The sequence below is a fragment of the Protomyctophum bolini genome, assembly GCF_963924005.1.
Source record: "Protomyctophum bolini genome assembly, chromosome: 15".
Lineage (NCBI taxonomy): Eukaryota > Metazoa > Chordata > Actinopteri > Myctophiformes > Myctophidae > Protomyctophum > Protomyctophum bolini.
In genome coordinates this window covers 17,240,660-17,384,838 of record NC_137876.1, presented here as the reverse complement: position 1 = coordinate 17,384,838, position 144,179 = coordinate 17,240,660, and the positions used below count along the sequence as shown (strand labels likewise).

The window sequence follows — 144,179 nt, the reverse complement described above, 5'->3', positions numbered from 1 at the left end:
TGCATGGTGCGCATATCTGGGGAGCTGCGCTGTGTTCATGTCAACACCACCACCAAAAAGAAAAAAGTCGTGTCATCGTCGTTGTGTGTGTGCGTGTGTGTGTGTGTGTGTGTGTGTGTGTGTGTGTGTGTGGATTCTTCTGATATAGCTGTCCGTTAGCGCTTTCCAATACGCGTATGTGTTTTATCAACATGTTGCAGGCGTACTGTGTGTGATACCTCAAATGTAAACACTGTGTATATTCACTGGGGGCCCTCGGTTTCGTCCCCGGCTCGTCCAGGCCCTTCTGGTCAAAGTGTCCAACTGTCCATGCATGGACATGACACTTGACCCCTATAAACGGCTACAGTGTTCTTCTCGCCCAAAATGAACTTTGACAAAATGACATCAGTATACGGGAAACGTTTATACAATCGCTCCGCTGTGCCGGGGTTCCCTTCGACAGTTCTCGCACCTCTGATATGTTCTAACTATAGCATGACACAGCAATGTGAACGTTGTTTGTGATATATAGGTCAGGAAATCGAGGCGCTTGTGATTTATACTGTTTTAGTTACCCGGTATACGCAATCTGCAATCGACAGAAACATACCATGGATGGACAGATCGACTGTCTGTCACACTTTGATTCCTTTCACCGGAAAATCTCAGAGACACACATTATGTCAAAGCACTCGACGGAGGGTCGGTGAAATCAAACGGCGGAGAGATATAGGAGTTTAACATTCAGCACTATCATTGAAGCAGAGCCGCATCAATTCCACAGAGAACGTATACGTCGGTGTCAGAACGCCAAAAATGAATGTGACTTCTTTTGAAGTATATATGCTGCCGGCCTAACTGCTCCCCCGTGCGCTCACCTGAGCAGCACACTCAGTCAATATAAAATAATAACTTGTAGAGGAACCTCTACAAATACTCTTCTTTTATCTGAAGGGCCAAATTGAGTACTGTTGAGACTGTTGCCTCTCGCGATTTTCAAATGCTTCCATCATACAGTCTGGAGCAACGGAAGCTCTATCAGTAAAATATAAAGCGGAAGTGGAGCCTCCTCCCCACTTTAATTATTTCTTTAAATATATTTCCGTGTATGGAAATGCCAGCTTTATCCTTATTCGGATTTCAGGAGGTGTTCCATGACTCTCTATAGCATTCGGGCATTGTGGAATAGTGTTCTGGCTATGTGAATGAATGAATGAACGAACGAATGAATGAATGAATGAATGAATGAATGAATGAATGAATGAATGAATGAATGAATGAATGAATGAATGAATGAATGAACGAATGAATGAATGAACGAACGAATGAGGGCAGCCGTGGTGGTATAACCGCGGTAGGCCCGGTCTGCACATATTCAGGGCTGTGTGCCTGCCTGTGGTCTGAGTCTGCATGTGGGTCATCCTATCCGTATACAGCAGAACGGGAGATATTTTGGGACGCATGCAGGCTGAGTGGAGTCCAGGCCCACACAGAAACGCTGACAGACACGCAGCTCTAGGCCCGGGAGAGGAGGAGGAGGAGAGAGATGTTTTCCTATGGGAGGAAACCAGGCCTGATGATGAGAGAGAGAGAGAGAGAGAGAGAGAGAGAGAGTGTTAAAGAGAATGACCCTGTTTCACTTCCAAGGTGTCGTTTTCAGTTTGAAAGGTTGTCGGGTGAAAGTCATATAGAAGATGATTGAGGTTTTTTGATACAGACTGAATCTGATCTAAAAACCGGATTGACAACTTGTCTCGCCACCAAGGTCACAATATCACGTCAACGTTAATGAATCTCTTCGCTATATGCTTATTTGCGTTCTTTTATTTTCTTTCCTTTTCTTTTCTTTTTGGATCGCTCGGCGGTTCACGCATGGGTCTTCGCCGTTATTAATGACATTAAAAACGAACACGGTCTTATTTATACAGCGCCCGCTGATGCTATTTCAGTTGGCTCGCTGATTGGGGGGGGGGGGGGGGGGGGGGGGGATTTGCATGTTCCATGTAATGTGGATACAGCTATTCCCCCCCATATTAATATTTAATTGCCATCAAAGTGTGTTTTCAAAGTATAGGGTGACGCTCTGGCCTCCCGGCCCACCAGGCACGACAGAGCTGATTCCAGAGAGAGAGAGAGAGAGAGAGAGAGAGAGAGAGAGAGAGAGCAGCACGCTGTGGTGGTTCCAGCGAGCCGCGTTTTCTTTCTTTTTCGGTCATCTTATACTCCCCCCCCCCCCCTCGCTCCCTGGCACCTGTAGCATCTCTCCAGCAACAGTAAATCACGTGACCATTTCCTCGCGAGGAAATCCTAATCCCTGGGCCACACAGATCCGCCCCGGCCGGTCGGTGGTGGTGCCCCTGCCTCGGCGAAAAGCAAGACATATCGAAACCCGAGGCGGCGGCATTAAGAATTAAAAACGCTGGAAAGTGGTCCCCGCGCGCGCCTTGTTTTGTCATCAGTGTTCCATTAGTGTCACTTTATTCCGCTCCTACCCCTCCTTCTCCCCCGCCGTGCGTTTGAGTCAATATCGGGAAAGCCTGCCCCGTTTCTGCCCAAATGGTTACAATACACCTTCTTCACGCCTAAAGAGCTGACAAAGGCTGTTAGGCTGACCTGGAGCACGGGGCCGGAGAGACAAATCAGAGCCGCTAACAGATATCTTATATCTCAGGCCTTGGGAATTCGCTCGTCTCTCTATGTAAAGAGGGGGGGGGGGGGGGGTAGTATGAGGGGTCAAGCCTATTCATTACTATCACACTTTGAACCAGATATACGAACCTGGAAGAATGAACAAAATGCGACGAGAGCAGAATAATGCGCACGTTCACGATCCTTGTCCTTGAGTTACGTCACGAGTTGACTCGCTTTTTTGCGAGGCGGGCGCAAACGGGGAGCGATAAAACGCGCCTATAGTTCATTTTCAATGAGACCTTGCGATTTTGCGGTGCGACAACGCAAGCGCATTTTTACGTGAGCGACGTCCCGTGAATTTGTGCTCGTTACGTGCACGCGTACGCCCGTGACTCACCAGACCTGGATTCTGTTTAGCTATTTTTAAGTGGTGCAACCACTTCTACATCCAGCTTTGTCCGTGTACCTGTGTACCTGTGTCTATGAGCACGAGTATGTTACTCATTCATTTTTCCCATAAACGTTTATATTTCCAAATTGTTGTCATTAGCCAAAAATAGCAGATAAGCTCAAAACGCATCACACGGAAGAGGCTTCATTCATACTATGTTATGCATAGGTACTGTCACTCAGCGGCTGTTCCCAAAGCGGTTCTGACTTTTTCAATCTACGCCAAAGCAGATCTACAAGCTCACACCGTGTCACATTGCGACGCATTGTGAGCTTGTATATATCTACTGTTTTTTTGGTGAATGTTCCCCCCGGAATAGGGATGCTGGGGTTCAAGTACATGGAAACGGATATTGTCTCAAGGTTTCCTCAGTCCTGACATGACATGCTCTTAAAGACATACCGAACATATACTGTAATATGACAGATACGGTGCTTATAATTCAGGGGTACGTGCTGTGGATTAAAAAAACACAAAACACAAACGGTTTGAGAAGCACTGATTTAGACGTCCCCACATACGACCGGTATACATATACGGTTGCAGGCAGAGATCTCTCCCATATTGTCTGGCAACCAACCAACGCGAGACAATGGGGATTGACTTCCTCCTGGCTGCGGTGTGTGTTGGACGCATGCAGGAGGAAGTCCAGGGAGATAATCCCTATACGTGTGGCGGCTCCGGCGGCCATGATGCAGTGTGGTGGTGTCCATCCATCCAGAGGCCAGTATGTGGTGGTGTCGATACAGAGCACCAGCTGTTGTTTACGATGTGGCTAGCCCAGGTGGTGTAGCCCACAGGCCACCACAGGCCAACCAAGCCAAGCTCCCTCCCTCCCTCCCTCCCTCCCCATCCACAGATCTATAGACTCGCCGCAGCGCACAGAGTGACACACGCTGTGCAAGATGCAATGCACATGTTGTCGATGTCAATGCACGTGTATAGCCTACATACATAACACATCTTACATTTGGTTTATTAACCCATTCTGACCTGAGATCAGATTCTAAAAATGTCTATTACATCCTGACAGTTTCATTATTAACCCATTCTGACCTGAGATCAGATTCTAAAAGTGTCTTCGATTTTTCAAAAATAGCAGACCTACAAGCTATGAGCTTGTAGATCTGCTATTTTTCAACAGCTAAAGCATGACATGATGCTAACACCAAAATGGGTTCCCTCCCAAAATGGGTTAAAATATATTATATTATATTATAATACGTTACACACAAGAAATAACATGTTATACTCTACAGCAATAAAATAAATACCATTGGCACAAAAATAAGTGTGGATGCTTTTTCTTTTTGCAAATTGAACAGATCTCAGGTCAGACACAAACTGGAGTTGATTTGATTTAACCTTTTTTTTCCATCAGAGACCCCATGTTGCAATGTCCAAACACTCACCATTGCATGTATAGTATACCGTACGTGCACATGCGCGCACACACACACACACACACAAACACACACGCAGTAACACACACACACACGCGCAGTAACAGAACACTCGTGCGCCCCGGCCTTCGAGTCGTCTCAGTACATCAATAAATACAGCACAATAGCATTAGCAATAACTTGAACTATATGACCGGCCTCTAATATGATGGAATTAGTATCAGTGTTTTAAGCTTTGGCCATTTAGATGAAATCCAAATCCAGACAGGGAGTAATTTGGACACGGGGGAAAATTGATTTTGAGCATCAGCACTTTCTCCCTTTCAAACAGTGGCCAGTGGCTAAACGGCTTTAAACGGGTTAGGGAGCTAAATGCATTACACAGGTAGCCTCTCCTTTCCTCCCCAATGATTATGTGTCTGCCTTGAGCAATTGACATTTCTTGCAAATAAGAAAATTATCATATTCTATGACTGGAAGAAGAAATTAAGGCTCGCCATTAGCAGAGCAGAGGCTCACAGCAGAGAGAGAGAGACTGAGCTAGATGTCTTTTTATTAATACTTAAACCCTATACTTGCCCCCCCCCCCCCCACACACACACACATACACACACACACACACAGAGGCATGACTATATTAGGACCCCCCCTTGTTTGAGCTTGTTGTTTGAGCTTGTATATACATCGGCTATTTTTCACCCTTGAAGCTGGGGACGCTAGGTTTCAAGTATTTTTCAAAAAAGGGTGGGGTTTGGATATCGAATGTCTCGAGCTAGTATTGGAATCGGAGCTCAATGACAATCCTGTGATAGACTCTCCATATTATAGTCTAAAACGGGGGACGGGACATGGAGTGATGGAGGGGTGTGAACGCTGTTTGTTCCTTCTTGCAACGGACAAAGGCCCCGCACACGTCACGACTGGGTGTGTCAGGAGGAAGCTATCACATTTTTTATAAACTATATGCGTTGGTCTTAAGAACGACAATGGGGATAATTATCCCGACGATTTGTCGCCACTCTGAGTGAAAGTATATAGCTCTCCGTGTGAATCCTCGGTAGCCTTTTGTGTTGCCGTTTCATAACTTGGCGCAGCCATATGATAAGAGGATTATTATTATTATTCATCTATAGCCCTATAGGCAGAGGTCTGCAGCCTCATGTAACAGTCTCTACTTTTGTTTTCTCCACGTTCCTGCAGGCAGGTGTTCGTCATCAGTGTGAGATTATAGCTATAGGTGTTTGTAAGCTGAAGCCAGCTGTGGACGTGCCTTGATTGCTGCACGTGCGGGTGTGTTCAGCGATATTCCACCGATAATGTGCCAGCTTGATTAGTGACGACAGCCCCATATATAACCTTTATAAAATAATACTCCTCTTCCTTCTACCCCTGTACTTGGAAAGCCCCACATAGTCCTCTTCCTCCTTCCCCTTTACTTGAAAGCTGGAGGGGCCTGCCCCACAACTGTACTCTGAGCAGAAATAAAGGTCACGACGATGATGATGATGATGATGAAAAAAGCCACAAGTATTCCTCTTCCTTCTTGTCCCTTTATTTGGAAAGCACGTAGACTGGATAGGGCGCATGCCACCGAGTTACGCATCGACTGGATACGGCGCATGCCAGGGATTTCAACTGGAATGACATGCCACGAAGGCCATGTCTGTTCTCCTTTGTCCTTTTCATTAGCACCACCTCTACACGTAATGTATGTCATCCTTCCGCGTCGCGCAGTGGCGTCGGGTGCCCGAAATAGCCGATCTATACACGCTCACAACGCACCGCGGGTCTGATGTGATGAAGTATTAGATCAAGCCTGTAAGCATCAGCTGCACTGCACCGGTACCACTGCACTGCACTAGACTATGGGGAGCATTCCTTTTTATGGTTCCGGTCGGGAGCCGGATGGTCATTTAAATCATGTCGTAGAGGTGGGACAAAGTCCCTATGTTGCAAGTCCAAGTCGAGTCTCAAGTCTTTGCTCTCAAGTCAAGTCAAGTCTCAAGTCTTTGGCATTCAAGTCCCAAGCAAGTCCAAGTCCTGAACTTTTTGTTTCGAGTCCCAACCAAGTCCTAAGCATTTTGTTTCAAGTCCCAACCAAGTCCTTACCTTTTGTTTCGAGTCCCAACCAAGTCCTTACCTTTTGTTTCGAGTCCCAAACAAGTCCCACCAAGACATAATACTAATTAATGATATGTAAAGATTTACATAAATCATGAGCATTTTCCACAATTCCACAACGATACTGTACTTTTCAATTTCCTCCGTGAGGACAGGGTTTAAAGCACCACTCTGTACAATGGGGTGGTTGTAGTTTGTCTCTCTGCTCTTCTATTGAGCCATTTAGATCATGTCAAAGGTCATGTCTCACCGAGACACAGGATCTGACACAAATTCAATGTTTACCCTGAGCAAGCATGCAGGCTATTATTATTACAATGATAAAATGTAATTACTTGAACTGAAACCGTGTTCAAATACAGGGTAGAAGAGGAATGTTACATAATGCCTCGATCCACTTTTTCCACTCCCGATACCGATCTAAAATCATCAAAACCGATCCGATTACCGATACCGATCCGATACCGATCCTCCGATATCGATCCAGCACATATTAAGTCGCTCTATGCTTTCCCAAATCTGTCAGATAGCACACTTTTTTTTATCTCAGAATAATAGTCAACAAACAATAATAGTCAACAAACAAGTTCCACATGAGTAGGTTGAGAATAACTGACCCATTTATTTTTACCAACTTGAGCCTATACTTCAAAAGTGTTCTAGTGACAAATTTATTTTATTGTATTTTATGCCTTTTTTTATCCATACGATTTATTATTATTATGCACATTGATCAGGTTTTTGTGTTAATACATTTATCAATAGCATAGGTAGGCTATACACATTAATTCTGAATATAGGTTTTGAAACTCATTTGCCCCAATACAGCAGCTGTGTTTTTTATGGATCTATCAATGATCATCATTTAAATTTTAAGGACCCAGCAATTTGTATCCCTGGGACCCCAAATTATTATTTTTTATTTGTTTATATTGTAAAATCAATGTCAATTTAGAGTGTACAAATGGAACCTATCATTTGGCTGGGAGTGGGGACCCCTGATCCCCAAACCGTGCACTGTCCTACAGCTACACAGCACACTGTCTGTCCGTGACAATGTAACTAGTGACGCCCGTTTATTTAAGCATTGGTTAGCACTTAAGCAGTTATTAGCATCATAGCATGGTCTGTCACATAAGTATTGACAAACAGCGGTCATATTTGTCAAGCAAAACTGTTGGGGACTGTGGGGAGATATCATTTTAAGAACATGAGCATGTCGTCATGCTCAGCTCAGCTGTCAGCATGTTGCGCTGTTCCGTCTCTCTCGTCTAAGATGTTGACGCTAATCAATGCTAAAGATTAGCTTGCATGGAGCTAAGGCTGAAACTTTGCTGCTGTAGTTGCCACGGTGGCGAATCCATTTTTGCACTCGGCTGTTGGGTCTTTTTTGTTTTATAATATATAATACTCCCATAAGGGAGCGGCAGTGCTGCTTTCTCTACACTGAGTAGCAGCGCGCAGTAATGGCTAGTGGCTAGCCTAGCAGCCTGCACTGTGCAGCATTGCCACTGTGAAGTGTGACTGTCTGGCTGTCTGCGGCTGCCAATGCCTCTGTAGCGCAACACTGCTGGAGGAATAATGTCCTGGAGTGGAGTGCTGGAATGGACTGGAGTGGAGTGCTTGCAGTGCTTTTCGCTGTAGTCCGATTCGATCCAGATCACGTTTTTTGGCTGATATCGACCAGATATCCGATCCGGCATCACTTTATAACAAACCATTTTACATGTCATACAAAAGATAATCAGATGCTGTAAGGTATTAAGTGACTTGAAAATGTTCAAGTCAAGAGGGCTCAAGTCAAGTCAAGTCTCAAGTCCTTGGCGTTCAAGTCAAGTCAAGTCTCAAGTCTTTGGCATTCAAGTCCCAAGCAAGTCCAAGTCTATTTTTGATTTGATCAAGCAAGTCTAAAGTCATCAAAATCGGGACTCGAGTCCAAGTCGAGTCTCGAGTCTCGAGTCCAAGTCCCCAATTAGTCACTGATTTGTATAGTCATCAGGCTGGAAAACACGAACCGGAATCAGAACAAGTACCCCAAATTCCCCGTGATCAAGTGCATCGTCATTTTATGGCCTGGTTTTTAAGCCCTGCCACGGCGTATATGAATCCGACATGTTTCTGCAATTTCGTCTTGGAATAATTCGTTTTGGTATATATATATCCATATTTTATTCCAACTCGTATAAGCAGCGCCGGGAAAGCCCCGAAACCACAAATGGGAAAAAGAGTTTTTTTTTTTTCTTCTTGTTTTTTTTTTTGAGTGGTGCAACCACTCCAAGGAACAGCAAATGTCCTGTTGGTTCACCTATGTGTTGGTTAATGAGCACCAGTATGAGTACCAGTAGTGCCGGTTCTAGGCCTTTTGAGGCCCCAGGCAACATATTTTTCTGAGGCCCCCCCCTCCTGCTTTGCCACGCCGGGTCCAGAAAAATGTGTAAATTTGCCATAAAAATGCTTCAATCTGGTGCACTTTGAGATCAAAATTAAGAAGCTAGGTGGGGGCCAGTAGCCCATGTAAGGGATAGGGGATACATGAACAAAAAAAAAAAATCTTCTCCCTGTGACGAGGCCCCCTCAGTGGTTGAGGCCCTAGGTGACCGCCTATAGTTCGCCTATGTCTAGAACCGGCCCTGCCAGGGGCGCTGTTGTGCCATGCAGAAACAGAGAGAGAGAGAGAGAGAGAGAGAGAGAGACAGTGCTGCACTGTTGCCTGCTAATGAGAGAGAGAGAGAGAGGAGGGGGGGGGGGGGGAGAGAGTGGGGAGTTGCACCACTCGGTTCACACAGGTGTGATTTTTTGAGTGGTGCAACCACTCCAAGGAACAGCAATGTCCGTGTTCACCTATATGCACCTATGTGTTGTTCACCCACCTATGTGACGTTATTGAGCACCATGCAGTATATGACTATCAGTATACCAGTAGGGGCGCTGTTGTGCCAGAAACAGAGAGAGGGATAGTGCTGCACTGTTGCCTGCTAATGAGAGAGAGAGAGAGATGTGGGGGGGAGGGGGGTGAAACACACCCTGCACGTCACAGACGGCGGGGGCTTCAACGAGGCACCGAGGTATTATACAGCCAGCGGTCGCTTCACGGCGATGAGGTGTGTGCTGTTATGTGTGGGACGTTGAGCCCGCTGATCCTGCAGTCAATGGCTCTCTCTCTCTCTCTCTCTCTCTCCTCTCGCTCCGGGCCCGGCCCGGCCCGGCCCAGCCCTGTGGCCTGTCTGAAGGAGGCCGCCAGCCCAGAGACGGATCGTAGCCGCGGAGCCCCTCATGGCGGTCTGAGTGGAACCACATGGGGGGAACCCGATAGCGGCTCTGGTCCGGAGAAGGAGTTAACCCATTCTGACCTGAGATCAGATTCTAAAAAAAAACGTCTTCCACATCCTGACAGTTTTCCATTCTGACCTGAGATCAGATTTTTTTTTTTAATCTTCTACGTCACTTGCTCTTCGATTTTTCAAAAATAGCAGACCTACAAGCTCGTAGCGCGCCACTCGGTGGCGCGCTATGAGCTTGTAGATCTGCTATTTTTCAATAGCTAACTAGCTAATAGCTAACACCAAAAGGGGCTCCCGCCCAGAAGGAGTTAACCTGAGCAGGCAGCTCAAGGCCTCCGAGATGGATGGCGGTCAGTGCTGCGACTGAGGCTGACCTTTTTCCACACAAACACACACACAACACAGACACACACGCACGCACGCACGCACACACACACACACACACACACTAACCCATATACAGGAACACGACGTCGCCAAACACGGGGCACACGTGCAAACGCCATCATCATTATCATCATCATCATCATCATACATGTATTGTACAGGATATCTACACTTGCAGATACACTCGGAAAAACCGCACACTCTTCTCTGATGCACGCCGGCGTACACACACACAGGCACACACACACACACAGTCACACACACACACACACACACACACACACACCTCATCCATCCAACACCGTCTCGAGGGTTTTTCTGCGGCCGCGGTACCCTCAAGGAGTGGCCGACCAATAAGGAGCGTTTACCGTAAGGAGCCAATCGCCTTGCGAACAACAGCAAGCAAACACACTAATGGGGAGGTATGACGAACAAGCCACAGGCCACAAGCATCCAGTAAACGGCAGACCACAGTCCACTAGACGTGCGCTTTGTGCTCGTCGTGTGCATGTGTGGCCACATGCATGCACGGCCACACAGGTATACACCACCACCGACGCACTCACAACAACACAGCCCAACGCTGTTGGGACTTATTCTTCCTCATGGTCTTTGTGTGGTGCTGCTTGCTATACTGAGTGTAACTGTCTATAGCTGGTGGGTATTATACTGGACTGGAGTATAACTGTCTGTATAGCTGGTGGGTATTATACTGGACTGGAGTATAACTGTCTGTATAGCTGGTGGTGGGTAGAACTGGACTGGAGTATAACTGTCTATATAGCTGGTGGTGGGTAGAACTGGACTGGAGTATAACTGTCTATATAGCTGGTGGTGGGTATAGAACTGGACTGGTCGACTGGAGTATAACTGTCTGTATAGTTGGTGGTGGGTAGAACTGGACTGGAGTATAACTGTCTGTATAGCTGGTGGTGGGTATAGAACTGGACTGGAGTATAACTGTCTGTATAGTTGGTGGTGGGTAGAACTGGACTGGAGTATAACTGTCTATATAGCTGGTGGTGGGTATAACTGGACTGGAGTATAACTGTCTGTATAGCTGGTGGTGGGTATAGAACTGGACTGGAGTATAACTGTCTGTATAGCTGGCGGTGGGTATAGAACTGGACTGGAGTATAACTGTCTATAAGCTGGTGGTGGGTATAGAACTGGACTGGAGTATAACTGTCTGTATAGTTGGTGGTGGGTATAGAACTGGACTGGAGTATAACTGTCTGTATAGTTCGTGGTGGGTATAGAACTGGACTGAGTATAACTGTCTGTATAGCTGGCGGTGGGTATAGAACTGGACTGGAGTATAACTGTCTGTATAGCTGGCAGTGGCTCCCAAAGTCTTCAGGTTCGAGACCCAAAAGAGAGATTATAGTCGTTGCTTCGTGCCACGCCGTGACACATGCAGCTAATTAAGGACCTGTAAAGTCCTTAGCAGGGAGAGAGACAACGGACACTGTGTCGTCCTTATTGTCGTTCGCTCTGTCACATCTCACTATACCCATGGTGCACTGGGGTCTCTTGTCACATCTCACTATACCCATGGTGCATGCACTGGGGTCTCTTGTCACACCTCACTATACCCATGATGCACTGGGGTCTTTTCCTGGTCTCTCAGCGAATAACCTTGATCAGTCTCTCTCTCTCCCCTCCCTCCCTCCTCCCTCCCTCCCTGCCTCTTCCCCCCCTCCCTCCCTCCCTCCCTCTCTCTCTCCTCCCTCTCTCTCCCTCCCTCCCTCCCTCCCTCCCTCTCTCTCTCCTCCCTCCCTCTCTCTCTCCTCCCTCTCTCTCTCTCCCCGGCCCGTAATGTCCTCCTCAGCCATGTGCTTCCAGTTAAGGCGTCCGGGAGGGGGGGGGGGGGATTGGGGGGCAGAGGTTAAGTGAAACTACCTGCTCTGCTGTGTGCGGCGATTATTTGCTTTGTTCACGGGCGGTGCCAGATCATAAAACACTTTGTGTCCACTTTTCTCCCTCTCCGCCCGCATAGTCCCCAAGGGTCATTATTGTTACGCCTGGACGTGTGGCTGCGCCCCAGAGGACCCTGCTTTTTTTTTTCTCTCTCCATGGCGGCTACACACACACACACACACACACACACACACACACACACGCCTCATGAAGGTTCCATTCTTCTCCGTCACCGCCACCACCTGCGACAGCGACGGCGCGTGCTGCTGCTGCTGCGGGCCATGTTTCAGGCAGCAAACGATTATACACCGTTCAAAAAGCCTTTTTTTTCCTCCACTTCTCCCCCTATATAGGTTTGCACAGTATCGACGATCATTATCAGGCCGTGACCCCCCCCCCCCCCCCCCCCCCCAAAAAAAGAGAATCATTTGAACTGCATGGGAGTGGGGACCCCCAGTCCAACCCTGAACTGACATGGAGACCCCCAGTCCCAACCCTGAACTGACATGGAGACCCCCAGTCCCAACCCTGAACTGGAGACCCCCAGTCCAACCCTGAACTGACATGGAGACCCCCAGTCCCAACCCTGAACTGACATGGAGACCCCCAGTCCAACCCTGAACTGACATGGAGACCCCCAGTCCCAACCCTGAACTGACATGAGGACCCCCAGTCCCAACCCTGAACTGACATGGAGACCCCCAGTCCAACCCTGAACTACATGGAGACCCCCAGCCCGACCCTTATACAGGCCTTTGGAATTGAGGCTTTTAGTTTGACTCGGCTGGTTCCACACAGCAAAGTATTTAGGTGTTTTTGTGAGCTTGTAGATCGGCTATTTTCACATTGTTGGCCAATTTGGCCAACCAATGTCTGACCAGTTTTTGTAGTAGTTTGTTGATTACTTTTGATGCGGTAGCCTAATGATCTTTTTGTTTTGGTACCGAGAGCCAGTGTAGAACAGTACTAAATAGTCACATGAACCTCACCTTGCACTTAAACTGGTTTCTGCAATGTTGCACATTTCATTTATATGGTCTGTTGTTTACCATGCAGTCCTTGAAGAAACCCCAGGCTTTGGACTTCATATCACTCCACCACACACACACACGCGCGCACACACTCACGCACGCACGCACGCACAGGCAAGCCCAGAGACGCACACGCCGCCTGCAAGCCTCACACAGATCTAGCAAAGATCAAGCCGTTTTCACCCCCTATCAGTTTTGAAAGCCCGGTCTGCTCCGAATGATTCCCGAAAACCACAAGTGATTCCTCTCTGTCTGTCTGTCTGTCTCTCTCTCTCTCTGTCTCTCTCTCTCTCCCTCGTTTCGTTCTTGCAAAGGGCCCAAAGATCAAAAAGTTCATGCGGCTCCGCTCAGATGAGCTCTAATCACATGAGCCCCGGTGCCGTCATTAAATACAGTAGTATGGATGTCTCCTCTGCGTCAGGCCCCCGTGCACGCCAGCAAAAAAAAAAAAAACTCTCTCGCTCACTCTCTCTCTCTCTCTCTCTCTCTCTCCAAAGGGCTTTTGCTCGCTTTTGCAGACGCCACTCATGGGGAAAACGCTGGCGCCTCCCATAGACCGTGATTAAAGTAAATGAATGAAATAAGATACAAGGAAATTGAAATGATTAGTTTTTATAGTAACCGCGATGACTGGCAGCAAGTCCCCGTCGCTTCGGAGCAGGAAGGCCGAGCCAATAAAGCAATTGCATTCAACTGTAAACGGGGTTGGGGGGGGGGGGTAAAGAAGGCATATAAGAGCAACATAGCAGAGTAAGACAAAAATTGCATTGATTATGCATCCCGATCCGTGGAATATGAAATATGGCCGGCTTTCAAACACGGCTGAATTTCAGGAGGTAAAGTCAGAAAATCCCCCAAAACAATGTCTGGTTTCGATCACCGACAGGACACTGACATTGCTGCCATTCAAGAATGCAATGCCCTGCGAACCACTGCTTCTTCAGAACGGCTCCCGTTTCACTCCCGAGCACGTCGGAACTTTGGACGTTAGATTAAGGAAAATATTTTGATTAAGACTGCGTCACCATTTTTTTATTTTTTTTTGTTGCTCTGTGTGATCATGAATAATAAATATGAAATTCTCTGGAGACGTTAAGTTGAATAGAATCTATGTTTTCTTAGTGGTACATACATCACATGGGAGGCGGGATTGACTTTTTCTCCCCTAGCTCTGCAAATGAACATAGTTTCATTCCATTTTGTGGAAATTGATTAAATGTATATTTGCTCTGGGTTTTCTTAATAGAATACTGGCCTCAGCTCTGAGCTCTGTTCTCTTTCTTTAAGTCTGATTGATTGATTTATTGATTGATTGATTGATTGCAGGGCCAAATTAGCCATTGGGCCAGTGTGACCCAGGGGCCCTTGGCTCTCAGGGGAATGGGGACCTTCATTGGCCATTGATTTTGTGAAATTTAGGTAAAACAGATGATAAAAACATGAATTGACTGATTGAAATATTTATTAACAGTTTGCAGAATTACAGTACACTTCCAGCACAGACTCAATACAAAGACTGTTAACTGTGAGTGGACGACCCAATTAAGCATTACACTTGTTTACAAGAGGGGTCCACCTTGTTCAATTCATCAAAACATTTAGAGATGTACAAATAGACATTTCTCAAAGAACAGAACATAGGAATTCATCATAGAACACGGAAGTTTCACAATTAGCGACCCATGCAGGGGCCCTCGGGGGGTTAATCCGTTCCTGATTAATTGATTGATTGATGATTTATATTGATTGATTGATTGATTGATTGAATGAATGAATGCTTTATTAGACAGAAATATAGAGTGGAAGAAGAAACAATGGGGTATAGTACGGGGGGCGGGGGGAGATCACCTGTCTAAGGGGTTAGGGATAATTATCATTTCCTTATTGGCCTGCTGAAAGATGGATTTACAGGTCTGTTGGGTTGGGTTACTTGGGTACAGGTCTGATGGATTTACAGGTCTGTTGGGTTGGGTACAGGTCTGATGGATTTACAGGTCTGATGGGTTAACATGTCTGATGGGTTAACAGGTCTGATGGGTTAACAGGTCTGATGGATTTACAGGTCTGATGGGTTTACAGGTCTGATGGGTTAACAAACAGGTCTGATGGATTTACAGGTCTGATGGAGATCCCATCTCTCTCTCCATCCCTCCATCATTCACTATCTCCCTCCTCCCATCTCTCTCTCTCTCTCTCTCTTTCTCTCTCTCTCTCCATCCCTCCAGGCGTGGGCGTCGAGCACAGAGAAGACCACATTCCAGGCGGGAACAGTCAGCGCATCATCATCATCACCATCACCATCATCATCATCTCGAGAGGAAGCGATCAGACCCCAAAACCTCCAAATGATCAGTGTTGTCTTCCTCGTCCCTCGCCATCCGGCGCGGCGGTTGGGCTGCTTTTGTCCCATCCTCGCCACCACTTCTGGGCTGTGGGGTTCTCCCCACCAGAGAACCCACATGGCCCTGGCTGGCTGGGAGGGCCTGGGATAATGAGACACTATACAGGCAACAACAAAGCCCTCCCTGCATGCATGCAAGTTGCAGTGCCTTCACTCTCAGACCCGTCGCAGGCGCTAGCTAGCTACAGTACGTGCCATCGTGAATTTACCCCCCCGACCTCAAAATGTACAGAACCGGAGCTTGAATGGTCGCACTGTTGACTGGCAAATTACAGACGCTATGTACGCAAACATGGTAGGTATATTCTATATAGCGCCACACTGTTCCAATGAGCATGCATGAGCACAGATTGAACAGCACATCTTAAACATGACTGAGACTCTATAAATGGACCATGTGAAAACCCCTTTCTTTTCCTTTTTATTTATATCTTTCAGTGATGGGAATATTATAGTATAGGTCCAGAATAAGCTTTGCTTATTGCATAAGATGAACACACTGGTATAGGAAAAGCCAAACAAGTTAAAGTATGCACACGCAGCACAGCATCATATTTATCTCAGTTGTGACATTTGGTTCCGGCTGGAACCAAATGTTAATCTTTCAGTTTAACATTATTTTACAGTACCTACTGTGTGTATACGCCATGTGTTTTGATGCAGTGAAATGTTCTGGTGTATATGCCAGGCTATCAGGCAAGGAAATGAAACATCCTAAAAACGTGCGGCGGGACACCAAATGACATTAATATTTCCGAAGCCAGAAAACTAACGGACTATATACTGTAGAGTGGCCAAGGAAGAAAAAGCGAGGGCTGGAAAGCCCCGTAAAACGCTAACAGAGTGGAATAAAAAGAGGTAGAGAGACAGTCTAAAGTAATGGAGCGTTTGTTTTGTGCGATGATTAATCATACGTTGAATTAAAACTGTCCAGCCTAGCGGCCCCGGCCCCCGCACTCATGACACTGCCATCGGCACCGCCACCCCTCATTGCCTCCGCTCTGTTTGATCCCGGGCCTGTGTCCACCAGCCCCTCCTCTCACTTGCCCCCCCCCCCCCCCCCCCCCCCCGCCTCCACTTGCCCCCCCCCACCCCTGGCACCAGAAGAAAGGCTGTGTCTTAACGCAGCCCAGAGTAGTGGGGGCCGGGGTCAGGCGGGCACCGTGCCATGCGTACATTTCCCCACATCCTCTCATCGCCAACGCTCTGTTTCCTCTGCAGAAGCCATACTGTACATCAGCTGCCACAGAAGCTGCCAGCCAGCCTGCCTGCCTGCCTGCCTGCCTGCCTGCCAGCCAGCCAGCCAGCCAGCCAGCCAGCCTGCCAGCCAGCCAGCCACCCAGCCAGCCAGCCAGCCAGCCACCCAGCCAGCCAGCCTGCCTGCCAGCCAGCCAGCCTGCCTGCCTGCCTGCCAGCCAGCCAGCCTGCCAGCCAGCCACCCAGCCACCCAGCCAGCCAGCCAGCCAGCCAGCCAGCCAGCCAGCCAGCCTGCCAGCCAGCCAGCCTGGCAGCCTGCCTGCCTGCCAGCCAGCCAGACAGAAATCGGACATTCTGCATAATGAGTATACTTTGTACTTTTGGTATACTTGCTGCATATGTTGATACCAATACTTTTGTACTTTTACTCAAGTCAATTTTGAATTCCGGACGTTCACTTAATATAATGAATAACAGAATATTCAATATATTCTATATTGCAGTATTGATACTTTTACTTAACCCATTCTGGTGTTGGCATCATGTCAAGAGAGGTGAGTGAACATGAGGCTGACGTTTTATTAAACCACTCAAGCCTGAATGTTCAAAAAAGAACTTAATCTAGCATTTTAGATTTAGGTTTTTGTCAAAAATGTTTGGGGGGGGGGGGTAAAGACCCAATATAGTGAGGTCAGGGTGGTTATTGTGGAGGCCAGTAAAAAGCTGAGCCTTCGCATGGATTAAACCAAAGACACACTTTTGGCTAGGGACAATTTTGTCACATTAAGATGAGCTGGGTGGTGGGACAGCGTCCCCCGTCCCCCCCTGCCCCACACCCCCCCTTCCACCCCCTCCCTGTTCGGGGGCCTTATAGATGTGATGGCCCGTGGCCAACATGGCAACTCCAAAAAGCTTCCTGGTGGGGCACACAAATTGTCACATGCGCCAGTGGCCAAAAACCTAAAACCACCGTGACCATTTGAGTGGAAGTGACATCATTCATGCACCACGGCTATGGAGGCTTTGGCAGGCCGCGCCGATGGCATTATAATAGCGATGGCGTCGCGCGGCAGTTGTTGGAGGAGAGATCCAAAGAATCGGCCTAACCGCCGGGAGGGGAAAAGACACGGGGGTTTTCACCCACACGGACAAGAAAGGGAAAGGGAGGGATTTGCCTCTGGATTTGTTTCTCATCATAGGTGATGATGGCGTATACTGTATATACGCTGATCTCATTTTCGTTGCCTTATACTCCATAACTCCAACATCTGCATCTGAACAGCTCTATTCCATTCCGTTATATATCTAAGGCCCAAACCGCAACAAATGTTTCGCCATGAAACTACTCATGCAACCAAACAGTTGTGAGTTACATGTAGTTGCATGAAACCATTATCCCCAATGGCAGTTGCAAGGAGTTGCATTGGTGAGTGTGACCTTCACCTTAATATATGATATATCTTTAAAACTGTTTTGTTGCAAGGAGTTGCATTGGTGCGGTTTGGGCCTAAAATAAAGACGATCCAGTCTGTTTCAGTTATACAATTTCACAGTTTTGTCAGGGCCCGGGCCGTGGCTCAGCGGTCCAGGCACCTTGGCTGGTATAAGCCAGCTTTGACACAGGTTCGAGTCCCGATCCCGATGACCTTTGCTGTGTGTCCTCCCCCCATCTCTCTCTCTCTCTCTCCCCCTTTCCTGTCTATCTACCTACTGTAATCTGTCAAATAAAGGCAAAAAAGTATAAGAAAAAAATAGATATATATATTTTTTTAAGTCTATCGAGTGTCCTAGACATGGACCCTCGCTGTCAAAATAGGGATGTGCTGCATGTGCACGTTGGCGCGGTTCAAATAAACCAACAGGGCTCCTGAAAGAATAATCACTTAATCTATCCAGAGGGGGAAATGCAAGAGGAATAATGCATATCCTGTTTCGTCCTCTTTTTCCAGGCCTATATATAAGATGCACTGCAGCCCTTCTCAAATGGCGACTGCTGTTTCAACGGCTTGTTTTAAATCAAGGCCCTGCAGTGTATATGTATATATATATATATATATATATATATATATAATACTGTATATGCTCTGCAGCGCTGGCCGGTGCATCGCTGCCTGCCAGGGGCTGGCAGGCGGGGGGGGTCGGCCGGGGGCTTTCAAAACGGATGATACTCCCGAAGCATCCTGAATGTGTGTTTATAAACAAGGCTCAATATTATTGTGATGTCTGAGCTGAATTCGATAGATTTCTCCTCTGTCAGCCGCGCTTCCGTTGCAACGTGATCCGGAATTACATTCAACAGCAATAGGAGACGAGGCGCATCTCTCTCTCTCTCTCTCTCTGCCTCTGCCTCTCGCTCTCTAACTTCATCATAGCGCTGTCCTGACAGGGCTCATAAGGGGAAGCAGACTGAGAAGAACAACCTGGCCCATTACATGTGTAGGAGGAGGAGGAGGAGGAGGAGGAGGCTGTAAGGTGGAATGAATATTAGGACAACCTCCATCAGAGCCTCATCATGGCTGGCTGGAGGCCCTCTCCCTCGGTGGCTTTTGGCTTTAATGGACTCTGCTAAACGCATTCTGTGCCTGTATCCTCCAAGACATGGCCCCTATCTGGTTTCTATATGGCCTGTTTACACAAGTATATATATATATATATATATATATATATACACACGGCGGCCTGTTCTGCCTCATTCCCTCGCGTTCCTCCTCCTTCCGCATTTGTATTATTCTATTGTTATTACTATACTACTCTTTCGTTTTCTCACAGTTTAATTATTTAATTCCTTTACTGTATATTTACGTTTTTTTTTTCTTCTTTTCTTCCAGATGTATAGACGCTTGCTTGTCATTTTTTTTACCCATGGATCAGAGGCGTGAATTAACCTGAAGCCTCTGACTGACTGACGGACTGACTGACTGACGGACTGACTGACTGACTGACTGACTGACTGACGGACTGACGGACTGACTGACGGACTGACTCACTGACTGACTGACGGACTGACTGACGGACTGACTGACTGACGGACTGACGGACGGACTGACGGACGGACTGACGGACTGAGTGCTGAACATTTTCCACGCTGCGCTCTTCGCCTGTTCTCCCCAGAGGGGTCCGATTATGGCCCACTTTAGAACGAAACACCTCATTCATTCACGCACAGAAGAACCCCCCCCCCCCCTCTCCCTCCCAGACGCACATCGTCTGGCCCAGACAGTTCATTGACTCTGGAATATTCCGTCATTTTTTTCCCCGGGTGCATGCATGTGTTCGGGGCTCTCCCACCCACGCGCACGTCCGTCCGTCCGTCCGTCCGGCTCTCACGTGCACGTTGGGCGCAAACGACCGCACAGGTCACACACAGAGCTGTTAACTCGTCAGTGCAGGGTTACGCCGTTGGGGAAATATTAAACATAATATAAGTGCACTGTTTTTCCTCACGAGCTATATACTCTTATTACACATCATTATTGTTAATAATTGGACTTGGATCGCTGGCATATAAGAGAACGCAATGATGAATGTAATGCAATTTGAAATGTTAAATATTTCTCGAATATTGGACATCATATATTGGTATAATTACTCCTCGACTGGTCGTCTCTAAACTGTCTGGCAGAAGCCTCTTATCTCAATTTTTTTGTGGGATGTTTTTTGTTTTGTTTGTAAATTAACATCCCTATACGTGATCTGATGATAAACAGCGACACACAAAAGTATCAACAGTAGCAGATCTACGAGCTGAAAACGTGGCACGAAGCTTAACCCATTCTGTACGGTGTTTCTTAGCATTATGTTATATACTTTAGCTATTTCAAAATAGCAGATCTACAAGCTCATAGCACGGCGATACGAGCTTGTAGGTCTGCTATTTTTTTTTTTTATCGTGAGAATGTGGTGCAAATCTTTGAGGGGGTGGCGGGGTCCCTGGAACAACATATTTTGAGATGGGGGGCCGGAGGCCAATTAACATCTAATTCTAGGGGTTCCTTGACGTGAAATAGTTTGAGAACCGCTGGGTTTTCAGAAAACTGTCAAGATTTAGAAGACATTTTTGTAGAATCGAGCTCAGGTCTAAATGGGTTAATTGTTCATCTGCTTCTTCTGGAATTTCAATCAAAATTCTATCAAATTCAATCAAATTTCAAATGAAATCCTTTCTAGGTTAACTCCCTTCCTTCAGAGTGTACAGCAGTGTTGATTTTGACAGCACATTTAGATTGTAGTTTTAGTCACGCAAGGGGCTCTATTTTCGTCCATGCCTAAACCCCTTATCCCTAAACTATACTTTGCCATTTTTTTGCTATTTTGAAAAGCATTTTTGAATATAGTTAAAATAGCCCATCTACTATATAGATAGTAGATCTGCTATTCTCAACATGCAGCGTAGAGAGTGTAAAATGACTTAAGCTGGATCTCTTGTCCACTAATAGTCCCTTCCTAACATTTTAGTCAATATACTTACTCTCGTAGTTTTGGTCATCATAGCTTAGTTTTCATTTCGTTTCCATTCAGCTTTCGTCCGTGGAAAAAGGTAGTCGACGAACATTTTTCGTCGTTGTTTTATAGTCGACGACATCAACACTGGTGTACAGTATATACGTTTGCACTTCTTTGATCCCACACAGATCTGACCGTGTAGTCTCAGATCACAAGATGTGCTCTTGTTGTCTGTTCCAGGAGCTTACACATGCACTGACTCGGGGAAACAGATCTTTATTTGCTCTGCTCCGCTCCGCTCCGCTCACGTGGAATATATAGCCTTCAGAAATACTTTAGAAACTGGGAATATCTGGGAATTGGGTCTAGATCTCTGCCTGATTTCAACCACACATGAACCCTGTCACCCCCTATTCTACCCCCTATTCTACGGTATAGGGCTTTTAGCAACTCGTCGACTATTCAACTTAGTCGACTAGTTTACCTCGTTGGTATACTATAGTTGACTAGTTGATATAAGAAGAAAAACAATCTTTTTTTATTTATTTTTTTTTCCTTTCTCCCGTTTGTGTATAGGCCTCAAGATCAGCTACCGGTAGATTATATAGTTATAGTCACTAAAATAGTTTTTAAATGTACAAATATTATTTAAAAAAATAATGTCGATGAGATGAGATACAACAATAGGAAGTCGGTTGGTTCCCATTGAAATATATGATATAGATATGCATTGGACTCGCCGTCGGACAAAATATTATAGTCCACGATCAAAACAAAAACAACTTTACAGGCTCTGAATAATTCCAATAATTCAAGTTTTATGACCGCGAAGAAAGATTCCTTTCATCAATTAAAGTTCATGACATTTGGCGTCGTATATTTGGCTCTGGCTTTACACATCATCTGATGTAGACTTAGATGATTGAACTGTGTGTGTGTTTGTGCGTGTGTGTGCGTGCGTGCGTGTGTGCGTGTGTGGCTCTGGGTTCACCCATCATCTGACGTGGACTTATAGATGATTGAACTCGCGAGATAAATGCAGCCATGCTGCCATTATACAGTATATGCACAAAGTGTTCCTCCTAAAGGCATGAGACTGGATGGGAAATGGAAGAGTTTTGTGTTGTGCGTGCGTGCGTGCGTGCGTGCGTGCGTGCGTGCGTGCGTGCGTGCGTGCACGCGTGTGTGTGTGTGTGTGTGGTAAACCAAGAACCTAAACAGTAGGCCTACAATACCCCCCCCCAAACAAAATCAATAATCTGTACATTGAAACTACAGTATACACACCATAGGATGCCAGGTCAACCATGACCTGGCATGTCATGACATGCTACTTGCACACACATATCACATGTACAGTATATGCGCGTTTGTCTGTCTGTGCATCTGTGCGTGAATGTCACTTTGCCATCTGTGTGTGTGTGTGTGTGTGTGTGTACCTACATGCGCGCATGCAGGCAGGTATAGGTATAGGTAGGTGTGGGCGTATTTGCGCGGAATTTGAGTGAACTCATTTGACCTTTGACCCGACCTAGTGCGCTGACCCCAGGGACAGATGACGAGGTCAGCTCCACACACACACACACACACACACACACACACACACAGTCACACACACACACACACACACACACACACACACACGCACACACACACACACACACACAGCTGCATGTCCACAGGCTGTTGTTGGCCGGTCACCTCTGGACTTAAAGTCCTACCACAACAAAGGACTGTTTGGCCAAGTGAGAATGTTCGACTCTCTCATTATAAAGGCCGAGGGGATGGGAAGCGAGGAGCGGAAACCCATGACACTTTCTGGCCCTTTACTTTGCTCTAGGCCAGGGACACACTCGCGTTGAACTGGTGGGTGCGCGCGCATGTGTGTGTGTGTGTGTGTGTGTGTGTGTGTGTGTGTGTGTGTGTGTGTGTGTGTGTGTGTGTGTGTGTGTGCGTGCGTGTGTGTGTGTGTGTGTGTGTGTGTGTGTGTGTGTGAGAGTGAATGCTGAACACAAGTTATACAAAGGCTGCCCTAGGGTATAGGTATACCCTCACAAAAAACATGCAGTAATACTGGTCTCTAAACTGCCTCCCCCTGGCCAGCCGGGGCGCCTGATGGAGGGGAAAGGAACTGGTTGGAATAACGTGTTCCTTGGCTTCCACGCGTTAACGTCCAACCGGGGAAACTCCCCCCCTGTCAGGTGAAAAGAAGCGGCTTGGATGCTCATGCATTGAAGGAAGCATCGAGTCAGTCCGTTGCTCTCCCCAGGTTGGCGTGTAGGGAGTGTATAGTGCCCAGGGTTATATTGACACATGGGTGAAAAAATGGGTGAAAAGATTGTGATTATGAATTATGATAAAAGATTAAACAAGGCAAATTGTGTCGAGGTTGTAATGTGGGGAAGAGAGAGAGAGAGAGAGAGAGGGAGAGATAGAGAGAGAGAAAGGCTAACGGAAATGAGAGCTTTCATTTCACATTGAAGTGTTATTATTGGTGTTGTGTGTGTGTGTGTGTGTGTGTGTGTGTGTGTGTGTGTGTGTGTGTGTGTGTGTGTGTGTGTGTGTGTGTGTGTGTGTGTGTGTGTGTGTGTGTGTGTGTGTGTGTGTGTGTGTGGTACTGGGGGCTCGGTGCTGGCAGATATCAGGGGAAATGCCGCCCTCTTGTGGTGGTGGTGCTGCGTGCCGCGTCTCCGTGCATGTGGAACACAGGAAGGAGGTTGATTTATGGAGGCCGCTTTTCTCCACTTCCCCAACTGGCCTGCTGAATGTCGTCTTGCTTTTCACAGAGAATACCTCACATGCACTTATCACTCTGATAGTCTCCACTTACTGGAAACACTCAAAACTTTTTTTTTATTTTTTTATTGCCGTCTTCAGAGTTTGGACTGCTGCTCCACTTTAATTTTGATCAGTAATTATGATCATAAAGTTCTGCGGATCCGTCTGAGTTCCTCTGGATGACAGCACAGGAGACATCTGTGTAGCCCACAATGTAGTGGCCGCGGATGGAGCTGTGCCTCTGCCTTGTGGTCGCTGCTAGTGGAAAACCCATAATGGCTCTTAATTGGGACTTTAATTGTGTGTGGTGCAGCGAGAGCATTGACTACAAAACCGGTGGTATTTGAGTGCATACATTTGTCTTTTTGTGTAAGTATATGTGTTGTTGCTCACCAAAAAAAAAATCCTCTTCCTCTCTTGGACTCGGACGCCATGAAGGGAAGCGCCTCAGCGGGAAACCGGAAACACATTATAGCCTCGCGCCGCCGCGTTGTCAAAACTCTTATCCGTTAAGACCGGGGAAAGCTATATGTCACTTTAGATTTTAACCACTTTAACCGTTACTTTAACTGGCTATATTCAAAAAGAGCAGATCTACAAGCTCACGGATCTGCGCTTTATTCATTTTTAGTACATCTGCAAGCTCACAGCGTGGCACAAAGAGACGCGCTATGCTCTTGTAGATCTGCTATTTTTGAAAAATCTTGAAAATATGTGCAAATCTTGGAATATTTTTTACTCAATTCTGTGCTTCTGGGGGGGGGGGGGGGGGGGGGGGTCCCTGGAACATATTTTGTGATGGGTGTCCACAGCCAAATACATATCATTTTGGGGGTCCTTGACATGAAAACAATTTGGGGACCACTGTAATAGCAACATATACATTGTTTTCATAAAACTCTTTGTAGAATCGGCCTGCGGATCTTAATGCGTTATAAGCTCCGGTCTCTCTGTGCATAATGAAGGCATTTCTTTTGCCAAAGGGGATGACGTTAATTGGGGGGGGGGGGGGTCGTCCAGTTCAATGAGGACGTACAGACATCCGCATGTTCAGTGACACAATTGGGGCCCTTTTTTTTTTTTTTTACGAGGAGGACCCCCCCCCCCCCCCCAGTCCTGCGCTGGCTGCTGGCTCTCGCTCGCTCGGACGTTCGTCCCGTCCCCTTTGGACATGCTTAATGGCAGCGGGAGCCATGATGAAATTAAGGGGATATAGAGCTTTCCAACTGCCAAGAAAAAGTTGATAATGACATCCTGTTAAGCCCTGGTTTCTGTTGGAAATGTACTTGGTGACATATAACAGTGTGAGGGGATCATGATTCCCCCCCCCCCCCCCCCCCCCCCCCCTCCCCCCCAAGCCCCAGCAGCAGCACGCCACATGTAATGATATGAGGCGATTACTTTATACCAATGGCTCTCCTCGACGGAGCCTTATCGTCACCACCCCAGGATCTGGTGTTAACAAACAGGGGACAGGGAGAAGGGGGGGGGGGGGGAGCGAGAGAGAGAGTGAGAGAGAGAGAGAGAGAGAGAAGATAGATGAAAAAGGGAGAGCACCTTAAACGGGGTGGTGAAAAAGATGGCCTGCAGGGCATGTGTTGAACACACTGAGAATTAAGTAACGAAAATAACAAGCGAGAACAAGAGATGGAACAGGGCAGAGAGAGAGAGAGAGAGAGAGAGAGAGAGAGAGAGAGAGAGGGGAGGGGGGTGGGGGTGGAGTGAGGGAATGAGAGATGAAACAAGATTGATTTTGCATGTCACGATTTTACTAGCACCATGAGGGAGGATTTGGATGAAACGGAAAGCAGGACGCCATGTTGTGTTATATGAAAGTGTGCTTGTGCATGTACTACACACACACACACACACACACACACACCGTGGGGGTGGTGGGTTTCCAGTCCAGTGACAGCAGCAGCAGCAGTGGCGGCGGTGGCGGCGGTGGTGGTGGTGTGGCTTCAGGAGTATGGCTCCCCGTATTGGAGAAGCATGTTTGTGTTGGCGCCGAATTAATAACGTTTTCATTTAGTGCGGAAATGACAGGAATAGTAATTAAGGAAACGGAATGATTTTATTGGCCATGATGTTTGCATTACGCTCCAGATGTGAAGCAGCTGCATGCGCGCTCTCTCTCTCTCGCGGCGTCCGCAGCCGCTATAGGCTCTGCCCCCGGAGCGCTATCTAGACCGGAGGAGCTCTTATTAAGCCATTCAAACCGGCGAAGCACCCGTGTCATGGAGAACAGTCATTTTGACTCTCAAAGGTTTATGTTACACGTTGGCTATTCAGAAATAGGCAGATCTACACAAGCTTATAGCAGGACACTTCGTGACCTTTCATGTATAGAACTGCTGTTTTTTAAAACATCTTGAAAATGTGTGCAAATCTTTGAATATACTTATTTTTAAAGCGAGCATTTTTTGCTGAGAATCCCTGGAACAAAATATTTTGAGATGGGGGGGGGGGGGGGGGGGGGGGGGAGGGGTCCACGACAAATACATATAATGTTGGGGGTCGTTGACATCACAAGGTTTGAGCAACATAGGTTTTTCGGAAAACTTTTAGGATTTAGCAGACATGTCGTATAGAATCAGTCTTACGGTATACGTTTTAACGGCGGGCGAGCATCGGCCGACACATCGCCCAATCGCCCCGTTATCGCCCGAATAAGATGAATCATTTGTATCTTTTCGGGCGGCGTTGCTCCGCCCACTTTTCGACCTTCGCCTGTTCGCCTGCTATCGCCGGTATAGTCGCTGCATGGGGGTCCCATAGACAAATGATGCACTTCAGGAAAAATTCGTCTGGCTGTCGCCCCGCTGTTTGAAACATATATACTGTTAGGTCTTAATGGGTTAAAAACAAGATAACAGTGACAGCCAAATGTAGTTCCGCGCGTACGAAAAAACAAACTAAAGCGCAGCATCTCGTCACGGCGGGTGGAAAAGTGAACCATGCAGAATCATGTCCCAAAATGATTAATGAGGGACCATGAGGCACCATAAGAGCCCGAGCAGTATTTATAAATGCACCCCTATAGTATAATTTATTTGCAGATATAATGTTACCCCACATTTCAGGGCCTAGATCTGCTTGACTGGAAAAGTTAATATTGAGGTAGATCAGCATTTTTGGGTGGGCCCCTGCACCAACCCCATGGTGCAGTTGCACGTCTTTCTTGGAGAGCTCAACATCCCGTAACTGCCAGTGACAGGATTGCTGAGTCTCTCATATTGAGAACTATATGTGTGGGCAGGAGAAAATTAAGATTTCAAATTTATGTCGAAACTGTCTTGAAAATGTATTCATGCGCCTGACTGTCTGTGGGGTAACAGAGAGGACAAGCACAGGTAATGAACAGAACATGGAAAAACAGAGTCCACACATATACTCCTGTAGTATAGATCTAATAATAAATTACCACCAAGCTGGGGGACATTTCGAGCGTCTTTGCTCTTCCTCTTCCGCAGACTATAGGACTAGGAAGAGAGACTCTCTCTCTCTCTCTCTTTTATTGTAGTATAGCCTATGTGACCGGGCATTTTCTGTCGTAGCCCCCAAATTGTGGAATGTGCTGCCCCTCCCATGTCAAACTGGCCCCCTCCATCGAGACTTTTAAATCTCGCCTCAAGACCCATGACCTTTACACCTTGGCTTTTAATTCCGTTTGGAAGTTTCTGTGTTTTTCGTTTGGCTTTGTTGTTATGTGTATTTATTTACAGTGCGATTTTGCTGGTATTTCTATGTTTTATATAGCTTTTAACTTTCTGTACAGCCCTTTGTAAACCCTGAGTTGTGAAATGTGTTATATAAATAACGTGGATTGGATTGCGGTATGTTCTTCTGTCCAGCACCTGCAGGGCCTTTATCTGGTCGCATATGCACAATTTGTATAGCGCACTTCCGGTGTGCTGCTCAGCGGCTGCACTGCGACCCAGCGTGCCTTGTATGCCTTCATGTTTAATGTCAGTCGTTGTGTATACTGTGTAAGGATGTGTAAGATAAGGGCCTTATAGAAATCGCTCTGCTGATTCTGTGGATTATACACTCGTATAGACTGCTATAACCTCCTGCAGAGCCGCAGGGTTATGCATGATATAATATCCCAAACTGTTAATAGATAATAACATGCATTGTGCACACATATTTGCTGAACCGAAGCGCCTGCAAGATTGTCTTCAGTGTAAAATGTCTTTTGTTTTATGTCTACATAATTCCGGAATGATTTTTATCTCCCTCTCGTCAAACCAGAGTTGCTCTCCAGCCTGCTCTCATTCGATACAAAAGATAAGCTATGGATCACAGGTTTTCAAAGTGAAGGCTGCCAGTGGGGTGTTGCCCGGGAGGGCCAATATCGGAAAGGATAAGGAAAGGTTGCGACAATAATTTCGAACGGTTTCTTCAAAAATAGCCGGCCTGCAGGCTTGCACAGCCATTCACAACTGGGGCTGCAGCCGGAGGCTCTGCATGGCTGTGGGGATCCTTTGACGTTTGGAAACGCATGCATGGTCTGCTAGATCATTTAGCCGTCCCATCCTGAGGCAACTGGCACGCTCACCTCACAAGCCATCAGTGCACGATGGGTGCACGCTGGGTGCGCCAACCCAATATAGACACAAAGACAAATGAAGTTGTCAGCACTCACAAACATATAAGCACACATACTGTAACACTTTTAATATGGCACAGCAGAAAAGGAAAGGAAACAGCCTTAGACCTTCCTCAGAGTTTCCGAGACACATGTGGATGTGTGTGAAGTCTGGTTTTAGGACATGGCTATCACGTCTATCTCATATACACATCACGCCCTAAACGTGTGACCTTGCTATAGGTCCCATTGAAGATAGGGCCTATCTAACTAATATATATAAAAACCACACCCGTGTGAACTGAGCAACTCCCCCCCCCCCCCCCCCCCCCCCTCTCTCTCTCTCTCTCTCTCTCTCTCTCATTAGCAGGCAACAGTGCAGCACTGTCTCTCTCTCTCTGTTTCTGGCACAACAGCGCCCCTACTGGTACTCATAGTCATACTGGTGCTCATTAACGTCACATATAGTCACATAGGTGAACACGGGACATTGCTGTTCCTTGGAGTGGTTGCACCACTCAAAACTAAGTAAGTATGTATACTTAAGTGTATGTACACTTAAGTATGTACACTTTGGCTTGACTATAGGTCTTGGTTATGGTTGTTATAGCCTCCCCTATGATTTCTAAATGTGATACTGTGTAATAAATTGTTTTCTTCTTCTAAATTCAAAATGTATTCCGTTTTTTTTTCTCCTTCTCCAGTATTTAGTATTCAGCAGCCAAAGGCTATGGATGCATGTTAGTGTTTGTTTAGATATGAGCGTATAAATCGTTTGACAGTCAGCCACGTCTACGGATTTAATGTTTGCTTATAGGGCACTTACTGTATATGACATACAGTAAATCGTTTGCGGGGGGACGTGCGACACTGTGGAGTGGGGCTACATTAGGGGCCAAAAGGTCCCAGAGGTCTACATGTGCACGGCCCTGGATATAATAACATGTATTGAGGAGGGCGGTTTGTTCCTTTAATTGGCTCCGCGGGAGACGTTATTCTTCATTCAAGAGGGGCCAAAAAAAAAAGACCCAAATGATAGAGCGAGGATTAAGCGAGCTCTGTTATCCACACGCAGTATCTTCCTCCTGCCACCAGTGATTCATAAAGGAAGGACCCCCCCCCAGGAGGCGTTTTGATTCACATATGAGAATACTCCAGAAGAACCTTGAAAGACGTGCAGATGACACTTGGAGGGAGATTAATCGCGTTTGGATCGTATAGCAACAAAGGATCCCCAGCAGCACACAGACCACATATTCTCACGTAGTTACGTTAACTGCATGGTGCCTTCGGCAGCCCCCTCTATAAACGCCCTCCGTCATCGCTGCTTTTTGATATAGCTGTCACACGGTAATTTCTGTTTTTGTGGCCCCTCCCGTGTGCACTAGCTTTGTGTGTTTCGTAGCACGGAATGCGATGATTTGATTGGCTGAGCACGGGGAATGTGACTTTTGATGTATGATGATGATAAGAGAGCGCCCCTCACTTCACACGAGTGTGATTTTTATAGAACCACACCACTGATTTTCAACCTTTTTCATGTTAGGGAAAATAGGCACATCATTTCTGAACAGATTAACATATAACAATGCTTAGAAAAAAAAGGTTCAGCGTCATGAAAATGTGCTCTGAGCACAAGTTATTATCCTATATCTTCAATTTGGCAAAAGGACCGGCCGTAACGCAGCCACAACATTCTGACTCAGAAATTAACCAACCAACCATATGGCATATGTGCATATGTGACCGACTGACTTCGAACTCGGCTCGCACATCGGCAAGGACTCGAGGGAGTGCGGTGCCTGTCGCTGCAGTTGTTCGGATATGCAGTTGTCCAGAACCGTCGATCTAACCAATATGCTCATATATGGGCATGCCAATGGGTATATGGGCATTATGCATCAGCAGGGGTCTCCATATATGGGCACAAAAGGGACGCAGACATGGATGTGTACTCTGAGTATACACAGTGTAAATATAGCTGATCGGTGACAAGGGTTTCACACGTCTCCTAGACCAGGGGTTTCCAAACCATTCCCTGCCGCCATGAAAGACCCCCCAAGCCAGCCACTGGCGGTGGGTATAGTAATGCAAAAAAGAAGAAGCTATTTCACTATTGTGAAATAGCTTCTTCTTTTTTTTAAGAAAAGAAAATAGCTAAAAAATAAACAAGGTCACACAACACGTCTGGTTGTAGATCCGCTATAATTTATTCTTTATTTTGTATTGTTTGGAAATATTGGAACATTTTTGACATGCCCCAAAAAGATTTTTTGGGGCATTTTCCCCATCCCCCCCCCCCCCCCCCCCCCCCCCCACACACACACACACACTTGTGAAAACCACATGTGTCCTATATAGCCAAAATAAAATAATTTTTTGAACTGTCTATGCAACTGATTTTCCAATTTTCCACACCTCTGCTCCGCTCATGTTGTTTTTGTCACTTTGCGTTTCCCTGTTTCTCTGTAGCAGACTTTTAGTGAGAAGTTGTTTTCCTTCGATATTTCCTCCAGAGCATGGCAATAGCAAGCCAGTGCCCAGCCCATTACTGGAGCCAGTTTTGTTTTGTTCGGCTGCGACGTGCTCCCATCTGGTTTCCAGTGAAAATGCATCACTCCATTAACATTGCCTGTGATCTAGAGGATGCTTTAATCTAAGACTATAAACTCCACTTAATTACATCCTCCAAAAGACCTCTATTAGTATAACGCAATCAAACAGGGAGCAGCACATCCATTTTGGCACGTCAAACACGCCAAAGTGGCTCTCTTGGAAATGTTTTGCTTTCGTCTCACAATCAAATCTGAGAATCATATTCCGTGAGGATCCTCGGATGGGTTTGGATTCGGCGCTTGTGTGTTTTTGTGGGAGAGGGAAGAGAGAAAAAAAGATGCGCTGCTAATGGGGAAGGGATGCACTTTCTGAGCGGCATAGAAAGACCATAAGGACTGGAGTGAGTGGAGGGAACTCTAAACAGACTCTCTCTCTGTGGCACGCTGATGATGGCATTATGCTTGACCTTTCATGCTCTTCACTCTTATTACCTCCAGTCAAATCCATGCGCATGCAACGCCCGTGTGGACGGTGCCACTTTAACTTGCTCTAGATGTATTTCTTCTTCTTCTTTTTAATGATTAAAACCTTCAACAGCGAGCAAAGACGGTCTGGTTTAAATCTCTCTATACAAAGAGGTTATTTATTTACGAAACACAATGCCAGGCGAGCGGAGCTTTTGTCATGGTGTCATGATAAAAAAGATCATCATGGAAAACGACTGACGTAACGTTGCAGCACATTTTGTCTGTTCACACAACTGAACCGTTTCTTCTTTCTTTTTTTTTAGGCCTAGAATTTGTAAACTTGAATGACACTCAACTCTTTGTGGCTGCATAGAGCTACCAAAGGAGGTACCAAGAACATCAAAGATCCTAGTCCCCATTACAGTCTGTCTCCTTCCTGTCAAAGTGTGCTGACATTTGGGTGACACATCTGGGTGGCCCATGCAGCACACATAATACCCTCTATAAAAATCCATTAAAACCGGAACTCTTAGGATTTAGAACACTACTTCTTCTGAAAATATCTATCTCCCCCCCCCCTTTCCTGTCTGACTACTGTTCCCTATCAATAAAGGCATGAAAAGCCCTCCCAAAAAGAATCTAACGATGACATAGATGCCTCATTGGCTGCTGTACTTCCGGTGTTCATTGGAGTGACTTCCGGTGACTCCAATGAACACCGGAAGTACGGCAGGCACACTGCCACTGGCCATATAGTGGCCAATCACAGCGCGTTTTCCCGGGACTTATCAATTCGATTAAAAGGATCTTTATTGGCATAAGAAAACAAACATTTACATTGCCTCCGGGTTTCTGAATGGCGGTGTTTCGGAATGGGGGTCTGTTCCCCCTCCGATTGGCCTATACCGAATGTCCCCTTATGTGACGCACATGGAAAAAAAACACTATTATGTAGGAAAATAGTGATATGGTCGGATGAGTCTAATTCCTTCACCATTGTTTCAGATCACTATTAGCAGCTAGCTCCCCACACATTATTATATTACATGAATCTCATTATTTATGGGGCGAGTGCATGCATGACATGGACAGAGATAACTATACAGGCCCGAATGCTTTACCTGTTTGGGTCCACTTGTCCCCTTACAGAGGGCAGGGCCGCTGCAAATCGATACAAAGTTATTTGAGTGCTAACTTTCATCCAAAAGCCCAAACCACACCAATATGATTTGACATGCAACTCCTTGCAACATGCAACTACTTAGTTGCAACAATTTGCAACCATTATCCCCAATGGCAGTTGCAAGGCGTTGCATTGGTGCGGTTTACCTTCAAACTGTTTTGTTGCAAGAATTGCTTTGCATTAGTTACTTACTTTATTCGTTTATTTGGTCGGGACAGTGTATATTGATGAACATCACATAAAAAATGCAGTGTAACTATACCAGATTTAGCTAAACTTGCTAATTTCCATCTGCAGTCCGACATCAAACAATACAAACAGGATTGACATACAGGACATAGCATACAAATACCTAGTACATTTCAAACATAATAAGACTAGTAAAAATAAGAAATAAGAAAAGATTAAACTATTAGATAAAACTATTATTAGTGCGGTTTGGGCTTTAACAGGAATCCTTTCTATCATGAGGAGATCTCTTCCAGGATCCAGGACAGTACAGGGCACGAGGTCACTGAATGGTTGAATTATAAAGATCACACCAATGTGATCCGAACATTCGGATCGTGACGAATCATGACAATGAACACAATATTTTGGGACGATCAAATCATTAGAAAGAAGAAAAGAAAGTCAGGAGACAACACTATTTGTTTTGTTTTTCGTCTTATAAATTATTTGATCGTCCCAAAATATTGTGTTCATTGTCATGATTCGTCACGATCCGAATTGGCTTTGTCTGCGGCGTAACCGTCTTTAAATAAATTATATTAAAAGTGCCGATGGGAGAATGCATGGGGCTTCCACTTCCTGGGCCACTCGCTTTTCTGAAAGGGGGCGGGGACTGCGGCGCTCTATAGTGAGCGGAAAATCCGTACTCGGACATATGGACATACTCAGACGGACACACATGCATATGGACCCACATAGCTGTGCATATATACTGTAGGAGACGGTGTGCCACCGCTCAAAAATGAAGCGGAATCATGTGCTGTGGCCTTCGCAGTCACCAGATCTCAACTCACTCCGTAACTACGGGACATTTTGGACTGACATGTTAAACAATTTTCTCCATCACCATGCTGCACCATGCACCATCATCTAAACCAGTGGTTTTCAACCCTTTTCATATCATGGTCCATTATTTATTCAGCATTTTAGCCACGGACAACCATTTGATGAGATTTAGCCTCTCGGATACACTTTAAATATGTTGGATAAGATTGATGTGGTACCATAGGAGAGACAACAGGCAAACGTTGATGAAAATAACAATTTCTTCCTTGTCCTTGGCACGGAAACGCTACTGCTACTGATTTAGGAGGCATTTGTAGAATCGGCCTCAGGTCTTAAATGGGCCAATTAATTAATCAGCCTACATTTATTGATTATCATGAATAATGTATACAGTATAACTTTACTTAAGTTGGCTACTTATTATATATCATGCAGGGGCTTGCCAGCTAATTTTAGAAGCTAAACATTTAATTCATTTAAAAAAAGATTTAGTATTTCTATTTAGGCCTACTAGTTGTTTTCTCTCTCTGAATACAATAATATCCTGCCCTGCTCCACTCCCCAGTCCAGATGGTGGCGCTAGTTCACCTCTAAGCTGGTTTGCCAAGAAGCAGAAGTTGCTCGAGCTTGCCTTCCGCTCTCCCTCACAACACAACAGGCACAACAATGGCGTCCTGCGTTAAGGTGTGTACATTTTATCTGTGCTTAAAATATGAATACATCCACTTAATTTGGGATGTTGGCAAATTATCCTCGCCAAATATGACTCGTGTGGTGGAAACAGTTTCACACAGCCGAGGGAAACGCTGCTTTGTACTTGTGTTCTTGTCGTGACTCGTGTTTGTTTAGTGTCGTATTATTATGCTAAGCTAACGTAGCTACACGTAAACTAGTAACTGGTGTTTATTAGCTTGCTTAGTAGTAGCCTATTAGCTTGTTTCTTAGTAGTAGCCTAGATTTAGACTCTCGTAAGATGTATTTTGTCGATTCTGTCGAAGTCTGAACCAACATATTCTCTTAGCCCTACAAGCAGAACCCAATGCTACTGAAGTTTCTGACATTTTTTAGACCCAAAGCGACATCCAAATTTCAGAAAAGCTTTACGGAGGGTTCCGAGAGCGGCTAATATTCTCTCTGTGTTTGAGACATTATTATGGGAATTATTTCGCCTCTGACTGACGGGCTCCGTCATGGAATATTGGTTTTATTTTTTTATTTTCCGAAAATATCATTTAGCCTGCTTAAACTGCTCTCAAAGGGCACCTACGGATGGCTGCAATTCGAAACTGGCCTCTGTAAAAGCTGAATTTTTATCTGGATTGTACTATGTTTTTGTATGGACGTGGTGTTGGGTGCCTGCACATATGCACACATGGCATAAACGCATGGTGTTGTGTGCAGGCGCCCTACACTCTGTCTTTGTAGCCCAAATTTTTTGATTCTCGTAGAGGTTTTTTTCGATTCTGACGAATCTCTCTACGAGAGTCAAAACGCTAGCTCCGCCCCTAATGTCGGATAAGCAAACTGATGCCTTTAAATCACTCTTACCTTGTACAAATGCAAAATCTAAGCTGCTTTTCATGTTGCCCCACTTGTTTGTGATCTCTGCGGAAGCATATTAAACTCTGTCAATGCTTATTTTTCAATAAAAAACGTTTTATAGTCAACTCTGTTTCTGAGTATTTCTTTCACCCGCAGCCATCTTGCTTTTCTCTCCATTGTAAATACGGTAAACGGCGCAACAGAATTGTAAATGCGGTAAACGGCGCAACAGAATAAGCCCGCGACCCTAGCGGCCAGGGTTCTCTTGCGCATTTACAATGGAGAGAAAAGCAAGATGGCTAAAATACCTTTTTTATTGAAAAATAAGCATTGACAGAGTTTAATATGCTTCCGCAGAGATCACAAACAAGTGGGGCAACATGAAAAGCAGCTTAGATTTTGCATTTGTACAAGGTAAGAGTGATTTAAAGGCATCAGTTTGCTTATCCGACATTAGGGGCGGAGCTAGCGTTTTGACTCTCGTAGAGAGATTCGTCAGAATCGAAAAAAACCTCTACGAGAATCAAAAAATTTGGGCTACTGTCTTTGTACTATGGATTGTACTATGTTTTTGTATGGACGTGGTGTTGGGTGCCTGCACATATGCACACATGGCATCAACGCATGGTGTTGTGTGCAGGCGCCCTACACTCTGTCTTTCGTTTTCTTTTATCCCCCTGTTCCCCTCACTGTATATATATATTTTTTCCCTTTTCGCTTCCTATATGATGAATTCCTGTTCTGTTCTTAACTACATAGAATGTCTATTTGTTTGTCTCTAAATGTTTTGATGAATTGAACAATGTGGACCCTGTTGTAAACAAGTGTAAGGCTTAATTGGGTCGTCCACTCACAGTTAACAGTCTTTGTATTGAGTTTGTGCTTGAAATGTACTGTAATTCTGCAAACTGTTAATAAAGATTTCAATCAATCAATCAATCAAAGCCAGCCAAGAGATAATAGTTGCTCTTCATAAGAGTTCCAGTTACATTTCAATCACTTTATCCATCTACATTTTGGCTCGAAAATAGCAGATATTTTTTTAAGAGCCTGCTCAGGGACTAGGTAGATGAAAATTAGCTTATGGCTAACTGTCCCATTTACATGGATTTGAAAAATGACGTCTTGATTAATGTGCATTGTCCCTGTTAAATAAATACAAGCTCACCTAGCCGGCCCTCACTTCGTGGTGAATGCTTGTACATCTGCTTGTACGTGTAACGAAGACTCACTTCCAGTTGCTCATTGGAGATTTAGTCTCTATACATGGGGATATTCGACTAGGACAGGGGTTTTCAACAGAGAATCAACCTGAAGACCACCACCCTGACTGAGAATCAACCTGGGGACCACCACCCTGACTGAGAATCAACCTGGGGACCACCACCCGAGCTGAGAATCAACCTGGGGACCACCACCCTGACTGAGAATCAACCTGGGGACCACCACCCTGACTGAGAATTAACCTTGGGACCATTGTTGTGTTGGGAGGGGGGATATGGTCGTGGTGTGGGGGAAAGAAATTAACCTGTCATATTAAACTCATGTTGCTGTTCATTGTAACTTATTCTATGAGTAAGCAGACACTTGCGATTGATTATGGGCACATTTCCTTATAATGGTGACTCAACCAGGCAATCCGGTATGGTTTCCCTTGAGATTCTAACTCACTTTTCTGTGGAAGTTCTTGACATCCGTCTCCCCAGTAACTGACAACATCGACGTGTCATCATTTGTCACCAGATTATTTACTGCATTGTTTCTCAACTTTCTCAACTCAATACAATAAATTCAAATACGAATCTTCACTTTCCTACATTACTAAATGCATGGTCAGGGACCACATGCAACACCTTCACGGACCACCTGTTGAAAACCCATGGACTAGCACGTTGGGCTATATCATATAGCCTATATGACATGTCTAGTATGACAATCCCTACATTTGGTCCGGGTTAACCTAGTGCTGACATCAGATTGATGTGGTAGTAGAACCCATATATGGATAGATCTTATTGGCTCAGTCATCGTGACAAAGCATAGTCAGATAATATAATGGAGGTCTGCTCAAGGTTACGGGCAGAAAAGCATCCTGGTTTAAGTTCTAATCGGACACCACTGCAGAGGGGTCCTAACCCAGACAACCAGCATCAAAGCTATGAGCTGTTTTATAGTACGTTTTTAAATATATCTTTTGTTAGATATATATTATTGTTATATTTTTGTCAGATGGAGGTCAGCAGCCAATTCAATGTCGTTTTGGGGGTCCTTGACTTGAGAAAATGTCATAACCACTGCTATACACAGACTAATAAATACATTTATTTGTGATAATTTTGTTCTCAGGAGTCTGTCTCTGTTGCTGACGAAGAAGCAACAGGAGGTCTGGCGTCTGAGAAGAGAGAAGCGAGACTCCGGAAGTTCCGGGAGCTGCACTTCAAACGAGTGAGTCTTAATATCTAGAGATGACCCGTACCATTTCTTCCCTTACCGATTCCGATACCCATGTGCACTTTAAACAGATCTAGGACAGTGGTTCTCAAAGTGGGGTCCGGGCAGCCGCAGCGACTCTTGTGTTCCTTCAGGGGGTTCCAAATGGACCCTTACTGGTCTGTAAGGCAGTCGTGCAACATCAACTGAAGCAATCAAATTATGAAATTTCATCATGTGATAAATTACGTGGGATTCGGTGTTTTAGTCCGACGTCATTTTGTAGTCCTTCGTTACGTCCGGGTCACTGGCAATATGGCAATATCTAAACGCGTGAATCTTTTTACAATAATGTTATTTTTCAGAAAGGAAGCCATCGAGGGTTAAATGGGTCTTAAGGCTTCCAACTCGAGTAGAATTATTAATGTTCTGTACAAGTGTCCATGACAAAGAAAATATATGATGTGGAGACAATAAAGATTATTATTATTGAAGGTGGTAACAGTCCATTTGCTCAGTACAATATTTCGGGGGCATATTTAGAATGTGTGCAGGGTTGAGTACGTTGAATCTAGTTTGCATTAATACGTACGATCTCTATAGATGATTTAGTTGATACAATGAAATAAAATGGCGATAGTATTCAGTGTGGGGCAGTCTGGGCAGACAGCCTGTCACAGCCAGATTTGGAAGGACAGCAGTAAAATTTGACTTTAGTGGTTGTTCTAGTCTCAGATGGGTTCAAACACTGTTCCGACGGAGGGACACAGTATGGCCCTTACTTATCAACGTGGTGTACACCCAATTTTGGGTGTACACCGCGTTGATAAATAAGGGCCTATAACTCTATGGGGACACAAAAGCGACACAAACAGTAGGATCCGGGAGTATCTCTGGAGGGGCGCTCGCGTCACGACTAAAGTACTGAATAGGAATTGGAGATGCACGATATCAGTAGTGTAATAAAAAATACCACTGCTAACTAGGGGTGCAACGGTTCAGTTAGACCACGGTTCGGTTCGAACCTCGGTATGGGGGCCACGGTTTCGGTTCGGTTTCGGTACAGTAAAAAAAAGAAAAATCACACCTGTGTAAAGTGAGTGCAACTCTGTGTGGGGGTTTCCGGGGGGGGGGGGGGCAGGAACGCGCCCAGGGTGCCGGGCCGGTTCCGAACTGCCGCCCCGTGTCCGAAACGGTTGAGAAATGACAGAGTTACTGTGTGCCGGTCCCTCTACTGTACCCTCTACTGTACTGTACTGGCACACACGAAATCATCATATACAGTTAATATGGGCATGTGTTTGTGTGTGTGTGTGTGTGTGTGTGTTAGGTTGCACACAGGTGGTGAAAAACAACCATGCTGTTTTCATGCTCATACCCAGCCAGCCAGCCAGCCAGGCAGGCACCCACACACATAAGTCCAAGGGACTGGCTTGCACCACTCAAAAAGTTTATTTATAGCATTATCTTTTATTCTTTTTTTTAGCATATATTATTTTATTAGGCATTTCTGCCTTTTCATTATTTAAAGGGGGAAAAAAACTTATATTGCTATTTTAATGTGCCTCATCATTATGTTCAAGGGAAAAAATAATGCACCTATGCCGCTCACACGTGGTGCAGACTCGCAGCACATGCAGGGAGGAGAGGAGAGCTCCCTGGGGAGGGGAGGAATTCACAGCAGAGTGCTGTGTCGCACAGAAACATTTACAAAAGTTTACAATAAAGATCTCTGCATGAGATATTATGCTTATATTATTAGAAGAAGGGTTTCTATCTACAGTCATGGATTGGACATAGAGTATTTTGTTGGGACTTTTCAGACGGAATATTCTTCTCCTGCTCCGGGTGGACAGAGCAACAACAACGAGTTGTTTTTGTTCTCTCTCTCCCTTTTTAGCACTCAAACAGCGAGTGCAGATGCAGAAGCAGATCTGAACAAGACGGTGCTTAGAAGCCTGTTGATTCGAGGTTACTCCGCTGTGTGTGTCTCTGTGTATGACGATCAATAATTATTCCACCGAGTGGTCTTTGCGAGGGCTGGATTCTCCTCATCATGCCGTCTCTCTCTCTCTGTGTGTGTGTGTGTGTGTGTGTGTGTGTGTGTGTGTGTGTAGGGGGTGGGGGCCGACAGAGTGCTACACTTCTGTGACCGAAAGAGTGCTAGACTTCTTAGTAGGACGGTGTGTGACCGATAGAGTGCTAGACTTCTAAGTAGGACGGTGTGTGACCGAGAAATACATTCTTCGCAGCTGTAAGAAATGAATTAATGCAAACCGAAAAAGCGCGGTTCATTAGAGCGCATTGAACCGTGTATGCAGAACCGAACGGTTCGGTTTTCGGTTGAAAACCGCTGCACCCCTACTGCTAACCCTGCTATACTGTATATTTACACTGTCAGCCAGCCTTGAGTTTCTGGTTAACATTATTACTATGAGACCTAGCAGATCATGTCTGTCTGTCTGTCTGTGTGTCTGTGTGTCTGTCTGTCCCGCTATCCAAATATGGAGTGTGTTGCATCAGCAATCACTCAGCTCCATATATGGGCACAAAAGGGGCCAGGTCCACTCAGCTCCATATATGGGCACAAAAGGGGCCAGTGATTTGTTTGTTGTGGACCTGGCCCCTTTTGTGCCCATATATGGAGCTATACGTCCAAAACCCAAATATGTACGAGCTGCGTTCGCTTCCCGCGTTTGCGCGTCTTACTCGTTTACAATGAACAATGAAATGTTTACAGTAGTCACACTGCCCGTGTAAAGTAAATAAAATGTTGGGGCAGGTGGAGATTGCTTTCAGGTTGCTTGACGGGCAAGAGCGTTTGAGTGGAAGAAACTGTCTTTAGTTCACACAAGGATGTCTGTGTGTGGAATTTAAAATGAGTCATAATATTGTATATTAGCTATTGAGATAAATCGTATAGAGTTATGTCCACATGTCACAGCCCCAGAATTAGCAAGTAAAGTAATTTTTTATTTATTTATCTACCACTATTTAATTTTTGGGCAAGTAAAACATGACCTGTAATTGCCAGACGGGTAGCCGGGGTAGGTACCTCCGGCCCTGAGAACTTAAGTGTCAACCCCTGAGTTATCCCTGACTTCAACTCACCGGTTATAGAATCCAGTTAATAAAAATGGAGGAATACTTGGCATTTGTTATCTGTTGTGCTTCCACATTTTCATTATTCTTCTTATTATTGTAGAATGAAGCACGCAAGCTGAATCACCAGGAGGTCGCAGAGGAGGACAAGAGACTGAAACTTCCGGCCAACTGGGAGGCCAAGAAGGCTCGACTGGAGTGGGAACTGGCTGTGGATGAAAAGAAAAAGGTGTTTTTATTTGATCCGTTTCTTCTCTATAACCTTTATAATAACATGTTCCGGGATAGCAGATGGAAATAAAATTTCCTCTTCTACCCTGGATTTCAACTCTTGATTCGTGCTGACATTTTTACTTTTCTGCGTTAATGCTCAGGGCATACATTGAATGCGAAAGTGAGACATTGACCTTTGGCACGATCTAAATGTCTCCATAGAAGAGCAGGGAGACGGAATACAACCGCCCCAAATGTATTCATTATATTACACTATACAGATTGGACCTAATTACATTTTATTCAATCAAAAAAATGATACTGATGTTTAAAATAACAATTTTGTCCATGGTTCATACATGTTTTTGCTGTCGATTCATTCCTCCTGTTTAAATCAATTAATCGATTTACAGTATTTCATTCCTTCATATTTTAAAGGACCACTTCACCACTTTTCAATCAGGTCCTCACTAATAATCATGGTAAAATGGCACAATTACAAGTACTTTCTACTCAGTCTGTGTCTCATAGGAGGACTGTTCAGAAACCCTTCCACCAGTGACATCATCGTTAGGCAGATTTTCTTTTTAAACAAGATTTCCTTTACAAAAAAATGTATTATCGCGAGAACGATGGCTTCCATTTTCGCATTGCAACTTTTCAGGACTAGAAAGCCTGCAGTTTCTATTAGCTTGGATTCCCCATCGATGATGTCACTGGTGGACGGGTCTCTGAATGCTTAAGCTATTAAAAAATAGCAGATCTACAAGCCGCGCTATGAGCTTGTAGATCTGCTATTTTTGGGGTCCTTGACATGAAATATTGAGAACCACTGATATAGAAACATGAGGTTTTTCAGAATTCTTTCATGATTTAGAAGACATTTTCTAAATTTCGAAGTCGGGTCAAAATGGGTTAAAATTATTACACTAGAGGACTAGAGGCCCCTCACTGGTGAAATGTATTGTTGCATCAAAGAAAGTAGGATACTCAGTCAACTTGCCTTGGAATCATTTAAGTATCGTGCTATTATTAGATGAACAAAGAAAATGTTAATTTAGTGGTTTTGTTGTCTGCTAGTGTGAGTACTGAAATGGCTGATTTGTGACCAGCTCTACTGCACTCAAAAACTATTTGTTTATGTTAACATTAGAATAAGACAAATTCTTGGTTTGTCATAACTTTTGAACGCTTGGTTTTAACCCATTCAAACCGAGTAAGCATCTGTGTCGTCTTCGTCGATTTTTGCGTTGGCTATTTAAAATAAAAGAAAAGAAAATAGCAGATGTACAAGCTCACAGCACGTCACTTTGTGCTGCGCTGCATTTGTGGAATCGACCTCAGGTGTTAAAGGGTTAAGGTTGTCATGATGTTTTAGCATAAAAGTGATTTAATAAATAACCGAGGAGGAAATGGAAAACATGTTAAATGTAAACCATGTGAGCTGCTTTGAATGAGCACTGTGTCCAAACCCTTCTAACTGTTGCATCAAAAACTCTGATGCCTTTTCTCATCTGGTGACAGTTGAACTATCCGTCAAATACAACAATACTTGCTTTATTAGAATCTCCCCTTTCCGACTGTGTGTGTGTGTGTGTGTGTGTGGAGAAGCAGGGCACACATGTCTCCAGTGTTTGTTTTTCCAACAACCATATGTGTGCAGTATATTACCACCACACTTGTTTCAGATCTCGATGCTATTTGCCGATATGTGCACATTCTGACCGTGAGATCCTCGTCAAAATGTACTCTTTTAAAACCACCTTGAAATGTGGCGTCAAAAATGCACACATGAATCGCAAAACCCAAACGTTTTTATGCCGCGTTACACGTAATTTAATCGCTTAATGTTACGTAGTACTGCAATTAACTACACGTCAAGTCGGTTATCTTAGTGTTTCATGGACGTGGGCGCAGCAGACGAGTGCCGTGGCCGGGTGACGGGGACACCCTGAGGCGTTGTCAGGTCCTCCTTGAACTGGGGGGGACCGCGTGTAATTCCGACGGAGCATTAGTTCCGACATGTGTCCGCATGTCGGACATTAGCTGCTCCCGTGCTTGGCTAGGTTAGGGTTTGAGGTGGGTTGTCGTTTTGTCGGACCAAAGACTATAGTCTGAAATACGTACTGCACTTGCTTTCACTACACAAGTGCGTGGGGATATTTGGGATTGGCTCAACAACAAAATATATTGTTGCATAACGGGTTTCCTCCCGACAGCAGACATATAATAAGCACACAGGACGAGTGTGAACCTTTTGGACTCCCTTTCCGTGTGTTTCAGGACTGCGCAGCTAACGGCGAGAACTACGACAGAGTGAAGCTGCTGGATATCAGCGCCGATGACGCCGAGCGGTGGGAGAGGAAGAAGAAGAAGAAGAACCCCGACCCTGGATTCTCAGGTGAGCATCGCCACCGTTTGTCCCTCTTGTGTAGAAAAAACGAGTGGTAATAATGGGGCGCTTGAAGGCCTGCCATGGCAGTAGACAGTGGGAGAGAATGGCGCTTTTCCTGCGAGAGCAGCCATGCACAGAACAATACTGGTACCGTCACTTTCCTCCCCAAAAAAAGCAGCCATGCACAGAACAGAACAATAATGGTTGCGTGTAAGAAGCCCTAGGGATATCAATCATTTTCAACCAACGCCAATTTAATCTGCTGAAAGAAAAAGGGGGGATTGCAGCGTTTTAAAGCCGTTTTCCATGACAAGCAACGATCAAGTCTGGGCAGTGGCTCTTCAGAGTGAGTGTGGAAATGTAATGGCACTCTCCATCATCAAAGTTGTCCACCTATAATACCAAGCGAGTACTTGTCCCGTGGTGTGGTTAACCCATTCTGGGCGGGAACCCCTTTTGGTGTTTTAAACATAACTAAATCCTCCTACAAGCTACGAGCTTGTAGGAGGATTTAGAAGATTTCTTTTTAATGTTGAGGTCAGGCCTAATAATCTGCTCAATAAATGTACATGTGATGTATTTTTCTCCCTCAAACAAATTCCTCAAACAGGCTTTTACTGTACCTTTTTTTACTTTGCTCTCTTTTGAATAATAATCCTAATTATTTAACACAATTACTCGTTGAGTTTGGAAACATCAATGAATTTGAAAAAAAGGTGCCTTCAGTGGATTATCCTGAGGAGCGTTTCTCAGTTTATTGTTTTGCTATTTTGTTGTTTGGTCAATGGTCATAGACCACTTTGTATTTGAATTTCAGATGATTAAACAAATTGGTCAGATTGCCTTGTGGTGCACAAACCACCGTGTCTGACCCAAGGACTCTCTGTCCATCATGTTGGCTGGAGCTACAGCTGCACGATTATAGCAAAAATGATAACCATTGTGAGATTATCCAATTAGCTGGGGCTAAACCGTTCCCTGGGTCCTACAGCATGCGTGTGTGCGCGAACACACACACACTCCTTCAGTTACTTACTGTTCTGCTTCCATGCATGCGCAACCCCCCCCCCCCCCACAAAAGACAGGTCTCCCTTAACCCATTCTGACCTGAGATCAGATTCTAAAAATGTCTTCTACATCCTGACAGTTTTCTGAAAAAGCTACGTTTCTATGTCAGTCGCTCTTCGATTTTTCAAAAATAGCAGACCTACAAGCTCGTAGTGGCGCGCTATGAGCTTGTAGATCTGCTATTTTTCAATAGCTAATCCATAACGTAATGCTAACACCAAAAGGGGTTCCCGCCAAGAATGGCTTAAATGTTCCTTCCGTCAAAACATCAAACAGACCATCACCATGTTGGGTCTGTTTGATCCTAATAAAGCAGATTCTTCTCGACTTCGAAAGTCAATAGAACACTCTGTGTCGTAAATGTAACGTTCAAAGTAGAGTGTGCGCATCAGCAGGGCCGAGATAAATAAAAAAAACGATGGCCACAAAAAAACATGGCAAACTAGCTTTCAACTTTTAATTCTTTTTTTGTTTTACTGCTCCCTGTATGTTAGGAACAGGAGTGCCTGACTTTGGGAGCCGAATGCACAAACTGTATAAAGAAAAGGGCTTACGCTGGATTCTTAACACAAGACCACACGATTTTCATATATGCCAAACAAAATGCGGCATTGCAACTCAATAATCGTTTCGTCTGGAATTCTGGATTCATCTTGTCATAATCATTGAACGCCAACATAGATTGATCGTAATCGAATCAAACGTTTGATTAATTGCACAGCGCTACAAGAAACTATAAGGCTTTTCGTGTTTTTTCGGCGGTGTAGAAGTTTCTATAATTTGTTTTTACATAACTTACTGAAATGATTTAAACCGATGGCAGAATGTTTGGGAAAATTGTCAGCAGTAATATCAAGTATTCTGTGTCTGGTCGTAGCCAGACCACCGTTGTGGTTTAACCCATTCTGGGCGGGAACCCCTTTTGTCGTTTTAAAGCATTGTGTTCTACTTTAGCTATTGAAAAATAGCAGATCTACAAGCTCATAGCGCGCCACTGAGTGGCGCGCTACGAGCTTGTAGGTCTGCTATTTTTGAAAAACTCGTTTTTAACTCTAATCTTTTTACATATAATTACATATAATTTTTGGGGTCCTTGACATGAAATATTGAGCACCACTGATATAGAAACATCGGTTTTCCTGAAAACTGTCATGATTTAGAAGACTTTTTTTTTTTAATTTCGATGTCAGGCCTAAATGGGTTAATCCGTTTTCGTAGCGTGAACATCAGTTATGCACAAGACAACATACAGTTATGGCTTATTCTGTTAGAATTCTATTATAAACAAGAGTATGAAGCGATGACTTGTTCACCCACACTGGTGGTGTCCTGTTCTGGTCAGCGCCTTCTGTGATCAATGGCTGGCTCTCTATGATCACTTTTTTTACCGCTCAGTGAGATTTCTCTGTGCACCGCGGGGTCGGTATGCACTTCTGAAATCCTTTTTTACAATTGCGTAGACACAACAGGAAATAACGCTTTGGACAAATCACTATTAGATCAGGGCGACTCCTATTTTGGGCTACCGCTGCAATGCTTCAGAAGTTCAGTCCTTCGGTTTAGCGAACTGTAATCTAATACAATTTAAGTTTTGAGGAAACGAGTGGTGTAAAGTGATTGGATTATGCCCATGCCCTGGTACCTGATTGGTTAATGGGGCGCTTGAAGGCCTGCCATGGCGCAAGTACACGGTGGGAGAGAATGGCGCTTTTCCCTGCAAGAGCAGCCATGCACAGCACAATACTGGTACCGTCACTTTCCCCCCAAAGAGCAGCCATGCACAGAACAGAACAATATGGTTTGCGTGTAAGAAGCCCTAGGGATATTAATCATTTTCAACCACCGCCAATTTAATCTGCTGAAGAAAAGAAAAAAAAGCGTTTTCCTAAATATGGCTCCCATCTGTTGAATCAAAACCCCTCTGTGGATTTAACCCTCTGGGGAGAAAATTATCACCAGAGCGTCTTGAGGAGAGCGGGGTGGTGGTGGGGTGCCTCTTCTCTTCATCCCCTCCGTCCTAACTCCTAACCAGACGCAGGTTGCAGCGGGGCAGAGCCGTGTGTCTGCTCGCCGTTTGTTCCGCTAATTACAACCCCTCTCTCTCTCTCTCTCCTCCTCCTCCGCCGGTCTCCTCTGCAGGTTACGCCGAGGCCCAGCTGAGACAGTACCAGAGACTCACCAAGCAGATCAAACCCGACATGGACGGCTACGAAAAGCAGAAAGAGGAGTGGTGAGTGACCCCCCCCCCCCAATATAAAGAGAAAGACCGTCCAACTCTTCCATGACCCATGCTTATGAATCCCACCTCAGCTCTAAGATAGACCCGTCTAATTGGCCCCCGGGCAGGTATAGTTTTTTTTTACTGAAGTTAGGTTTAGGTATAGTTCTACAGAGGTTAGGTTAAAGGACCACTTCACCACATTTCAACCTATCTTCATATATAATAGGTCCTCACTAATAATCATGATGAAATGGTTCAAGTCTTTTCTACTCGGTCTGTAGGAGGGCTGTGGGAAGTTCAGAAACCGTCTTCCAGTGACATCATCGATGGGAAATACAAGCCAATAGAAGCTGCAGGCTTTCTAGTCCTGGAAAGTTGCAATGCAAAAATGGAAGCCATCGTTCTCACAATAATGAAAATCAAAATATTTTTGTGCCTGATGATGATGCACTGGAAGACGGTTTCTAAACTGCCCACAGCCGTCCTATGAGACACGGACTGAGTAGAAAAACCTTGTGCAATAATTTTTCATGATTATTAGTGATTAACTATTATATGAAGATAGGTTGAAAAGTGGTGAAGTGGTCCTTTAAGGTTAGGTTTAGGCATAGTTTTACTGAGGTTAGGTTAAGGTTGGGTTTAGGCATAGTTGTATTGAGGTTAGGTTTAGGCGTAGATTCAAAAACGAGAACTGTCAATCGCACCGACTGCTGGCAGCAGCAGGGTTTGCCTAGAGCGGGGGGGGGGGGAGGGGGGGTCCATAATTTGGCTTCCATGACTGTACACGGTGTACAGTAACAGTAAGTATCACCCTCTCTTTGATGTTCTCTTTAGCCGGGTCACAGCCCTTACCAAACGGGAGGAACTAATGTTCCCCTGCGGGCATTTGTAGAAACTTGTGAATCCTCAAAAAGCAAAGAGGCCTATAAAGATGATTTGTGTGCCATTAAGCATATTACCGTGACATTTTTAATTGAGTCAAATGAGCTGTGAGCCTTGGCTCGCTGTAATCGCCCATCACATGCGCACAAAGCGCTCCCTATGAGTTTTCAGTGGTGTGCTGCCCACCCCCATCCCTTGCCCTGCCCCTGGCTGAGGTTTGGACATCGTTGCCCCCTCTCTCCCCCGGTCCCCAAGATCATTTCATGTTTTCCAGAGCGTTAATGCAAGGCATGCGCTCGGATGAGCAAAAGATGGTCATAGTTACAGCGGTTAGGCCCACATCAGCCAAAGACGGGTTTTGAGCCCGCAGGTTTTGAGCATTTAATGGATGCCATACGTCGAAACTGTGAAAGCCACCCACAATCATGCCCCTCTCTCTCTCTCTCTCTCTCTCTCGTCACAATGACCGTGGGCCACAGTGGCGGGATCGGATGTCCGACCAAATGTGAACGATGGCGATCGAAACCGGTGATTTATTGACGGCCTCTGATTTTCTTTTTGTAACACCACAGCGGGGTAGACTTCCACCCCACATCCAACACCCTGATCCACGGCAGTCACGTCCCCACCAAGGAGGGCATCGACCGCATGGTGGAAGACGTGGAGAAACAGTAAGTATACACAGAGACACACATGCACACACACACACACACATACACACACACACACACACACACACACACACACACACACACACACACACACACACACACACACAGAGACAGAGAGGGACATAGATCTTCTTCTCTCACCGCCTCCCGTTCCATTCATCCCCCCGGTCCTAAATGGCTTCCATTAATGGTACAGCGGAGTCTGGACCACAGACGGTGACAGGCAGACGTTTTGTGCACTTTGGCGACAAGGCCTGATCTGATCCCACTAATTACACTCCCGGTATATGGAAGCCCAGATGGAGCTGGGTGATAAAGGATCCGCGAGCATCTAGTGGTGCCATAACACTCTCTCTCTGCTGTCTTAACGGGACGCTTCATTGAGTAAATGATGCCTTATTGTATTCCTACACGGCTTGCCACAAAGCAAATTGGCCTGTGTTTCGAAAATCATCATGCCATAGTAAAAGAATAGCACGCGGCGATTGTACAGAAGCATTTGTCGTGGCCAGCACCTTTGATTTCCCCCCTCGCCTTAGTTCCTGTGAGATTTGTTATATTTGAGACAGTCTTAACCCATTTTGACCTGGGAACGATTCTGCGAATGTCTTCTAAATCCTGACTGTTTTCTTGAAAAGGCTATGTTTTTCTATGTCAGTCGTTTTCATGTCTTCACTTTCATGTCACTTTTCACGATTCTTCAAAAATAGCAGACCTGTGGTGCGCTATGAGCTTGTAGATCTGCTATTTTTCAATAGCTAAAGCTAACACCAAAAGGGGTTCCCTCCCAAAATGGGTTAAGTTGTGTTTTGAGATGTGACTGTAGGATATTAGTAAAGACCTCTGCTTGCCAGGGAATGACGCACAACACTGCTTTGAAGACGCAGTGAATTGAGACTGGGAGCTCACAGATTAACTAGTTTCCCTCTGTGTGTGTTCATTCTGCCGTTAGTTTCCCCCATTAGTTTCTTCTTCCCCCTTTCATTGCCACGCCTGCTGTTCCAATTAAAATGACTACCACAAAATGATTGCCTGTGCTGATGATGGTGAAGCATTTTTGATTGGATAAGCCAGCCAACTTAAGGCTTATCGTTGTGTAAAATCCTCCCTAAGCCGATCTGTGGTGTTTTTGCCGTTTATTTTATTTTTTTGCAGGATTGAGAAGCGCGCCAAGTACAGCCGCCGCAGGGCCTACAACGACGACTCCGACATCGACTACATCAACGAGAGGAACGCCAAGTTCAACAAGAAAGCGGAGCGCTTCTACGGCAAATACACCGCCGAGATCAAGCAGAACCTGGAGAGAGGCACGGCCGTCTAGTGGAGACACTCTCGACGTAAACTATACGTGTTCTGTCTCGGCATTACACGTGTCGCTCCGGTCATGCGTTCCACTGTACAGTATATGGGTTATGTATTGTGTATGCATGACTAGAGCATGCTACTGTACTTGTAGCCATGTGTTCTTATGTACATGACTAGAGCATGTTACAACTCTAGTCGTGTGTTCTATGTACGTGACTAGAGCATGTTACAACTCTAGTCATGTGTTCTATGTACATGACTAGAGCATGTTACAACTCAGTCCATTTTTTTTTTTTTTTATATATATAATTTTTATCCCAAGATTTTGTAACCACATTTGTTTTCACCCAGTGTGGATCACTTTGAATGGGTCATGAGTGAATTGCCCTTTATTTTTTGTTTCCTACATTTTGGTTTTAATTATTTCAAGAGATTTTCAAATAAATCCCTACAAATTTGTTAAAAAACAAATTCAAGTGTGTTTTTCAAAATAATTCCATTAAAACATTTTTAACATTTTAATCCATTCATTGGGGGAGGGGGTTATACTTACAAAGTAGTGGAAATAGCATATCTACAAGCTCACAAGAAGATATCAAATCTACAAGCTCACATTGGGTACAGGCTTTAGATCCGAAACCTCAATCCCTAACCTAACCATAAGCGGCGCATGTCGGACCATCGCATTTTCGCATCGCATCGTATGTCCGTCCCCGTGCTTCGGACCTTTGGTGTGTCGGAAAAGCGTGCGCACCCCGCTCACATCGCAACGTGTTGTGAGCTTGTGCCTTGTAGATATTTACGTTATTTTCACTCAATTTTCTTTTGGTGTCTCGAGCTAAAAGGTTTGGTAACCACTACTCTAGTCAATTCAGTGGCTCAAACAGTGGATTTAATGTAGATGTATCTGTTTAAATGTTTTAGTATACAGTTCCTCATTGTGATACTTGGCAGAGTAACACGTTTTGTGACATGGATATGGTTCTGTGACAACAACCGTATCATAGGACTTGTTATGAGGTCTTAAACCACTTGAGACCCATTTTCAAACATCTTCAAAAGATTTTTGAAAATAGACCTGCCAAGCTCAGTGCGTCGTGATTCATGTCAAATTATGGACGCCCAGGCCTCAAGTGATTATTGTATTTTCTATATTTTGAATATGGTTTTGACACTTTGATCAATGCACAACATTCGTGTGCACAGAGCTGTTTGAAGATGGCCATACATTGGTGGCCCTTCCTTTACTGTCCCAAGATGTGTGTGTACCAAAACAGCAGTCACCCCAAACATCCTTGATACGAGTTCAAGACCCCCTCCCCTCTCTCAAATAAAAACCGCTTTAACCAATGTGGTTATCTCGCAGACTTATTGACGTTGCTGTGGGATCGCTGCGTGCGGCCCGACACGCCGAGCGTGAGAATAAAACACACAGCTATCATTACCCTCCAGGGCATGGTGGAGCAGAGAAAATACCAACCGAAGAATGGATTAGTGTGGGCGCATGCGGAGATAAGACGCAACAATTAAGCAATTCAATTTATTTGTTATCGCCCGGTGCATCTGTCTTCAGCCAACATGCCCCGAGCTGCTAACATGAGCAGGGGAGGCTTGTGACCTGGGAGACAGATCAAAGGCAGAGACAACAGATTCCCATGCCATCTTTTTATATTCACTTACATACAGTAGTACTACTAGCGGTCCATTACTACAGCAGTATGCTTCCCTCTACAGGATGGAGTGTGGCATAGACACCTTCTCATAACGTCGGGGGAGTGGGAATCTTCCAAGCAACAAATAATTATGGTGTGTGTGTGAACTGCACACTGAATGACGGTGTCCCAATTTGAATTGGACCGGTTATTGTTTGTCTAGATTAAAGAATGTGTTATAGAATATGTCAATATGGTAATGAGCTGGGACAGTTTAACTTCAAAGGCTAGTGGTGGTGGTGGTGACACAAGTTGTTTGTGTTTTCTTGATATGGTGGAGGGGTAGCGTGTCAAATAATGCCTTTTGATATATGACTCTTCTCTGGCGCTGTTGGCAGATGAGTGGATACATTTTTCAGGTTCTTGATTGTTTTGCTTTTGTAGTTTTATCTCATGAGCCTGTGGGGTTTTGGCATGTTTGGCTTTCATTATTAGAAGAGCCAGAACACCCTATAGGGCGCCTGGTACTCCTCACCACAGAGTGTTTTTCTACTGTAGTTGCTTCACTTGCTTGCTACTGTTTGCCTCGTTAAAAATACACATGAAAGAGCTTTTTTTTTCTTTTACTCGATAAAGTTGATGAGAAACTGATCAGTTAACCAGATTACTGGTTCTCAGGCGTGTTTGCACCTTAAAAGAAATAACGATGATTTGATAAGAACATGTCAACTTGCAGCCTCTTCCTCTGATGGACACAATTATTGTTGTTAAATTGTAAAGGGCAGGCCCTTTGATTTTGAAATACAATTCATGTGATGAGCTCAAATAGATGGTCTCCATGGCATAAGGGGAGAATAAAACATCAAATAAAGTTTGCCTCTGAGGGGCGACTTGTTGCATTTTTCTCAAGTCAATCTGAAAAGACGTTTTGTGTCTTTTAAACAATGGAATCCTTGTGTGTTATTTCCAGAACTGTCCTTTTTTTTAGGGGCTGCGCGCACACTCTTCCCCCCCTTCCCCCTTCTGATAAAATTACACATCATGGGAGGGAAATGCTATCACACCATGTAGAGGCAAGACTCCAGAGTGAGAATCTGTGGCCTGAGGTGTGACTGATTACATTATGCCTGCCCCAAAATGCCTGCTGGGGACGATGCACTAATGAATGCTTATGAAAGCAATTTGAACAAGAAAATCTTTTCTGCACTATAGCGTTCCCATTTGTCATAGCATATATTACATGTTTGTCTCGTGTGAGAGCGACGAGACAGTCGTTTCTCTCTTCTGGATGTTTCCTGATGGAACTACAATGAGTGCTTTAAGACAGTGCTGGGAAGTGTTTTGAGTTATTTCACAGTAGTTGTGGATGTGTACGAAAGCAACTACAATGTCATTTCAGTAAACGTGGCTGTACTAGTCTCATCAATCTGATTAATTGTTTCTTTTTCGTGATTTACATCTCGGAGACACAGAGTCTAGCATGCGTTTCGAAACGGTGTCATTTGATACTTTCCCCCCCCCCCGTGACATGGCATTTAAGTATCACACACAAACAACTTGGGAATAGAATAATTTATTACTCTCATCGGAGGGATGCAAATCAATCGAGCACAATCAATCATCAGCATGTTATGTCGGAGGCCAAGAAGGTGTCACTGTCAAAGTGAAGCGCTGGTGAACAGTACCAGAAAGCAGCCTTGGATGGCACCTATCGGGTTATATCGGGTGACTCAGGAAAAAACATGTTCAAAAGAATCCTACTAGTCTCCTCTGTTGGCAGGCCCTTGGCTTTCGTCTGAGTTTGCTCTCGGAACAAAGGCAGTTTTCCGTGCACCTGCCGACCCGCTGGCTGCCTGAAAAGAGTTAGTGCGACGATGATGTATGGTGTGTTTGTTAACCAGCATGAAATATGATACAAGGAGTGGAGTAAATAGCTCGTTTAAAACCACAGAACACGAGGAACCTTGTTGCACCACTGTTTGTGGGGTTTGAGGTGTTGTGATGATGACATAAGCATGTGGGACAGGCCCAGGGTCCATTTGGTTCCATGTGTAAACTCTCGGTTAAATCAAACAGTGGGTTGTATTGTGTGATAGAATTAGCGGTGGGAAACTTCTAGTACCCCTCATGAGTATTAACGAGTTGTTTTGTATTATTTACAAATCATTTTTACTTTGTAGGCAGGGCAGGAATTTCAGGGAGGCCACAAAGGCCAAAATGACATTCCCCAGCCGACTGTATCACTTTCTCCTATCTTTCTTGTCAATATGTAGACACCAGTGTCTTGTTGAGATTCTGAATTCTTGACTTCCCCCGAGAGTACCCATCTGTAAAGCAATGCAGTGACTTTCATTGGTGCAGGGCTGAGCATGGATGAGATTGTAAATAACATACCGGTAATTCATTCTTTCAATGGACTAAAATCTTTATTTGATGACCCCCTTCCTGCCCTGTCATTTGGCCTTTGCACACTCAAAAATGGAAATTCCAGGCCTAGTTGTAGGATAATTATTCTGACAGTCCCTTAATTTGGTCTCAACACTATTAGCCTCAGTTGTGTGTGTGAAAGTGTATGTACATAGATAATGTTACAGTAGGTGTGTGGGTGCATATTTATGTTGTGTAGTCCATTGGTTCCCAACCTTTTTATACTGAACTACCACCTCAGGAAATATATCTGGCTCTCCAAGTACCACCATAATACCAAATAATAATAAAATGCAGGAGCGTATATCTTCCCTTTTTGTTCCGTTCCTAAGCCAATAATGCTGCTTCGGCTTAACGGCTAAGTGTGCGTGCTGTCATATGCTCATTTCAGCACGGCTGGATAGCCTATTAACCCGATTTCAAACATTGCAGCTTGGTCAGAAGAACTACCTGAAGTAATTTAAATATTTCATTCCACTTTTGTTTGTTTTTTTCTCCTTTTTTGGGCGTCTCCTCGGTGTACCACCAGTGGTACTATAGTACCAGTGGTTGGGAGCCTCTGGTGTAGCCTGGGGACACAAACATTGATTATGGTTCTTGGGGCGGCCACAGGGCCGTTGTGTTGCATATAGGCTGCCTTCAGAGTAGTAGCCCACTAGGATGGTTGATTTGATTGGCTGAGCAAAGTACATATTGAAGCTAAAAGTGAGGGCAGAAAAGTGAAGACAGAAAATGAGATGTCATAAGAGCACCCCTCACTTCACACGGGCAATAGCATAATGCTATTCTAATTTATTACTATTCTTGCATTAAATAGCTGCAGTATGTTAATTGTGCACAATTGTTGATTCTGTGTAATTCTATGACTAATCATTTAATTGTATCTCTCACTGCCTGCAATAGCTATGTATTGTAAGCGTGACTGTGCTAAAACCTTCAAACTTTGATACAATGATGCCATCATGTGGACATTGTGGAGAAGGCAGCTTATTGTCACCACGGTATGATCCACTGACTAGTTTTGTTTACAGGCATGAAGTGTATTGGCTTATCTTTAATAATTTTAGATCCTCATTCAGTATCCCTATTACATTTGCTATTAGTGTCCCATGAACATAATGGCTGATATCAATAGTGTAGTCTACTGATTTATGGCAAGTACATTTAACCTGTGAAAGTTCAGGTATATATATTGACAGGTCACTGGTAAGATGGTTTCTCTCATCTAGTTGCCAAATATAGCTCAACAATAGATTTATTTCATACTATCAGGGTTCCCACACAAATTTCCAAAACCTCCAGAATATTAACTTAATGTTGATCATGCGTCTTACTCATAAATGTGCAATGACCACAGACAGGCAGTGTATCAAAAATAAATCATAGAATGCTATAATTCTATTCCAAATGTTTTGCCACACCTATCCTAGGGCATAGGATCACGCTGCAGCACGTTGTGAGCTTGTAGAAGTTATTTGTCACTGGTACATATTTTGCTGCAATCACACTAGATAACGACAAAATAATTATATTTAAGTTTTGGAATGAGTTTTGTTTTTTTTATAACATTGCGAAAAACATGACCCCTTGATACATTCCAAACCTTTCCCAGGACTGGGTTTTTTTCCCCCTAGGAATTTCATAGAAATCCTGATTTGAAATATTAATTAAAAATGATTGAACTGCATTGCAGTACAACACATGCATTATTGTAATAAATACAATGTTGGTATTTAGGACATACATTGCATCATGCCAACACAATTCTCCTGAGTATTATTCTGAGTTTGTTCAGCAGGTTACAAATAGGACAGAAACAAGCTTCATATAAATAGCTTTATTAAAATCTCAGGCACAAGACGATGATACACGAGGGAGAAAAAAAAAAAAAATCCCACCTGAGTAAAACGTTCAAGTCATCTTCTCACCTAAGTCTCTTTTACGTCTGAAAATAAACACCTACCCTGAAATCGAGACAATCCTCCTGACTCTGGTATATATATACAGTATATACACAAGCTATGTTACAATATTTAGGGTCCATACTCCATATGATCATAGCAGTGGTTCGGGAGGTAGAGTGGTCGCCTGGGCATTCGATGCCCGGCTCCTCCTGGTTTCATGTTGAACTCTCTGAAAAAACCCCTTCACAGAAACCCTAACTTAACTGAACCTGGAACTGCTGGTTTTGGTCCCGGGGGGGGCAGTTTGGGCCCCGATGAGCAGCGTGCCGGCTGTGTGAATCTGTGAATGTAGTAACGCACATTGTGAAGCGCTTTGGATAAAGGCGCCGTTGAACTGCAGAACATGCATTACCATCTTGCTACACTATCTTGACGTAGTGAGTGTGTGCGACAGGGAGATTTTGCCTGTCGCTCTGACTTGGACCCAGTGGCCGTAAGGCTTCCTGCTGCCGACGATATCCATTCGGGACGTTACCTTAGGGCAGTTTGGAGCTACGGTCGGCTTAGCCAAAGAGTTCTGAGGAAACAAGAGAATCACATATGAGAAGAGAATCAAGCATTTAAGACAAATGTGGCCGTTAGCCCAACATTCTGAACGTTGTCTTTCCACAGCACTAGTACTCACATTAACGCTGAAAGAGATGATCCTCCGTTTTGGGAACATTGTTGGGCTGGCATCGTCCTCGTCAGACTCGTCAGTGCTCTGTTTAAGAAAAAAAAGACAGCGACCAAAACCAGTTAGAGGGGAGCAGAAAACTAAAGACGGATTGAGCTTTAGCAGTTTGTGAAGCGTGGTTAGACTAATATGTATGTCTATGTCAATCCATTGTTCTCTACAAGTGTTAGCTTCCACAAACTGCAGCTCTCATGCATACAACACCATTATATGATGGCAGCCAAAGTTTAAGCTCACACATAACATGAGAGGGATACAACTTTGGAACAACCAAAAGTATTAAAATAAAAAAATATTATCTCTTCTCTGGTGATGTTGATGCTGGTTTTCAGCAGCACACGCCTTGTGTACCAACTTATCTGGGCATACGGACGGAGAGAGGGACTTCTTCATCTGTTTTAGCTCTCAGTCACTATAATGCAGTCCACACGCCCTGCGATCCTTCAGCGAGTGGAAGATTCTGCTAAATAACAACGATCCATTTTCAACGGCAAGCACACATTTTCCCATTTGTCAAATGTATCAATTATGCCTTGCCTATGCATGTCAACTTGTCAAAAGACTATGTGAAGTGTGTACCAATGTAATACAGAATATATGAATTGGTCAAGAGACTGGTGTGTTACCAATGTGATACAGAATATAATATGAATTGCAAACATGTGGCCTACATCTATATGACAAATAAGCATTGATAACAAGAAATGTGTGAAATGCTGGTACATGTTCTAGTGTTTGAAAAGCAATCTTCTACCTTGTGAATACTAAGAGGGCATTGTGAACAGTGACAACATTCATCAATAATTGACCTTTCACGTAAACAATGGCTTCACCCATGTCACATGACTGGCACTCTTTATTCTCCTAATCCCAGGTGCCGATGAGCGATCTAAGAAGACAAGATGTAGATACAAAACAGAGCATGTGTGTTCCCTCACGGGTCCAAAGGGTTCACTCATCACAAGCAAATGCATACAGAGAACGCAAGACCTTATCAGCAGACAGTTACAGACAGCGGGGGTGTGTGTGGTGGCCTAGATTGTGTTGGCTTCAGTTTCTGGTTCAACAATAGTCCCAACAGCCGGGAGCCACTTCGGTTGAAGGACCGAAATGTACTTCGTTACATTCTTTAAAAAAAGTGCTACGGAGTGTTATGGTTGTGTAAAACAAACCAATTACAAACCTGCTTTTTTAATTAGAAAAACTAACTTATACTAAAATATATAGAAGACCCAGTCAAAGTAAGAATTTTAGGCCCATTTTTCTTTTATGGAAATCCATCATTAAAATGCATTTTGTTGCTGAAATCACTTCAATATAATTTGATGGTGTTGATGGTGTACTGCAAGTAAGCTCCCCCAAAACTAAAAAGTACTTCTTGAAATCACTTCACTTTAATATTCCCCCAAAACAAAAATGTACTTACTTCCAGTCCTTAAAAAAAAAAAAAAAAAAAAAAAAACAAGGCATTATATATGATTAGAAGAAGAGCTGGTGTGTCTGTGTGGTGCGGTGTTAATATTCTGGGACTCTAATGACACCCACCTGTGAGCGAGTCCTTTTATGGACAGGTTCTGGTCTCACCCGTTCCACACGTTCAGGTTCTGGCGTGGACGAACAAGAGTCCCGGTCCTCCAGGATGGGCCTGACGCTCTCTGGGAGCTCCAACGTCTCCACCCTGAGGATCTTTACGGCGTTGGCCGCCGCACTTCTGAGGAGTTCTCTCTTTGCTGAAGAAGAAGGCATAAAAAATATATATAAAAAGGCAATCAGCCACCACATTCCTCCTATGGTTTTTTTAATCCATTGAGAACTGATCTGTGTCACAGAATAGCTTTTAAATTTAACCTCTTTTAACCATTATTAGTTGTTGCAAAAATAGCAAGCTCATAGCAACTTTTAGCTCAGCTTTTGAAAATGTGGCACAAATCCTTGAATATATATTTTCACAGAAAACTTTTTTTAACTAAAATAATTTGCTTCTGGGAGGTCCCTGGAACTAAATATTTTCAGATGGGGCGGGTCCGCAGCAAAATACAGATAATTGTCAGATAACTGGGGGTCTTTTACATTTGAGCACCACTGAGTCTTAGGTCTCAACGGGTTAATGCTTTCAATCCCGATAATAAAACCTGTAAGCAGCCGAGTCGACAGACTTCAGCGGTCAGTCATTGACACGGTGGATTAATGATTAATCCCATCACTTCTTACCATCTACACTCAAGCTGACAGAGCGGCCTGAAGACCTGGAGCTGGAGCGGTTGCTTCTGGAAGGAGACAGGGATGTCTTGACGACGCTGTGGTGGCGGTGGTGGTGGTGTCTCTTCTGGCTGTCGGAGTGCCGGCGCGCAGACCGGTCAGTCGAGGGGCTGTAGGAGCGAGAGCGGGCCCTGTAGTGGCGTGGCGGGGAGCGCCGGCGGTGTCCTCCTCCGTGACGCCGGCTGTGCCTGCTGCTGTAGTGGTCGTCGCAGCGGCATCGGTCGGCCGGCCTGTGGCAGCGCGGGTGAGAGCGGGACCTGCACATTTGGATTTTTTTTGTTGTTTGTTTTAGTCGTAGTCTCTTGAATACTTTATATTTAGTAGACTAAAACTAACATACCAGTACTAAAACATTCCTGGGTGACAAAATCTACAGTTGATTTAGTCAACTAAAATGTATTTCGGTGGGCTGTGAGCTTGTAGATCTGCCATTTTCAGCATGCAACAATGTGCAAAATGGTCTCTTGTCCACTAGTCTCTGTCTAACATTTTTTTATCTAGTTTTTAATTCGTTGACGGAATTTACACTGACCTGGGGCGGTCTGCACGGGAGCTGCTGTTGCTGCTGGCCGAGGAAGATGAAGACGAAGAGGACCTGTGGCGCCTCCTGTGGTGGGCGGCCCGGCGAGCGGAGCGAGCTTTAACCCCCCCGGAGCCGGACGAGCGCGAGCTGGACCTGGTGTCCTCCTGGAGGCTGGAGCGAGAGTCCTGGTCAAAGATCACCTCGATGCCATCGGTCAGACGAGCACGGGCCATGGCGGTCGTCATCTTGGTCGACTAAAGGTGGGGGGGAGAAGTGGGAAGAAAAAAACAATAAAAATCACGTTACGGCGTAGAGTTGAGTTAAATGCAACGAGAGCCAGGAGATATTACCACAGTGAAAGCCTAAATTATGGTCATCTCTACAATATCGATCCGAGGCAGTTGCTCAAAATGTAGTGAGGTTTCATTTAGTTGTGCTTTTCTATAGGGCCAGTGCATAGGGAGTAGTTTCACTCAGAACGAGTTATTCTGGTTGACATTTTCCTGCATAACAGTAGGCTATAGTAGTAGGCTGCCGAGGCTATTTTTCCAGCCTCACTGTGGAGACATACACCATTGTAGATATAAAATAATTACATAAACACTATGGTTTGGGTGTCAGATGACAAAATAACATAACCTTGATCCACAACAGTAATGGGTCCCCTGCTTCCCAAACAGTGGGTTGGCCGGGACCCCCGACCAATTTAGTTACAAACCACAATTCAAACATTTTGGGGGGGTGGGGGGGAATGAATCAATTTAATTAGAGGGAAGAAATACGTTTAAGTAGTGAAAATAGCTGATCAATAGCAGAGCCTTGTATTAAAGTACAAGCTCACAGCTAAATATAAAAGCCAGCATGGCATCGTTTGACCGTTTTGACTTGTGCTTTCGTCTGAATAGATGTACCCATTCGGCATACTGTGAATTTGTGAAATAAAAACGTCAATCAAGCATGAGATAACGGCCTGGCCTTACATACGGCATGCTGCCCCCACTCTGGGCGGTGGCAACAGTGTGTAACTACAGCCTGCTGACTGGTCAGACTGGAGTGGAAATTTCCAGAACGAGGTCCGTCTGAGGCTGAACGAGGAAGTAGGCCTCAGTTAAAAAACACGTTCGACGAGTAGAAAACTATCATAAACACTGCATTATTTACCAAAATCACCACTTAATACGATACATACAAATTACACGGATATAGATTAACCTAAATTATTAAACAACCGACTGTTTTCCTATAACTGCGTTACTTTGCAAATAATTATGTAATAACGTTTACTCACCAGTGTAACCAACGGTTGATTCAGATGGATAGTAAAAGAGATATATTCGAATTCTTCTGAAAGAGCGATGTATAATCAGAACGAGTACAATCGAAAGACAAATCAACAAAAATCGAGCGGTTAAGTTATAGTTGTTTAGGTTTACAGCGAAATGTTCTTCAAAATGCGGCTGTGCTATTGTTGTCCGTTGTTCTCCGTTGTGTGGTCGTCGTGGAAATGATGATGATGAAGTCACCGAGGCGGACGTCGCTTGTTCGTCACGGTGGAAAATTCCACTGGCTTTAAAAACAACCCCGCTATTCGCGAGGTTCACACTGGCGTGACATTTGCGCATGCCACTTGTTGCTGGGAGGTGATAGCGTCGTGTTTGTTAGGTGTAACAATTGTGTAATTACTGTTATTAGTCTAGACTTTGTAGTTGTTGTGTGGTAATATAGTTAATAGTTTATATGTGACAATTGGCAGGAAAATACATGTCATTTAACAGATAACGTCGCATCATTATACAGCCTTATTCTGATTCAAATCCCTATGTTATATTTCGTAGTTTTTGTATTCTATTCTATGGACATTAATTAAATTATTGTGATAAGAAAGATACATGGATAGAGTTACGTTGTTTTTTGTTACCGTTATCACTTCGGTGAAGTTCGGTCTGTGTCGTTTTTTGTTATAAGATTAGAGAGTTCTGCTTTTTCACTATTATTTGTATATATATCTTTTTTAATACAATTTTTATTGGAAATTTTGTACCATGAAAAATTACATCAGATTATGAAAAAATGCCAATAGGCCTATAAAACAAAAAATGACCAGATTGAGTTCAACTAAAAAATACAATATACGTTATATATGATACCCAAAAAACCAGCTACACTATTATTTTGAGATTGGATTGTTCAATTAATTTATTGATTGAGTACATACTTTATTGCCAGTTTGCAAATAGTAGGCTACAGATCGAGCTACGATTTTACAATGACTGTCTGTTAAAAATAACACAAAACTCCCGAGGTCTTATTGTTTCCATTGTCCTGTGAGAGTGAGACATTTAAAGACATATAGCCTATAATAATAATTGTAATCAACGTATGACGTCGTCATTCAGTTCGTCATAATGACGAACTGAAGTAGATGATATGTAGTGGTATTGCCCTTTAAAAACTGTCGTGAGCCTTGTCGCGAGATCGTATGTAATCGCTGTCCCCTGCCCTGTTTACTACAATAGCCAATAGCACCAAATAGTTTGCTGCTGCACTTGAGGAAGCTTCTGAAATTCACATTTCTTCTCTGTTTGCACCTTCCTCCACGTCGAATTGCGATGGATCTTCTAGCTGATTTGCCTTCCAGCTACGGATATGTCATATTAACGTATCTATACAGTTGGGTCATGTTGGCATATCTTGGAATTAAGGTCGGGGGTGCCAGAAAGAAGTACAATGTCCAGGTAAGCCATCAGTTTTCCTATTCAGCTTGACTAAAGTTTGCTCGTGTTGCTGATTTGCAGTCGGATTGTAATGTTCAATTCAGAATACAGGAACAGCTTATATTAATTGCTTTGTATGTGTCCGTTATCTTTGTAGTATCCTACTATGTACAGTGACAAGGATCAGGTGTTCAACTGCATCCAGAGAGCACACCAGAACACCCTGGAGGTCTACCCACAGTGGCTAGTCTTCCAAACCATTGCAGCTCTTGCCTATCCGGTATGTATATGGATCTTAATCTTAAGTGTTCATTTTAATTCTGAAAAGAGTGTACAATTTTAGATTTTTTGCTGTGTAGGCTACCTCTTGGTTTCTATATAGTCATTTCAAATCATCAAGTTTGTTGTTTTCATACATGTTAAAGAATCTCTGCTGTCGGGCAGAAACCAGCAGAAACCAGTTCCAAAATAAAAAGAGAAAAACATGTTTTTAAATCAATACTGACTCATCAAAGTTGGTATTGGTGACTGACTTTAGACATCGTCAGAATCTTTATTGTAAGGATATTATCATCACTTTACAAAGTTTACATACATTCAGCTCAAGCAGAGTTAAAACCTAAGTTGCATTTAGGTTGTTTGAAGGTTTAGTCATATATTGAGTTAGGGTTTAGTCAGAAGTGCTTTTTTCATTTGTTCAATATTTGTAAAACCCACACACGGACTTAAAGGGCGTTCAATAGCATTGATTTATAATAAACATAAAATAGTAATTAGTTCAATAAATTGAAAGAGACAGTTGGTTTCTTCCCGACACTGACGATATCTTAAAGAATGTGAGAGACGAGGGAGCGGACGGTAAGCCATGATCTTTGGCATAAATACTGAACAGATAACAGATAGTAAGGCCAAGGGTCAAGCTCAGAAAGCACTAGTTGTCACAGTGACATGGCAGCTTTTCAGCCAATTTAAGAATTTAACTGATTAGATCACAGTAAATGGTAACCTCGTTCCAGGTTTTATCTTCATCTCAGTCATGAGGACATAAACCTATGAGAACTATTCTTACAGGAAGTACAGGGCTGCTATGTGGTACAGGGCAGATTTCAAGAGAAAAACAAGCAACCAGGTCTATGAAAACAAGCCAAAAAAAGAAAGAAGAGTTGCTTTTACTGTTAGTTACAGAGAGTCAGTCAACCACTCCAACGTAAGTCAAACAAGCTATTCGTCACCGGTCGCAAAACAAAAACAACCTGGCCAATTGATGTGGCTGAAATCTCGGCATGCATTGGCTGCAGCGCTTTTGATGCAGATGTGGGAACAATGATGCCCTATACTTCATCATTTGTCTCTGTCAAACTTGTCTGTGTCTTTCATCTTTATTTTATGACATAAATCATCTTGCCAATAAAGTATTCTATTCTGTTCTACTTTGATCTGCATGTCTTTTGTATGAAGAGCGTTATATAAATCAATTGTTTTATTATTACGACAGGACTCTAGCTCTCTAATGCTGCGTTCACACTGGCAGATGGAAAAGATACTAAGCTTTGTATCATTGTAGCTGAAGTTGAAACCAGCTACAAAGACTCAACTTTTTGTAGCTGTTGCAGCTACAAATCATGCCGGCTGTATATTTGTTTCTTCATGTCACTAGCTTCGGACGGATTTTCAAAATAAAATAATAAATCATGTCACTAGCTTTCATTGAAAATGAATGGTAGCCTGTGTCTTTGTCGCTATCAAGTGACTGTGAACGCAGTAGTGTGAAGAGCATTTATTGTACACACTGCCAGTAGGCCACAGAAGTACTTCCACAAATGTGTTCCCATATAGGCTATATATTTGTTTATACTTTTTGAAATATTTAACTTGAATTAATTATTAATGTTTTGACCGTCTCAGTTAACAGCAGCTGTACTGGGGGCCATCTGGGTGACCAGCAGGTTCTCATATGCCTGGGGCTACTATACAGGAGGTAACTTCATTACTCAAACATCAGCACTTTTATTTGTGATGTAATAATGCTTTATCACCTTATTTCATGGAATATATAATATAATATCACTTTAATCACTAAAATTCAGGGTGTTACAACAGCAAACGGTAACACAGTGAAACAAACAATACATTGTATAACGAAAAATACATCGCATGGATGTACCTGGGACGTATCCTCAGTGATGTATCCCGACTTGTCCCAGTAGCTACCCTCGATCAGTCCATCAGGGAATGAGCAAGGCCACACAATCCGTTGCTCCGGAAGTTCCGGAACTACTATGCCGGGACTGGGAGAACCATATTCTGGCGCGTGGAAGGACTATAGGCTCTGTATTTAATGTACATACTTGTAAATTCAGCAATAAACCATACAAGAGTTATAGCAATAAGTTATGCTCACTTACACACACACACACACACACACACACACACACACACTGGTTTGCTTGCTTGCCTGCAAATGGACCACTACCAGGGGGTTAAACAGTCCATGATTTGAGGGATCATTTGTCTCAGATTTATTCAAACAAAAGTGATGAGTATGTCCACATGCAACAAACTGTGCTATTATTCTATCAACCGTCTCTCCGGTTGATATTTATTTCTCTCCAGTTGATATTTATTTCTCACATTTTATGTTTTAGAAAACAAATTATCGAACAAGAAAAGTATCTCAAAGTAAGATTATTACCGGTAATAATAATAAAAGAATGTGCGTGAATACAGCATGGCTGTGTATCAAACGGCTTGATTATTATTGGAAGATAATCTTATTATTCAGTTTTTTGTTTTGTTTTTTCCTTCCCAGATCCAGCCAAGAGGATGAACGGTGTCTACGGATACATTGGATACTTAGGAGTCATCGGCGTCTCCATACGCGTGGCCCTGCAGTTGCTTGGAGTCTTTTAACCACTTAAGACCCGAGGCCCATTCCACATAATCGTCTCTGTTGGGTAGAAAACTGTTACTTTTCAGGATTCAAATTCAACAGCAGAAAAAGTGCCGCATTTCGAGCTTGTGGATCTGTTTCTTTTGATTATTTTGTGTGACGCTGTACTATGAGCAAGTACTACAAGTAGGGTATTCATTTACAAAAAAGAAAGAAGTTAGAAGAGATTTCTTCCCAACGGCAACGTTCTAAATGCTACGTTTTTTCTGAAAAAAACATAGCTAAAATGACACGAATGCTTTCCCTGTTTTAATGGGTTAACCACTCAAAGTTTACACCCTATTAGTTGGCCGGGTCCTGGCTTTGGTCTGATCCCTTTTACCCCTCTAAACACCAAATCTCTTCACAGAAAATAAACATTCTACATGTAGTTTTATCTTTTATTATTGCTGAATATTCCCTCCCAGGAATAGGCAAGCTATAAGGTTCATGTGAAATCTGATTTTGCTTCAAAATTGAGATTTTTTTGGGTGGTATTTGAGACAAAATTGAGATTTTTAGATAGTATTTGTGACATGCTCTTACATGTATGTGCAAGTGAAATGTTGAGGTAGACTCCATCAGGGCGTGCTAATAATATCCAAGTGAAGGTATAATGCTATGGTAATAACATTGAGGAATTTGATCTGTTTTGGCAGATATGACAAAACATTGAACCACTGGAGATGTACAAATGCTGTAAATGCTTTATATATATAATGCTTTTATATCATACAAAATCAAATGTGAAGCAGAATGTATTTAGTGAGCTGCTACTCTTGCTTTGTTGATGACCACTAACTTTGATGTGTCTTTCTGTTTTTACAATGTCCATTTCAGTTATTAAACAACACATGAATTGCAATAAACAAGGCATTGAGCGAGCATTTACTTATACAATCAATTGAATGTATGTTCACATTGTATAATCTTTCTTTGTAACAGAGCTCCTTTGAGTGATTGTAAGCATTCCAGCAGCAGCATCAAGTAGGCTACCATGTGACTCACACATGAGCTCTGGCAAATCTGTTAGATAAGCCTATACCAAATGGCTTGTTCAATATGTACAAAATACAATAAAATAAATCTTGACTGATATCTTAACGATATTTTTAAGTACAACCAATACCTGATTATAAATGGTCATAACCTTGGAATTATGTTTATGCATGTTTGTAAAACTAAATAAGGGAATGTAAAACAAAAATAAAGAGTGGCTAACTTGTTATAGTCACTTTTGTCACTCAATTATTGAACTACCGGTATATTGAACTTCAATGTATATCCATCTATTTTGCTTTCATTGTTCAACCACAAAAGCTGTTACGCCGGAATTCGTGACTCGTCGATTTATTTGACGCCATATGATGCAGTTTTGCTATATTCACGCTAGTTCCCTCTGAAAAGATTGTTTTGGTCTACTTTGTTTACAATGCCCAGCCTTCGCATAGATCTGGAATTTAGTTGTTGCACTTTAACGGAAAAATAACCCTCGTTTTGACAATTGGGGTTACTGAAATCGATAGGCCACTGATATCGTTGCAACAGACCTCCCAAAATCAACTGGGTGTGGATGGACTGCGCATGTGCCTGACCGAATAGAGCTCTCTCGGAAGCAAAGTAGAGCGTCCAGGGGGTCTACATCAAAAAACCGCACAGAAAAGGTAATATTACCATACAATATGAAATGTCATTACTGTACTAATGTCCAGGTGGACCTTTTAGTTTGTTAACGAGGTTGTCTTTTGAGTTAAATCGTGATTCGATGCGATACGCAACAACATGAAGGAACCTCCAAGGAAATGCTTTTTAATGCCATAGCCCTGAACAAAAGACTCCGACGTTAAAGCGCTCTTTTATCATGCGTCACTTCGTCGTTTGTTGTGACACTTACAAGATGAACACTTTAAAGGCTTTGGCATGAATTGAAAGTTCAATAGGGGTGTTATTTATTATGAAAATTGTGATTTTTACACGATTGTTGGTTTGTGTATAAGCCAGAGATTGTTTCATCGGCGTCGTTATTGCACCGCATTTACGCATAAGGATACAGCAAAATCGAAACAGGTTTTTATTTGGCTGTCTCATGTTCATTTCTATAATTTTCTATTTGCTGGTGTTGAAATATGGAATATATAATATGGTGAAGTACCTACATTATCTATGACCAACAGATATTACATTTTAGTATTGGCATAATCTTTTTTCATACTGTCTTTTTTGATTGATTGATTGATTGATTGAAATATAACAGTTTGTAGAATTACAGTACATTTCAAGCACAAACTCAATACAAAGACTGTTAACTGTGAGTGGACGACCCAATTAAGCGTTACACTTGTTTACAACAGGGTCCACATTGTTCAATTCATCAAAACATTTAGAGACATACAAATAGACACTTCTATGTATAGTTAAAGAACAGAACAGGAATTCATCATATAGGAAACAAAAAGGGAAAAGATACATATACAGTGAGGGGGGGGATTCAGATTTTACAGAGGCCAGTTTAGAATTGCAGCCATCCGTAGGTGCCCTTTGAGAGCGGTTTTGAAGGAGTCAAGGGATTCACATGTCTTAATGACTGTTGGTAGGGCGTTCCACATTTTGGTGGCATAGGAGAGAAAATAATTTAGTCCCTTGTTTGTGCCGAATCTGGGTTGTACATGGTTTGTTGCACTCCCTCTGGTGTTGTGGGTGTGGACTTCGTTTACATTAAGGAAGTATTTAGACAGGTACATGGGTATATTTTATTATTATTGATTGGTTAAATACTTTATACAGAAATGTAAAGATCACGAACCAAAGGTACAGTCAGACATTTAGGGCTAAAGCCTTAAGGAAGGATATAACACAAAAAGTCCTGGAGACTTGTTGTTTCCATTGTGGTCAGAGTAGCAAGGGGGGAAACAATGTATGAGTGAGTAAATGCCATCACCTCTCTATGGGGGAGGTGAGTTTCCCCCTCCCCCCTGGCCTCCTGAAAGATGGGTTTTGTGTGTCAGCGTGTTTAAGACCTTTAACTTGAACCCTACCCTCAGAGACCACGGGTGTTTTAACTTGAACCCTAGCCTCTGTCCTCTTTCATCAGTCATGTCAGGATTCCTGGACGGAATACGGTGTGGAGACTGTGAGTGCAATGTGGACTGGGGCGAGAGGAGAAACACCATCGCATCGATAGCAGCTGGAGTTCTGGTATGTTGTCAATTTTTATTATTATAATTTTACCCGAATTATAATCTGTGGTGGTTTGCCATTGTTTCTAATCATCATAATAATCAATACAACGTACTGACAACATGTCAAAGTCCTATTTGAGGGTCATTTATTAAGTGACCAATTCCAGCAATTTAGATGTACAATTTGGGAATTTAACAGGTGTGCTTATCCAGAGAGAATCATGTTACGTTCTCACTGGCAGCTACAAAGATAACAGTCTACTCATTCTATTCATTTTCAATGCAAGCCAGCTGCTGCTACAAAGGCCTACAATAGCTACAATAGTGCTCTACAAATAAGTTGAGCTGGCTTCAACTTCAGATAGGGAAAGATATACATATAGTGCTTACCCAATGCATGTTTCATAGTGTTTAAGTGGAATCTAGAAGGGCTTTTCTGAAATGAAGAGATTTCTAGAATTTCTAAATAAAAACAGTGAGGCTAAAGGTAAAGAGATAAAATGAATAGCTCAAGAAGAACACGACACATTTAGTAATTCCGTAGCACAGAATAATATAATCTATGAAACAATGGGACAAGAAATGATTCAAAGTGGACAGCTGGGGGTGAGGTGGAGACTGAATATGTTTGTTTTCAGACTGCTTGTTTACCTGTTGACTACAGGGTGTCCACGATAGTGTTCAATTACCCTATTGTGCTGAATATAAGACATTTTTCTCCAATGGAAATATCCTAAAAAACGGGGTCGTATTACAATCGGGGACTAGACTATTTGACATTCAATGTTCTTTTTCCACAAATGAGTCTTGAAACATGGGGGTCGTCTTATATTCGGCACAATACAGTATTACGAAGTTATTACATTTATTTATGTAAATAAAACTCAAAATTAGTCTTCATTATGAGGAGTACATCAGTGAGCATTTAGCAATACAATGGAGTTGTCGGTTCTCCAACTTGCTGGTTCTCAGGTAATGAATAGCTATCTAGTATCCAGGTGACAAATACACTGGGTGCGGTCCCACTCCCCGGGCATGGTACTTCATGTTGCATAAACATTAAACAAGAGATGTTTTGACCTCATGTAAACTAGGGGTATCTGGAGTGACGACCGTCGATTAACATAAACCGTAAAAGGTAAATGGTGCATTTATATAGCGCTTTTATCCAAGGCGATTGTGCATTGCATTCACACACCGATGGCGGAGGAAACCATGCAAGGCACCAACCAGCACATCAGGAGCAATTAGGGGTTCAGTGTCTTGCTCAAGGACACTTCGACAGAAACTCTGGGGGAGCCCCGAGTTCGAACTGGCAACCTTGCAGTTACCATCATCCAGCCACTCTACCCCTGAGCTACCGACCTCCCCTATCATCGATTCATTCATGTCATTTCAGTTCTTCACCGGGTGGTGGATCATCATCGACGCAGCGGTGAAGTATCCGGATGAGACGCAATTCCATCATGCTTATCACACGTGCGGAGTCATCGCTACGGTGGCCTTTCTCATGTGAGTCATTTTACAGTACGAATATCCTTTAACTGTCCCTATTTTTGGCAAGGCACAACTGGTGAAAATGTCCCCCCCCCTCCCCCCGACCACCCACCATGATTCAGTCTGAGTACCCTAGCCTACACATCTGTGTATTGGGCTCTCTATGAGCACCGCCTCTCTGTCTGTCTGCTCTGTGCCCGACGTGTGTGTGAATGGCCTTTTCGCACTGAATGCCACAACAACACCAGGTGAAACCCATAAACTGCTGATTGGTGTGCTAGAACAATACAAAAGAAACTACCCGTTTTGCATAGAGACACTGACTTGCATCAACTCGTCCTATAGCTGCTAGCCTGCTACGCGCTGCAGACAGATACCAGAGAGGAGTGGTTGAAAAATGAATGAGCCAAAGAAAGTGCTTTTTTTTTTACGGGAAATTATTAGTTTCTGGGCATTTAAAGAACATTATTGGGATTTGACACCCTCCTTAAGTAGAATGTGAAGGTTATTGAAATGTTACATTTTGGGTTTCAAATAATAAAAACAAGTTTCTCTCCCAGCGTGACACCACAAGTTAACCATGTTTAGGCTATTTACACGCACCGTTGCAAAGTGATAATGTTACTGTTGTTTAGACTAGAAGGGGGTGCTTCAGGTGTTCAAGAGCAAATCAATCAAGGTATATTTATAACACAGCTCTCCTACAGATGAAAAATCTCCATCTTTTTTTAACTTCGCACTACTGTAGCAGCTTCTCTCAAGCTTTATTTTATAATCAAATGCAATGTCCCATGGAGTTTTGTAACTCAACTTGTTGTTGACAGTCAGAAAATTGCACGTACATTTACAATCTAGGCATTCTTGGTCTTCACCAGTGTCACTTATAACGGTTTTGTATAAATTGTTCTTTTGTATTTCTGTCTAGGATAAATGCTGTTTCGAATGGCCAAGTAAGAGGAGACAGCTACAGCGAAGGCTGCATGGGGCAGACGGGTACGTGTCTACACTACAGTCAACTTTGTTGTCGAGCTCATGCCCAAATATAGGAACGTTAACATTGAATACATTAGATGTAATAGGCTATGAGAGATGTTTAGGTAGACGTGAATGGATACCACATCCATAATGAACCCTTTAATTATAGCATTGTATGTTTGTATGTGTGCAGGTGCTCGTATTTGGCTGTTCATCGGCTTCATGCTGGCTTTCGGCTCTCTCATCGCCTCCATGTGGATCCTGTTTGGAGGCTTCGTAGTGCCTCGTAAGTCCTGCATGTCTATTTTAGTTTACATAGTCAATTCATATGTTAAATTAATCTACGTGATTCATTTTAGCTTTGCTGTTGTCGCCTCAATTTTACCCCATACTAGTGATGCTAGGTTTCATGTGCAGATCCCTTTCTACATCTCTTACAGAAAAGCCTGTCGTGTACCCTGGTATTGCTATTTTCTTCCAAAATGCTTTCATTTTCTTCGGGTAAGTTGAACCCACCCACCCACATCTGACATATCTGAGCAAGTCGTTGCTGTAATTAAAACCTGTATGGTGCTTCATTATATTATGTAACAGCACATCCACTTTTCTCCTTTTAGGGGTTTGGTGTTCAAGTTTGGAAGGACAGAGGACCTGTGGCAGTGATGGACTTTGTGTGTGTGTTTGCCTGTCCGTTGTTATACTCTCTGCTTTCTATATTGTATAAGACAATATGCTTTAGTGTTTGTTTATATATAAAGACATTTTTTTAGCTTTCAGATTAACATATGTACATTATAATTTATATATCTCGCTGTACAAAGGCTTAATTCAGAACATCCGAAGCACAATTTACCATGATTGATACCGTGAAAGCCACCTTTTCTTTTTTTATGTACCTTTCCAAATATGACATAGCTTGCCGTATGTCTCTCTTCAGTCCAGAGTTAACCACTCCAAATAAGTGTATCTGTAATATCCGCTTAGAATGGTTTACAATTACATCTTTGAAATCAAAAAAGTCTTGGGAGTCTAAAGGTCTTTCCTATGGAGAGTATGTCTGCATACTCGATTGGATCCGCAGGGATCACGCTCCTCGTTTGAATAGACACATTTCTACACGCTGTGCAGAAAAAAAGTTCAACACGTTTCAACTCTGGCATATACGGTGAACTGTTCACCCTTTTTTTTGTCCATACGTAGTGCGTAATGAATACTGAGTAATGTTACTCCATCAGTTGAAACCGCGCTTGGATGGGAATTGTCTAAGTCGTTGAGGTACAGTAACAGAACAAGCTTTCAGTGAGAGCAACGTGTCATAAATAATACTGTATGAAAAGTATATATTTACTGAATGTAACGATATGGGATGAGGCTGTTTTTATTTCTCTCTCTGAGATAACAGTGTGGGATCTTCAACCTGGCAGTCATGAAGATGTATTGATGGTTGATATAACATGTACTGCTGAACTGAGATAAAAGGAATGTTTGACAGTTGTGCTACATTATTTGTGTGTATCCTCTAGGCATACTGTACATCCGCAATGCTTCTTCAATACTGTACATGTGCCTATCACACACGGACAACAAAGTATTGTCATGGCAACATTTAATAACCATTGATGTATTTCCAAAGATTTCAAAATGTTCACAAAAAAATGAAACGTGAAAATGGCAGATCTACGATATCACAAAAGAACGCTACACGCTCCAAGCTTTTAAATCTGCTATTTTCACAGTTCAACAAAGTGTAAAGGGCTTTTGCACACTTACAGTTTATTAATAGTTTTCCTCATCAACTATAAAAATGAAATTACCATTCATGGAAGGTAACAATTGTATGCAATTCCATACAAAGCTTGCTTCCAATGTGAGCCTCCCATCACCTGCTTCTTACTTCCGCACTGCAAGATGGGGGAACTGCAAAACACGAAAGCGCTGATTATCATGTCATCAATACATTGTTGGATTTCTTTTGAGTGGTGCAACCACTCCTATAGACGGCTATGTGTTTGGCTGTGTCCCTGTGTTCGAGCACGAAAATAGCATTATAGCGCTTGTTCACCACCAAGTGTCACTGTTTGCGCAGCCTAACACACAGGCCAGGTAGGAGGGCTTGTACAGTACAGTACAATTACAGTACAGCAACACTCACTTCAGACGGGTCTGGTTTTTCTTTTACATTATAGTAATTGAATAGTAATTCCTAGTGAACTTATACTATTATTACTATTTATTACTGCATGGTCACTATGGTGAACAAGAACATTATTTCTCCTCATAGCAGTAGTACCGGTAGTAATAGTAATAGGTTTTGAAAGCAGTAAAGTTCTGTACATGATGAAATATAAATAGGAATCAACACTGAAGTTGTTGAAGTGATTTAAAAGATCATTGATTTCCAACAGCTGAGTTTAACAACTATGTTTTACGATATTTCCGTTGCCACCTTATGGGTCAATTCTATCATCAGATGTTCAGTCCACTCAATGCTTTTTATTTACCTCCCAGAAGGCCTGGTCATCAAAACATTTATTGTTTTGTGTTGGTCGCCAGAAGTTCCATTTGAGTAGAAGCCCTTCACAATATTAAAACAGAGCTGCAGTTAGTAACCACGCTGTGACGCTGCCTGAGGTGAGTTCTCGGAAACTTTTGTTTTAATGCATGCAAGTGAAAACATCAAAACAACAATATTAACGTAATATGCTTCCTGCATGCCTTCTTCTTTTAATTGAAAAATGACAAACAAGAAAAGAAAAGCTCACCTGTTAGGATTCCCATGGTCATACTTAGACTTAAGGTGATGAGGAGAGTGCAAATATGAAACACAGCAAACCGGATTGCTCTGAGAGAAAGACATGCATTATATTATGTCAGACCATATCTGTGTGTGTGTGTGTGTAAAGTAACTAAGTACTATATTTACAATTTTGAGATGTTTTTACTTTCCGATAATTTTACTCCACTACAATTATTTGACACTACTACTAGGCTACTATATTACTTTGTAGATTATACCCACTCTACAAGCAAACAATGTGTCACGATGGGACACATTATGAGCTTGTACATGTATCTATTATCAAATGATTTGTATACATGTGAAATGGGACTTTCTGCATAATGATACTTTTGGCACTTTAAATACATTTTGATAGAATGCATTTGTACTTAGTTTATACTCAAGTACATTTTAAATTCCAGGTTTTTACTTAACATTGCAGTATACTTTTACTTAACCCATTTTGGGCGGGAACCCCTTTTTGTGTTTTAAACATTATGCTATAATTTAGCTATTGAAAAATAGCAGATCTACAAGCTCATACGAGCGCTACGCTTGTAGGTCTGCTATTTTTGAAAAATCGTAAAAATGTGTTGCAAATCTTTGAATATGTATATTCTTTCAAAGTGAATGTTTTTAACTCAGGTCTAAATGGGTTTTAAGGGGAAAATGGTAGTACTGTTTCCACCACTGGTGCGTCTAGATATAAAGACATTATTCTCCTACGTTGTCCGGTCTTCAGAATCGGCCAGCTGCAGGATGAGATGTGCTAGCCATCCCAGCAGTCCAGGCAGTCCGTGTGTACACAGGACGGCACAGGTGTCATGGCACGCGAAGCCAAGCAGCATGTGGAGCTATACGAGACACAGGTGGTGACGCAGAGCTATGTCAACTTGTAATATACAACGACTATTCTTCTATAGCCACCGCACTCTGACTTCTCTGGTGCGCTATCCTCTCACATCAGCATAATTCATAAAACAAGTGGGTTTTTTATTTTTATTACAACTTGTAATTTAACCAAGCATAGCAGATCTACAATCCCTCGTGAGCGTGATACATTTATTATTTTTTAAAGAAGATGACGAACTTGATTTTCAAATGTGCCCAAAATGTATAGGGATGCCAGGCTGGTGCGGATAAATTAAATTCAGGGGAATGTGTTCGTCTCCTGATTCCAAACCTTTAAGTAACGGAGTCCCAGGGTTGATATTACTGCGGCAGCAAAGCCGATTGCCATGGCGACCCACGGTAGATGAACCACAGACATGGAAACCCCGATAGCAACACCACCGGCAAGCGTGCACCTCTGTAAGTGGCCCTGATGGGGAAATGGAGACATGGACAATTTAGCACCAAATCCTCAATGATATGAATGTGTCATACATATGTTGTCATCCTCTCCTCCCTCAAACCTTTTCTGAAGAGTTCTAGTGGAATTTTGAGTTTTTTCAAATATATGAACCCACGATTTGAAGCCTCACAGTCACCCAATAGACTACCGCATTGTAATATGACACCAAACTGAAACATAAGAGAACATAATCACTAATATTTTAACTTCCCTAAACTGGTTGTCCACCTGTTTTAGTATTTTTAGTAATTTGTAGGCTACTAACCATTCAAATCAGAGTCATTTTAGATTTTTGCACTGGCTATTCAAAAAACAGCAGATATACAAGCTCAAGCAAGCTTGTAGCCTACATCTGCAATTTTTGTGTGAGAACTATAGCCTACTGATTTAGAAGGCATCAAGTCCCAATGTGTTATGGCCCTTCAATGAATTGGCCTCGAGTCACATTTAGCCCCTTTATGAGCCAATGCAACACACTGGCTGTTCCTAAGTGGAGGCTGAAGACAAAGGGTGACACCTGGTGGCCGTTTCCTTGCTGCCAGGTGCTCCTCGACTCTGGAACAACCAGCCTGTAGAGTAGACACTAGACAGAGCTCAGCCCAGGGCTTCATAAATCACCAGTCATCTTTTAAATCACTTCTTAAAATATGTATCAAAAGGCCGCAATTACACTTTTAAAATGCCAAATTAGATTAGAATTATACGTTTTTATTTCTCTCACTGTGCTTCTTTATATTTTACACATTTACACACTTCAGTTTTGTGTAAAAAACCTCGCTTTAGCTTTATTTTGACGAGCGCTTTATTTATAAAGTTTATTATTATCATTATTAGTAGTACTAGTAGTAGTGTAATTGCATCACATCACTTTATTAGTGCTAGTAGTTGCGAAATCAGTGAGCACTTACTATGAGACCTAGCAGATCATGTCTGTGTGTCTGTCTGTCTGTCTGTCTGTCTGTCCCGCTATCCAAATATGGAGTGTGTTGCATCAGCAATCACTCAGCTCCATATATGGGCACAAAAGGGGCCAGGTCCACTCAGCTCCATATATGGGCACAAAAGGGGCACCATATAAGGAGTCCCCAAAGCAGCTACGTCCAAAACCCAAATATGTACGAGCTGCGTTCGCTTCCCACGTTTGCGCGTCTTACTCGTAATAATAGTACTAGTAGTAGGCTATATCCGCTCAACCCACTAATAACCACTTCTGACTGATGCCCATGGGCCATTGAAATAAATGAATGATATAATTGAACATAGACTCTAAATCTCTGATCATACCGGGTGGAGTCGTCCTTCGGGGCTTGTAAGCACAGACACGGCGGCTGCCGTCAGTGCGCTGACCGCCAGGGCCAGGTAGGTGCTGCACACCGCTGCCATCTTCCCTCCAGGACGGTCCAGCTCCACCAACTCAGAGTTAAAACTGGGCCAGAACATCCACAGAAACAGTGTCCCTGCATGGAGAGAGTGGAGGCAGCAGAGCAGGTGGGATGAATTTTTTTCCTGGAGTAGAGAAATATTAAATGGTGGCATTAATAGCTTCTCTTAATAAACTCCACAAGTATATGTGTACAAGAATAAGATGGGTTGAATTCTAATGGGACGCGAGCTCACCTGTTGGCGACAGTGTTCATTTTGACAACAAAGTATGATTTAGTTTTAGTCATATTTTAGTTGTCTGGAAAGTTTTCGTTTTGTTGCATGCTGAAAATAGCCGATCTACAAGCTCGTAGATCTGCTATTTTCAGAGCGCAACCAAACATAAAACGACTAATCTTTTAGTTCTACTGGATCTTTTCTCCACTAGTCCCTCCCTTAGTCTAGTTTTTATTTGTTGACGAAATTGTCAATTATATTTGTCTTAGTTTTAGTCATCATAGCTTAGTTTTTATCTAGTGTTCGTCAGTGAAAAAAGGTAGTCAACGAACATAGTTTTAGAAGACGAAATCAACACTGGTCAGTGGTTACCCCCAACCCCCCAAAAAAGCCTCCCCGGTCTGGTGGTACACACCCAGCATGGAGAACAATCCTGTTTTACGGTCAAACTTCTCCTTCTCGTGTGGATGCTGTGAATCCTTGCGGTACAGGGTCCGTGTCAGCATCAGTCCAAAGAAGGACCCGAAGACGTGAAGCATCATCATGCTGTTCAGATGCCGGAGCTACAGTCACAAAACATCATCATAGGGCATTTTATCAGGTATTTGATCAATCTGGGAACTAAATCGTTACCAAGAAATGTCTTCACCAATGTGTTTCTAAAGGTGTCTAATAACTAATGTACTAAAAGTTTGAAATTCAACTCCCGGGGAAATTGAGTTATTAGCATAATATGTGACCATACCCATAACATCCTAGGCTATATAAAGAAAAAAAGTCCAAATTTCATCATTCTTTCAGTAGCATGTGACATATGAAACTAGGGGGTTTTCATGATTCTGAATCCATTCCAAGCATTAGTTTTGCACAAAAAACACTCCTTGGGAGGAAAACGGCCATAGCCGTCATCACAAACGTGATTAGGTCAGCACATTTGGTAATAAAGATGTGGATTAAAGGACCCAATGCCAGAGTGTAATTCGTTTTCGATGGTGACGTAATGACGATATGTTTTAGTGTTGGGAGGATTAAAGGTAATGCTCCTGTGTATACATGTATGTAATCTGGCACCACTGCCGTATCAGGCACAATTTGCTGGGACGGTGCATACGCATCAAAATTGGCGGGACGGCTGAGACGGTGCATATACGAGTCCTGGGCAAAACTAGTACTTGCGCGCTCTGCTTGGGCAAGTAATAATGATACGTAAGAAAACTCAGTAGTATCATATGGTATATTTACCGAGAAAGGCTATTTAATTGGTTTTATAGGCTCTCTCTCTCTCCCTCCTTCCCCATCTCTCTCTCTCTCTACCCATCCACTCTGGTCTGAGTGGTCACACACAACATAAACTGTTGCCTAACAACTGCAATTTGACTGTCCAGACTCTGGTCCATATATGGGCATATTTTTTTCCAGACACAATGACAGGCAATAAACTTGCACTGTATAGGTCATTCTCCTATAGGTCCTAGAATAAGAATGTGTGGGGAATTTGGCTTGACGTTGAACATGCATCGCCGACTGTCCACACAGTGACATTAGACCGTAAAGCGCTCTTCACTCGTCACAAATGTATAATGAACACTGAGGATTTTACCTGTGTGATAATAATGATAATAAATGTCACGATTACAAATTGAAGTTGACGATTAAAAGAATTGCGGTGAACAATTTAATTGTGGGTTTTTTTTGCATTGAACATTGGAATGATACAAATTGTATTTCTGTTTGCCTTTTAGGCATCGTACTCACAAATTGCGCAGGGAAGATATGACAAAAAAGTTAAAACTTTTTTTGAATAATTACAAAAAATTACAAAATAGTAGAAATTGTTTAGGCCTATCTACAAGCTTAGCTATTATGCAAAAAAAATGCAATCACCTCAAATAACGGCGATTATGTAATCATTGTGTCCTTGAGCAAGACACTGAACCCCTAATTGCTCCTGATGTGTTGGTTGGTGCCTTGCATGGTTTCCGCCGCCATCGGTGTATGAATGTGTGTGAATGGGTGCATGTAATGCACAATATATGTAATGCGCCTTGGATAAAGGCCCTATATAAATGCACCATCTACCATGAAGAAGGCAGAAACGAGAACAGGAAGCTCTCACCTTCAGGAAGCCCTGGAGGAGCCATCCATTGAGGATGAACCCTGACACCTCTAGCAGTGCCACAAGCAGAAGCTGCACAGGGTTGGTCTTACCAAGCACCGCGCCCATCGAAATGAGGGCGGAAGCGGTGCATATCTCTGCAACAACCAAGCTATGGAGAAACACAGTGAGCGTGTGAGCTTGTAAATCTGCTATTTTTGAAAAATCTTGATAAAATCAAGAAAAGTAGTGGTAATTTTGGAATCATTGCCAAATGTTTTATCTTCAACAGCCTTCTCTTATGGGGGATCCCTGTCACAAATTCTTTGTCCACGGCCAAATATATATCCATTTGGTGGTCATTGACATGAACTAAACTAGAACCACTAGTTTACTTATCATGTAATTAGTATTACATGATAAATACTATGTCTGTAATTTATTCAGACATGTACTTACAGTAGTGTGTCTGTGTGTGACATTAAAGTTGAGCACAGGTGGATCTAAAAAGGAGCCCAGTTAGGTCCAACAATATAGGTAGGCCTACCCATACGTATATTTGATCCAGTTTTTCATGCTTGTTTTTTGGACAATATCCGTATACCTTCTCAGACCGACGGTGAACTTTCCCCTGAGGGAGGACCAGGACTGCAGGCCGTTGAGGACCACTGCCCACTGCGTGGCTATGACCGCCACAAGGAGGTTGAACCCGGAGCTGCTGAAGCCATACCTCACCAGAAACGTGCCAAGGAACCCAAAACCTAAAATCACTGCCACGTTCACATCCTGGAACACTGGGAGTCAGACACAAACACAGACAAAATAGGTATAGTTAATGGAACAGTTCTATCATTTAAATGTTGGCTCGGACTGCTATAGAAAAGACGTTTGGAAAGCCTTATCCATTTCAACTGGGGCCTTGATGACTCTCCTCTCAAAGTGTCCAAGTCCACAACCACGACCACAAGCTTATCATCAGCAAACAGCAAACGGCGGCCCCTCCCCGTAAAGACTCCATTTAATTCAGAATGTGAAATGCTTATTGAGTGAAGGACTGACACTGAGGATCTCACTATAGATGCATCAGATAATGTTTTTGGATTGATTATTGATTAATTTATGTTTCTGTTGCCAAAATTGCATACATGTGTTTATATCTGTCAAAAGGATGTAGGACACAAGAAAAACCCAGCAAATTATCAATAATAAAAGATATTCATACAATTTGTTAGGTCTATCTTTCCAATTCCTCTAAACTTCTTCTCACCTGGGTAAAGGTCGCTGAAAGTCTCATCTTTCTTGTCGATGTGCTCGAGCTCAGCGCAAAAGGCGTATATCACAATGAATCCTGTCTGCAGAAACAAGAGGATGGGAGCCAGACGTGAACGCAGACTTGGTGCATACTGAGGAGCCATGACATAAATGTACTTTTCGACACAGTTTCTCACAACAAAGTCCTTTGAAAAAGGGGGCGCAACCCACTGCAAGGCCCGCTCTTATCTGATCCTGTTGCTGCCAGAAATACAAGATTTTTTTACGAACCAGAACTCTATGGAACTGGAAGAGAGAGAGAGAAAAAAAAATCCATCATCATCATTTCATTAGTTTTAAAAATGTAAGCCATGGATTGTAGCTTTAACTGCTTCATTCTACGCTTTTCTTACGGTAAGAATTTGGTCATGGTCAATGTAAAAATAAATACATAAATTATTATTATTATTATTATCATTAGTTGATGCACTGATGCAGTTGTATTCAACCTGACTGTGGCTCAGGAGGTAGAGCAGGTCATCCAATGATCCGTGGGTCGGCAGTTCGAATCCCAGCTCCTCCTGTCTACATGTCGAAGTGTTCTTGGGCAAGACACTGAACCCCAAATTGCTCCCAATGTGGTGGTTGGTACCTTACATGGCTTCCGTTGCAATCGGTGTATGAATGTATGGGTGAATGTAATGCACAATCTAATCTATGTAAAGCGCCTTGAATACAGGTGCTATATAAATGCACCATTTAACCCAGAACCCTCTCTTTCCATGCTGGCTTTGGCCATTTAACAAAACATATTATTATTATTATTAGCCTAATAATAATATTTTCAATAGGTAGGCCTATTCAATATACTTATTGTAAATAGATCTATATCCTCATTATACATATTTCCCAATCAAGCCCAAATGTGTAAATAAAATTTATAAATAATATGTTAAAGATCCTGCTCTCCTCACGCACGCACACACACGCGCGCACGCACACACACACACACACACACACACACACACACACACACACACACACACACACACACACACACACACACACACACACACCGTATAATAGCCACAAATACAATACATCCACATTCCAGATATCTAATTCGATTTAAGCTGTTTTGTTTTTTCATCCAACCCAAAAATAATCTGCATATTATTTTATATTATTTTCTGCAAATAGGAATAAACAGCACAATGTTTTTGTCCACACATTAGCCCGCCCCCTGCGGTCCACCATTGGACAAAAGAGCAATGCCCGAGTTGTCCACAAAGGAGCTGATTGGTCGACGAGCACCTCGTCGTGTTTTCCCCTCCCGCCCCCTCTCGGACACGACTGGCTCCTGCGCGCGACCATCAACGTGGAAAAGCCCCGTCCGATTGGCCAGCGCCCGCGCGCTCGTCCGTCAATCATGCACGACGACACGCCGGTGGTGTTCACCCCTCGACCGTACGACGGTGTGGCGCGGCGGAAAAAGAACAGATCTGCAAGCTCACACACAGCGCGTCCTCAGTGAGGCTGCGCCGAATCGCCGAGAGGGAAAGAGGAGGATCCATCCTGCACACACACACACACACACACGCAGAGAGAGAGTCCCCCTTTATTTATTTCTTTGTTTGCTGGCGGCGGGGGGACGAAAAAAAATAATAACAATAACAGCAGCGACATTTATCCCAAGCAGAAGAAGAAGAAGAAGAAGCAGCCCCGGTCCCCCCACCCACCCCACTTCATTTATTACTATATCATCATCATCATACATATATTATATATTATATATCTGTTTGTTTGTTCCTGGCTGGGAGGACACGCACCACGGCAGGGAAACTGGATCAGATTACTGTGCACTGTGTGCAGGGTATTATTCAGAGGGCAGCGTTGCGAAGGGGAGGAGGATGAAGCGGCGCAATGCGGACTGCAGCAAACTCCGACGGCCGTTAAAACGGAACCGAATCACCGAGGGCATCTACGGCAGGTAACGGCAAAGCGGGGGAGGGAGCCCGGGCAGGAGAGAGGGAGACCCCCGGCCTGGCCTGGCCCACCGGCCTGGCCTGGGACGGGACCCGGTGGTCCGCCGCTCACTCGGGGCCCGGAGCTCTGAGAGCCACACACACACACACACACACACACACACACACACACACACACACACACCTACTGCCCAGTGTGTGTGTCACCTGGCTGGGCTGGCTGGATGGAAGTACCAGCTAGCCCGTTAGCCTTCTTAGCTACCTCTACTAGCCTTTTTTACGAGCATTACCAGTAGCTAGTGAAATACATTACACACATCATATCATATATTTCCATTAGCTCCGTGACTGTGTTGTGTACCATGGTGTCAAGTTAACGTAAATAAAACACGGGGGGGGGGGTCTTCCGTAATTAGGTTATACAGGTGGGCTTCAAAATATGACCTGTGCTTCTGCACTTATATTCTATAGATTTATTTTAGACCCAACCAACGTCAAACGTAAACAACAACCCCATAGACAATTGTGTAGACTAGAGTCCGATTTTTTTGAATGTACGGGGAAATGCAATTGAAAGTAAAAAAAACAAACTGTGCCAGATGTGAAACACAACGTGCATTTTGAAATACAACATGCGTTTCCGGGGTTAACGTGGTTGGTTTTAGGCAGACTGACGCATCTTTTCTTTTAGCAGGTTAATGTTAGCTCAACTGTCTGTCACTCACAGCAGTTAGCTGCCTATATAGGCCTCATGACAGCCTGTTGTGCTGCTGTCTTGTCAATCAATCATCAATCAATAATTGCCCTGATAGTTCGATCTATAGATCTTTGAATGGGTTCTGATAGACACTGACTGGTTCAGCTGTGTCAGTCAGCTGTCATTGTTGTGCTCGTCACAATTTCCATTTGGTACTTTTTGTAAGCAAATGGTATGATAGCTATAGTTGTTTAGGTTCAAGGACCTCCCTCCTCAACTCTGACAGTATACAAATGGAACCAAATTAACTCTTAACTGTTGTATTTGTATACTGTCTGTCAGAGTTACTACAGACCTGTATGTATGAGTCAATTTAGAAGAACCCCCCCCCCTGGTAGCCCCGACCTGGAGTGGACCCCATGGCACTTTGTGAACCACTGGTTTACCTCGGCACATTCCCAGCTGAAAATACTGCCAACAACAGCACAGGTTAATGCTAGACAGTCGACATGCAGCTGCAGAGCTAAAGTTACTCGCTTAATAGTCAACTGTGCTGCTGCCGTTTTGCATTTTGCAGTAGGTATGTGTGGAAGTCAGACTGGCAACGCTGGCTGTCACCTGCATTTGACTTCCTACATGCCAGCTACTGCACATCATGCAAAACAGCTACCTTCTCTCTCTCTCTCTCTCTCTCTCTCTCTCTCTCTCTCTCTCTCTCTCTCTCTCTCACACACACACACACACACACACACACACACACACACACACACGGCATCTAATACTAGATGTGAGAGTGAGGCAAGCGGCGGAGTATCTACCTGATTCTGCCAACAATCACAAATACCTCTTGAGATCAAGATGACATCCTTGTGTATAATATTAGCTGGTTTAGTTTGGAATGATGACTAAAACGACAGGTCTACTTCATTCATTGTCCTTCAAGTCACATGCAGTGTCAACTCTAAAGCAAACTGAGTTCAGAACTGTAACCTGTGTCTATGATTGATTGATTAATTGATTGATTGAATGAATACTTTTATTAGAAAGATATGTAAACCGCAAAACACATTACGGTCAAACACTTGGTAGGATTCTTTTTTTAAGTCTTTGCGATCTTGTTTCCATTCGGGTCTTATGTATTCAGTTCATAAACATGACATGAAAAATAACAACAAAATTCAATATCATCACACACAATATAAATCACTACAGACTAGCGTAAGAAAAGAAGTGGTCATTTTCTCTCCCTGTCTTTGGCCTGCTGAAAGATGGAATTCAGCAAATCTCTTCAAATTATCAAGACATCACCATGTTTTAACTTTGCTGTTTTGCTTTGCAATCAAGTCCACACTCGACAAGCAGAACACATAGAAACTTGGGCCCAAATGATTTAGATGTCAATCATGTCACAATGTTGTAGTTTAGCCCAGTGCCCAGTGTGTTTATGGTATCTCACTCTCATTTAAGATACCAGCTTTCTAAAACACACCGCTCAATGTGTACAGTACAGGTGTCCACTACAGTACAGTTGCGTCTTCTACCGTAAGCTGCTTAGACAAACAAGGTGCATACACATCTAATCTCCGAACAGCAAATACCTCCTCATGCTCACACTGTCAATGTCTCCACACATTGATTGATTTAATTATCCACTCATGTTGGTTCAGAGGTTAATTGGGTGACATAAATTAACTGTCCTGTATCGTACAACAAACTAAGTGAAAATATCAGATCTACATCTACAAGCTCACAATGCATTATCCTATTTATAGTGACTCATAGGAATAGACTACGTAACAACCAGGAATAGTCTGGTGACCACTGACCACCGGAGAGACGGGTGACAGCCGGAATGTAGACGGCACCCGGAAGCAGTATGGGTTGGTGCCCCAGCCTGTGTCTTCCGTGAGGAGGAAGCCCAACAAACCCCTGGTGAGGCCTTGAGGAGGGCCATTCAAGCCGCAAGCGGAGCCTGCAGAACAATTGCGGCTCAATAATCCATCACTCCTGAATGAAGTGCCTGGTGCTGGGAGTCTGGTGCAACTCACAGGTCGACGTGTACCTGGTGAGATGTAGGAGGGGCGCGGACAGGAGTCAACCCACAGAGTCTAGTGAAGTCCTTCCACATGCCAGATTGATCTACCTCCCAGTCCCGGTAGAGTAGTTCCGGAGCAATGGATTTGGATTGTGTGGCCCTGGCCTAATGGGACTGATTGAGGGTAGCTACGGGGACTTGATCACCCTGGCTGGGTCACCTGACCTGAGTGAGGGGTATGATGTTCAAGAGACCCGAAACCCCGGTGACCTTGGGACACATCACTGAGGATACGTCCCACGTGCATCCATGCAATGTTTTTTTTTTTGGTTTTCGTTCTGCGCGATGCGGTGGGAGCTTGTAGATCTGCTATTTTGGAGAATGTTGACAATTTCTGGAAAAAAATTCCCCTATGACATTCTCAAAAGAGGGATGCCAAGGTTTCAAGTGGTTGAAGAGTAATTTGTGTTCCAAAACATTATGTTCTGTGTTCTGATGTTTTGTGTGTATGTGTTCTCGTTTCTCTGTCCAGTACCTTCCTTTACCTGAAGTTCCTGGTGGTCTGGGCACTGGTGTTGCTGGCAGACTTCGTACTGGAGTTCAGGTTCGAGTATCTCTGGCCGTTCTGGCTCTTCATCCGGAGTGTGTACGACTCCTTCAGATACCAAGGCCTGGTGAGTGTCTGATGATGCCAGCGCTGCACCACTGTTCCCCTTTTTAACCCATTTTAGGCGGGAACCCCTCTTGGTGTTGGCATTATGTTATGCTTTAGCTATTGAAAAATTATAGCAGATCTACAAGCTCATAGCGCGCCACCGAGTGGCGTGCTACGAGCTTGTAGGTCTGCTATTTTTGAAAAATCGAAGAACCACTGATATAGAAACACAGCTTTTTCAGAAAACTGTCAGGATGTAGAAGACATTTTTAGAATCTGATCTCAGGTCAAAATGGGTTAAAAAGCAGGGAGAAATGTGATCCTTCAAAAGGTTTACAAAGCATGCAATTCCAAAAGATATAAAATCCGACCAAGATCATATTGACATAGAAGAAGAAGAAGTTCTCAAACTGAATCAGTAGTTCATTTTAGTATACTAGATTTTCAGACCGCTAAAACCGCTAAAATGTTTCTCTGGTCAGAGTAATGGTCACTGGAGTTATGGCCATTTTAAGTGCACTGCCTTAGTTGCCCCATATGTCATGACTATTTTCATGACGGACCCCTGAACAGCACCTCCAGGGGTCCCCCAACGGCCCCCCCCCCCGGTGTGGCTATTCTGATGGCCCGTTTGATGCGGGTCGGAAAAACAGTGCGCCTCGCAGGTCCGCACGTTACACCGTCCGCCTGGCCACCCAATAGGTAGTTTTAACATAGGAATAGGATTAATACCACATTGACCTTTTGAGTGTCTTATAGCGCTTCCTCGTTAGTTAAGATGAGATGAGATGAGATCCTCGAAACCTCACCGTGGTGATAATATGACTACTATGGGAGTGTGATCCAGTGTGCGCACTCTAATTACTCCTTGCCTGTGGCCAGCCTTTTGTTTTTCGTCTACATTTGTAACTTTTTGCCCGTGTACTGTAGTTAAAGGAGAATTCCATGCTAGAATGCTTTCTTAACTTTTTTACCTTTCTTTGTAGTCGTTGCGTCCCCACCAAAGAGGTTCAGGTGTTTTTTTGTGCAAAAACTCCTTATTGGCTATTTCCCCTACCATAAGCCCTCAATGAATTGCATTGAATTGAGGGTGTTGTGCTAATTCACTTATTTGCATCTAAATAAGTAGTAAAGTGTGCCGCTTGGGATATTATTTACATTATGAAGAGAGGATATATACAAAAAAATAATAATTTTGAGCAAAGGAAATAAGCGAATTAGCACAACACCCCATAGCCCCATTCAATTCCCATTACATTCAATGCAATTCATTTAGGGCTTATGGTAGGGGAAATGGCCAATAGGGAGGTTTTGCACAAAGTAACACCTGGACCTCTTTGGTGGGGACGTAACAACTACAAAGAAAGGTAAGAAAGCCTTTTAGTATGGAATTCTCCTTTAACTTAGCTGAGCTCCAGCAAATGCACTCTTATGATTTAGGGAATTTCATTATGATATCCGTGTCCATATTATTACTATCATTTTGCATAATGTATTATTGTATTGGTTAGCAGTTGCTCTTCATATGTATATATCTTCCTTGAACATGCTCTGCTGCCATCCATACTGCTGTATCTGTTGGAATCGTTGCACACTGATCTAATAGTCGGTATGGGGTTCTGCTGAGAATACATTTATGTTGCCTGCTAAAAAAAGATGAAGTGAATTAGACTGCTTTTAATCAAAACTATTTGAGGGTTTGTTACGTTTCAAGCCAGTGTAGTATCTTGGGTCTTTTTACATTCTGTTCAGTGTTTTTATCCCAGCCTTCCCAGCTTGTAATTCTCTAGAGCGGACTAGTAAATCACAGATCGTCTTTGATGTCTGCCGTTGACTTTGTTGCGCTGAACATGTGATTAATCGCCATAGGAAAATGAAATGGTAACAGCCAGCGGCTCGTTTTGCCGAAATGTGTTTTTTTGTTGTATGTCCATGTTTGCTTTAACAAGCAACGACATTTAATGTACGTTACCTCTCCCCCCCCCCCCCCCCCCCCCCATCCCCCTACAGGCGTTCTCGGTGTTCTTTGTGTGTGTGGCGTTCACCTCTGACATCATATGCCTGCTCTTCATCCCTGTGCAATGGCTGTTCTTTGCTGCCAGTACCTACGTGTGGGTGCAGTATGTCTGGCACACAGGTAAGCCCCGAGTCACGCTTCCCTGCGCCGCGCCGCGCGCTTGCTTTCACCCACAACGTTTGCGACTTCATCCACGTCCTCTTTGGGGCCGCCTAATTGGCCAATCAATGAGCCTTGGGTGATAGCAGGAGGTGTGCTGGCTATAGAGGGGTGTCACGATTCTCCCAAATCCATGGTTTTGTGTCCACTTTTGATTTTAAGTCTTCTTGACTGCAGTACTGTGCAGGTGCCATTCAAGCTCTTGGTGGCAATTGGACTTATTTTATTGTCACAATTCAAATTTCACTCATTTTGATTGATTGTTTTTGATTGATTCTCGTCGTGACACCCCCATTAGCCCATTTTGGGCGGGAATCCCTTTTGGTGTTAGCATTATGTTGTAATTTAGCTATTGAAAAATAGCAGATCTACAAGCTCATAGCGCTCCACTGAGTGGCGCGCTATGACCTTGTAGGTCTGCTATTTTTTTAAACTGTCAGGATTTAAGACATTTTTAGAATCTGATCTCAGGTCAAAATGCATTAAAGAACCACCATTCTTCCGTGCATTAAAATCTGATCTCAGGTCAGAAGTGCCCGCCTATGATCGGCTCAACAAAGTGGCAATGGCTTGGCAATGATTGGCTGAAAGAAAAGATATACACTGTAGTTGTATATTATTATTATTATTCAGCGGATGTATTTTAAAATGGAGAAATTAGAGGAAATCACTGTGCTTAAAATGGTAAATGGTGCATTTGCTTTACAGAGATTGTGCATTACATTCACCCATTCACACACACATACATTCATACACCGATGGCAGTGGAAACCATGCATGCAAGGCACCAACCTGCACATCGGGAGCAATTAGGGGTTCAGTGTCTTGCTGAAGGACGCTTCGACACTAACTCTGGGGCAACCTTACGGTTACCATCCAGCCACTCTACCCCTGAGCCACTGATACCCCTTGTGCTTCATTTACATCAATGCTGCAATCACAAATGATGTGAATGAAACGGCACACAGCGTGTCTTTATAGAGAGACACACACTCGAGCAAAGACAATTCACTCAGTTGCTTTTTGTGTATCATAGTTTATGTTTCTTTGTACTTTATTGGCAAACCACACATTTCTGCTTCCGGAGAGAAGCCATGTTGCTGAACTGGAAATCGGTTTGGTTTGTCTTTTGGCAAGTTTTTTTATTTCTATTTGCATCACAGCGAAACTCCTGATGAGGGGGGGGGGGGGGGGGGGGGGGACTATTGACGTGCAGGTGTCAAGCAGGCGTGGGGAGTGTGAACATTTCAGCTCACGCACAGCAAGCACAATAGTAAGTGAGTGGGAGAAAGCGATCCCTTGTTTGCTTTCACTGATAAGGTTGAGTGGCAACCCCGCGTATGAAAACGCAGCACTCTTACTGGGTCCGAGCAGGCGCTTGGAAGTATTGCGCAATGTCCACGCTCATCGTGTCATGCTATTTACAAAGAGCAAACTTGACTTCTCCGAATTCCACGTGGCGTCCAGTACATTAAGCGAGCGGCGCTGTATGGATCGGGTGTCGGGATCCTTTCGAGGTAGTAGGCCCCAGTTGACCAAAGGCCAGGAGGCAGATTGAGTTCCCAGTGTGCACCGAGGAGATCCCAGCCTCTCCCTGACGCCTAGGAAGCCTTCACATCCGTGGCATGTCATGAGAGGTATTAATATCTCTCATTACTCCACACAGCCTGCTGGTGAATGTGTGAGAGATTATTTTCGACAACGGACAGTTGGACAGGGTCAGGGTCTGTGTTCAACTTCTGACTCTCATTTAGATATTGTACAGGATGCACAACTGGAATTCACATTTTGCTTGTGTTTTGCGAGAGAGATACCGAATGAAGTCTGTCAGTCAACTTTTCTTTGCAAGTACATCGTGCTTGTTATAACAGCATAAAATGTAGCGTATGCTTTGGATGTGGGCCCGTAATAAATAGATCTATATTGTTTTGTATTCTTTATATTATGGTGTTGTTTTAACTATCACATTGTGGTTGTGGTCCGATCGACCAATAATTGATTATTGTTAATTGTTTTACTCCTGCTTGTCTGTCATAACTGACATTTAAGGGATAGTTCCCAAAATGACTTTTGTTCTATCGATTACTCACCTCATGGAGACTTGTATTCATGGATATTCTTTAGTTTTTGTCGCATGTCTACGCCAATAATTGAATGGCCAGCAGTGCTTCCCTCCCGGAAGTTCTCTCTCTGCATAGCCGGTTATAAAATTATAGGCATGTGACAAAAAAACACGAAATTGTCATTTTGGATTGCGAACCCTGCCGAACCAACATCTTGTTCTATGTCTGTCCGTGTCAGTGATTGTCATTTACACCGATCTTGATTGTGACCTTGACCGTCAACCTCTTTGACCTAAAATGTAGTATTTGTTCAGGGCAGCCTGCTGATCAATCATTCCCACCACGTTTCATTACATTCTGAGTTTCTGACCATCTGTTCTGTTCTCAAGTAATTTTTTTCACACCCCAACGGTTGCTTGAAAGTTATAAAATGTTTGGGCAAGTGGAGCTTGCTTTCAGGTTGCCTGACATTCTGTATTCATTAAATATTATTGGCTATTCGATTCATGAAGAACAATATGCAGCCTTTTTACAGCTAGCAGTTGCACTCATTCTGTTTGTTTTTTTCTCAAAGTGACTGTCGCCTGTCGCCACTCTGCAGTCATTGATTGGATTTAACATCAATATTTTCTACAAGCGCTCACATTTTATAATGGACAATTTACTTTTCGGGGCAAGTGGGCATGACCTTTGGGCAAGTAGAACATGACCTGTACTTGCCCTGCCCGACGGGCATGTGCCTCTGAGACCTTAGCGTCAACCCCCTGCATAACATACAGGCAATCAGACGCAGGGTCCGATTGCAATTCCCTGCCACACACACACACATACACACACACATGCATATGGGCAGGGTAAAAACTTAAGAGCTGTTGTCTTTGTGGTGTGTGTCTGTGTGTTGTCTTTGTGGTGTGTGTCTGTGTGTTGTCTTTGTGGTGTGTGTCTGTGTGTTGTCTCCTAACTGCTGTGTGCCTCCCTGCTGTGTCCACAGAGCGAGGGGTGTGTCTACCCACGGTGTCGCTATGGATACTGTTTGTGTACATAGAGGCAGCCATCAGATTCAAAGACCTGAAGAACTTCCATGTGGACTTGTGTCGCCCTTTCGCTGCACACTGGTGAGCTCACGCCTCTCTCTCTCTCTCTCTCTCTCTCTCTCTCTCTCTCTCTCGTATACAATACAGGCCACTGAAGAAGTGATCTGAAAAGCTGTTCAGGATGATCAACATGAAGTTACTGTAGTTACTGTAGTTCTGCCCACGGATGCACGCAACAACGGTTGCAACATTTGGTGCGATCTTAAGCTGTTCTAAATCCACCATACAAATTGTGAAACAAGGAACAATTCTTCAAAGTCAGTTTCTATTTACAGATTTATTTTAACCCCCTTTTCTCCCCAATTTTAAACGTACGAATACCGTATATGACGACTCTGATTATAAGACTAATTTGTGGAAAAAGAACATTGAATGTCAAATAGTCTAGTGAAGTCCCCGATTATGATCAACTCTCGTTTTTTTTTTTGGATATCTTCATTGGAGAAAAAAAAACGTATCTTCAGGCCAATAGTGTGTGTATACCAATGAATTCTGCCACACACACAGTTCTGTGCATTGTCCCTGCTGGGTAACGTGTCATTGTTTTCCGACCGCTCATAAGTCCAACCCATTGCTAAACCCTATCCCAAATGCCTGCCAATGAGGAGCATCCACCGGGAGGACGCAGCGCCACCCACCGCCCACTCCCTGCATGACGGATGCCACCACCACCCTGAGCCCATAGGATTACAAATGACACCATCCCGACCCCGGCTTCCCTCCTCCCCGGAGCACGGGGCGGTTGTGTTGTGTTCGTCTACAGTAGTAGCAGTGGTTCCCCAAGTTTTTTTAGCTCGACACCCAAAAGACAAATTATGACATTCGCCCGAGACCCAAACTAGTGAGAATAGCATGATCTACAAGCTCACAGCGTGGCGCAAAGTAGTTTTCACTACTTCCTCAAAATTTGTTTTCAAATTTATTTTATTTTCTTTCTTCGTGAAATTACTGAAAAATATAAATTTTGTTTTTAATACCCTTTAATACCCTTTATTTTTGTTAAAACATTGTAAAAACATTCCCCAACAAAAAACCCACAAATGGGTCCCGACCCAGTGTTTGGGACCCAGCTACAGTGCTGTAGCTGAACCCTCGACCACCGGACTTGAACCCCTATAGACTCCCCGGTGGTGGCCCTGGGCATGTACGGTACTGTGCTGCCCCAAAGACATGCATGTTCTATCTATGTACTGTACAGTGTTGTTTTTGGCAGCACATTTCTTTGTTAGTTTAGTCATTGTCTTTGGACTGAAACTTCATTTAGTTTTAGTCACATTTTAGTCACTTGGAATGTCTTAGTGTTAGTCTAGTTTTAGTCGACTAAATGTCATAAGATTTTAGTCGATTAAATCTACAGTTGATTTAGTCGACTAAAATGTATTTTGGCGGGTCTTGATGCCGTCTTAATGAGTGTTTTTACACTTGCTGAAAATAGATCAGCTATTTTCAGCATGCAACCAAGTGTAAAATGACTTATACTGGATCTCTTGTCCACTAGTCCCTTCCTAACATTTTAGTCTAGTTTTTATTTGTCGACGAAATTGTCAGTATATTTAGTCTTAGTTTTAGTCATCGTAGCTTAGTTTTCATTTAGTTTCCATTTGTTTTTGTCAGTGAAAATAGGTAGTCGACGAACATTTTTCGTCTTAGTTTTAGTCGACGAAAACAACACTGCTACATACTCTGCCCCGGTCACTGCCCTTGACCAAGATACTGGCGTCATGTGGCGTTTAAAAATGGGACAAATGTGCAGAGGTCAAATTTCCCCAAGGTGATAGTAGCTTATAACTTCATTACCAAGTTCCCCACTGCAGGCCTTGAGTTGGCACGCATTAATCTACCACGTCATGCCAATAGTGTGAACTTGAACGTGGCTGTGGTACAACTCTGTGCAGCATATAGCAAACTATTACTTGAATTATCAATTGAAACTTAAGTGAAGTAGCAACTGTCTGTTCATGGGGAAGAGACCTTTATGAATCTCTTTCTTTCCCGCCACATTGTTTGCTTCATTTCCTTTATTTACTGCGGATTGCATTCCCACCTGCACCGAATCGTAATCGAGTGCGATTGGAAGCGAAGCGAAACCCCCGTTTTTGCTCCGAGTAGAATGCGGTTCTTTGATACGCATTAGGATTCGAATGAGCCTTCACACCTGCCAAACGAAGTGCACTTTCTGAAAATGCGCAGCAGGATTCGTTTTAATCGCAGCAAAGCTTTCTGGTGTGAATGTCACCTTAATCTTTCTCTCTCTCTCTCTCTCTCTCTTTAGCTTTAGCTTTGGCTTTTGGAAAATACCAGAGCGTGTCACTTTGTTCCGCGCTGTGAGCTTGTACATAACTGTTTTTGAACACTTTGAAAATAATCTTGGAAAAAGTACCGATTTAGAAGGCATTTGTAGACTCTGCCTCAGGTCTTAATGGGTTAATGCTGACCGGTAGCTTCCTGCACCTTGGTAGTTACATAGTACATTCCTTACATTTCGGGTAACATAGTCCATTTAAATACACATGGGAATGTCTGACACTTGTCATGAACTGCATCGGAGGTTGAAAACCCTCAGCCTAATGATTAATCTAACCTGAAATTGAGTGTAATGAGTAATCGTTAGATTCATGTCAGCATTCTTCAGTAATGTGTATTTTATTGAACATAAGCTTTTGTGTAAACGCGTAATGCATATTTATGTGCCCCCCCCCCCCCCAGCATCGGCTATCCAGTGGTGACGCTGGGCTTCGGCTTCAAGAGTTATGTCAGCTACAAGATGCGCCTCCGCAAACAGAAGGAGGTGCAGAAGGAGAATGAGTTCTACATGCAGCTCCTGCAGCAGGCGCTGCCTCCAGAGCAACAGATGCTGCAGCGGCAGGAGAGAGAGGCAGAGGAAGGTAAGAGACAGTGTGTCAATGGTACGTCAACATGTCAATCTTTTCTCCCCTCGGATACAGTACAGTTTACTATTTATTAGGACAGACTGAAAATAATAACTTTCATACTTGGCATTTAAACACTTACACGCCAGCGTCCCTGCTCTTGGGAACATTTGCCACATTTGGCGAAGAGACTTGGTGCACAGTATGTCAGTTTCACGTGAGCATAATGCAGTGGTTCCCAAAGTGTGGTCTGTAACTCTGAGAGTGTACAAATGGAACCAAAATGGTCCATTTCGTTCCATTTGTACACTCTCAGAGTTAAACATTGCGTGTCAAACTGAGGGTGCTTGAAATTTAAATGGTGGAAAATCACTGCTAGAGCCGTAAAAGTCTTCTCTTATGGGGGTCCCTGGCATATCTTTTCAAATGGGGGTCAGTGGGGATAATTGGTGTCGAATTTGGGGGTCTTTGACGTGAAAAAGTTTGGGAACCACTGGTGTAATGGGTCTAAGTGGTTCAACTGAAGTGACATTGATAAATTCCTAATATTATTCCAAGTATTCCGAGACACCCCTGCGTCAGGGCACCCACTTTGAGAAACCCTGATGTACAGTACACACACACACACACACACACACACACACACACACACACACACACACACACACACACGGACGTGTGTGTGACACACCCAGTCTGGGAAATATGTGACCCGCATATGTGGTATGTACGCTATTAGCGGTCGTCAGCATACACCCATCCTAGACCGCACTACTTATTCCATAGTTTCCGAGGGTGTGTGTGTGGGTTGTTTCGTAACTGCATCCTATACTTCTGCAAGTATAGTTGGATGGGATTCTGCGGTCCAATATGACGATTTAGATGATGATGTGTTCTATATTTACACATAAAGGTCTACGGTGACGTACACTAAGCGCTGCACACTTTGCTCCTCTCCTGCTCAGCGTGCTCCGCTCTCCACTCCTCTCCTCCACTTCACAAAAACAAATAGCGTGCGGATATTTGTCACAGTGTTGGCTTGATTCATGGTAAAAAATGAAAGCTTCCATGACCAGTTTGGACTGAAATGCTCTTTTGCAGACGTTTCACATTTCAACATGCTTCAGAAGGCAAAGAGACGTACTTAGCAAGCACCTAATAGAACAGTGTTGTTTTTGGCAGCACATTTTGATTTTAGTTTTGTTCATAGACACCTGGAATGTCTTAGTGTTAGTCTTGTTTTAGTCGACGCGTCGCGTGCTTGTATATCATCTATTTTCAGCATGCAACTAATTGACAAAAATGACTTATAGTGGATGTCTTGTCGACTAGTGCCTTGACTGCCTTCATAACATTTTAGTCTAGTTTTTATTTGACTAAATTGTCAGTATATTTAGTCTTTTTCGTCTTAGTTTTAGTCGACGAAATCAACACTGCTATAGAAGTGACTCTACAGATCAATGCGGACCAACGGTGATAACCCAAAACATGTAGCAATGTCATTAGCGTTAAAGGACCAACACACACACAGTCACACACACACACACACACACACACACACACACACACACACACACACACACACACACACACACACACACACACACACACTGAATTCTATAAATAATTGCAAGAGTTTGGAATGGTGACAGCTCTCGTTTCAACGTCACTGAAGCATTAAATGAGATGTCAGAGAAAGCCAAACGTACTCTTCCTCAGAGCCATCAGGCCTGATAGACTCAAAGAATCTCTCAGTCCACCGACAGATGATTTGAATTGTCGACTTTGAATTGAAAGGGCAGCCCTTGGTGTACTAGCACCAACCGTGCATATGATATGGGCGATATGTGAAAAGTGAAAGAGTGAAAAGACTTGTCTGATAGTGAAAACAGAGGGATGGGTCTGTGTCCTGCGGTGATAGCTGATCATCACCGCGACTGACGTAATGGTGTAGTTTTCCAACCCTTTAAAAACTACACCGCGGTGATAACCTATCACCAAAAACTACGTATGAGCCTTTAGAGGCCCCCCTGCAACTAAAGAGTAAAGACACTAGGTATAAATTCTCTCATTTATACCTACGCCCATGCTACGTACTAGGTAGCATACGTCGTGCTATCGATGACGGAAGCAGGAGGAGTTATAGCTGCTGTTTGGTTTCAGGGGACATGTCGCTGAGGTGGGTGGTTGGTTGTAGTTGCACTTATATGTAAGATCTGGTTCTTGTTTATGTATGTTTACTGTGCTTTTATAGTTCATTATTATCTGCTGTAACATGAATTACCCAGTTTGGGACAAACTGTGACCCTGACCTACTTCCTGTACCTGCATGTATATCATCGTCATCATCATCATACTATCATCATCATCATAATACTATAATTCAGTCAATGTCTGTGTGTCTGTCACTGTGACTGCTGTAGCTCCTCACTGCCTGCACCAATCACTCCCACTTTTCACACAGGCATTGACCATAATAATATGGAGGTCTTAACAAAGCCCCTTTTTTATTTGACACATTAACGATTAATAATGAATATATTAGCGAATTAAAAAATGCGAAAATGCACCCGGGCGCAGTATCTCACAACGTGGTAAAGGGCTAGTATATTGCAATTGAGCAACGCATTCTCTTCCTCTTCTCCTTCAGCAGCAGCAGCAGCTAAAGGGATATCCGAGGTGGACGTAGCGCCGCCGCCGCCGGCCTCGCAGACGAACGGCGCCCTGGCTAATAAAAAGGCGTCGGCATCCGCCTCGCTGCCGGAGCTGGAATACAGAGAAAAAGGGAAAGGAGGAGGAGGAGGAGGAGGAGGAGGCGACGCCAAGAAGCAACACAACAACAACGCCAACAGCATCCTGCCGTCGGTGCAGGGGGACTCTAAGCTCCAGGAAATGGAGTACATGGAAAACCATGTGAACAGCAGCAGCAGCAGCAGCAAACAGAGACTGACCTCAGAGCAGCTGGGCAGCATGGAGAACCTGCTGCTGAAGGAGGACAACAACTCCTCCTGCTCCTCCTCCTCCTCGTCCTCCTCCTGCACCTCCTCCAAAAACTACAAGAACGCTAGCGGCGGCGGCAACAACGCGGTGGCCTCCTCCGCCGCCGCTCCGGCGCTCAGCTCGTCGCCGCGCGGCCACAGCGCCACCAACGGCAGCGTGCCGTCCTCGGCGGCCGTGGCGCCCCCGCCGCAGCAGCAGCCCTCGTCGACGTCGTCGGGGAAGAACGAGAAGAAGCAGAAGGTGGCGTCGGGGAAGGGGGGGTCGTCGTCGGCCCACGGCAGGGACCCCACGGAGAACTGTATCCCCAACAACCAGCTGGGCAAGCCTGAGGCGCTCGTACGGTGAGAGAGCGCTGTTGAACACGCACGCACGCTCGCACGCACGCTCGCATGCGCGCGCACACGCACACATAGCTGTCTGCCACCATTACAAGCTCGTAGCGCGCCACTCGGTGGCGCGCTACGAGCTTGTAAAAGAGCTTGCTCGAAAGGGGTTCCCGCCCCAAAATGGGTTAAGTTGACCATTCGTTGTCCCACAAATGACTGCTATTAGTGTTTGAAATGTGTTTCTATTAGCGATTTAAATCAATCGTCAATCGTTTTTGGCATTGGACATTGGAACGCATGAATACAATTCTTATTTCCATTTGGTTTTTCTGCATTCATAATCACAAATTGCACAGGGCAGATATGGCAAAATAACGTTTTAAATAGTGTAAATAGTCGGTCTACAAGCGTATAACGCGTGACGTGTTATACCCTTGCCCTGACCAGTTCTACACGTGACATGCTATAAGCTTGTAGATCAGCCTTTTCTGATATTTTTGGAAAAACGATTATGCAAAATAATTGGGATTATCTCAAATAATTGTGATTGAGCGATTATGTAATTATTGTGACAAGCCTATGCACGCACTCGCACACACGCAGTCACACACACACACACACACACACACACACACACACACACACACACACACACACACACACACATACACGTTCGTTCTGTGAACCAGTTCTTCTCAAACATGTTCATGTCAGGGACCCCTGGGACTGATATGGATTTGGATGTGGACCCCCATTTGAAGATGATATGCTATGGCAGGGTAGGGACCCCCATAAAACGAGTTGTCAAGCATAAGTAGCAGACCTAGTGATTTCAGCTTGCACCGTAAGTCTATTTTAGCAGTAGTGGATGCTGACGAGGGCTTCACCGAGTCTCCTAGCAACAATAGTTAGTTACGCGTTGAAACGCAGTGCGTGCTAACAAACAACCGTACGCACAGTCGCACACATAAACACACAAGCTGTTTTTTGAGGGGCGCTAGCTTTGAGGGTTTGTGTAAACGCAAACATTGAATGCCATTGCACAAACACTCAAAACTGCCCATTCATTGTCAAACACAAACATTGCGTGAAGTAACAGAAATTGTGATTGGCCGGAATGAGATTGTGTATGATGATAAGAGCGCCCCTCACTTCACACGGCTGTGATTTTTATTTTGAACTACACACGCACACGCACGCACACACACACACACCAACACACCGGAGACCGATGAGTTACACTGACAACAGGCATCCACGCTCCAGGCCTTTGTTCGTCCCCCAAAAGCTCACAGAACTTCACACACAGAACATGTCAAGACAGACAGAGCTTCAAGCTTGGCTGTCAGTTCACGCCGGTCATATTCTTCAAGCTATGCTCGAGTGTCAGTTGGCCTACTTGGCTGGAGCACGGCGTCTGCGTGAAATGTAGTTCTGCGAGATATGTGTGGAGGGAGGCCACCCGTGACGCGGCCTAACGCCTGGCTCATAGTTACGTGGTTTGTGTGCCATGTCAAGCACTGAAAACAGCCGACCTACAAGCTCACAGCGGGTCGCGCTGCGACCCGCTGTGAGCTTGTAGATCGGCTATGTTAGGCGAACAACCACCAAGTAGAAATTCCTGTAAACTGAAACCATGCATTCAGTGCATGTTGCAGACGGCCCCGTAAACCACACATTCAGTGCATGTTGCAGACGGCCCCGTAAACCATGCATTCAGTGCATGTTTGCAGACGGCCCCGTAAACCATGCATTCAGTGCATGTTTGCAGACTGCCCCGTAAACCACGCATTCAGTGCATGTTTGCAGACGGCCCCGTAAACCATGCATTCAGTGCATGTTTGCAGACGGCCCCGTAAACCATGCATTCAGTGCATGTTTGCAGACGGCCCCGTAAACCATGCATTCAGTGCATGTTTGCAGACGGCCCCGTAAACCATGCATTCAGTGCATGTTGCAGACGGCCCCGTAAACCATGCATTCAGTGCATGTTTGCAGACGGCCCCGTAAACCATGCATTCAGTGCATGTTTGCAGACGGCCCCGTAAACCAAATTGTGTCATAATTGAATTGGGCTGTGGGGTTCTATACGTTTTATTAACACTTGGTTAACAACAAGTTATTATTACTCACATTTTATGTGTCTGGAAGGATTCTTGTTCTTGATGGCATGCTGGGACTCATGCTTGGTGCCTGCCTGCCTGCGGCTGTGCTGTGCTGTATAGTGCAGTGGTTCTCAGAGTGGGGGTCCGGGGGACCCCTAGAGGTCCTCGAGCGAGTTCCAGGGGGTCCCCACTCCCAGCTGAATGATAGTTAGGAACCAAATGGACCCTCATGGGTCTGCAACTCAGAGAGTTGTACAAATGGAACCAAACGGACCCTTATGGGTCTGTAACTCAGAGAGTTGTACAAATGGAACCAAACGGACCCTTATGGGTCTGTATTAACTCAGAGAGTTGTACAAATGGAACCAAACGGACCCTTATGGGTCTGTAACTCAGAGAGTTGTACAAATGGAACCAAACGGACCCTTATGGGTCTGTAACTCAGAGAGTTGTACAAATGGAACAAAATGGACCCTTATCCGTCTGTAACTCAGAGAGTTGTACAAATGGAACCAAACGGACCCTTATGGGTCTGTATTAACTCAGAGAGTTGTACAAATGGAACCAAACGGACCCTTATGGGTCTGTAACTCAGAGAGTTGTACAATGGAACCAAACGGACCCTTATGGGTCTGTAACTCAGAGAGTTGTACAAATGGAACCAAACGGACCATTATGGGTCTGTAACTCAGAGAGTTGTACAAATGGAACCAAACGGACCATTATGGGTCTGTAACTCAGAGAGTTGTACAAATGGAACCAAATTAACCCTTATGGGTCTGTCACTCGGAGAGTGTACATAATGGTTCCATTTGTACACTCTCAGAGGTAAATTTACTTAGATTTTACAATATACATTGGGGTCAACTGGTCAAGGAGATAGAAATGCCATTACATTGGGGACCGTAGCCTAATTCAGGTCAAACCGGGGGCCCTTGAAATGAAAATGGTTGAAAATCACTGCTAGAGCCGTAAAAATCTGTGACTCTTGAGTATCATTTTGGGGGGACCTTGACATGAGAAAGTTTGAGAACCACTGGCATAGTGTGGATGGAACTGAGCATAGTTTGTATGTTGAAACCCTCACACATTGAATGAAGCATAAATGATGCATCGTTTTCCGTTTTTTGATGTTTTGCAGTCGTTTCAGTATGTTGCACATACTGTATCAGGGTTACTACAGTCAGAAACACTTGAAAACTTAACGCATTTTGGGGAGGGAACCCCTTTTGGTGTTTTAAGCACTATGTTATACTTTAGCTGTTGAAAAATAGCAGATTTACAAGCTCATAGCGCATGAACTTGTAGGTCTGCTATTTTTTTCTGGTGCAACTCCGTGTGGGGGTCCCCGAGTGGGGGGCGGGGGAGGTCCAGACACACAGGAACGCACCCAGGGTGCCGGCCCGATTCCGGCGAGCCGCCCCGCGTCCGAAACGGTTGAGAAATTACATATTTACCATGTGGGGGTCCCTCTACTGTACCCTGTACTGTACTGTACTGTACTGTACTGTACTGTACTGTACTGTACTGTACTGTCACTGTACTGTACTGGCACACTCGGACATCGCTCCGTAAGGGAGTGGTTGCACCACTCAAAAAAATCGTGAAAATGTGGCCGAAATGTTTGAATATATTCTTTCAGAGTGAACATTTTTAACTCAAATCTTTGCTGCAGGGGGATCCCTGGAACAACATATTTTCAGATGGGGCTCGGCGGGCAATTACATATATTTTTTGGGGGTCCTTGACATGAAAACGTTTGAGAGCGACTGACATAGAAACATGTTTTTTTTTTTCTTCAGAAAACTGTCAGGATTTAGAAGAAATTTGTAGAATAGTCCTCAGGTCTAAATGTGTTAACAGATCACTGTTTTAAAGCTGTTTTTGAGAGGCGCTAGTTAGCCCCTCCTATGTCCAGCTGAGTGTGTTTGTGTGTACCCCATAACGATGTTATGATTGGCTGAGCAATGTGTGTGTACTCCTTTTAGACGGTAACTCGTCTTTACTTCCCGGACCACTTTCTGTTGTTCACACATTGATCTTCCCTTCCAGCTGAGTTGTGTCAGTAGCTGCTGCCACAGAAGGGATGCTTTGTTGTGGCCCGGGTGTTAACAGGCTGTGTAGCATCAATTTGATCAAGCTGACGATGGACTGAATCTAATTGGCTGACCGTGATGCTTTCTGCACGCTGGTGCTCATAACCTACAACTAACGAGGCTAATTACTTTAGATTGCTTAGCCACTTGAGCCATTATTTTATACTTTGGCTATTCAAAAGTAGCCACTCCACAAGCTTATAACGCTTCACTTCGTGGCGCACCATGAGCTTGTAGATATGCTATTGAGAAATCGTGAAAATGTGTGCTAATCTTTGAATATATATATCTTTACGTTTTTAACAGAAACCTTTGCTCCTGGTGGAGATGGGGGTTGGTCCCACAAATACCTACCATTTTAGGGGTCCTTGACATGAACAAGTTTGAGCATCACTGATATAGAAACGGCCTCAGGTCTTAATGGGTTAAAACAACAACGAGCTCTTTTTGCGTGTCAAAAAGTCACCATTCCTTGAAGTGACTTAAAGCCTTAATAAGACGTTTCAACCAGACACTTGTCTTCTTTCTTCTCAAATGAACAAGGAGGAGTATTTGGTGTTGGAAAAAATGCAACTGGGATTAAACGGTGACCCGTAACACGGGTGCCTGCCTGTTGGCTCAGCCAGTTAGTTTTCATTAATTGAATGAATATTTTATTGATTAAATGAATTTGTTATCCAAACGACGAGTGGATAAGGCACACAGAAAAGAAAGCCTATAAGACTTGTTTCTGCTGTGGCCCATTACAGATTCAACACTCAAAACAACTGCACAAAAACAAAAACAACCAACATAAAGCATAAAGATTCCCCAAATAAATCATTAAAAAAAAAAGAAGACCTACAAGCCTACAAAAAAAAAAGACCTACAAGCTCGTAGCGCGGCACCGAGTGCCGCGCTACGAGCTTGTAGGTCTGCTATTTTTGAAAAATCGTGAAAAAGTGTCTCAAATTTGGAATGTATATTCTTTGGGGCTCCTTGCCCTGAAATAGTTTGAGAACCACTGACACAGAAACATAGGTTTTTCAGAAAACGGTCTGGATTTAGAAGACATTTTTTTAAATCGAGCTCAGGCCTAAATGGGTTAAACATTTCATACTTTGGCTTGGAAGGACTTGGGAGTAATAATGTTGACATTATCAAACTCTCATGGGGGTCTCTCCCTGGCCCAACATCCCTTTCAAATGGGGAACCGCAGCCAAATGCATGTACATTTTGGGGGGGGGGTCTTTGACATGAAAAGGTGCATCACATCCTCGTGTGTGTGTGTGTGTGTGTGTGTGTGTGTCTCTCTCCAGGCTGGAGCAGGACGTGAAGAAGCTGAAGGCGGACCTGCAGGCCAGCCGGCAGGTGGAGCAGGATCTGCGCAGTCAGATGGGCTCGCTGGGCAGCGCCGAGCGCTCCGTCCGCTCCGAGCTGGGACAGCTGCGCCAGGAGAACGAGCTCCTACAGAACAAGTGAGTGCTGGTGGTGGTGGTGGTGTCTGCATTAAGCCGGTATCGACCGGTACGGTCGGTCGCCCTCTAAAACCATCTCGCCCCTCGGTTTGTCCGCCGACCGCTCGGTCCAACGGTTCTTATGTTCTTTATTTTGTTTTACAGAGAGTATAAGGTTAGAAATAAGTTTAGGGTTAGGCATAGTTTTACTGGGGTTAAGTTTAGGTAAAGGGTTAGGTTTAAGGCATAGTTTTACTGAGGTTACGGTTAGGAATAAGGTTAGGTTTAACAGTTTAAGCATAATTTACTTGGGTTACTTTAGGAATACCAGGCCGCGCAGTTCCGCCAGGCCGTACGCCCGGGGCGAGTTGGTAAAGGGGCGAGTCGTTTGGTATTCTGCAAGCCAACTCTGTAACACAGATATTCGTATCGGCCAAACCCGTTATCCGTAACGACGATTATACAGCCGATACGTCCCGATTTCTTTAATACAAATGTCAACCTAGTCTCCCTATTTTTGGCACGTCATAGGCGAACATTTTCATAGGCGAACATAGTAGAGCTATGAGCTCAACACGTCGCATACACCAAATCTCGTCGCCAAGCTTGTGAACTTCTTCAAGAACTTCTACAAGTAGAACTTGTTGTCAAAGTTTAGTTTTTCTTTTGCCTATACTGCCCAAAATAGGGCGCCAGATTGAAGGTAGTTAGAATTTTGTTTACTGAAAGGCAATGGATTCTATGAAATATATTGAATTTGAGAGAAAAGTCAGTAATCACAGTACAACTTTTCCTCAGTTCTGAGACCGACGATTGTTTCTGTAACCGTCGTAGCTTTGTGTTGACCAGATCCTTGGACTAATGGAAGACCGTACTGTACTGTATTGGATACTACTATAAATAAGCTTGGCGTGCCATGTATATCCGGTGGCGCTGCTCTGCGGCGACACGGAGAGGAGCACAGCTGCACGTTTGTCTCTTTATGTTGTTTTTTGTTTTGTCAAGTTAATGTTACCTTTTGTTACTGTGTGACATATTGTACACTGTACCGACTGAGAGTGTATACTACGGAATGTTGACGAGAGGAATGAACCGGAGGAGGATGGAGTGGCTACTCGTAGCATGGCTAATCCTGGCCAGCAGCAACTGGGCTGTGGAGTGCCTAATATACGAGGCTGCGGGAGAACGCTTGGTGTACAGCGGGATTGAGTTGCTGCAACTACGGGAGGACAGAATACCACCATCGCCGGACCTGCTGAGCTATGTCCCCAGGGAGCTACTGCAGCAGAGGCTACTGCTGCAACCCGGACAGGCCAGGAGAAGAGGCAGGAAAGGCGGCGTCAGACAACGGGTCAGGAGAGCGGCTAAACTACCGCTACCACCCATACTGTTGTGCAACGCCCGCGCACTGAGAAGGAAAATGGATGAACTACGGACACAAACTAAGGTCAGCTTTGAGTACCGCAAGTCGGGGCTGCTAGTTTTCACGGAAACCTGGTTCAATGAGGATATACCAGATAGCCTGGTAGAAATGGAGGGTTTCACGCTAATCCGGTCTGATAGACGAGCTAGCTCCGGAAAGAAAACAGGGGGAGGACTCTGTGTATACGTCAGAGACGAATGGTGCTGTAATGTTGCGGTTAGAGACAAGATATGCAATCCCGATCTTGAACTGCTATGCATCACACTACGTCCATACTACCTGCCGAGAGAGCTTTCCAATATATTTTTGTGTGTCGTATACGTTCCACCAGATGCTAACGCCACCAGAGCAGCGAGTCGGATCGCTGACTGTGTGCATCAGCACCTACAGAACAAGCCAGACGCGACCATGCTGATTCTGGGCGACATGAACCACTGCAAACTGGAGACATTTCTGCCAGGATTCCAACAGTACGTGAAGTGTAACACAAGGAAGGACAAAGTACTAGATAAATGCTATGGTAATATTAGGGGAGCATACACAGCCAGGGCAAGGCCCCCACTCGGCACATCCGACCATAGAAATGTATGCATGTCCGACCATAACACTGTCTATCTCATGCCAACGTACCGGTCCGTATTTAAATCCAGTAAACCGGTAAAAAAGACAGTAAATATGTGGTCTAGGGACGCAACTGAGGAGCTAAAAGGATGCTTCTTATGTACGGACTGGGACATTTTCCTTGAGGATGCTAGCATTGATACAGCCACCGAGGCTATTACAGCTTATATTTCTTTCTGTGTTGAAATGATTGTGCCACAGAAAAGAATAACTAAGTTTAATAATAATAGGCCATACCTCACAAATGAAATCAAAGAATGTATACATAGGAAAAAGGTGGCCTTCAGATCAGGAGACACAGCAGCCTTAAAGGCTGCACAGAAGGAACTGAATATAAAAATGAGAGAAGCCAGAAATAAGTTTAAGGAACGAGCGGAACAAGACTTGGCCAACTCGAACACAAAAAGACTCTGGGACTCCATCAGGGAGATGACTAATATGAAGTCAGAGAGGAAGCCCATCTTTGCTCTAGATGAGAGTGCCAGAGCAAATGAGCTCAATAATTTCTTTATGCGTTTTGATTTTTGAATGTGACACTTCTCAGGGATGCTATGAGGTGATTAATGAACTGAACTATGATGTTGTTAACAGGATGGTAATAAATCAGGACACCGTCTGTAAAGTGTTTAAAACCATACAGACAGATAAAGCAACAGGGCCAGACGGAATGCATGCTTTCCTGTTGAAAACGTGTGCTGAGGAATTAGCCCCAGCATGGCACAGGCTTTTCCAGCTGTCACTAGACTCACATACAGTGCCTGAGATTTGGAGAAAATCAGTGATAGTCCCAATCCCAAAGAAAGCATGTCCACTAGAGAATAATGATTATAGGCCTGTGGCTATAACATCTAATGTAGTAAAAGCACTGGAGAGGATCCTGACAGAGGAACTCCGAAAGGAGGTAGGACCTCAGCTAGACCAGTATCAATTTGCATATTCTAAGAAACGCAGTACATGCGATGCAATATCTACAGTAGCTCATCTCACTTTGAAACACCTGGAAAGTAAGGTGGCATACGCCAGATTACTTTTTATCGACTTCAGCTCGGCTTTTAACACCATACATCCAGATATTCTGTTGCGTAAATTAGCTCAGTTAAATGTGAACCCCTTTATAATTAAATGGTATTTTTCTTTTCTCTCTAATAGACCACAGAGGGTGAGATTTAACTCGGTGCTCTCAGAGGAGACACTGAGTAGTACAGGGGTGCCTCAAGGAACAGTCAGTTCCTCTTTTCTGTTTACCTTGTATACGGACGACTGTGTCAGCTCACATCCAAATCAATTTATTATCAAGTTCTCCGATGACACTGTGTTACTAAGTCTGCTCAAGAGTGATAATAACATCCTCAGCCATACAGAGGGAGTAGACAAGTTTATAGAGTGGTGTGATCTACACCATCTGAAAATAAATGTAAACAAAACAGAGGAGGTCATAGTAGACCCCAGGTCCATAGGAGACCACAGTATAATTAGTGTCCATGACCATAACATCAAACAGGTCCCCTCATATAAATATCTGGGAGTACAGATCGATGAGGACCTGAGCTGGCACACGCATGTTACAACACTGTGTTCTAAGATACACCAACGTCTACACTTTCTCAGAAGACTTAGACTTTTTGGAGTCAGTAGAAATATCATGTTGACCTTTTACAGAGCTAGTATAGAGTCAATCCTAAGATATGGTATATCCAGCTGGTTTGGAAATCTAACTGTGAAATACAAGTCTCAAGTAAATAGGCTAGCAAACATGGCTGGGAAGATCATGGGCATGTCCACCCCACCCATCACTCCCCAGGCCATCTTTGAACAAGCAGTGGTGAGACAGGCTCGGAATATTGTATCTGACCCCTTGCATGTACTGTACACAGAGTACGAACTAATGCCATCCGGTAGGAGGTATAGAACTCCACGATGTGTATATAATAGATTCAAACACTCTTTTGTTCCCCTGTCAACTAAAATGCTCAATCAGGGATTGACGAATGCACTTTAATGACTATAGTTGCACTTTATCAAGGGAATGTGTGCAATATCTCTGTTTTGTGTATGTGGGTGTTTCATGGTGTTTTTTCTTTTCGTATGTGAACATGTCTGTTATTTGTATGCAGCTGTGACTCTGTCTCCAAGACAAATTTCTCCCAAGGGAGACAAATAAAGATAACCTTGAACCTTGAACCTTGTATAAGACTTGGTTACTTCCTGTTTGTTCATTTTGTAGCAAAACTGGGAACTTCTTGGTGTGTGTGTTCCTATCCGACTGGCGAGGAGGGAATCGTCCTCGGAATCGGGTTCTTGGAAACGCCCTCCAGCCACTGCGTTAGTTTTACTGAGGTTAGGTTTAGGTATAGTTTTACTGAGGTTAAGGTTAGGGTTAGGTTTAGGTATAGTTTACTGAGGTTAGGTTTAGGTATAGTTTTACTGAGGTTAAGGTTAGGGTTAGGTTTAGGTATAGTTTCACTGAGGTTAAGGTTAGGGTTAGGTTTAGGTATAGTTTTACTGAGGTTAAGGTTAGGGTTAGGTTTCGGTGTAGGCTGTCAATCACAGCGACTGGCCAGTCACAGCACACGCTCTACGGCACTCTGTACTCAACCTGAGGATGGAACCATGCTCGCATCCGACTGTGATAGGCACAGTCGGATCTCATTCATTTAATTCAACATGTAGTCTGAAGTAATGCCAGACAGACAGACAGACAAGTGTGACAAATCCTCCTTGCTCCTGTCATTGTCCGCTAGCTAAGTGTTTGTGTGTGTTTTGTGTGTGTGTGTGTGTGTGTGTGTGTGTGTGTGCGCACGCGCTTGCCCAGGCTCCACAATGCCGTGCAGGCCAAGCAGAAAGACAAGCAGGCGGTGGGCCAGCTGGAGAAGAGGCTGAAGGCCGAGCAGGATGCGCGCGCCAGCGCCGAGAAGCAGCTCGCAGACGAGAAGAAACGCAAGAAGCTGGAGGAGGCCACGGCGGCCAGGGCTGTGGCACTGGCTGCAGCGTCCAGGTACACTACACACTACACACTACACACATCAGTAAATATGATATTTATTCCATCCAATCAAGCATTAAAACATCGTGTTCTGAAACAGCCAGCGAGTGAAGCAAAACGGAGCCGGTGAATGCAGGCCGAGTGGAATAGTACTAATAGAGTGGCGACACACTTTGACCTCACCGCAAAGCGGGTACCTATGGGCTATAGTTCCAAACATTTGAACTATCCCATTGAGATAGAATGAGCACTTCCCCATTCCATTGTCACAGTGGGAGTCAACGCGAGTGTCGCCACTCTCTTACTATATTACGCTGAATGCCGCTCTGATTGGCCGAAATTAGCTCAGCTGTTTCAAGTCAAAGTTGCAAGTCCACAATGACTCACGGATGGACGCGTTGTGAGCTTGTAGATCTGCTATTTTTGATGCGCAAGATCGTTCTACGGAGCAGCATAGCATGTTACGTTGTCCACAATGTTTGGAGAGTGGAGACTGGAGCGGGGAGGAGGAGGAGGAATGAACCATGCAATGTTTTTCATACAACCCTAAGGGCTGTATTTTGCATGTCTTAAGTACCAGGTCTTATTACCTAACTTGAGTAAACTAAAGACCTGGAGGCGTGATCAATGCTCTTTGGCCACTCAGAATAGCCAAATGGCATTGATCACGCCTCCAGGTCTTTAGTTTACTCAAGTTAGGTAATAAGACCTGGTACTTAAGACACGCAAAATACAGTCCTAAATGTTCAACAACAAGTTACAACCACAGTTCCTTTGGTTTTTAGAAGGAGCTACAAGCTAGGAGGAGGTTATGATTACATACTAGGTTTGCTAGCTAGCAGGCTGCCAGGCTATGAAGATGATCAACTACTTAACTTCATTGCGACTATTATAACTATGATCGTGTGGCATAGCGGTTTGTTTTTTTGTTGGATAAGCATGAAGAAACATGAAATCACGGCAAGAGCTACTGTAGTTTGACTGTCACCAAACTGGATAATATTGGGCAGAGTGAGGAGGAACTCCTATACTTTACTGTACCGGACGACACGACGACACGTCTCCAATCTAACTTGTTGAACAAACTACAGTAATAAACTCACCAATAGTAAAAGTATTTACACACAGTAGTTGTCCCCATTGAGCGTATGAGCCTATGAGGCATATCGCATTATGCTTTTCCCAAAGAAAAACTGTCTTGAATGCTGCTAGTGCCACCGCCGATCCGCCGCCCACCGCACCTACACGAGTGAGGGTGACGGCAAAACCCACGTACAGTAGGCTTGTATATGATATGAAAACAATCAGCCAGGAATGGATTAGTACTGAAGTTGGCAAACTACCAACAAAACAAGCGAGCTCACAGCTGCATGCCTGCATGTCTGCTGTAGAAAAGCCAAAAAAAAATGAAAATCTTAAAAAATATTTAAAAAAATAATTGCGAATAATCGGATATCAATTAACAGTGTCGACTAGTGTTTTGCTAGTCGATTATTATGTTAATGCCCTAGTACACTACTACACACTACACACATAAAGTACTTTACACCAGGGCTGTGGCACTGGCTGCAGCGTCCAGGTACACTACACACTACACACATGAAGTACTTTACACCAGGGCTGTGGCATCCAGGTACAGTAACACTACACACATAAAGTACTTTACACCAGGGTTGTAGCATCCAGGTACACACTACACACAAGGAAGTACTTTAGACCAGTGGTTCCTAAACTTTTTCATGTCAAGGACCCTCAAATTGACATTTTTTAGCCTGGAGAGAAGATTTGTATTACCTCACAGTTCCTATCCTGCTGTTCTACCGTAGCCTGCTGGCCACTACTGGCCACTCTACCCCTGCCCCAGTACACCAAGTGTCTTTACCAAAAATAGCAGATCATAGCAGCACCTTGTGGCGCGTTGTGAGCTTGTAGATTGGCTATCTTTGCCAAATGTTTCCCCCAGAATAGGGATTAAAGTCTGTCGTCCCATTGGAAACAAATATTCTCTCCAGTTCTTCTTGTGACATAACTGTATCTTTGGGTGAATGATTTACATATTCACGTACCATCCGTTAATATGACAAATGGCCCTGTAAAGTAACAATGTGATTTGGGGGTGCCTTGGGTGAAACGGTTATTTACAGTGGTGACCTTGAGCCACAGATTGAAAACCACCGCTTCAGACAATTTGTGACTTATTTGAAACATTTTAGTTACTTGTGATGCTGGCTGAGAAAACCCAATTCCTTCTGTCTGCCTTTGCTGAATAATGGTTTCACTGTCTGATCCCTACAGCGGCCATAATTCACTGTAAGAGCTTCGGTCTCCAGAAGTTACCAAAGGCCACAACACTCCCACTAGAGTAGAACTGAAGAAATGTGTTCAATTTAGTGTAGACTAATATACGGTAAGTAGGCAGATTCAAGCCAGTCAGTCAAAGATAACTGCTAATTAATTTAACAAACGGTCTCGACTCTCAAAGCCTTTTAAAGTGCACGGGGAAGCCACACCGTTAAGCCTTAGTTTATGCTCCGTAGATGGCTTGTAGATGGCTGTCCTCTTTTGGCACGCAACTCACTTCCCGCGGTGGAGTATGAATTAAGCATTATAATGTGTCTCGTTTTGTTTGTCCTCAGAGGGGAATGCACAGAAACGCTGAGGAGGAGGATCTCCGAGTTAGAGACGGAGTGTAAGAAACTCACAATGGACATCAAGCTCAAAGAAGACCAGATCCGAGAACTGGAAATGAAAGTGCAGGTGAAGTCCTTCTCGCTGGTGGAGAATTACGTGCAGTCTGTTCACCCACGTGACTGTAGTTTGTTTCAGAGGTCATTTTTTTTTAGCAAAAACAATCATTTTGTGACTTGTATGTTCATTCTAGGCAGGCGCAACTTTGTTGCACGTAGATGTATTGCTAGTAATAAATAAAAAAAACAAGGATTATAAGGTCAACATAAAAAACTGTGACCAACTGTCAACAAACAAAATAAACATGACAACAAATGGCAATTTCAAAATTCAAAGATTATTAAGTTCTTTCACGTGCAAATAGCACTCCACTCCCGAAATTCGTTCTGACGGCCTTACTCTGACTACTACCTCCTCACTATATTTAAAATGGGGCTAGCTGCAGGAACGAGGCAGTCCTCGTACCGATCTAAAATGAAACTAATCTGAAACTAATTTAGGAAAGCCTTGTCCTCCTCACAAGGGACCGCTTGTGTCCATCTGATCTACCTGTAGATGGATGTTAGCCAGTGCCACTGCTCTGCTGGACATCTGTGATCTAACTGTCCAACCGTCTGTCTGTCTGTCTGTCTGTCTGTCTGTCTGTCTGTCTTGTCTTGAATTGTCTGTCCAGGAGCTCCATAAATATAAAGAGAACGAGAAGGACACAGAGGTGCTGATGTCAGCGCTGTCAGCCATGCAGGATAAAACGCAGCACCTGGAGAACAGCCTGAGTGCAGAGACCAGGATCAAACTGGACCTCTTCTCAGCGCTGGGCGACGCCAAGAGGCAGCTGGAGATCGCACAAGGTGAGCGACGCGTCGCGTCCCAGGCCACCCATTACCGCTATAGGCGCCGCAAGCGCACGCTATAACTTGCAAGGAAGCTTCCTTGTTTGGTAGCAGTTTTGCACCCATTTTGGTGTTAGCGTCATGTCGTGCTTTAGCTATTTAAAAATAGCAGATCTACAAGCTCATAGCGTGCCACCGAGTGGCGCGCTACAAGCCTTGTAGTTCTGCTATTTTTGAAAAATCGAAGAACGACTGACATTTTTAGACTCTGATCTCAGGTCAGAATGGGTTAATCAGACCAGTGTGTGTCCAGTGGAAACCTCGTATGAATCTGATCTCAGGTCAGAATGGGTTAACCCTTTCTGACCTGAGATCAGATTCTGAAAATGTCTTCTACATCCTGACAGTTTTTATTCTGACCTGAGATCAGATTCTGAAAATGTCTTCTATGTCAGTCGCTCTTCGATCTTTCAAAAATAGCAAGACCTACAAGCTCGTAGCGCGCCACTCGGTGGCGCGCTATGAGCTTGTAGATCTGCTTATTTTTCAATAGCTAAAGCATGACATGATGCTAACACCAAAATGGGTTAAGAATGTCTCCTGGCGGAAGGAAGCGTAGAACATGATCGTTTCCTCGAAATTTCCCCAAACCAAGAATCCTAAAACTAGGTCAAGTGGTCCCTTGGGCGTGATGTCCCATAAGACCGCGGGCGTATAAGAATGTGATCCTTACAGTACAGCCAGTTATTTTAATGGTTCATTCATTTTTAACTTCCTCTGCATGAATACAATTGCATGAGTAGACAGCTTGTGCTCCCCAGTCCCAATCCTAATCTTTACAATCTTTCTAGATAGCTGCACAGTGCACACTTCTGCACAGTGCACAATATATACAGTGCACACAGTGTACGCACGCATCTAGTCAAATACAAAGAAAAGCTCCAAAATGTCACCCATAGTTCCAATTCCAGTCCAGGCCCCTTTCTGTTCGGCACCCTCCCTCCTTTACAGAGCAGAATCTCACCATAGGCTAATTGGCTGACCCTGCTGGCTGTAAGGTCCCTACAGGACACCAGGGGTGTTTTTTTAGCTGCAATTGTTTCGCCAGGAAATAATTTTGTTCCACGAGCACATCCACGCTGAAGATGAATATTACGTTGGTGATAACGTGATTCATGCGAAATACTCGCCTTTTCCGTGTTGTTTAGTCGTCACGCTTCGTGGCGTGCACAGACCTTTTGAAACGGTCCACTCTGCAATTCTGCAGCCACTATAGTCTGTCTCTAAACAAAAGTCCAAAGCACTTACAAAGAAGCTTCTACAGTATATGACTCCGCACTTTTACAGCTACGGCCGTGCAAGTTGATATTCGTACAAGTTGATAATCATAAGAACACACAGAACTATGCCATTAACCAATTCAACCCTGGCTAATATAGGTGCCCCAGGGCTATATACTTTTTTGACCAGCTCAAAAAGATCTACTCACCCAAAAAAATAATATTATTCCATTGCTGAAAATAGTTACACATGTACCAGAGGGGGCTTTGGAATTGCTGCGCTGTTACGTACTGTATTAGACAAACGCACAACGAAATGGGAAATGGAGATGGGGGGGGGGGGGGAAATGGAATTGTGCGCTGTTGGTAGATCGCGATAATACCTGTTTGGGCACCTCTTATCTACAGTATCTACGGATGTTTTCGGCAAATGTTAACCTATCATGATGACTCATGATGGCCCCGAAAAAGGACGCTCGTGTTAGTGTCGTTTAAGGGCCTTAGTGATGATGAGATGTACACTTTCTGCCGTCTCTTGTCTTCTGCCGGCGCAGACGTTATAGCTGCTGTTATCGTATGACCCGATGTAAGCCCTGTCTCCTCACCCATGAAGTCAGCAGTGAATGTACGTCATACAGCTGGATTACTGGCTCTGACAATAATTCCCCCAGTTCCTTTAACAACCCATCAAGGCCTCAGACCTTATTCTACAAATGTCTCCTGGATCCTAACAGTTGCCTGGGGGGGGAGAAAAAAGAACCTCACGTTGCTATGTCAGTGGTGCTCAAATGTTGTTATATCAAGAACCCTCGAAAATGATATGTATTTGCCTGCCGAGGCCCATCTGAAAATGCCTTTTTTTGCTTTACAAAAAAATTATGTATTCAAAGATTCACACACGATTTTTCAGAACAGTCCCTGCACACTGCTGCGTTTTATTTTATTTTTAGCAGTGTTTTTTCGCCGGTTTTCCGAAAAACGTTCCACGGACCCCCCAGAAGCAAATATTTTAGTTAAAAATGTTCGCTCTGAAATATATTCAATGATTTGCGCCACATTTTAACGATTTTTCAAAAATAGCAGATCTACAAGCTTGTAGCGCGCCACCAATTTGTATTGGTGCAGAGTTGTGTGCTTCCCCCCCCCCCCCCCCCCCCCCCAGTTCTCTCAATGCTAATCTTCTCCAGTGATTCAGCATTATGGCAAGAGCTCCTTTCTGTAGTTGATCGCTGCCTGCTGTCCCATTTAAACGTCATCAATTTCACTCAATTCCATATTCTATTAGTGTGTGTGTGACACACACACACACGTCTGCACTGCACACGGAAGTTAACCAGTTAATTTCCCTGCCAAGGACTACATTGGACGACTTTAATTCATGAAGTGCATGAATTTTGTTGTTGTGGCAGTCTGAGCCATTTTGCGCCATCTAGTGGCGGCAGGGAAGGAGTTGCCCCTCTGTATGCTATTGCTTAGCCATAAGACACAGTGAAAATAGCACATATGCAAGCTCACGACGTGTTGCATCGTGCCATGTTGTGAGCTTGTCGATGGGCCATATGTGACCAAATTTGACTGAGGGACTGCCATTGGATTTTTTTGAATTTTAGTTTTTTCATGTCATATGAAAGCAGGGAATCATAGCTTCAAATTGACATATTGGTTGTTCAGTTTGACCCACCAGTTTTGGAGATATGGCTTATAGAGTGATGTCTTGCAGAAAACAGCGAGTTGAGAAAAACGGTCTTGAATGGTTCACTTCTGTGGTCTCTAACATTACACCTAGCTACATGTTTAAGCATTTATTTACATGTCGACACTTATTTCATTTTTAAAGAACACTCTACATTTATAATTTAGCAACTCAGAAATATCGTCAAAGTGAATGTTTTGGGAACCATTGTTCTAGTCTTGAGTAATAGAACATTCTCAGCTCACACATTTGATCTCGATGTGAGACTCATCTGCTGTGTGTGTGTGTGTGTGTGTGTGTGTGTGTCCTTGTCCTTGGGCCTGTGTGTGGTCCGCTCCGCAGGTCAAATCCTGCAGAAGGACCAGGAGATCAAAGACCTGAAGCAGAAGATAGCCGAGGTGATGGCCGTCATGCCCAGCATCTCCTACACGGCCGACAGCAGCAACATGAGCCCCGTGACGCCCCACTACTCCTCCAAGTTCATGGACACCAGTCCCTCTGGCCTGGACCCCAACGCTTCCGTCTACCAGCCCCTCAAAAAGTGACCCGCCGCCGCCGGACCCCCTCCAGCCATCCTCCAATCAAACGGTCTTTTCCGCAGTACCACCCAACCGACCGACCGACCCGCCACCTCCCAAGATCCGCTCTCGGCAAGGTCTGCGGCGGCCGAGAAGGTGGTTTTGTTTTCATTTTTTTCCCCCTCCTCCTCCTCCTCCTCCTCTTCACCAGGTCAGAAGGATGTCGTTATCGTGTGACTGTATTTGTTGTAGTTAAAACAAAAGACAAAAAAATTTCAAAGACTTTTTAAGGGACATTTACGTCAACTAGGGACCGTCGCCCCTCCCTTCGGTTTTATTTTTTATTTCTTTTCTTCTCTTCTCGTAAAGTGTCTAGTGAAACCTCACAGAATCGGGCCTTTATTTTCATCTAAAGAGCGTTACTGCTCCCCCCCCCCCCCCCCGCCCCCACACACACACACACACACACACAACCACCACACCCACCAGCACTTAACCAACAACCTGCTCTCGATGGCCTCGGGATGAATGGCGAGCTTACTTTCTTCGGTTTGGTTTCTTCTCATCAAGTTGGAACACAGAGTTCTGATTTAACTGCGAATGCGTCCCTCCTATTCTCTCCATACATCGGACGATCTGACAGATATAATACCCCCCCCCCCAATCCCGGCACCTCAAGGTAGGATGTTAATATGTGTACAATCAGAGGAATGTAGTGCATACGTTGGCACAGATTCTCGTCCTGGTGTGTTCAAGTTTTATTTGATTTTTTTTTTTTTAAATAGTCCAAAATCAGAGACCAAATTGCATCCTGCTCCTGGTCAATGGTTCGTTCTGCCTTTTTGGAAAGGGATTTGTTTTTTGTGTTCAGTTTCGCAGTAAACACCGAGATGTAAATAGAGCAGTTGGTTTTAAGTTAAATTAGCCCAGAGTTTGAGTGAGCAAATCCCAGTGGGCTCTGCCAGTTCGCCATTATAAGACAACGGCGATTCGGTTTCCCGGTCCGTACTTCCCCTCAATGACGTCCAAAAATAGTTTTAAAGTTGTGCAAAGATGTCACTTAGACAAATTAGTGTCTAATAATAATGCCTTCTCAAAGTTCTGCATAGTTTTCACTCATTGTCATGATCACAGTGCCTTGAGACAGGACTTTAATTAAGAGGATTAATGAAGACCCTACGACCCAGCCTGATCTCAGCCCTTCTCTCTGCTGAATGTCAAGCATTTTGGCCAAGCTGGAAAGGAACCATTTGGCAACGACCATTGAGATGGTTATCTAATGTCTGTATGACATTATGCCAGCTAATTGACTCTGGGCGCAGTTCAGTGCCCAGGGGCAACTTCATTCTTCTTACCACCAATGACTGAGTTTAAAGAGATGTTTTTTTTTTTTAACCCATTTACACCTTGAGGCCGATAAAAAAACCCTAACCGTTTCCTGAAAAACCTCATGTTTCTATATCAGTGGTTCTCAAACAATTTCATGTCAAGGACCCCAGAAATTGGCTGCCGGCCCCAGTCTGAAAATATGTTTTTCCAGTGACCCCCGGAAGCAAAGATTGTAGTTAAAAACGTTAACGCTAAAAACTCTGAAAGAAGATATAGTCAAAGATGTGCGCCACATTTTCACGATTTTTCAAAAAATAGCAGATCTACAAGCTTCTAGCGCGGCACTCGGTGCCGCGCTATGAGCTTGTAGATCGGCCCAGAATGGGTTTTAACCTGAGTCCTATAGTTCTAATGTGAGGAGGACGTAAGAATGCGTTAAGAGAGAGCATTGAGAAATCTCCATTACCTAGTGAATAAATGCAGAGGACGTGTGCATCGTCAACTCGATACCCCAACAGCAGCTAAAGGGGACGTATGTATACAGTGTTATTATTTACCACATTGTTGATTTCATGCAGCGCATCGCCAAGAATGTAGTTGTCGCCAAAGAGGGGAAAACAAAGCTCCAGGCTGTCGAGACGAGAGCAAGCGCTGATGGAATTCACTTTGACAGTCCCTGAAGTAACTTTATTTTCTTTTCATATATATATATATATATATATATATATATATATATATATATATATATTCTCACGTGTCCTCCCCACAATATAATGATAGGATTCAGGCTAAAAATGGGCAAAGTTGTCAAGGGTGGTCTTCAGGGGTCCCCCCCCCCCCCCCGCCAAATTAGCTAATATCGCATCAAAGTCAGTTTAACCTTTTTAAACCTTTTTATATATCGGTTATTTTCCAAAATGTATGCGGATCCGAAAAATACTATACTTTGTGGGTCCTTGATATGACAACGTTTGAGAACAGCAGTGTCCTTTCCAGCTTGTGTGTCACACACTGACTGCCCAGTAGGTGGCAGTACGTTAATGGGTGGTCTGCTCACTGCACACAGGCGTGTGAGTGAATCTCTCTGCATGGTTGTCGTTGTCCCCCCCCCCCCCCCCTGCAGCCCTCAGAAGAACACAATCTCACAACCCTCTCTGGTCAGCTCCATGTTTATTTCCTAAATCATCATGTAAAATTGCACTGTAGAAAAAAAAAAAAAAACGTTTTGAAAGAGGGGAAACAAAACTGTAAAGTTGGGACTTTTGAGTTTGCAATGTATACAAGAAGAAACGAGGCTTTGGAAATGCCAAAAAAAACAACCGAAATATTGTTCCACTCAATTCCCGCAATTTAAATGATTCTATTTATTTTTACGAAGATTTAACTCCAGTCCATGTGCCAAGAATAGAATGGTTCTTTTTTTTTATAATGGTAATAATTATGTGCAGAATGTACAGCAGATACATTGGACGCATATGTCCTTGAATATCACTTAAAGCGACAATCCGTAACCTACATGTGCTGAAATGTCTTCCACTGCGAAAGCCTGTTTGGGGCTTGACAGACAGAGATAAGAACTAGACTAGAGATCCAGTACAACTTCAATGACGAGTCATCTTATGTTTGGGTGCGCTCTGAAAATAGCAGATCTACAAGCGCACAACACGTCGCACCGCAAACGCGTTGTAAGCTTGTAGATCGGCCATTTTCAGCATGCAACCAAGCGTAAAATCTTGTATTCGAAAGACCAATGCTTCACAGCAGTTGGGTTATATAATTGTACTAACATCATCCAGATTGGCAAAACCATGCAAAAAAGAAAAAGTCTATTCACAAAAGAAAAGTTATGGATTGCAGTTTTAATTGAAGTGCGTATGAAGCAGGTAGAGAAATTGGGTCACCTGTTTGTATAGTAGACAATTTACTTAGCTGAAAGTTAAGGGACGATAGTAAATTATTTTGTGAATGTTACAGTATTTTGCATCCGTTCTGGGAAATGGGTGTTCAAAAAGCAGTCAATCCTTCCGTTTATATACGCCTCTTTCTGGTATTATTGTATTTCCCCCCCCCCCCGCAGAGCTCGAGTCTGACGCGTTCATCTTGAAATGGTCATTTTGTTTTCCGTGCTCGTGCGGTTTTCACCTACTGTATGTGGAGAAGCTTCTTTTTCCCTTTGCGCAGATCACTATGTCATTGGCTCTTGAAAATGTTGTGACAGTTACAGTTTTAGTCGGTTGGTTTTGGTCAGCTGATGTTGAAAGTATAGAAAGGTCAAAGGTGTTTTCGTTTGGGTTTTTTCTTTTTCTTTACAGTTTTCTATGCCCACGGTCACTGCTGTCTCCCCCCTTCCCCAGGTCTGACCTCCGCTGCGCTCTCTCTCTCTCTCTCTCGCTCTCTGTGAGGTTTACGAGGAATAAAACTTTTTGTTTTCTTGCAAACGTTCCTAGTCTGGTGTCTCTGCTTAATTAATTGACCGCAATTTAATGGGTGGTGTATGTGACTTGTCATATCCTGACCTCCACTAGGGGCTTAATCTAACCATAAGAAAGAAATAGAAATATTTCATGCAAATTTCTCAAAAATCCAGACAAATGATTTCAAGGGTGAGTGGTTTACCAGGCTAGTGATCATCATCATCTTACAATAAATGCAGCTACATACTAATTCCTACACAGGTTGTGTTTATAACCACGCCCCCCGGGCAAGTTAAGTCTGAGGTCAAGGTTAGGTTTTTCTTGAGGTTAGATTTAGGTATAGTTTTACTGACGTTAGGTTTAGGCTGTCAATCACAGCGACTGGCCAATCACAGCGCGTCGACTGCACAGCCCGCGTAGGCTTTGGTTTGTCGCATAAATGCAGGGAATCTCTGTACTCTGTATGTACGTCTGTAACATCATTTTGGCTGAAGTTGCTTCCACATGCTGTACGCGCAAATGTTGTTTCCGTTGTATGGGTCCTCATGTGGCTCTCATGGCTGAAACTTTGTTCACACACTGTACACGCAAATGTATGAGTCAGCTTCTTCAAATGTCCATTTTGTCTGAATCTTTGTTCACAGAATTTGCACGCAAAGGGTTTTTCACTTGGATGAGTGCTCATGTGTATCTTCAGACTTCCATTTTGACTGAATCTTTGTTTGCAGTCTTTGCAAGCAAAAGGTTTTTCCCCTGTATGAGTTATCATGTGTGCCTTCATATTTCCATTCTTACTGAATCTTTGTATACAGACTTTGCAAGCAAAGGGTTTTTCCCCTGTATGAGTGTTCATGTGTATCTTCAGACTTCCATTTAGACTGAATCTTTGTTTGCAGTCTTTGCAAGCAAAAGGTTTTTCCCCTGTATGAGTCCTCAGGTGTATCTTCAGACTTCCCTTGTCACTAGTGATGCACCGAATATTCGGCCGCAGAAAATATTCGGCAGAAAATGGCAAAAAAATGGGCCTATTCGGTTTCGGCCCGAATAGGCAGAAAATATATCACCGAATAGTGTATGCAATTAATGCATTCAAAAGAGCTGAATAAATGTTTTATGGACCCATAATAGTGATTGTTATTTAAGTTAAGTTTTGCCATAACCATTTATTTTGCCATAAATCAGGTAGCTTTAAGGTACGGCCATGACAGCAATGGTAGGAAAAATATTCGGATATTCGGTTTTCGGCCAACTGTTTCCTATATTCGGTATTCGGTTTCGGCCAAGAATTTCCCTTTCGGTGCATCCCTACTTGTCACTGAATCTTTGTTTGCAGTCTTTGCAAGCAAAAGGTTTTTCCCCTGTATGACTCCTCATGTGTTTCTTCAGACTTCCATTGTGACTGAATCTTTGTTTACAGACTTTGCAAGCAAAGGCCTTTTCCCCTGTATGAGTCCTCATGTGTGTGTTCAGACTTGCATTTAGACTGAATTTTAATTCACAGCTTGTACACGCAAAAGGTTTTTTCCCTTTTATGAGTCCTCATGTGTTTCTTCAGACATCCATTTAGACTGAATCTTAGTTCACAGATTTTACAAGCAAATGGTGTTTCTCCTGCATGTGTCCCCATGTCTTTTTCTATATCCTTTTGACCACATGCGTGGCCATTTTGTGTCTTGTGCGATTTCAGTGTGTCATTCAATGGACCTTCCTCTGTCTCCCCGTGCCAATCATCACTCTTCAGTGATGTCAGATTCGGAACAATGTGAAGAGAGGGGCTGGATATCAGTTGGTTGTGATGTTCCACTGTCCTCTAAATCATCTTGTGTTTCCATGTGTTCAGTTGAGGTGCTGGCGTCTCTGGAGGTGTCTCTATTTTCATCATTGTTGTCACCTTTCACCGCTAGGAGTGTCAATGTTGACCAAATGGCCTTCTCTGGTCTTTTAAGATGGTCGTCCTGTTCCTCTTTAATCTGTGGAGGTTCTAGTTTCACCTGGACCTCACTAGGGCTCCGCTCCTGCTGTCCATCTTTAATCTGTGGAGGTTCTAGTTTCACCTGGACCTCACTGGGGCTCCTCTCCTGCTGTTCATCTTTAATATGTGGAGGTTCTAGTTTCACCTGGACCTCACTGGGGCTCCTCTCCTGCTGTTCATCTTTAATATGTGGAGGTTCTAGTTGCAGCTGGACCTCACTGGGGGTCCTCTTCTGCTGTTCATCTTTAATATGTGGAGGTTCTAGTTGCAGCTGGACCTCACTGGGGGTCCTCTTCTGCTGTTCAGAGGAGTCCTCCACTTGACGCACTGTAAGGAGACCTAGGATGAGAGAGGAGGGAGAGAAACATGTGTTTTCTGATTGGATCAAATCAATTTACTACTTATTGATTGTAACAATTTGTTTTGTTTTTGTATTGGTTTTCACTGTGCTGATCTTGTTTGCTCAACGTGCTGCATAATTATGTGCATATATTAGTTATTATTAGACACAGAGCCTGAACTTTTTTAATGGGTGTGGCTATTGATTCAGAGACTGGAGCTAGGCTAAGGGTGTATATTACACACCGGGTATTGGAAGCAGCAATTCCCACGGACATGCATATTGTATAACACAGTCGTTCCCAAAGTGGGGTCCTTCATGGAGTTCCAGGGGGTCCCCAGCTAAATGATAGTTTGGAAACAAATGGACCCTTATGGGTCTGTAACTCAGAGTGTACAAATAAAACCATACACTCTCAGAGTTAAATTAACATTGATTTTACAATATAAATTGGGGGTCCCAGAGATTAATTAATAAAACAGCTGAATATATGGACCAATCACGTCATTCAAGATCCCGAGAGGGTTGTGCCAAGACCCGCCTCCGCCTGCCTCTGACTGGCCTGCCGGCACTGCCCGTCTTTGCTCCGGGGATACCAGACATTCCTCCAAGGTGGATAGTCTGGTGACAGTGACGCGAGGTTACTGCGTGGTGGGAAATAATTATTGCTGTGTTGGCATTGACTTGGGTAGGGTAATAATTTACTACTCTGTCCATATCCGGTTGAAGCTCGAAGTCGGCTCTAGCGAACTTCGCAACGTTTAACACGGCAACTTGCGTGTTTTAGCGAGCTCGGTGGAGTCTCGTGGCTCAAGTTCGCTAGAGACGGCGCCCCTCCGTCGTGGTCTAAAACTGTACTTTATCGACAAAAAATAATTAGTCGGCGGTTGTTAGAAAAATAGTCTTAATGATTAGACCACTACTACGCCACCGAGTTGGCTGGCAGAATTGGTTTTGTAGTTGTATTACAAGGTGAGAATGCCCTACTACTAATGCCCTACTACTTCTTATAGGTAGGGGCTCTTCACCCCTCCCTACTACTAGTAGGAGGCGGGGGGGGCAATCAGAGATGGGCGGGCGGCAGGTCTTGGCACAACCATATTAGCGTTTTGAAAGACGCAATGACATGGGCCCATCACAGTTTATCCCCTGACTGGATATTTTTGGTTACCTGGTACTGCTGGTAGTTGTAGATGTTTGTGTAGTAGGCAGAGGAGTGGGAGGGCTGGTATACGTTGTTGTAGGTGGTACCCATCATCGGCAGGTCTGCAGATAACTCTGTTTGACTCTGGCTGCCGGTAGAGAGGCTGGAGGTCAGTGACCCTGGACACAAGACATTAAGACAACACTTCATGTTCAGCAACACAAACTGTTCTACAGTCCCATTCACTTCCCATTAGATATGCTTATGTGCAGCAGTGCATGGTTCTCACACATTTTCATGTCAAGGCCCCCCAAATGTATATAACAGTATTTAGTATTTATATAAAAATCCACTGTAGACTTGTTATGAGCTACTTAATGTCAAGAAATTCCTTGCAGGTGAATTCTTTTCTAAGTATTGGAGTTTGGAAGCACTTGTTTTAGTAAAGCAACCTCCTACATTATGTGCAAATTGAAAACGGGTGGTACGCATGGGCTGTTGGGTGATATCCAACGAGCACTCCCAAACTCTGACACTGACACAAAATAACCTGCACAGAATTTCTTGACAGGAAGTAGCTCATAACATGTATAGCCTACGGTGGATTTTTATGAAACACAAACTTTACAGATTGAAAGAGGATAATTCAAGCTTTCCGTACAGCTGCAATGTTGGTGAATTTGACGTTGTTTAATACAATTAGATAGGACTTTTCTGTTTGGATGAATGGGCTTTCAATGGGAAGTTGCGCTTATGGTTAGCGCCTTGCTGGCAAGATGGCAGCGGTGTGCATAAGGTCAATTGACGTAGGTGTGTAAAAGCATTTTTAAAATCTAAAATCAGCCTAAATATAACGCCAGTATCTCATGATTTTTGTTTCTCAAGCTCTTTCACAGTTCACTGCATGGAAAGTCCTCGCAGCCTGCCATCAGCTTTGTTAATTAATTGCGTTAAAATATCTTAACGTGTGTGTTTGTGCAGACCTTGTATTTAATGTACTTTACTGTGCTTTCTTTTTCCAATCGATCTCCTTCACCAGTTTAATTGTAGTAAATGCTTGCTAAGTAAACATGGTTGTTTCACACAATACACACGATAGGCTATAAGTACCTTTTAAATCCAAAAGAATAATGGCCTAATTACCCTTTCTGCCATAACTCTGTATCGCTGTGAAAGGAGGTTGCATTTGACACACTGGCAGTCTCTCCACCTGCAGCAACAATGTCTGTGCCCCTTCGACAGTGACACGACGCTGTGGTCCCTGCATCGGGAACATGTTGGCATTCTTGGGGGCTTCTTGTCTTCTTGAGCAGGTGAGGGTCCAGGGCAGTAGTCCATCATGCTTCTGGCACTAGTATAGCCTACTATGACATAAATAGCGGAAAGTTGGTCAGTGGGTGCCCTCCCGCACCGCCCCCAACCCCCCAAACCTCCCCTCACTCCCCACTCGCCTATTAGTTTGCATTGCCTGACTGTCAAATCCAAATCCAAATAATTGCTTTTCCGGGAATCTGGCCGACCCGGCCATTGTGTCAGTGCACCCCCGGACTCGACGTGTTTACGGTCCACGCCCCTTAGAAGAACTTTCAAATCCAAATACTTGGAACAAGATTGCTATGATTATACACCAGGCCTGCTGAGGGGGTGTTGTGACAATGTTATGACAAATAGGATTGAGATGATTAAAACAGGCCATGTTGAGGTCACATGACGGCCATATGGTCACTTTGTGTACTCAACTTAACAAGAGGTTATCCTGAGGTTAATGGGTGGAGCAAGTGGACCGCATGTAGGCTATATACTCAACTCTGATTAACACGGTTTCCTCATCACAAAATGAATATAAGAATAACCTCACCTGAATAATCACCTGGTTTGTAGACCGATGTAGCCTACTATATATTAAAAAATATAATATTTAAAAAAAAGTTGTGAAAGATATGAGGTCAAAATAAGGATATTTCTACATTTTTCACATTTAGCCAAGGATTATCCTATAGTCTCTCTTAGACTGAGTCTATACATGTCCTGAAGTTCGTATCTTGCCATGACTAAATTATTCAACCTTTTGTCATTTAGCATATTTGCATAAATTATCAAATAATTAGGCTGAAACCCATAATAGCTATTATATGTTTTGCTTAACATTTATGTTTTGCTTAACATTTATTGAGAAGCATTTTACAGTCTACCGGTAATTCTGTTTTGATGTTCATAAAATAATGTCTTGTCATAATTAAAGGTATATTCAGTGATTTCACTTAATTCAAATATCACTTATTATTTTGTTTTGTTGTGATAATCCTCTCTACTATAGAGTGTGCTGACCATATAAGGAGTTCCTCCCTGTCCCCAGTTAACCCCTGGGGGTCAAAAAACCTTAGGTTTCGTTTTTGACTCTCTATCCTGATTGGACGAAGGCTTAGGTCCCACAGCCAAAAACGAAACCTAAGGTGTTTTGAGTGAAATCACTTACTCTACCTTTAATTCAAATATAATGTTTTGTTGTGATAATCCTCTCTACTATAGAGTGTGCTGACCATATAAGGAGTTCCTCCCTGTCCCCAGTTAACCCCTGGGGGTCAAAAAACCTTAGGTTTCGTTTTTGGTTCCTTATCCTGATTGGATGAAAGCTTGGGTCCCAAGGCAAAAACGAAACCACAATCACTGAATATACCTTTAAGTTAAATGTAACCTTGATGACTTTAATCCTGGGGCAAGCCTTGAAGGAATCAAGCATGTCTGGTCTGGCTACTTTCAAGTCTTCATGCGCACAACTGAATCTGAGGATGTCCCGGTCGTGGACACCATGTCAACAGATGACCTGTCACCCTCTTGGGGTTCCTAGAAAGATGTCCCCGAGGGCTTAGCAGTCACTACTTATTGAAATGACCAGTTGCCCTCTGAAAGACCTGAGGAGTTCTACCTCCATCACACCCAAATACCCCTATCTGGTCAGCATATAACTCAATCCTGGCATCTGAGAAGCCTTTGACAGAGGTCTTCGTGCTTTGCATTTGATTGCAGCTCTACCTCATGAATGGCAAACACTGATAACATAGTCTTGAAGCAGACACAACGGATCAACTGCATGATCACTGGAAGACAGATAAGCTTGGACCCAACGCCATACAGTAGATGGAAGATAGTTGTCTTGGATGGAGCCTGGAAATAGGCACATACAGCTGTATATGGCCCTACCACAACAAGGCATATACTAGAAGCAAAGCACAAGAATAGGGCTGGAGAAGCACACATGAAAACAGTCCTATTTCCAGAACGGTTCATGTGCAGAGTCAGCGCAGCTGGTTGAGAGCATGAGCAGCAGGCCATGCTACTACAATAAAATCCTGGAGGAAGATAAAAGCCAGTAATCCTAAATTCCCCCAATGTCTGTCATACTCAAAATGCTGTCCAACCAGAAGAGGACTATATGACTTTGGTTATGTTGATCAGCAATCAGAATGCTATACCTGAATGTTTTCGCCTGCCAACAAAGGCCAAATATTATAGTGGAATGTAGTGTTTTGACCACCATGATCTCCCATTTTCCATGAAGGAGGCCAAATGGAAGAGATGCCAGCCTTGCCAGGGTATAGCCCTCACTTATCATGTGGAAGACAGGACACCTATGGGAAATTGTCAGGAAAAATGAGTTCCTGTCAAGTACCAGCACCAAATATGAGCTGAAAGTGTATCAGCAAACCCTCCAAACACTTTCACGTCTCCAAATGTATAGATCACGACACTGACCTCATCAAACCCTGGATAGCCATACATGGAGAAGACTCGATCATCACCTAGATCTGCATGTATGGAGCTTCAAAACTGGAGGTGACCTGTTCTGACATTCCATATGTTGATCCTCCCCCACCCGTCCTTCCTCTTCGGCGAAAACTAGAGTTCTCAACAGGCCCGAAAATTAGGGCCCGACCTGGGCTGGGCCCTCATCAAACCCTGCACACTCAAGACACTGCCCCCATTAGATCTCTGGCACATATGGAGCTGACCTGTTCTGACATTCCATATGTTGATCTGACCTCATCAAACCCTGTACACTCAATACACCGCCCAGACAGCCTCCTCAGCTGAACAATGCGTGGATTTTATTTATAGCATATCTCAAAGTGCTACAAAATAAGCAAATACATGAAATGAAAGAATAGTCATCACACCACTATAAACATCTAAGAAACGGGAAGCCTAGCCCTAGCCCCACCAATGCATGGCTTTCTGAAATGAATGCCAAGTCTATGGACTTTGTTTGTTGTTTAGGACATCTCGCTGATATGTGCCCTGTTTCTTACTTAAAGGAGAATTCCATGCTAGAATGCTCTCTTATCTTTCTTACCTTTCTTTGTAGTTGTTACGTCCCCACAAAAGAGGTCCAGGTGTTTTTTTGTGCAAAAACTCCTTATTGGCTATTTTCCCTATCACAAGCCCTCAATGAATTGCATTGCATTGAATGGGGCTATGGGGTGTTATGCTAGTTTGCTTATTTCCATCGAAAGAAGTAGTAAAGTGTGCAGCTTTGGATATTATTTACATTATGAAGAGAGGATATATACAAAGAAATTATAATTTTGAGCAATGGAAATAAGCGAATTAACACCCCATAGCCCCATTCAATTAAATGCAATTCATTTAGGGCTTATGGTAGGGGAAATAGCCAATAAGGAGCTTTTGCACAAAATAACACCTGGACCTCTTTGGTGGGGACGTAACAACTACAAAGAAAGGTAAGAAAGCATGGAATTCTCCTTTAAAGGACCACTCTTCATATAATTGGAGCAACCGCTCCTTTTGCTCCTCCAACAGCACCATTTTAATGGACCCCCAATTTGATCGAAATTAGGCTTTTTCACCTCTAGGACCCCAATCTATATGGTCAAAAGCCAGTGTTGATTTAAGTGTGATTTACTGTACAAATGCTAGTACAATTGCTAGGCCTAAAATACATCTTATAATATATGATACATTTTTTCACAGAACATCAACATGCCCCGCCAAAATCAGGGCGCCCCTCGACACTTCACACATTTTTCATTCAGTGGTTGAGAACCCCTGCCCTAGGGCCTATAGGTGAATTCAATGTAGCCAGGCATGTTGATTGGCCTGTGTGCAAGTCAATCTTGATTTTTCTTTTGGCCCGTGTTGTCAGGAGAGCTGCCTTCTGGCCCTCGGCCACCAGGGGGGGCTAGAGCCCCAATAGCCCTATACCTCACGCCACTGCCCATATATGGTCTAATCAGTAATCGGGTGCAGAGTCACCAGAGTGTGATATATTAATGTGATTATAGGCCCAGGAGAAGCCGCTCGGCAGAGCAAGTAACTCTCAAGTCTTCTTTATTTGACGGTGGACGAGTCTTTCGACAAGTGTTTGTATGTCATAGTAGGCTATAGTGCCAGATGGACTACGGCCTGCCCTGGACCCTCACCTGCTCAAGAAGACAAGAAGCCCCCAAAATGTTCCCGATGCAGGGACCACAGCAACGTGTCACTGTCGAAGGGACACAAACATTATTGCTGCAGGTGGAGAGACTGCCAGTGTGTCAAATGCAACCTGAGTTATGGCAGAAAGGGTAATTAGGCCATTCTTTTTTTTTGGATTGAAATGTACTTAGCCTATTGTGTGAAACAACCATGTTTAGCAAGCATTTACTTCAGCAATTAGACTGGTAAAGGAGATTGATTGAAAATAAAAACAGTAAAGTATACATTAAATACAAGGTCTGCTATTAAAACCCAAGAAAGCAGTGCCGTCTCCAGGCACAAATGAGCAGGGGGGGGGGGGGGCATATTTTCCCAAACCCCCCTATGTATAAGCCTATTAAAGTGATGCGTTGAAAAAGGCTACAATTATGCAGCAGCATGCAATTATGTTGTCGCTATAGGGCTGTCAAATGATTACAACTTTTAATCACAGATTCAAAATGAACTAATCATGATTAATCACCATTCTAACCATGTCCAAAATATGCCATTTTTTGCCATTGTCGTGGAAATGGAAAGATAAATATCAATATGGCCTGCTATCAATACAATTGTTATAGCAAACAACAACACGAGTAGGCTACAAACAACACAACACAAGGGTTCCACTTCTCCACTGAACGTTGTATGAAAAACGGTGGTGACAATACTAATTTGAGTCTACTCTGGATGTAGAAGTAAGACCAAAACAAGGCAATTAATTAATAGGTTTGATTCATACACACGCACACTCTCTCTCTCCCTGTGTCTGTCTGTCTCTCTCTCACACTCACACACAAACGTGCGTGCATCAGACAATGAAATGCAAACGGTATAGGGTACAGTCAAGCACAAATGGTCCAAAAGGACAGCACCGAAGAAAGACCTTGTGGTCTTGTTTCCATTCGGGTCCCATACATTCATTCAAAACACAACAATGGAAACACGATGTGGTGTGGGCGCCGCCATGACTGTCGTAGTAAACACAAATACCCCCCCCCCCCCCACACACACACACACACACACACACACACACACACACACACACACACACCTCTCCCTCCGCTCCTCCTCCCTCCACTGTTCTCGTCTCTCTAGCCGAGAGGCGAGACTCCATGGGATGTGCCAACGCGGTGGCCCGTGGGTTGAGTTATGGGATTTAAGCGGGTCAAGACTGCACATGCATTAATTGCGTTAAAATATTTTAACGCAATTAATTAATACAATTAATTAACGCCGTTCACGCGATCATTTTGACAGCCTTAGTTGTCGCACAATATGGGGAGGCAATGCCCCCCAATACCCTCCTGTAGAGACGCCACTGCAAGAAAGCCTATTCCCTATTGGCTTGTTTCCGTTGCTGGGGTCCTTCATATTATACAATTAATCTGAACTTTTAATGACAAAATATACAGCGCCTATACATTGCTCATCATTGATAAAAAAATGTGTTGCTAATATAGTACTCAATCAGCAGCTATATTAACAGTTTGCCAAAAAAGATAAGGTATGAATGCCAGGGAGGTCACAGCATGGCCCCTTTGTTTAGACACCCCAACCCAGAAGTCTCTCTCTCTCTCTCTCTCTCTCACACACACACACACACACACACACACTCATTTTATTCCATTGCCTTCACCCCCCTTACATTTTTTCTTGTAATAAATAATAAGCACCAGTACTGCAGTCACAGATTAAGAAGTGCGAGTTATTTCATTGCATTCAACACAATGCACATTTCAAAAGTAAGGCAACAACAACGACAGACTTTTTGTCTGTCTTTAGTTACAGTGTTGACAGCACAACTCTTTGCACATGTTAAGTATTTGTGTCTGTGTGTACGGTATACGTGTGTGTTTTCAGAAACCCTTTGCTGTCAGCTATAACATCTTCTGTGAACGAGTCATCCGTCAAAGGATTATAGATAATAACCAAGAGATCCTGAAAATGAACCTGCTAAAGGAGGAACTTCGTAGATACAGTTAAGGAGACTGAGGACGACGATGCTTCAGACTACATGGTAACTGAAATACCAAGTGTCTTGTGACAGACAATAAACATCTTCATACTGAAAAGTTTACATTTTATTGATTTATCCTGTCATACAGTATGTTTAAACTAAATAAAACTAAATAAACACAATACAACTGGATGGATGGTTCTCATTGAGGAAAAATAATCCCTTTATTTATACACTTATGTGCTCATCTTTCTCTATAATTTTATTTTGCAGGCACGATAAACTGAAAAGGCGGTTGGCCCGTGATTTCCCCCAGCTGGTGTTTTCATTGCCCTGCAAGCGCAACATCTCTAAAAATGTTTTTTGTTGATACATCAACAGCAGATAAACTGTTAGACAGGGTATACCTCATCCATCAGACACAACAACAGAGTCAACCCAGGTGAACCAAGCTGAAAGTGACAATGAACACACAGATAGTACTTCTGGACAGCAAACTACAGAGCACAGAAGGACACTGATATTAAAGACACTTAAGTGAATCTCCCGGTATGAATTGCCCGTGGCCTCCTACAGCAGAGGATTTAAATGTGTCCGAAGTGCCAGTACAACTATTCAATGTAATTGCCTGGCTTATTGGTGCATCAGAGGCACCAACACTAGCCTGTTATGTTGATATAAGATGTGTACCTAAAAGTTATTTCTGTTTGTCAAGACATTGGGTAGGCCTATCTTGCTTCTAAAGGTCGGAAGCAGGCGCCTAAGTTACTGTGTCTAACTGTTCATCCAATGTTCTGTCACTACTGAATAGATTAGGACATTGTGCTTCTTGCACCAATACCAACAGTCTAAAGACAAGGGCCACCGAACTTGTATCACGATGAAAGTGTTCCATTGCAGGCAGAAACATACAGGTTGAACACTGTGTCTGCTGCCAAACAGAACTGGCATATGGTTTTTGTGAAGTACACATAATATGCTGAAGCATGTACAGTGCCAAGCTGGATAGAGGATTTACAATGCTACAAAGTGATGCCACTATGCCTACCACTATGCCTATCCATTTAAGTGCAATGCATTTATGCAAAAATGTTTTTTTACAAATGACAAATGTCATTACATGTACAAATGTGACACTTTGTGGTATTTGAATAAATGTAATAATTCTAACCTTTAGTGCATTCATTTGTAGTCTTGTGCATTATTCCTATAGGCTCTGGTAACATTTTGATAGATTATCAGTCATGTAGGTTGAGACATTTTTTTATACGAAACATACGCTTTTGGCTAAATTTCCAATGTTTATGCTTCATTGTGCTGGGTGCCAATTACTTAAGGTGAAGTGGTTTTTTTTTTTACATTTGCTACATTTCATGATCTAAATTCACATATGAGTAAACTATGGCACCAATACTTGTTTCAGATGTTTGGTATATGTATTTATGACATTTGAGAAATATTTTGTGTTGCCAAAATCAATAGAACACATTTTATAAGCAAAAGCATACGATTTTCGTTTTTTAGTTATACACTTGTATCTGGCTTGTGACAAAATACTGTCCAGAAGGGTATTGTCTATGCAAAAATGCATTGAAACAGTAGTGCCAAAGACGTGGGAACGGAAATCTTTTTCTAGGCACTTTTTCTTGGGTCACAGCACGGCTAGCTATTACTATCTTTGAAACTTATTTAAACAGTATAACATTCCTGATGAGCAGATTCCGTTTAGATCCTGCATTTTACAATTACATTGATAAATATGCTCCTTGGAAATATAATAGTCAAGGGTAGACATTTAAACTTGGAACAACTCTGATTTAATTCATCTGTAGTACAGAAGTCAAAATAATGCACAGGCAAAATATAGAGCCAGTAAAGAACAAGCGGACTGGGATATAAACAACTGCGAAATGATTGTACAACCCAAACTAAAGAAACGCTGAGGCCCAATATACTATTATACTGTACGCTCAATGTTACGAATGTTCAATTCGGAACGGGCCCAATTCTGCATGGGAGCCCGGCATAATAATAATAATAATAAAAAATCATATACGTAAAATATCATACAATTTTGTATTGTGCCATATAATTATGTTATTGCATAAACACCTAATCGACTAAACAATAATTGTGCTTTTGTTTACGCAAACATTCGATAGGTACTGTATGTATAGGCCTCTAACCTGGAGTAACCTTGATGAGTGTGCATGTTTACAGTGGTGGCTGCATGGATAACAGTAAGAAGAACAGACTATGGATTACTATATTAGCCGTGGCCTAAATCACTTTGTGCTGACGGCTTTGGAAATGATATTTATCCGACTTGGGCTTTCAAAGGCCAAAGTGTGTCCTTACTTCCACTCGTAAAGGCTCGTGGGAAATAATACAAGAGAATGACGTACAGCGCTATAGGCAAACTAATATTGTTTGCTTTGATTGAATAATTGAGTACAGTATAGCCTACAATAATGTTTCAAGTTTACAAATACATTACACAATAATCAACACAAACACTTTATTTAGAACACACCCAAATCAAATCATGTTAAATCAATTATTCCATCAAAGCAAACGGCATAGACAATATTAGTTTGCCTCTTCTACAACAATAAATAAAAGTTACAAGTTATAGTTCTCTTGTATCATACCGACCGCACTTGACTAGGGGTTATTATTTGTGTTAAAAGCACTTTCACTGACATTAAAATTATTTGAAATGTTCTTCTTTGTGTGATTGTTTTTCTGCCGATTTACATCAATTTTTTGAGCGACACACGGTGAACCCAGCAAGTATAAAAGGGAAGTGCTGTTTGCACGTAGGCCTACATACAGCCTGGGCACACTTGAACTTCCATGCGCGGCCAAAGGAAGCTGTCTTTTGCGTCATTTCCGGGTTTTGAGCAAGGAAGCTCTGAGAAGGAAGAGAAGTGGTCACGTGACTGGGCTGCGCCATGACACTTTCATGGACACTTCTGGAAAATAACGGAAGACATATCACAGGTGCTTTTCGATGTGCACAGAGTGCACAGTATATCATTTTATTTGAGGATCTAAACAGCAGCAGGTATCGTTTCTGGCTCCCAAGTATCACGAGCTTTGGCTGCCAGACAGGAAACGGTGGGAAGTATCGCGATACTTGGTGCGTTCAGAAAGGTACTTTGTGATCTTTAGATACCATACCTCTATAAAAATTACACAGTGTACACATCGAATAGCAACAATAATGTGTTATCATCAATGTTCTCAACTCTATCATCAACCCCCGTGAGCCCTCTCCTGTTGTGCCTTCACTCGCCCTTTGTGAAGATTTCCTCACCTTCTTCACTACTAAAATCTCCACCCTCAGGTCAGCTCACACCCCTACAGCCTTTACTCCCCCCCCTCTATCCCCTCCCATTGCCACCCTCAGTCAATTTGACCCTGTATCTCTAGTCCAACTCTCTGATGTCATCTCGCACCTGCGCCCTACTAATAGTCCCTCTGATTGCATTCCTTCCAGTCTCCTCAAGGATGTTTTTGACACTGCTGGTCCGAGTATTTTGCTGCTTTTTAATACCTGCCTCAGCACTGGCTCAGTCCCGGCTGCTTTCAAACAAGCCGTGGTGCAGCCTCTCCTCAAAAAGGCAAACTTAGACCCCTCCTCCCTTTCCAATTTTAGGCCAATCTCACAACTGCCGTTTCTCTCAAAGGCCCTGGAAACCTCCACCTCTACCTCCAGCTGCAAGCTTTTTTAACCACTCATGGCATTCATGACATATTTCAATCCGGCTTCAGATCCGGTCATAGTACTGAAACCGCACTCTTAAGAGTCCTAAATGACATACGTCTAACCACTGATACAGGCTCCCCTGTAGCGCTGGTGCTCCTTGACCTGACAGCCGCATTTGATACAGTCGATCATCGGATCCTGCTGTCCAGATTGGAGCACCATGTGGGCATCTCTGGCACCGCTCTTTTATGGTTCAGGTCCTACCTCACCGATCGTTGTTTTAAAGTTAGACTAGGTGATTTTAACTCCAGTGTGGCCCCTCTAACCTGTGGCGTCCCTCAGGGCTCCATCCTTGGTCCCATCCTCTTTCTGCTCTATATACTCCCACTAGGCTCACTCATCAAAAAACACAATTTATCATTTCATCTTTATGCAGATGACATTCAGCTCTACTTGCCTCTAAATATGACCAGCACCGACCCCGCTCAGCCGTTGTCGGAGTGCCTCTCGGATATCAAATCTTGGATGAACACAAACTTTCTTACTCTGAATGAAAGCAAGACTGAAGTTATCATTTTCAACCACAACCCCAGCTCATCCATCACCCCCCTCGGTCCCCTCAGTGATAATATCCATTCTTCAATTAAGAGCCTTGGTGTCACCTTTGACAACAATCTAAAATTTGATAAACATATTAGTTCCGTCGTAAAGGCTTGCTTTTTCCAACTCAGGCTTCTTGCTAGGGCAAAGGCCTATCTGCCCCGTTCTGATCTCGAGAGAGTCATCCATGCCTTTATTTCCTCTCGACTGGATTACTGCAATGCTCTATATGCAGGCATCGATCAGTCGGCTATTAGGCGTCTTCAGCTCGTCCAGAATGCCGCCGCTCGCCTCCTCACTAATACAAATAGGCGGCACCATATCACCCCAGTCCTCGCCTCCCTCCACTGGCTCCCTGTCCGCTTTAGAATTGATTTTAAGATTTTAGTGTTTGTTTTTAAAGCCCAAAATGACCTGTCCCCTCCATATTTAGCTGAATTGATCACTCCCTATGTACCAGCAAGAGCCCTGAGATCGGCCAATCTGTCTCTCCTGATTGTGCCTGACACAACATTTAGGACCAGAGGAGATCGCGCGTTCGCCGTGGCCGGTCCCAACCTCTGGAACGCCCTGCCGCTCCATGTTCGCGCTGCTCGGTCTTTGACGGTTTTTAAATCCTTATTAAAGACTCATTTTTACTCTATCGCTTTTAATTCAATTTAATTTAAGTCTGCCCACGAGCTATGTTCCTATGGACTGCCAATTCAATTTTACTTTTTGCTCTCTCTTTGAATTTATTGCTTTATTTTATCCCTTTTCTGTTTGCTTGTGTTTGTATTTTATAATTATGCTTTGCAAATGTGAAGCGCTTTGGTTCGACCTTGGTCGATGTAAATGCGCTGTATAAATAAAGTTTGATTTGATTTGATTTGATTTGATTTAATGTCTTCTTTTCCAGAAGTGATTACTGTACAAAAGGTCTCAATTGTTCATAAATAATGTTTGTTATGAGCTGGTCCAGCCGGCTCCATTCACTGCCATGTATTCATTGCACTTCCGGTGACAGCTGGTGGATGGAAATGAAGCTCCACCCACCCGGGAATCTGGCCGGATGAATCCACGGGTCCGCCTGTAGTCCCTCCTCTTACCACTATAGGGCCCAGTGCTTCAACGTTGGAGCGTCTCACTGGCCCTTTGGCCCAGACCCATTCATTAACATCTCTGGCAGGGCAGAGGATTGCTGCCGATACGAGAATCGTTTCTGTCAGCCATTCCCCCTGAGAGATGAAAGCAAATGCTGTCTCAAACTATTAGGACAAGGGGCTGCCCTCCCCTCCCTCACCTCAGCTAACTTCAGCTCCCTTCTCCTCTCCTCTCTCTCTCAAAGATGAGTGCCATATTCTCCCCCCCCCCCAAACATGATCACCATTCACCAGGTACTATGAGAAATGTGTTTTTCAAAAAAGTGTACAGAAAGTGTTAAAATTATGTTTTAATGTACAGTTAAGGGCCCACTGCCCCGACCCCATGGAAGTTGCTCGGTGGTATTTTGGATTTGATCTAATTATTGGACAGTATAAAGATGTTGATATTAATTTTTTATTCATTTTTAGGGCCCCAAATCACACAGAAAGCACAAGTGTCATATTTTGACAGCAGTAACATGCCTGTCATAATTTCACCCCCCTCCCTCTAAGTATTGGATAGTATTAAGATATGTCAAAGAAATCACACCTTAGAAAGCTGTCTATTTCAAACGCTTTCATATTTTGACGGAAGTAAGTTAAGTAACTGCCTGCATGTTTGTTGCTTGCTGCTAGGGGAACTGAAAAATAAACAAGAATCCGATGCCTTAAAGTAAACAGACGATGTCACACTGATAAGCACCAGCATGCGCGCACAGGCCAGCAGCACAAGAACACCACCTCTCATAAGATGCAATGGAAATGTTCTAGCTGCACTCACGTGTAAAACAATCCCCTCAAACTTTCAGATGAATGATTAGGATTTGTATTGTATTCTCTCACTCTTGAAATATATAATCCATTATTCCATTGGTTTCTGTGTGAACAATAATAGCAATTCTGCCAATTCAAAGCAGTCCTCAAAACCACACCGGTGCGCTCAGGCTAGCGCTCATGATCACGGCAGCAGTCGCACCTGCAGCCCATGATGCCCATCAAGTATAATTTATGCTTAGTCCCGCGATGATGTCGTGCACGCAGACCTCTACACTCACAACAGTGGCATATGCTACGCGATGTGAGCTTGTATAACAGCTGTTCTCTGTGCAATACTGTTGCAGTTACGCAATGAAGTAGGGTGCACCGATCACTAGCCAACACACAGAGAGGACCCCCTTGAAAACGAGTTGCTGCAACTCAAGGGAGTATCCTCTAGTGAAATTTCAAATAATAAGAGAGGTTGAATCCCCGAAACAACAGGTTTGAGATCTGTTGGTTATTGATTACATGAAACAGTCACCCGTGCGATCAGTCTCAATGTTTGTAAACAAATTGGTCTATTGGATTTAACGTGTTGTTGCTGTAACCCCGTCATTCTTTTCTATTGGGAGTTCTTTGGATAGTCTTCATTTATGTCGCCATCTGGTGGCGGTTTGATAGGCGCCCTCCTCTCCTTCCCTAGCAACTGTTGCCAGCTCACCGCGTCCAACTTTGTAGTTGGAAACCGAGATTTGAGTTGACCTGAGTCAGCCAGGTGGGCAAAGAAGTTAACTTTTACGTTAAACAACACGAGGGAAGCAACAGCACTCACATTTGATGTGTGGAAAGGTACGTGGATGTCGGCTATAACGTAGCCTATACATTATTGTCTCCACCAGGCCGAAAGCATGGGGAGAGAGTGTTTGTCTCCACCAGGCCGAAGGCATGGGGAGAGAGTAGAGAGTAGGCTATGTTTGTCTCCACCAGGCCGAAAGGCATGGGGAGAGACTGAGATGTTTTGCACTCCGTGTGCGTGTGTGTGTGTGTGTGTGTGTGTGTGTGTGTGTGTGTGTGTGTGTGTGTGTGTACTGTGTGTGTGTGTACTGTGCGTGTGTGTGTGTGTGTGCGCGCGTGTGCGCACGCTTGCACGTCTGTTACCAGCTAATCTCTGGCACCGTTAACCCGGTCTGTGCCAAATTTTGCACGCACACTCCCTGGATGCCCCACATTTTCCAGAACGGCCTGTTATAGCGCCACCACGACTTTTGCTATTACTCCTCCACATTTTTCCAGAAAATGCCGCAAATCGTTACACTGTATCTCTATAGTCATGTGGCTTTCAAAAATTGGCTTTCAAAGTTTGCAGGCTTGGCCCGTTTAGAACAAAAAGCCTCAAATCATGAATGCAGCGTGCAATTTACGTGAAATCTTTCACAGACTTTCCTACTAGGCTGAGGAATATATCTCACCCTTTTCACATTGGCCTGTTATACGCCACCAACAGGTGGATTTTTGCAAAACACATTTTTGGAACAAAATGCCTCAAATCATCCAATTGCCATCCAAGGTAAGAAGAAATTGCACCCTTTTCACACTGGACTATTATAGCGCCACCAGGAGACCACAACCTGACCTGGCCTGGTGGAGACCTGTGCCCCAACTAAGGGGCACTTTATCTAGTATTTGTCTTGTTGTGACAGTTTGAGAGTTTGTAGTTCCACTTCCAGTAACTTTAATGTCAGGTTAACAGTTGCAGGCTATAATAGGTCTGTCGTGTTGTGTCAGACTTGATACAGGACACGTTTATAAACAAAACAGTGTCATAAAGATGTATTAATTTATTTTTGTTCTTGACTGTACGACTGTTGTATTAGCACTATAGCCTGTATAAACGTAGGTTGTGTTTATGTCTATGATTTAGCATTATACTAACCTGGCCTGAGAGATTATAACCTATTGGTGACTGACCACCAATAAGTGACCAATAAACAATAATGTATTACATTTGTTTGTTCTGCATATAGGGACCAGGGGGTCATGCAGCTCTTTATTTATTTAGGCGTTCTTATTTTAGTAATTAGATAACAGAAGATAGTACAGTCTACTCATGATGTAACGACAACACATTGTGTCCTTGATGGTTTGTGTTTGATGCACAGTGAAAATGTGAGATTGCTAAACCTCTTGCATTCACCTTATTATGTTTTTTCTTCATCACAAGCCAAAGAACTGTGCCGTACTGTGATTATTTTTGCAGAACATGCCAAGTAGGGGTGAGTACTAGTAATGTCAGTTACCTCTTAACTGAGTCTAAAATGATTTGGTCTGTAACAGAATGGAGGAGGGAAAGCGCTTGCCTGGTTTAGGGTTACGGAAGAAGCCCAACAAACCTCCGCAACAAGCCAGACCCCGAGCTGTACGTCCCAGGAGCACGCTCCCTCCTATCGGGACAAGCCCAGTCACTGAGCAGCACGGGCTCTACTCCCAACTCATCTCTCCGGCTGCCAAGCCTAAAATCAAAGTAATTACTGTATCCAATGCACATAATATACTTGTACAGTTTGTGTATTGCTGTTATTCCACTGAACGTAAATCTGGTTCATTAATTAGAGTTACAGAGAAGGAGCAGAGACTCAACAGAGTTTACTTTCTATGCGTGCTTCAGAGTACTACAACACTCCAACAGGTATGGTATTAATATTATGCGTTTCTGGCATAATGGGCTACACAAACTGTTATCGTATTGTTTATTAATAATGTAGATTATCTTAGAAAACTGATATTTTGTTCCACACTAGATCTGTCCAGCCTGGTTGAAAGTGATAAACATGGACCTACAACACAGCAACCAGAGATCACTGATTTCTATCCTGGTGGATATGCGCCCAAGGTCCAGCTGCCACTCCAAACTGTACCAGGACAGATTCCCCACAAGCTGGAGATAGAAAGGTACAGGTTTGTGTGTGTTAGTCAAGGTACAGATGAAAGGAATTACATTTTTGAATAAGGGTTTGTCTACTACACTACACCTAACCTCGAAAGGCTCAATACTAATAATAATAGCTGCTGCATTTGTAGTTACACACCTGAATGAATGCATGGATTGATTGACAAGATTGTCTGCCTTACGACATTCCGTGAGGGGAGGGGGGGAGAGAGAGAGAGAGTTTCCAGATACACACAGCAAAATCTTCTGTGTGTAATTATTATTAATTAATTATTTTGAACTCAAGTGGACCCAAATGGGGAGTTAAAAAAGATCATTTTTGTACTGTGCATGAACCAAGACTAACAGAAAAACGTCTCTTTTCCAATTAGACGCAGGAGGGAGTACATGCAGGTAGACATAGCCCAGCTCCTGGCAGAGAAAGGCATAGACGCGAACCTGCTGATGCCAAGGCATTGGGGCAGGGATGGTCAGGTGACCGCCCCTGACAACACCGTCCCACCTGATCACGTGACCACGTCAGAACACCGGGTCCCACCTGTGTCAAACTACCTGCCCTTGGAGGTGAGCAGGAGTTACTAGAGGCCTCATTCACACGTATCAAACGAATGTTCTGTGCTCTGTCTGTAAGTAATGGCTAGTTGGCTACCACAATTCCAATGGGAGTCACATGGTTTGACCAGACATTTGTGTTTGATTGCTGATTGCTGCCTCATCAAACCATGTGCAATTGCAATGGGAGTCACCATCAAACCATGTGACTCCCATTGGAATTGCATTGTGGCAGCCATTAATCACAGACAGAGCACAGAATATTCGTTTGATGCGTGTGCATGAGGCCTCATTCACACGTACCAAACACCAATCAAGCAAATGTTTGGTCGTTTTTTTGGGCCACCACAATGCTTTTCCAATGGGAGTCACATGGTTTGATCAAACATTTGTGTTTGATTGCTGGTGGTGTTCTGCCCCTCATCCAACAAAAATGTTTGGTCAAACCATGTGACTCCCATTGGAAAATCAAAAAATACAAAAAAACTAAAAAACGACGAAGTACAGTACTCAGTAATCACTTGAGTATTTGTACTTTTGTATACTAATGGAATCCAAAAGTTCCAAAGACAAATGTTGTACGGTACTACATACATACATACATACTGTACATGCATACATACATACATTACTAGGAAGGGGGGGAAAGTACATTAACAACCTAAAACCGGCTAAATACAATAGCGAAACAGAACTACAATCTACAATCACTTCAGATTGTCTAATTTAACTTTGCATATATACGATTATTTCCACCACAGATCTTTGACAATGAGGACTATGACCCCCGCACGCCTGAAGAGTGGATGGCTCTGGGTTGGACGGAAGGATCACCTGATCGCAAACCTATACCTGCGAAAGCCCTGCTGCCTGCAACTGACAACGCTCCACCAGGTACGTATATAGCACAGTCAGACTGAACTTGAATTCCACCTATGGGCACGGATTCTGCCAATGCTTTTAAATGGGAACGGAGCAGTTTGTTGCCAATCGCGGATTTCGTAAAAAATAAATACAATACAAAATAAAATAGACTATTTCCATTGAAGACTAATAGCAGAATCCACTCGCATAGGCAGAGGTTTGGTGTGACCACACCCTAAACTTATTTTAGTGAATAAAATGTCATTTTAACCTGTATGGTAGAGAGGCTGCTAAATGTAAAAAGTACAATATAACAACATCATCTGCAGTGGTTTCAGGTGGTCTAGTTTTATTGTTGTTTTTTTTTATTGGCACACAAAGCGTTAAAAACGGAAGATATAAAATACCATACCATATTGAGCAGGAGAAGTTAAGAAGCCTAGAGGAGAGAACTTTCCCTTTTTGTAGCATCAGACAAATATAAAAAAATATTTGTACAGGGCTGCACAGGGCTCCCTCTTAAAAGAGATCTGGTCTCAATGGGCTTTTCACCTCTATACAGAACAGATAAATAAGCAATGTAGATCCTGTATTTGGGTAGGAAAGGTGCTGCTCGCCTGAAGCTCAATGTGCAATAACTCCCCCTGGTCAAGTGGTTCTTATAGTTCATGGCGTGGGAGACTTGTGGGAGTTCGAATAGTAGTACAGCCAGACCAGTTCACAGATTGCAGCTTTAACCCTCTAAGACCCAGCGTTGCTTTTTAGCAACAATTTTAATTTAATTAATTTAATTTAATTTCTTTTTTTTCTGTTCTTTTTTCACCTAAACGTCATCAGTGATGTTCATTGCAATGCCATTTCAATGCCATTGGTCATGATATTTGCATATAAACACCCCCCACAGAGGCTGAAATTCACACAAATAAAAAATGTCTGGACTGGCAAATGTTTGAACATTTTTTAACCTAAGACTTTTGACCTTTACCCTAATAAAAGTAGGTAAAATAATTGTAATATTTTGTAATATTTTTTGTGATCATTAGAATGTCTAGAACATGTTTTATTCATTATTGTGAAAGATATCCCCCAAATGTAAATTATTAATTTATTATATTATTATATAATTATTATACATTTTTCATCAAACTTTATTTTTTTTAACATCTTTTTTAGTCTTAGTCCTAGTAGTACAAAGTAGTAGTAAGGTTGAAATCTATTTTTTGCAAGTAGAAATTAATGCGGGTGTTAGAGGAAGAAAGAGTCTTTTCTGTGCTGTTCTCATGGCCGTGTTCTGTTCCCAAAGTGGACCCCATGAGAACCCCCGACCTAGAATACGGCTGGTGTTCCGTCGGGGTCCTGGACTACTGTCGGGACAACGGGCGGTACCTCGTCCAGAAGGCCGACGGGAACGGCAGAGTGACCGATGGAAAAGGAAAGCCTGTTCTAAATGGAGGATACAAACATGCAGGCAAGTTCTAGCCTACTATAGTACCGTTGCACTTGTCAAGGGGTGTAAAATAAATGCAGAACTTTTGTACCATGCCTCTGTAATCGCACATTATCGAATGCTTTCTGATTCCGAATGCATACGTCTTTGTCTAATGACGTTCAAGATATCGCCCCATTTTAGCCATCATATCATATAGAAATAGGGCCCCTTCTCTGATACTGTATACCTCCATCTCTACACACACACACACAGGTGTAGCCCATGTGCCGACAGCCGCCCAGTACTGGGTGCCCAGGGTGAGGCTGTTGTTCTGTGCCGAGGACCCGCGTGTCTTCGCAGAGCGCCTCTGCTTTGCCCAGCGCCTGAGGGAGAACTCCGAGGCTTTGATGTTCTACCACCTGGCGGTGGACTGCATGCCCGTCTGGGCCGCCATGCCCTCCGTGGACACCCGGCGCCTCCAGCATATCAGAGGGCACGTCCTGTCCACGCCCGGCCTCGCACTGGAGACGTAAGCATCGCTGTTTATATAGGGTTCACATACGTTCCCTCTCCCCGTTCCTTTTTGAGTGGTGCAACCACTCCAAGGAACAGCAATGTCCGTGTCCGCCTATGTGTTCACCTATGTGTTCACCTATGTATGTATGTATGTATGTATGTGTTAATGAGCCAGTATAATGAGTATCAGTAGGGGCGCTGTTGCCAGAAACAGAGAGAGAGAGAGATAGTATTAGTGCTGCTAATGAGAGAGAGAGAGGAGAGGAGAGGGGAGTTGCACCACTCAGTTCACACGGGTGTGATTTGTTTAGTTTTATTCTGAAAAGCACCATGTTCTTCTCATCGTGTGGTCTGGGGGACCGTGACGGGGTGCCATGTTTTTTTCCCCCAGCTAAAATAACTTGATAGTTAGGATGGAAATGGAAACAAATGGGGCCCGTACTGGTTTGTAACACTAAAGGAGTGCCTTAAGGCCTATACTTGCATAATATGTTGTACTAGATACTAGATACTCGGTCTCACATCTAAAGCCCAAACCACACCAAAGGGTCGGGTTGGGACAATACTGTTTTTAACCCATTTAGGCCTGACGTCGAAATAAAAAAGACGTTCGCTCTGAAAGAATATATATTCAAAGATTTGTTGCCGCATTTGTACGATTTTTCAAAAATAGCAGACCTAAAAGTTCATAGCACGCCACTCGGTGGCGCGCTATGAGCTTGTAGATCTGCTATTTTTCAATAGCTAAAGTATAACAATAATGCTTAGTTAAAACACCAAAAGGGGTTGCATTGGTGTTGCATTGGTGTGATTTACCTTGTGTCCTGAATCATGTCGGTGTTTTAACAAAAATAAACACTGTTTTAACAAAAGACGGGACTATACAATGTTGTGTTATATACATACATCATTCACAGCCTGCTAGAAGGTATGGACCGCCTCGAGGAGGACATTAAGCTGGAGTACGATCGCACCATGAACCGCCTCAGCTTTGACAAGTTGGTGGCGTCCCGCCCAGAGGACTTCTGTCACATCTCACTACCGCAGAAAGAACCCCAATGTGTGCCACGCCAAGGTAACACTATAAGCTAGCTTGATTGGTGGTTGTTTCTGTTAACCCGTTTAGACCAGTGGACGATTCTATACAAACGCCTTCTGAAAAACTCATGTTTCTAATGTCACTCGTTCTCAAACATTTTCATTTCAAGGACCCCCAAAATGATATGTAATTGGCCGCCGAGCTGCCGACCCCCATCTGAAAATATGTCGTCGTCCCACCGTCCTCCCACAGAAGCAAAGATTTGAGTTAAAATGTTCGCTCTGAAAGAATATATTATATTCAAAGATTTCCACCACATTTTCAGAATTTAAAAATGGCAGATCTACAGCAAGCTTGTAGCGCGGCACCGCGCTAGCATAGTAGCCTACCCATTATGTGCAAATTCAAAATAGGTGGTACACAGGGACGTCAAGTGATATCCAACGAGCATTTTCAAACTCCAACACACAAAAACAATCACCTACAAGGCCAGAAAGTAGCTCATAACATCTACAGTGGATTTATATGAAACAAACACTTTGCAGATAGAAAGAGGATAATTCAAGCTTTTTGTACGTTGACGTTTAATACAATCAGATAGGACTTTTCCCTTTGGATGTATGGGCTCAAATGTATGGGAAATTGCGGATAGTTACCACCCTGCCATTTACTTAATGGCAAGAGGGCTGCCGTGTGCATAAGGTCACTTACATTTACATTACCACCTGTCTACAGGGTTGGTTCCAGTCCCCGACTATTCCTTCAAGAAGAACCGAGCTGCGTTCACCTTCAACTCCCTGCTGACCAAGCCAGAGGTGATCCGCGTGCTCTCTGAAGTCCGTGCTGCGTGCAACAGGGCGGCGGCCATGAGTCTGTTCCGTGTCACCTTCACCAAGTCACTGCGCCTTGAGGAGTTTGAACTTACCCAGTCTCAGACACATGCACAGGTAATATTTTGTCATTTGCATCGCCCAAACCAGCATTAAAGAAATATGCCTCCGTCTGTGATTACTTCACCTGGTTGGCAGTATGTAGAAGAACAGCAGGAACAATATTTCTAAAACATCCTCATTTTACATATTGTGTTTTTGCCAACTGCTTGCAAAGCGGCTGGACAACATGTTGATCTATCTCTACTGGCGACCTAGCCATGATTGGCGGCCTCCTAAGCCAATGGGAGGCTTACCCATAAAATTCATAGTTTGAATGGCATAAAACCCGTACTCTGAACGCCGCAACGCGAAGCCGTGAGCTGAAAACCTGCAAAACAGATACTCTTGATATGTCCTTTTGTAGCAGAGTGGCTCAGAGCCTCTCATGCCTGATGGCCTAAAAAGTCTAATATCTCCCCCGGTCTAGCAGTTAAGATGTTGGACTTTCACGCGGGAGGCCCGATTTAGAATCCTGGGTGTTACACTTTCATACTGTTTTCATAAATCACATATTAGGGGGGGGCACGTAGCCGGTGTATGGAACTCCAACCTCCAACCTGTCAAACCAAACTCAGCTTCTTCTATGCAGCGGTAGAGTCTGTTCTCCTTAAGGTGGCCGTACAATAGCCAATAACGCTCGGGGGGGGGGGGGGGGGGGGGTGCGGGGTGCCCGACTCAATCGGGAGTGATTCTTGGCCATAAATTATCGTCTAGTGTGAGTGTATAATGATCGAATCGTAATCCCTCCGATCTGCTCTGTGCCGCTGACAGCGGAAGTAAACAAATCACACATTAGTACTTCATATATATTTTCAGTCGTGGCATTTTATTTTTGCTTTTAACCCAATGCGCTCTCCTCCTCTCGCCACACGCTTGCAGGTCAGCTCCAATCTGTGCAACTCGTGGACGACGTCTCTGTGCAACGCCATCCGCTCTGAGCTGAGGGACATCGGAGCGG

General features: G+C 43.7%; 7 protein-coding genes across 13 annotated transcripts in view; 5 read left to right on the top strand and 2 right to left on the bottom strand.

The window, feature by feature from the left end:
* Window positions 1-34,467: 34,467 nt before the first annotated feature.
* syf2 (SYF2 pre-mRNA-splicing factor) lies at window positions 34,468-52,217 on the top strand. The gene is made up of 7 exons (XM_080783468.1): window positions 34,468-34,524; window positions 37,729-37,827; window positions 41,018-41,143; window positions 43,411-43,528; window positions 46,730-46,820; window positions 48,266-48,364; window positions 49,520-52,217. Exons 1-7 carry the CDS (start codon window positions 34,507-34,509, stop codon window positions 49,683-49,685), a joined length of 717 nt encoding a protein of 238 aa, XP_080639594.1. The 5' UTR covers window positions 34,468-34,506; the 3' UTR covers window positions 49,686-52,217.
* A 3,353-nt stretch (window positions 52,218-55,570) lies between these two features.
* On the bottom strand, window positions 55,571-60,683 carry rsrp1 (arginine/serine-rich protein 1). 5 transcript variants are annotated; one of them, XM_080783773.1, is made up of 6 exons: window positions 60,459-60,683; window positions 59,180-59,424; window positions 58,600-58,904; window positions 57,934-58,118; window positions 56,338-56,415; window positions 55,571-56,229 (listed from the first exon to the last, which is right to left on the bottom strand). In XM_080783773.1, exons 2-6 carry the CDS (start codon window positions 59,413-59,415, stop codon window positions 56,077-56,079), a joined length of 957 nt encoding a protein of 318 aa, XP_080639899.1. In that variant the 5' UTR covers window positions 59,416-59,424; window positions 60,459-60,683; the 3' UTR covers window positions 55,571-56,076. The 5 variants fall into 5 exon arrangements, 4 of the variants coding, with proteins under 4 accessions (XP_080639899.1, XP_080639901.1, XP_080639900.1 ...); XR_013965392.1 differs by lacking the exon at window positions 55,571-56,229 and adding an exon at window positions 57,143-57,277 and having other exon boundaries at window positions 56,385-56,848; XM_080783775.1 differs by lacking the exon at window positions 55,571-56,229 and adding an exon at window positions 57,198-57,277 and having other exon boundaries at window positions 56,385-56,848.
* Window positions 60,684-61,675: 992 nt separating this feature from the next.
* Window positions 61,676-65,915, top strand: mgst3b (microsomal glutathione S-transferase 3b). Its single transcript, XM_080783782.1, has 5 exons — window positions 61,676-61,905; window positions 62,042-62,164; window positions 63,790-63,862; window positions 64,694-65,119; window positions 65,336-65,915. The coding sequence occupies exons 1-4, from the start codon at window positions 61,780-61,782 to the stop codon at window positions 64,792-64,794; spliced, it is 423 nt and encodes a 140-aa protein (XP_080639908.1). The 5' UTR covers window positions 61,676-61,779; the 3' UTR covers window positions 64,795-65,119; window positions 65,336-65,915.
* Window positions 65,916-66,375: 460 nt separating this feature from the next.
* On the top strand, window positions 66,376-71,955 carry tmem50a (transmembrane protein 50A). Its single transcript, XM_080784091.1, has 7 exons — window positions 66,376-66,477; window positions 67,905-68,008; window positions 69,392-69,504; window positions 70,415-70,482; window positions 70,658-70,750; window positions 70,905-70,965; window positions 71,082-71,955. Exons 2-7 carry the CDS (start codon window positions 67,907-67,909, stop codon window positions 71,125-71,127), a joined length of 483 nt encoding a protein of 160 aa, XP_080640217.1. The 5' UTR covers window positions 66,376-66,477; window positions 67,905-67,906; the 3' UTR covers window positions 71,128-71,955.
* A 134-nt stretch (window positions 71,956-72,089) lies between these two features.
* rhd (Rh blood group, D antigen) lies at window positions 72,090-79,706 on the bottom strand (the record flags this gene model as incomplete). The annotated part of the gene is made up of 10 exons (XM_080784090.1): window positions 72,090-72,381; window positions 72,966-73,039; window positions 73,227-73,306; window positions 73,970-74,097; window positions 74,427-74,564; window positions 75,882-76,054; window positions 76,612-76,759; window positions 78,313-78,463; window positions 78,896-79,085; window positions 79,559-79,706. The coding sequence occupies 10 exons, from the start codon at window positions 79,704-79,706 to the stop codon at window positions 72,355-72,357; spliced, it is 1,257 nt and encodes a 418-aa protein (XP_080640216.1). The 3' UTR covers window positions 72,090-72,354.
* Window positions 79,707-81,111: 1,405 nt separating this feature from the next.
* On the top strand, window positions 81,112-117,887 carry maco1b (macoilin 1b). 3 transcript variants are annotated; one of them, XM_080783666.1, is made up of 11 exons: window positions 81,112-81,532; window positions 84,792-84,933; window positions 86,925-87,051; window positions 90,145-90,268; window positions 92,954-93,132; window positions 95,774-96,458; window positions 101,943-102,101; window positions 106,937-107,119; window positions 109,744-109,864; window positions 110,469-110,643; window positions 113,941-117,887. In XM_080783666.1, exons 1-11 carry the CDS (start codon window positions 81,453-81,455, stop codon window positions 114,141-114,143), a joined length of 2,178 nt encoding a protein of 725 aa, XP_080639792.1. In that variant the 5' UTR covers window positions 81,112-81,452; the 3' UTR covers window positions 114,144-117,887. The 3 variants fall into 3 exon arrangements, with proteins under 3 accessions (XP_080639792.1, XP_080639791.1, XP_080639790.1); XM_080783665.1 differs by having other exon boundaries at window positions 95,771-96,458; XM_080783664.1 differs by having other exon boundaries at window positions 95,768-96,458.
* Window positions 117,888-137,202: 19,315 nt separating this feature from the next.
* dnah1 (dynein, axonemal, heavy chain 1) overlaps window positions 137,203-144,179 on the top strand; it is a gene marked incomplete at both ends in the record, with an annotated part of 92,162 nt that continues 85,185 nt past the window's right edge. The window contains 9 exons of the mRNA XM_080784242.1: window positions 137,203-137,215; window positions 137,741-137,891; window positions 138,261-138,453; window positions 139,203-139,335; window positions 140,609-140,773; window positions 141,008-141,263; window positions 142,168-142,325; window positions 143,025-143,236; window positions 144,101-144,179. The exon at window positions 144,101-144,179 is cut by the window's right edge and continues 220 nt beyond it. Coding sequence (XP_080640368.1) covers window positions 137,203-137,215; window positions 137,741-137,891; window positions 138,261-138,453; window positions 139,203-139,335; window positions 140,609-140,773; window positions 141,008-141,263; window positions 142,168-142,325; window positions 143,025-143,236; window positions 144,101-144,179 — 1,360 coding nt within the window. The remainder of the gene's footprint in view (window positions 137,216-137,740; window positions 137,892-138,260; window positions 138,454-139,202; window positions 139,336-140,608; window positions 140,774-141,007; window positions 141,264-142,167; window positions 142,326-143,024; window positions 143,237-144,100) is intronic.

What these genes read in the sequence shown, in the direction of transcription:
- syf2 (XM_080783468.1), top strand. An exon ending in CCCCGACCCTGGATTCTCAG is followed by an intron (nt 43,529 to 46,729) that starts GTGAGCATCGCC and finishes TCTCCTCTGCAG; the next exon opens with GTTACGCCGAGGCCCAGCTG. An exon ending in GTGGAAGACGTGGAGAAACA is followed by an intron (nt 48,365 to 49,519) that starts GTAAGTATACAC and finishes ATTTTTTTGCAG; the next exon opens with GATTGAGAAGCGCGCCAAGT.
- rsrp1 (XM_080783773.1), bottom strand. Translation starts at nt 59,415, where the DNA reads ATGACGACCGCCATGGCCCGTGCTCGTCTGACCGATGGCATCGAGGTG. An exon ending in TGTCAGCTTGAGTGTAGATG is followed by an intron (nt 58,119 to 58,599) that starts GTAAGAAGTGAT and finishes CTTCTTCTTCAG; the next exon opens with CAAAGAGAGAACTCCTCAGA. An exon ending in TCATCTCTTTCAGCGTTAAT is followed by an intron (nt 56,230 to 56,337) that starts GTGAGTACTAGT and finishes TTGTTTCCTCAG; the next exon opens with AACTCTTTGGCTAAGCCGAC.
- mgst3b (XM_080783782.1), top strand. Translation starts at nt 61,780, where the DNA reads ATGGATCTTCTAGCTGATTTGCCTTCCAGCTACGGATATGTCATATTA. An exon ending in GAAAGAAGTACAATGTCCAG is followed by an intron (nt 61,906 to 62,041) that starts GTAAGCCATCAG and finishes TTATCTTTGTAG; the next exon opens with TATCCTACTATGTACAGTGA. An exon ending in CTGGGGCTACTATACAGGAG is followed by an intron (nt 63,863 to 64,693) that starts GTAACTTCATTA and finishes TTTCCTTCCCAG; the next exon opens with ATCCAGCCAAGAGGATGAAC.
- tmem50a (XM_080784091.1), top strand. Translation starts at nt 67,907, where the DNA reads ATGTCAGGATTCCTGGACGGAATACGGTGTGGAGACTGTGAGTGCAAT. An exon ending in AGGCTGCATGGGGCAGACGG is followed by an intron (nt 70,483 to 70,657) that starts GTACGTGTCTAC and finishes GTATGTGTGCAG; the next exon opens with GTGCTCGTATTTGGCTGTTC. An exon ending in TGGAGGCTTCGTAGTGCCTC is followed by an intron (nt 70,751 to 70,904) that starts GTAAGTCCTGCA and finishes CATCTCTTACAG; the next exon opens with AAAAGCCTGTCGTGTACCCT.
- maco1b (XM_080783664.1), top strand. Translation starts at nt 81,453, where the DNA reads ATGAAGCGGCGCAATGCGGACTGCAGCAAACTCCGACGGCCGTTAAAA. An exon ending in GCAGTATGTCTGGCACACAG is followed by an intron (nt 87,052 to 90,144) that starts GTAAGCCCCGAG and finishes CTGTGTCCACAG; the next exon opens with AGCGAGGGGTGTGTCTACCC. An exon ending in GGAGAGAGAGGCAGAGGAAG is followed by an intron (nt 93,133 to 95,767) that starts GTAAGAGACAGT and finishes CTTCTCCTTCAG; the next exon opens with CAGCAGCAGCAGCTAAAGGG.